Source organism: Dermacentor andersoni, chromosome 3 (genome assembly GCF_023375885.2).
Source record: "Dermacentor andersoni chromosome 3, qqDerAnde1_hic_scaffold, whole genome shotgun sequence".
Classification (NCBI taxonomy): Eukaryota; Metazoa; Arthropoda; class Arachnida; order Ixodida; family Ixodidae; genus Dermacentor; species Dermacentor andersoni.
Window position 1 is genome coordinate 1,993,132 of NC_092816.1, and position 121,730 is coordinate 2,114,861.

Here is a 121,730-nt window from a genome sequence, read left to right on the forward strand (position 1 = left end):
TACTTGGTGAAGCATACGTAGAAGTATTGTGGTGCAGCATAACAAGTGTAAGATGGGACTATTGCCACGGGACAGATTATGGATTCCTTAATATACACGCGTGCACCCGGTATCTCCTGTCACAGTACGAGCACCGATATACCTAATACGTGTACCGACAGGCCCTCAGATCTTTTTCGAATGTGCCTGTGGCAGTTTGAGCCCTTAAGGACACTAAAAGAAGCATTCATTTTTTCAAACTAAACGATTTTTCAGACATTTTCGTGGCCCTTAGGTAGTTCAAAAAGTCGTATGTTGACTGTACAACTGACCAAGATGTTTCAAATGGTCCGTTGGGCGAACGAGCGGCGGAAGGAGGACCAGTACAGAAAGGGCCTGCACATTGAGGAATCAACGGGAAAGGAAGCGTGCTGCCGCCGTTTTGAAGGGGCTTGACCTCAAAAAACAGTGTTGGTGGATGCCTAGATGCAGGTGTCGCATATATAAACCAAAATTAGCTCTTTAAAACAGTGAAACACAACAGTGAGGTGTTGTGCGCGGGCTGAGAGTGTGTGAGTACAGTTGAGGGTGACTTACGAGCAGTTCAGAGAGAATGTCAATGGTGAGAAAGTTTGGACCTCATACCACTGAGCTTGCCATCAGCTAATAGAAATAGCTGATATTAGAAAATAAATAATATCGTGCGACATGGTTTCAGCCCGTCCTGACATAAAACATGGTCCTGCTTCACCTATGGAATTTTGCAAAGGCACTCAAGGAAAACCTGGTAAACTCGGGGAATTTGGAAATGTCAACTTGGCAGACACATTGTCATGGTCAAAATACATATACACAAGAACACAACCCCTCAGAGACGTCTGTGTAAGCAGGCGTTTGGGATGTTGGGAAACCACGTACCTGAGCACACGAGGGTTGAACCCTCCCGCGTGTAACCATGCGTGACTTAGCCATGTCCAGGGAGGGCATCCTGGACTTGAGCCAATGCCGGGTGCTTGGACTTTTACGGCCCCTCGGTGGCAGCAACACACCTCTGGCCTCCGCTTCACGCAGACAGCACCCCCGGGCTGACCTACCTGGGAGAAATCGGTACTTTCCTCTTCCTGTCCCCCTCTCCACTTTTCGTCTTTCTCTCTCACTTTGAACCTTTCCTGTCTTCTACTCACTTCATTTTACTTCTCATTTTCTAGGCGGCAAGGGTGAACCGTGTGTATCTACGCAGCCTTGGGTACATATACAAGGTTATAGCGGCGTTGTATAGCTGACTTATACAGGTATGTTCCTAACCTCGTAGCGTCCCCTTGTTGGGCTAAATGGTGGGTGGGTACTATCGCCGCTGAATATTCTAAGAATGTCATGGCAAATGCATCGCCACCTTCCAGGTCTTCCTAACGAAAGAGGGCGCACCGAAGCAATTTTTCATTTCACCTTAAGAAGCAACGTAGAAACATTCCCACGCTACCAGTGGCGAAATGCCTAGTAGATAAAATTGGAAAACAAGGCAAGGCTTCAAGATGTCAAGTGGGGACCTCCTCCTTGAACTGAAAACGAAAGACATAGCGTCGGTGACATCAAAGTCACAATCTTAGCACACCGTTCTCTAAACGCTAGCAGGGGCTTGACATCCAAAGAATATTTCTTAAACCAGAGGGATAAATAATTCCTGGAAGGTTTCCAAGAACAAAATGTAATCAAGGTTCAAAGAATATCTCTCCGAAGAAATTATGAACAAATTCCACCAAACACGTTATACTTACCTTCCGTACCAATATTGAACCTAGTACATTTGATGCAGGCTATGTGAATATCAACGTGAGAACGTATATCCCAAACCCGAGGCGGTGTTTCAAGTGCCAGAGGTTCGGTTATACATCACAATCAAGCAGAGGTAAATCGACATGTGCAAAGTGTAGTGCCAATGATCACCAGTCGGACAACTGCAATGCTCCTCCACACTGTAAAAACTGCAAAGAATATCATCCAGCGTATTTGCGATCTTGCCCTTGCCGTAAGAAAAAAAAAGAGATAATTGCACTTACGATGAAAGAGAAGATTTCCTTTTATGAAATAAGAAAGAAATTATCACACTTACCTCAAACAACCTACGCCAGTATGGTGCGGAAGGGGGCAGCGCCACAGTTGTCTCAGGGGTCTACAGGGACCACAGTCCGTGGCTCAGTAGTAACTCCACCCGCCCCCTTGGTGGCAGCAGCGAATGCTGCTGCATCGTCATCGAAAACGGGCCTGCAGACCCCCGTTTGGCAGGGCCCTAGGCTAAACCGAACTCCAAGGCCTGAGACGCGCGTCTCAGCGCCTGGTTATCGACCATCCAGCGCCTCGGAGAAGGCTATGGAAGCCGGCGCAAAAACTCCGGCGTCATCGACGCCAAAAGATTAGCGCTCTATGGAGCTCGCTAAGAAAGATAAGCTCTCAATAACTATGCTAAGAAAGGGACCGGTAACCTGAACGGTCACCGTTCTTCCAATAGTACAATTCCGTTAACAAATGTCACCTGTAATTGCTGAGTACATGTACATAAATTAACAATCTCAATTCTGCCACTATGGCTTTTATCATGCATTGGAATTGTAGAGGACTGATTCACAATTTAGGTGACATTAAAGACATAACAAATAGGTTTTCGCCAGTCGCATTTTGCCTACAGGAAACAAACTTAGGCCCTAAACACAGTCAATTCCTTAAAGGCTTCACCGTTGTCCGAAGGGACCGCGAATGTTCCAGCCACTTGTCAGGAGGAGTCGCTATAGTCGTGCAGGGCGTGACTCCTACACGAAATGTCCAATTGAATACATATTTCGAGACTGTAGCCATCGCTATTCTGTCTCATAAAACCATCATCATTTGTTCACTATATGTTCCACGACACACCCATTTTACTACTAAACACTTAGAAAATTTAACAGATGAGAACCGGAGCCATTTGTTTTAGTAGGACATTTTAATGCTCATTGTACTCTTTGAGGCAGTGTCAAGACTGACCAAAGAGGGCAAGTCGTTGAAGATTTTATTCTGTCCAATGACATCTGTCTCTTAAACTCAGGTGCACCAACCCACTTTTCCCCGACTTCCCGCATTTTTAGTTGTTTAGCCTTAGCTTCTTTCTCGCCCTCTCTTTTTAGTGATCTTAAATGGGAAGTTCTCGACAGGTCATATGGTAGTCATCCCTTACCCGCAGTCATCAAACTCCTATCATCACCACAAACCTTAGTAACTAGGCCACGCCCGTGGGAATTACAGCTTACTGACTGGGTGGCATTATGGAAAATGCGAAACTGGAAGTTGTCTTTTTGCCAGAACTAAGCGTTGACGAACTTGAGCAAAAAAATCAATGAGGTTATAATCTCAGCGGCAGAAAACGCAATACCCCAGTCATCTGGTATTGTGCACAAGAAGCTAAATCCCTGGTGGAGAAACGAGTGTACTGAAGCGAAAGAAGCACAAAATAAGGCCTGGGCCATTCTACGGAGGTACCCCACCTATAGCAACCTTTCAAATTTCAAACAGGCGAAAGCCAAAGCACGATTCATTCGAAGAAAGGCAGAAAATTCGCCATGGCACAAATACATATCTTCAATCAATAGTTCAGTCACGTCAAAACGAATGTGGGACCAGGTGAGGAAATTTAAAGGAGAGTACCCATCATACACAATACCACTACTTACATGTCAGGGCACACAAACAACACTAGAACACCAGGCCAAGTTATTAGGCGAACACTTTTACAACATGTCCAGCTCAGCAAACTGCTCAAGTACATTCTTAAAGTATAAAGTGTCGACGGATAAGCAGAGACTGCCCCACGACTGGGTCTTCAAATGCACTTTATAATAACCACCTCAAAATTCAGGAATTAAACAGGGTTCTTTCTGCCGGTAAAAAAAAACGGCAACAGCTGTTGACCGTGTCCACTACACAATGCTGGCACACTTGCGTCAAGCATCGGTAGAGACACTCCTTAAAATTTTTAAGATGTGGGAGTCTGGAATAATGCCTACAGATTGGGAAAACGCCGTAGTGCCTTTCCTAAGATCTGGTAAACCCGCAACCTCCCCTAGCAGCGATATATCCATTGAACTAAAAGTTGTCTAACGAAATCCTATGAGAGCATTATAGACATAAAACTCACATTCATCCTTGAAACAAGAAGCCTCATAGACGAGCACTAGTGCGGATACAAAAAGGGCCGCTCCACCAATGACCATCCCGTGCGACTAGAACATGAAATACGCGACGCGTTCCTGCACAAACGACACTTTCTCGCTGTCTTCTTCGACAACGAAAAGACATGATACCACGAGGCAGTATGGAATATTAAGAGACATGGCTGACTTGGGAGTGCGTGGCAGAATGCTAAACTATTTATCTGATTTTATGGCACATAGAACATTTCAGGTGCGTCTCGACACACTTTCACGCACATTCACACAGGAAAATGGCGTTCCACAGGGTTGCTTTCTAAGCACGACACCCTTCGTAGTAAAATGAACTCTGTTAATAATATCATCCCGTCATCTGTTATGCACTCAATATATGTTGATCTGCAAGTGGCTTGCCGTGCCTCAAACTTACCCACCTGCGAAAGACAACCACAAATAACGATAAATAATCTTACACAATGGGCTGACAACAATGGTTTCCGGTTTTCAACGCACAATACTGTTACAGTTCTCTTTTCCCAGAAGCGAGGGTTACACTGCAGTCCAGTTCTCACATTGGATGGTACAACGCTGCCGGTCAAAGACGACCAGAAATTTGTAGGTGTAACTTGTGATACAGAACTGAATTTTCTGGCCGACAATTATGCAAACAAAAATTAAAGTACATAAAGCACTAAATATCCTCAATGTCTTATCGCGCAAGCACTGGGGATCTGACCGAACATGTCTGCTGCGTATATAGCGGTCCCTTGTGCGTAGCATCCGCGACTGCGGTAGTGTAGTTTATGCTGCAGCTAGGCAGTCATACATCCAGCGACTTGATCCAGTTCATAATCTCGGCCTACGGCTGGCGAGCGGTGCCTACAGAACATTGCCTGTCTAAAGTTTATACGCTGACTGCAATGAGCCTTCCCTACAGCACCGCAGAGCACAACTTACACTTTGCAATGTACTGAGAATTCGGTCATCGCCACAGCATATATGCTACAACATCTTAACATAGTGCAAATCGCCAGTACACTACACAAACAAACCGAACATGATTCAGCCACTTATCGTACGACACGAAGAATACTGTCAGACTTATGATGTTCCTCATGAAGTGCTGCAGGCTGCCGAAAGGCCACTAAGATTTCCCCTGCGGTGCAATTTTACACAGCTATGTGACTGGACCCTAACACATCTAAAGAAAAAAGACATTACACAAGAACACATAATATAAAAGTTCCGAGCTGTTCAAGAAAAATATAAAAACTACACGGAATTTTACAGTGACGGCTCTAAAACACAACAATATGCAGGTGTCGGGATCATAAAGAAAAATTGAGGAAATATCATTCGGATAAATAATTTTTCTTAAGTCTTTACCGCCGAACTTTATGCAATATGGACGGCAGTTAAGAAAATTACTAGCGACTAACACAAGAATGATGTTATTTATACGGATTTTGTAAAACGAAAAAGAAAGAATTCTGTCTAATTATAACAAATGGGATGCAACTGTTGACTGTCTCAGAATTTAAATATCTGGGAGTGCATTTCACCACTGATTTATCTTGGACACGTGACATTGATCACAATACTGTCAAAGCATCTCGTGTTCTAGGTTTGATGAAAAGAAACGCAAAACAATTTTCAATCAAAGCAACGGCTCTACTCTACCTTTTACAGTGTACGGTCAATACTTGAGTATGCCAACACGGGTTGGGATCCTTGGAAACGAACATAGATAAACTGGAATAAGTACAGAGTAGGGGTGTCTGCTTTTTATGTAAAGATTAGACAAGAAATTTTAATGTAACAGAAGCCAAAAAGAATATTGGGACGTACGTGCTGCAATAAGGACTTTTCATTCATACATTAAAACTGTTCACTGACATTTTCCATGGAAGAGCAGGTATCGATCGTATGAAATATTTATATTATGCCCGATTACGTGTCTGTGAGACTGGATCACAAAGTCAAAGTGAAAGAAACTGACAGCAGAACTAGCGTGTTTAATAAGTCCTTTTTGCCCTATACAACCCGAGACTGGAATCGTTTTCCAAGTGATATTGTGAAAAAAACTTCAAATGCTATGTTCGTGTAGTGCCTTCGTGATGTAATCGTATAAACATAAACATGTGATGTTTTATGATATGTTGACTGTGTTATGTATCTTTTTTTATATAATCCCCCCCCCCACCCCCGTAGTGCCTGTTAAGGCGCTGTGGGTACTCTGGTAGGTAAGTAAATAAATAAATAGACGAGTCGGTCGGCATATCAGCTCCTCTAGCCACCATATCTGCACGCAAGTGTGAAGTGCTTTTTTTTTTTGTTGAACATTATCAATGTGTATACTTTGCTCGTTTGATTGTGACAGCAATTATATAGACATTGCAGCCGTATTTTTGGCGTCGGCGTCTCCGTGACTGTCTGCATGAAGTCCAAGAACCTAGTCGCTGCGCGCCGTATGCTGTATGTGCGAGTGAACTGAGCGCATGAAGGGAGCCGGAGATCGCGGCTGAATCTCGCGCGCAAAGTAAGAAAGCCGAGAGGAAGCACGCCGTCTTCCGTCGCGAGCGAGGCACCGGGGGGAGGGAAGCGAGGGGGAGCGGCGTTGTAGTCGGGTAGCAATTGCGTATTGGAGGCGAGATCTTACGGAGTCGCCATCTGTCGGAAGCACCTCCCTTGCGTAGTATGAGGGATCACGCGGCGCGCTCCTCGTACGTTTCTCTGACGGCGCTCAATACAGAGGTTTAGAATAGGGGCCCCAACAGTTCGGGGACCCATAGAGCTTTGCGGGTATTAGCGTTGGGGCACGCAGGAGTGAAGAGTTTTAGAATAGGGCGTTGCGTTTGCGGATAGCGTCTTGCGCTGACTGCGCTGACCCTGCGGCGTCAAAAAAAAAAAAGCTCTTAGTTCAGTTCAGTTTATTTCCAACGCAATGTTGGGGATCGTCCAGGCACAAAAGTTATCATAGACAACTTGAAAGGACCTGGGGACCATACAGACAGCAGGCAAAGTGATACATTCACAAAAGAACAATTTGAAAGACTTTTCGTCACAGGGTATTTTGAAATAGTGAAAATAATCTACATTGCAAGATAAAATCAAATACAGATATGGCAAATACGAACATACAATGAAAACATAGAAACGTGCAAAAAATAAATATGCACTTGTGTTTAAAGATTTCTTCACTCATTCAACAAAAAGCATCTTATTTGCGACTTGAATTTATAGAGTTGCATGCTGAAATTTATTTCTGAATTCACACCCTTTATTAGTGCGGATATTTGATAAGCGAGGACAGCCCTTCCATAATTTGTTCGTGTTCGTGGTGTTATTATTCGTTCGTTACACAGTGAATAACGAGCCGACGTTGTTTGTGCTGAATGTAACGGGTTATGTTTATGTATGTGCAGCAGGAGTTCGTAGTCATATATTTGACTCGCTTTGAGCAAATCGTGTTTAATAAAGAAAAGATTAGTTGGTAGATCTTTTGGTTCACCATGATAATTCTCAAGAATCCTCAGCACTTTCTTCTGCAATACCTCCAGTTTGTTATAATTTGTAGTCGTCGTAGTACCCCAAACTAGTGTGCAAACGGGAGTAGAATTGGGCACAATATATATCGCTTTCTTTAGCTGCAGAGGAATTAGATCTGACAATTTGAATAATAAACCAACTCTTCTGCTTAGTTCTGAGGTTAGTTTGTTTAGGTGTGTAGTTCACGACATACTTTCTTCAAACCACACACCTAGAAATTTTTGACATTTTACGTGTGCTATAACACATTCCTGGAATGTCCGCGTGAGTTCACTGTAACATGTTTTGTTAGGGGGTATGAATCAGACGTAGTTAGTTTTTTTAGGTTCATCGATAATTTATTTGCATAAAGCCAACTATCAAGTTGCATTAGGTAGTATAGTAGTTAATCGTGTTCTGAAGGTCATTAAGTGGACGCGCAGAAAAAAATATATTAGTATCATCCGTTAGGCATCCGTTAGTTAGGTATATCAAATATATCGTTTACCTGAAGTATAAATAACAAGGGTCCTAAAATGGGCCCCTAAGGCACTCCTTGTTTTACTGTTGTAGTTCGGGAAATAACATCACCAATTTTTATACACTGTTTTCTGTGGAAAAGATAGTTTTTAAAAGATCTAAGGCAACGCCACAAATGCCGTAATCATGAAGTTTAACTAATAAAATTTCATGGTTAACACAATCAAATGCCTTCATAAGATCAATGAACAGACCAATGGTACAAAGCTTATTTTCAATGTCCTGCATTATTTTATCTTTTACCCGTAATAACGATAGTTCAGTTGTCTTATTTTTCTGAAAGCCGTACTGTGCGTCATTTATTACGTGTATTTGGTTATAAAATTCACCAGACGCGTGTTCATAACATTTTCAAAGACTTTGGATAGCACAGGCAGCACCGAGATCGGCCTGTAATTACGTATGTCACTAAGGGCCCACACTTGTGTGTTGGGCATATGCGGGCAAACTTAAGATTGGAGGGGAAGATTCCAGTTTCCAGCATTAGATTAATTATATGCGTTGGCGGTAGAGATATAACAGACGCAACATATTTAATCGACACAACACACAGGTCATCAATTTCTGCCGAGACGCTGTTCTTTATTTTACCCAAGACATTTTTGACCTCTTGTGGACTTGCCAGAAACAAAGAAATTGAGTGTATCAAGCTTACGTGTTTCTGCACCGAATCAAGACAAGTTTCGGCACTAAGGTCCCACTTGCTGAAAATCTGAAAATCACCGACGTTAGTGAAGTATTTGTTCATGTCTGTGAGTGCTTCAACCTGTGTTTTACCATGAGCAAAAGCTGCAATGTTAATAGGACGCTTCACTTCCGAATCGTTAGACAGATTGTTGACCTCGTTCCAAAGGTTTATAGGATCATTAAATATCCTAGCGAAAAGACATTGATAATAGCAAGTCTTTGCTTTCTTCAAATCGGCGTTTATTTTATTTCGGTACGTTTTGTATTCGCTGAGCAGAGGAGCGTCACTTGTCTGTACAAATGCGTGATAGATTTTATTTTTAGCTTTGATCCTTTTGTATAAGCATCGTCTAATCCAGGGTTTGCGAATTCCCTTTTGCCCCAGGGAGCATTGAACAAGCGGGATGCATCTATCAGAGATAGTCTTAAGCGTGTAAAAGAAAAGGCGGTATAATTTGTCAGGGTCATTTTCTGCGTAAGCCAGGTTCCAGTTTGTATCATCCAGCGCATAATAAAATTGGCGTAGCAGATGTAAATTTATCTTACGGTATATAGTACGACTTTTCATGAGAGTCGAGCCTGTCGCTGACGAGTGGCAGAAATGTAAACATAGGAAGGTGATCACTAACGTCGAGTGACAATATACCGCTAGTGCAATTTTGTTTTTGGGTGTTTGTGATACTGATGTCAAGTAAGCTGGCACTGTGGTCAGTAAGGCGAGTACGTTGTGTAATTACATTTGAGCAGGCAAATGAATGAAGAATAGTTTCCAACTGTTCACAACATGTATCCCCACTGAGCATGTTTACATCGCCCATGATAAGAAATGAACTAGGCATCACATAGATTTTTCGCAGCAACGTTCACATAAAATTTAAAAAATTCAGGCTTATACCCTCTGAGAGGTCGATAGAAAGCTGGAACGGTAACTTTTTGCACACGCAGTGTGCCACATTTGATACTAGACGTTTTACGATAAGAATACGAAAAAGAATTTTATAAAAATAGCTATTTTGACTTTCCTGTATTCGCGTTCAATTACAACTTAGAGGTTATTCTGTGAGCAACAAACAATTAGTTGCGCTTAATTTTGAGTAACCAACTTCACAGCCAAGCTAAGCCGTGTTAGGCCTACGAACCATAAAATCCCCAATCGAATTCGGAATAAGCTGCATCTAATGATTTAATCTTCATAACACACGCTAGTTGAGAGAAATCGATAAGCGCAGTCACTTCTCCTAGCTTGCGAACTTCACACGTTACCACGAATCAAACCCAGTTTTGTGCTTCGATGGGTGCCGCCATGTTTGTTTACGCCAATCTTTTTGGGCAACTTTTGGGCTCTCGCTAAATCAGTGAAATAGCGTGCCTAACGCAAAACCCAAACGAAGTTCGCGTCTCGCGCATGGGCAGTGGATTCGACGCTATATGTTGGGGCCGCAAAACATTCCCTATTCTGAAACTCTCGAATAAAAACAGTACGCGGCAGCCCTCCTAGATATGTATGTAAGTACTCTCAAAACGAGGGAAGTTTTGGCTGGCGATATTATAATTTTGGGCAAACTGCAAAAGCACAGAATCGTTTACAGACGCTATTTCTTTGCCGAATACGTACAGTGAACGCCACCGCGCAGTCGCCGCGATGGAGTCTCCCGAACCGGCTTCTTGCATGAAAGGTAAGCAAACGCTGTGAGTAAACTATGTGAAATATGTTCTTATAGTGCGATGGCTGTATAACCAAATTGAGCATAACAGAATGAAGCCTCAATGTAGCAGTCGCACGGTTTCGCAGCGACCGACTGCGCGTCTGCATGCATGTCCGCGCACAATGCTCCGCTTTCGCCGTGCGCGCATTTTCGCACTGTGCCGCGAGCTTTAGGCCGCAGCATATGAGCATTTGATAGCGCACTAAAAACCATTGTTGCGTGGACGCTATCAGAGCTGTTCAAAAATACTTTCGTTAGGGAGACATCGGCGCCTACGGCGACTGTGATGTGCCGTCGCGACGATTGAATCTTTTTTGGACATTTCAATATTATTTCTCAAGTTGCGTCGCACTGTATGTTTATCGGTGTTCTCAGCGTGCGATTTCCCTCTGCTTGATTTTCGTAATCCAGTGCATTAATTCATAACACAAACATGACCATATGCCGTGCCTATTCTAATGTGCGTCTTACCGCTCCCTTTCTGTTCCAGTGAACTTGCCAGTATCTAGCATGAACATGTTCATAGACCAAGCCGTCATGACATTAGCCAGGCAGTGGGCGCGGGCGAGCGTCTCAGTGCGCGTTTTCTGCTACTCACCGAACGTCGCCGTTCCGGAGACGTTGCAGAAATCTTCCGCGCGTCTGTGCTTGCTGCGTACCCGAGTTGTAGCCGATGGCTGTCTGCCGGTTCTAAGTTTCCCGAGACAAGCTTCACGCAGCTCCTTGTCCTGCGGCTACGTGTGAATAAGTCTGACACCGGGCTCCGTTGCGCACATCCGGCACTGCGGCACCGAGCAGTAGCCTACAATGTTGCACGCCTCCAAAGGAAGCCACTCCCCATTGTAGTACTTTCAGACGTCGTCAAGCAGGCACCCAAGGCGGTAAAGCCTCACCATTTAATCAGAACCGCAGCGCAGCTGGGACTTTAAACTTTCGTTTTCAGCTCGCTTCGGCACTTCCAAAGCAGCCGACGCAGCCGCTGTGTCCACGTGATCGCTCATGCCACGTCACGCTTTTCCAGTGGTGGAGCTCGTCCCCAATTGAAGTTTTAAGGACTAGGCCAGCTTAACAGTGAATTACATGTGTTGGCCACACATCGGCTCTGCTAGAACTACAGTCGCAGCAGTAAAAATGCGATCATGAACCTGTTCCCCAGCTCCAGTGAATCACACTGCAAAATATTTGCCTTCCAGCAACGCGTCCGATTTCATCACTTTATTCAATCTACATGATAGCTTCACAGAAAAACGCTGCCTTACGGTCAGCTTATGGTGATTTCATAGATCGTACATAATGTACACTTTAACAAGTCACCACTGTTTAAAAAACAGTGATAAAGCTGTCATAACCGAAATATAATAAGGCAGGTACATACATAGTGTCAAAAAAGACATGAATCTTTTCCAGTTTACAATGCATAGGTATCACATAAGCGACGTCATATACAGCTTATCAACTATAATACACTTGCAGTTATCAGAGATACGTATACACGCAAACAGAAAGATGCAGAAGAAATAAGGAAATACAAATGCAAGCAATTTTGTAACTCAATTGGAATTTAAAATAGCGCGAAAGAAGGAACCCCAGTAAAAGAAGCGCTGGGTTAGTGTCCTTCGCCTCCTGGTGCTTCGTCTTTTGCGCTGTTTTAAATATCAAATATGTCGTACCAACTTGCCCAAACATCTACTTTGGCAAGGTTGTAACGTATCACTTCACATGCAATGGTTCAGTTCTTGCAACGTGCCTGTGTAAAGTGTTTATAGGAAGAATGTTTAGAAAAGGAGGGATCATATTGGTCATTGGTACGCCATAAGCTGTTCTTGTACCGTGTTACATTCATCGGGCGTGATTGGATGAGCGTTCGCATTTACTTCAGCCAAGCATGCCAGATATAGTTGGCCTTGAGCCTCTATTTATTTATTAGTATACTGCGCAAGCTAAAAATGTAACGCTTTTATATCCTAACGAAAAATGTGCTCGAGTCAGGGACCTACTGCATATTCTAAGAAAGAGTTGAGGCTAATCCATAAAATTTTCTTTTAAAGCATGGTGACTCTGCGTATGCGTAGGTGATTATCCCGGAATAAATACCGAGTACCAAGCACCCCTCAGCTGTCGTCTATTCTCATTTCTTCCATTTCCTTCGCCTGTCAACAATCGTCTCCAACAAGACGAGCCATAGCGCGCAAGGGGAAAAGAAAAGTGAGTGGAATACCGACAGCAAGCAGCGCCGGTAAAGCACACTTTTGAGTAAGTTTATTTTGTTGCGATGAGCAAAGTGAGAACAAGGTGAAGAACCAACGTTTCGACAAGTAAGCTTGTCTTTTTTCCAGGCAACATATGCTTTCCTCGGCACAGTATATATAGACCGTTATTTTCATGGGTGCCACCATATTGCTACGCAGTGGCGCCATCTATGGGCAGTCGGCATGCTGGCTTGGGCGAGCGCTCCGTCTTGCATGGCAGGTATGCGCTTGGCGGTAGTTTGTGGCGTTTCTTTGCACGCTCGTGCAGTCCATTTAGTATTGAGTGCGTCTTCTACGTGCTAAACGGTTCTGTGAGACGTGCTCAAGTGGTTTAAGTTGGTATGGCCGAAGTTTCTGCTGGCGTTGAGGCGGACGGAACACGCAGCGCGATGTGTGCGCGTATGTTTGAGCCTTGTTAGAATCGGCCTGCAGCTATTTCAGCCCGCTGCAAGTGTTTCGATCCAACCGGGGTGGTGGCGCACTTCAGAGAACTGCGGATAACCGGCATCCACGCGGCGAGGGGTCAGCTCAGGGGAGTTCTCGAAGGGAGGTAATTGGCGGAACCTCCCCATGCGCTTTTCGAGACACCAGACAATGGACCGCGGCGGAGGCCCCTGTGCGAGGTCCGCTCTAGAATTTAGAGGCGCCGGCTGGGGGCGGGCGCGACCACCTGACTACGGGGACGCGGGACAACGGATACCACGACGACTGCGCAGCAAAGGTCGTCTGCCCTCGGAGAGAGCACTGAAACCTGTGCGGCATGTGTGTGTGTGTGTAAAACCCCCACCCCCTTCTCTCAAAGGCGACCACGCGGACTTTCTACGATGACGTCGAACGACGACGTCGAACGGAGTGGTTAGAAGCGGCTGTTGTCGGCTGCTGGTGTTGTGCTCGTCGTCGTGCTTTGTGCTCGTCAATGTACTCGTGAGCTGTGTGCTCGTTTGCTGTATGCGTCGTCTTGCGTGCTCCATTTGGGAGTCACGCTAGACTGCGTAAATGTATCCTCATGTTCAAATGTAAATAAACCCTGTACGCCTAGTTCCTCCCAAATTCCCCTCTACGACCTTCAACTCCTTCAAATGGTGGCAGCGGCGAGATTGTCCGTCAAATCCTAAAGCCTACAATCAGCCTGGGAGATCAATTCTGCATTTCTGAATGTTCCATTCACTAATGTGGCCTTATTGCAGTATTATCCTCTAGTTCTAAACTGCGGTTGAGGAGCAATGAAACATACGAGACGATCTTAACAGCGTGAGTACTGTTCTGCTACGGTAGGAGCAGTACTGTTGTACTTCGACAAGCGTTCAGACTGTTAGCTGCAGATTACAAAGCGTGACTACTTGGCTCGGTGGATGAGGCTTCCATCCATGAATAAAATTGTTTTGGTTAGTAATAACAGTATATCTTACGGTGTGAATTACCCGGCGTGGTTGCTCAATGGCTATGGTATTGGGCTGCTGAGCACGAGGTCGCAGGATCGTAACCCGGTCGCGGCGGCCGCATTTCGATGGGGGCGAAATGCGAAAACACCCGTGTACATAGCTTTAGATGCACGTTAAAGAACCCCAGGCGGTCGAAATTTCCGGAGTCTTCCACTACGGCGTGCCTCATAATCAGAAAGTGGTTTTGGCATGTAAAACACCATAATTTAATTTTACAGTGTGAATTAAGCTTGTCCAGCAACGGGACCGTTTACGAACTGCGCGAGCGTCAAAAGCAGTGGTAGGTGCTGGATAACAGATGTATATTTGTTCTATATAGCGCATGGTTCAAGCGTTAGGCATCAACGTTTCTAGATCTATACATGTTGTGCCGTGTGCCTATGCGAGGTCGTATTGCGCGTTAGCCCGCTTTCTCTTTCTTTTTTTCTAGAAAGAAAATAATAACCGATTTTTTTTTCAGTTCTGTTCGTTCCGTTCTCTACGACACACTCACACGTATTACGGAAATCTTGTCCTCAAAAATATCCATCGCATTCGTTTTATGCGATGCGTCTCATATATTATGGTTTTACAGGGCCAACAGGCAATGCCGAAGCACATAGCTTATACATGTATCGTGCTCGTTCACCAACCGCAGTGATCGCTATGTTGAGCAGCGCCTTAGGCCTCATGCAAAACGGCTAGTGTAGACAGATAGTGAGTTCAAGCCTACTAGACTTGAAATGTGTGAGAATGATGCGCTGTGTCACAAATATTTGGTAGCGCCTGCCACTTGGATGTTTCGTGGTTGCCTTAATTACGTTGGCCGTACACGAGCAAGCGCTCCTAAGTTTTACGTTTTGCTCCCTACGCCAAGGGATCAGATAGTGAGCACATTTACCACTTCATGCTGATAATACAGAGGCACCGGTTCTCTTCGTTGAATTAAAACGTATGTACTCAAAATAGTTCACAACACATACCCACACCGCGGCTGATAATGCGCGTCACATCCTTGCGCCCCCAAGAGACATTACTGCGTACTGTATAGCTACCGATACAACGAAAGGCCTCCCTGACGACGTTATTTGAACGGACATTGCATAAATTTTACAAAGTACAATCTAAAACATCTCGAAATCGTTCCGCCGCACGCGACAGCAATATTCCAGCAGCGCCACGCCGGATCACCCAAGCCAGAGAGGGGGAAAGGCTCGCCGCGCGCCCTTTCCTCCTGGGCCGATGTAAAGTTCTACAGGTAGGGTTCATGCAAAGGGGAGAGGGGGTAAGGCGGGTGGGCGCAGCAACGACCGAAGGTGTGTTAGTGGCGAGGGCGTAGAATTGATAATAGAGGGGTGCTGTGTACAAGGTCGATGACACAGCCGTGTATCAGTCGGCGTGTCAACGGCACAGCAACCATATCTGCTCCGCTGGAGGTCGTGGGCTCTCTGATGAGTTAATAGAAGGAGCGGCAGAAAACGGTGTTCGTGAAAAAAAATTACCGAAATGGAATAAATATACAAATAGAAGCAAAGAGAGAAGACGAAAGGGAGGAAAAAAAACACCAAGCAACCAAATGCAAGTTTTGTGCTAAATGCACAACAATTACTAAATTTCAAGCTATAGGCAACAACACTTAGTTATTCGCATTCGGTCGCTTAGTGGTTTTTTTCCTCCATTTCTTTCTCTCATTTTTATTGATATATTTATTCCATCTCCGTAATTTTTTTTCGCGAGCACCATTTTCTGCCGCTTCTTTTATTATCTGTTTAAGAGAGACGGTAGCCGGCGATTTCCATCGAATGAGATAATATAGGGTTGCTGTGCACACGGCCGTTGACCCGCCGGCTGACACACGGCTGTGTCAGCGGCCTTGTGCACAGCACCCCTTTACACTCAGCTCTGCACCCTCGGTCGTTGCCTCCTCACCCGCCGGCCTCACCACCTCTCCCCTTTTGTAGAACCCTAACTATATATACTGTGCCGAGGAAAGCACATGTCGCCTGGAAATAGACAAGTCTACTTGTCGAAACGTTGGCTCCCGCTTTTACCTTGTTCTCGTTTTGCTCGTCGTCTTGAATTTTCATCTCCCCGCCTTCCCTGTGTTCTCCCTTGATTTTGCTGCGACGTTTTCAAATTATGAATACCAGAGAACACTGCTCAGATTATATAATATCTAACGTTTCAAAGCTGGTTTCAGTATCAATATCGGATGCATTGTTTAGCAACAAGATTAGCTGGTCTACTGAAGTAGTCTAGCTAGGTGATAGATTTGTTTGATCGCGTTTCACTCCTGCATTACAATCTGCGGATCTCGAATGTTTAACACCATTCTCTGAATACTGGAGACCATCTTCTGGTTAACTAAAAGTAACCACGCACGAAAATAAAGGCACAAATGAAACCTGTGCTGAAACACCGGCTCACAATGCCGTCCACTAGACTACGTTCAACCCTGTCGTGTTTGTAAAAAAAGGATGAGTGTTTGTGATCCAGTTGATTACCACAAGCTAACTTTAGCAAGGGAAAAATGGGCGTGTGCCCACTGGCACATTTTTAAGACGTCCTGAATAGCCAGTACAGGGCACCGTGCATTTCACGTTTTATGTTGTGTGGACTTATTGCAGGTCCTAATAGCTACGAATGGTCATGGAAAGAAACAGCTTTCTTTTATTTGTTCGTAACACAATTAACAGATGTCAAACACAGGCAATACAGGTTTCCCAATGCTGTCCCTACGTGCGAACGCCAAACAGACACACTTTTCGGACTCCTGAAGTAGACGATCCGTGTATATACCTGCACGATATCGTTTCTCACGGTGCATTAGTGAGAATCAAGCGCGTATCTAATCACTTTTTGATACCAATGCAGCTTTTCGCCTCGGCGTCAAGCAAATAATGCTCTTCCTTATGTTTTATGTGGTGATTTACGCCAGCTATGAAAATTCTACAAATGAGATAAAGCCAGATCTGGACGAGGCGCAAAAGCGCTGGTGGCAGAGCCTGCTGGAGTTGGTGTTTTCGCTAACTTGTGCCGCACTTTCGCTCCTATGAAAATATTCAGTGCAATATTTGCATCTGCTATTACCCCTGCCCCCTCATGAGCAGACAGCTTGCCGGTATGCATGGTGGTATTTCTGTTAGACTATACTATGTGTGTGTGTAGTGGGGAGTTGCAGCACATGACGTCGGCCGAATTTCACTGCTTTATATTCGCGTGCCACATCTGTTCCCGTGCATTGCGGTTCCATTCGACGACACCATCGCGATTCATTCACATACGGGACACCTGTAAGGCTAAGCAATATTGAGGCGCTAGTTAGGCTAGAGACATGTAAAGGGCATCTCTGGCTGATCGGAAGTACCCGATGCTAATAGAATTTTCGGCTGCTTTCTTTATAATTCCGCAAAGGTTCTACAACACTCTTCCTTTGTACTAATGGTCACTATTGCACGCTTGTTGTTGTGGAGCATAATTTTCTACTGGTATAATGTTTATGAACGATTGTTTTATGGAAATAGCAGAAAAATAATTTCCAATGTCACCAAATGCCACTTGAGATTTCAATATAAATATTTAGTAAAATATTTTCCCTTTGTGACTGGCTTGTCCTTTCACAGAAGTGGGATGAATAAACAGATAAGCATACGAGAAGATTCCCGAAAAATATTTACTGTAGAGGCTTACTGCATCTAATTTTACATGCAATGAGTGATTCATATCTGTAATTCATAAAAGCAGGCTGCATTTCCGATTTTAATTATTAGATCTTTCAATCAATTGCGAGTACGCAGCCGTCAGAGCATTGACTATCCCTACTCACCCTTGTGATGACCCTGGCATCATTAAGTGAAAATAAAAAATTCTGACAAGAACGTGATTTACAGCAACATAATGTCGTAAAAATGCATGTATAAACGCAGCTAGCGCAGCTTCAAAAACTGAAATGCAGGCAGACAACAAAAGGACGAGAATGCCTAGCTTCCACTGAACAACAAAGTAAGCATAATTTTGTGCATAGTGCTACATATAGTCGGTATTTGTAAGGTTACTAAAATACTTAAATATCGCCTAGTCATATAGCACAAACCTACCCATTAATCAAGAACACTCGAAGAGGTGAACATTGTTGAGAACAAATCAAAATTCATAAGAATACTAACAAATTTTATTAATAATCTTTCCATGTAATTAATTTATGGTACACTTGATAATTTATGGATCGCAGTCAGCGAGTTCTCAAGATAAACACAAACTTTGAAACTAGCACTAGTTTTCAGGCGAGCACCTTCAAACTTGCGGTAAACTTGCACTGCTGCTCCGCTTAATATTTTATCAACATTTCGTATTCAATAAACACAAAAATGAAGAAAGGTAATAAACTAAATTTTGGTAATTAGTTGATTATCTATTTCGATCACAAATGCAAATAATCTTCTCATCATGCAGCATCCTTTGAAAGCTTCTCTAACAGGAAAAATAATGTTAACGCTAAATAAAGCACCCTAGTACCGGTGCACTTAAGGCACACAAGCGGAGACTGCATTTGTACTTTGTATGGACTACGTCAACAGGCTGATAAATTATCAGTAGTCACCCGACAGCAAAACATGTGTATTTTCTTTGGTTTCCAGTTCAACTGTGAAGTGCGATGCCGCTAGGAAAGAAAGGTTCTGCTGAACATGTTCCTCACACACATATTTCTTTGAAGCGATCCAATTCGTAAGGGACAATGCTGACACGTTAAAAATATTGTCTTCGTTTCTTAGATTCCTTGTAGATGAATTCTATCTTTCTTACGGATGAGCAGCATTTTGATGAACCACGTAACGGCTACTGCCATGTTCACAATGCAGATCAGATGGTAGAGACCCTTGTAAGTGCCCTGCTGGTCTCTGAAGTAACCTGAAAAGACGACAAAATGTGAGCATCCTTTTGTTATTTATTTTAGTATATTAGCACATGAATTATGATTATTCAGAGGTTGATGTACGAGTTTCGTAATGGTAAAAGCAACCTCCACCTCAGCGACCGTGCAGCGAGGGCCAACCTCCGCGGACTAAATGGAAGCGTTGAGTTTAGGATTGGAAGGCAACAATTTGCGAGCCTTCGTGTCTTCTCCGGCTACCAGTACTCATAGGCTGACACGAGCCTTTGCTCCCATGCACGGCATTCGTGAGATAGAGCATGTTGCTGGGGTCAGGTTCGTCACCGGAGAGGAACATAAAGTTTTGCGCTACACCTAGCAATGTATTCACACAAAAAAATCTCAAGAGAAGTATCTGAAATTAATGTGTCTGTTAAATGCGTCTCCGTCTTTCCTTCCTCATAAGCTAAATCAACAAATTCAGCGTAGTCTCATGGTGTAAGAAAACTTTACGTCCGTGTACTTACCAATTAAAAATGGCCTCAACAATGCCAAGACGCCGCAGATGCACGTTGCCACGCTCAGGTTTACAGAAAGCCCACCAAGTCCGAAGCTCCTCGTGAGGAAAATAGGAAGCAGAAAGATCCTTGAGCCGTGGCTGATGCCTATTCCGAGCGTTAATAGTAGCAGGTACAGATAACTCTTTATGTAGCACATAAACTCGTAGCAAACGCCTTGAAGAACGTAAGCTAATGCCACTAAGAACTCCAAGTGTACAGATCCTCTGTCGGCAATCAAACCCGTCACCACACGGGAGAGCATGTCCCCGATGCAAAAGGAGGTCATGAAGAACACCGAGTCCTTTGCACCGATGCCACAGTCGTTTGCAAAGTCGATAATGGTCAGTAGAAAAACGCCAAGGCCGAACTGAACGAGAAACTGCGAGAGCGTGAGGTGCCAGAAGGAGACGGTGAGGAAGGTCTTGGCATTCTTCCAGAACTTGCGTTTCGTGTCGCCCTCATCGTGCTTGAGCTGGAAGTGACCGCCGCGTGCCGGCTCGAGGGGCTTGCAGAGCGTGTAGCCCGTGGGGATGGTGACCAGCGGGTCCGGGTTGCGTATGAGAAGCTGGTGCGCCTGCCGCACCGGTCCCACCTCGAGCGCCGCTTCCTCGGACAGTGGCGCGATGCTGGAGCGGTGAACGACGGGCATCATCTCCATCTGCGGCTGGCTGTCCGAGGTGGAGATGCCGCCGCCCTCGCTGAAGAAGTACCGCACCGAGCCCGATAGATGGCGGGAGGCCTCCAGGTGCCCTTCTTCGTCGGACGAGTCGCTGTTGTCCTCGCTGAAGTGCGTAATCCAGCTGGCCAGACCTTTGTCGGCCACGTTGGCACGCGTGAAGATGCTCTTGCGGCGTTTCGAATAGTCCACCGGGTTGACGATGAGCCAGCTCGGCGAGCGCACAAGCAAGCCGAACGCCATGGAATTGAGGATGCAGGCGCCCAAGAGCAGGAAGCTCCAGTGCAGGTCGTAGTGGCTCACCCAGTACTCGTACAGGGGCGGGAAGATGACGCAGTTGAGGCTCGAGATGGCCGACACCACGCCAGCCGCGGTTCCGCGCCTCCGGATGAAGTGCTGGTTGATGCACACCTGCGTCATCAGCACGGCTCCACAGGTAGCCGCACCTGCACGGTAGATTGTGCACAATCTCTCGCGTTCTCGCTCGCTCGTCTCAACTATATGTTGTCTCTGGCAATCGTTTCAATATCGGCACACAGTACTTTTTGCGATGACAATTAAATCCAAGGTGTTGTTAAAATTGTACACGTTTTCTGCACTTGTTGTTGCGATGTATATTGTGTTTTCAGTGTAAATTCAAGCGCCAACAAATTTGAAACAGTAAGAGAGTATTACTGTGTTTCCAAGTTCTTCTATATTTGCAACAGTTGCCTCATTTAGGCTTCGAAACGTATGTGGGGATTACACTACGGCTATAAATCGGCTACGGAGTGATTGCATGCCGCACTCCTACGTAATTACTCGTAACAGGGGATTAGTTTCTTTCTGGTGCGGGTTTCAAATTTATTTTGGTGATAACTTCTTGTCTCGCGCTATTCCATCTTACATTTGGTCTTCTGTGAGCTGAAAATCGTCCTTGCATTCTCTTTTGTTCTTGTATTCACATAACCCGGGCCCGTCGCTCAATGCTCGTGTGGGCCTGCTAGCGTAAGCGAGCAAAGAACAATGTTGCGCTACTTTGTGCATAGCTGTCAGTGGCGCAAAATGTTTTAGCAAGGGAGAGAACAAGCGGGCAAAACAAACGAATGAATTTGATTCGGTAAAAAGCGCGCTCATATTGAGTGCTTCGCTGCGCAGATACAAAGCGAGCAATAGAAAATGTGGTAAAATAAATAAACTACTAAAATCTATTACTCAAATACTGCTTTATCACGTAATTAATAACACCATCTACAAAAAATTATGCAGATACAACGCACATCTCGGGATCTAAGAAAAACGAAGCCTTCGTGAAGATGCCAATCAAGTGCATTAAATTTGCCCATGTGAATCCTGCGTCTTTGGCGGAACTGGCGCACGAGCATGTGCTATCGAGCACCATTGCTACACCATGGCGGCACGCGCGGTTGCCGTCTCAAACAGCTAGTCGGCGTTGGCGCGATCCTCTACGACTGTGGTCAGAGCACTGGGCCTGGGACAACACGACTGGGCACGTGACAAGCGAGAGCCACTTGGCGAGACAGCGGCCACGGTCCCGGAGAAAACGCTTAAACTGTTACTGCGAATATCATCGCAAACTACACACAAAAAAAGAAGTAATTCAAAAACAATTACTTGCGGGTTAAGAGCATGTTATTGACCAGATCTAATGCTTTACTCAGGTGACAGCATATAGACTCAGGTTGTTCGTGCTTGTAGATTTCGTCCAGGCAGAGGTCAAGAAGGAAATAAGATTAACTCCTGTTGACCAGCCAGAGAGAAACGTTTAGGGGTGTTGGAATAATCGAAACCTGCGATTAACAAACAGAATATTGCCGTATTCAAATAGGCATTTGAATCAAATAGTGGCTATATGTAAGTACGAATATGATTTCGAATATTTTTCGAATATTTCAAATCAGCAACTGTGGGCGGTCAAGCATAAAATTGGGCCTGATGTGCGACAAGTTTAATCCCAGCGGCCATTGCAGACATAAAACACGAGGTGCTACCTATATTGCAGGAAGGTATAGTCGCCCAGATTTTCTGGCTAAACGGCCGTCATGTGAAATCAGTCCTGAGTATGTTACTAAACGTATTATTTGCCCATAATTTGTACATTTAGTGAACAGTGGTCCATAAGGTGCATTGTAACGGTAGAAATTTGCTACCGTTTTCAATATAGTAAGATGTGAACATCGTCTTATAATAATGGTGAAAGCGGCTGCTCATAATTTGAAAATTAATTGAAGACTATACTATATTCGACTGTCTTCTGCAACTATTTCATTCGTATTCGGTTCAGTCTCGAAAATCGTTGTTTATACACCCCTAGTTAAAAGCATGCTGTTCTGCAAGTAGTAACGTTTGACCCACAGATAGCACGATTTTGTGCAAATTGTTTGAGAATTGTTTGGAAGCCGGGCATGTCGGATAGATATTGAACTGCATTTTTTATATTTGTTTTCATTCTTTATTGTAGAAGAACTTGAATAAACGTTGCCTTCGTCCAAGCTGGCGCAAGTTTTTATTATTGAAGTTCATAGATGCATAGAAATTAGAAGAGCCTATAGGCGCCTGTATGTGTTTAAAGTAACTGAGATGAGTTTTATCAGTTGTTGTATAGAACGAAGGCTTTCAGCCCTTCAGAGCTAGACGTATGTCCTGCATTACTAGGGCAACCGATGTCATCGGGAAGCGGGGAAGGTCATCGAGAATTTTATTGCGGACACTGCAGTCAAATCACCGCTGTCGCCACTGCCGTGCTGTTCAGTCCGGGCGGGATAACACCGCGCGCCGTACGGTGTAGGTGTGAGCGAAACAGGGTGAGCGTATGGTGGTGTCTCCTCACGCGCGCAAAGCTGGGCGAGATGCGCTGTACGAGGGCGGTTGCTGCGTACCACTGCGCAGTTCTTCCATCCAGCTGCGGCAGCTGAGTGCAGCCACGCGCGTCCTATTATTTATCTAATAATATGTTTATCAATACTGCGATCCCCTCTCTGGGGATATGAGCACGGCGTTTTGCGAAGTACATTAGTCAACAAAATCTGCACTAAAAGTCAAACAATACAGCTTTCACGTAGACCTGATAACGCGACAAAATATGGAATGTCCCTAAACGATGACAGCATTGGCATCAGCACAGAATGCTTAGTTGGGTTATTCCACTCGGTGGCAATTCTCGGAAAAAAATTGTAATTAAAACAACTATTTCTAGTAGTGAATGGTGTTACTTATAAATTACGACGTTGATCATGATGTATGGGGTTATTTGGCGCAAGTGCCAGGAATAGCCAAAGAGCGCATCCAAAAAGGTTTCCAAGTGCCTTGGCCTCAAACAAAGGTTCGGGGCCAAGAAACAATGTCAGATGTAAAGACATCTGTAGTCCATATGGCATAGAAAACTGCTTTTCCAGCTCTGCTTCTGCTTCCCGGCACTCCAGTAAGACGTGGAGTACGGTCAGCCTTTCGCCCCATCTGCCACATGGGCGAGGTTAAGCGCCAGTCAAAAGATCCGAGGCGGTAAAAGAGGGCACCAGATCATTGTGACTTTGTTAATGATGTCCATTTCCCTAGAAGTGTCTGAATTACATGGAGCTTATTCAATGTTTCCGCATCCCAGAAGTGTTGCCAATAGCTCCTGAGTTTTTTGCGCAGGAATGGCTTCAAGTCTACGGCAGGAGCGGGTATGGACGGATTGCTAGGCTTTGTTCCTACGGAAGAGTTGCCATTTTATTTGCAAGCTCGTTACCTTCTATACACCTGTGTCCAGGAGCCCATCACATCACAACCTGTAGGTTGGATTCATGCACATTATAGAGCAGTAATACAGGCGTTGACTAAAGGTTTTGTGTCTTTTTTTCGTAGCGATTGTAAAGTTTGACGACACCTAAGGAATCTCTGAATACAATGACCCTTGGGAGCTTTGCTTTCTTAATGTGTTTAGAGGCCGACAGTATTGCATATGCCTCTGCCACAAAGTTGCTGGTTTCAGGATGTAGAACTCGGATTCCGAAAACGATGGGCCGACAGTCGCGTAAGAGACGTGGGCGTGTGACATTGAAGTGCCTGCGTGAAACTCCGGGCAGGCTTATTTCGACTGCATCTTCAGAGAGCGCATTTGTATGTTCACATCTGGAGCGCGTTGTGTTGCCTCAGTAAACGATATCTCACTTCCAAAAAGTTCCCATTGCCACGGAGGTAACGGCTTAACTGGAGCCATTAGGCAATGTTCGAGAATTGTTTCCTTACCCGCATCGAAAAAAAATTCGCTGCGGCTTAGCTCAGCTAACCCTTGATATGGAAAGCGAAAGCTTGGTTTAGCCTGGTTAAGTCTTGATTTCCCTTGGTGAACCTTCTACCTGCCATGGTCGCTTAGTGGCTATGGTGTTGGGCTGTTAAGCACGAGGTTGGTGGATCAAATCCCGGCCACGGCGGCCGCAATTATATAGATTTAGGTTCACGTTAAAGAACCCCAAGTGGTCCAAATTTCCGGAGTCCCCAACTACGACGTTCCTCATAATCAGAAAGTGGTTTTGGCTCGTAAAACCGCATAATTTAATTTTCTTGGTTAACCTTTGATTTAGCATTAATTATTATACTTAGCTATACATTCATCGTTAAGGCAGGTGTGACGGCTACGCCTAGGTTGATGGCTAGACATGATTGCGGTTAGGCTTGGGAAGATGCATTGTTCAACGGTGCAACGCCCGTTGTGCCGCAGGGAAAGCGCAAGTGATAGACATGCAAAGAGGGGACGCAACCCACGCCCGGCGTTCTTCGGACGTGCCTCGCATGGGCTCCGCGATTTCTTCTCCTGGCTTTGGCATCTCGCCCGGGATATCCTCCACTTTATGCTACCGAGTACGCAAAGGTGTAAGGACCTTCCTGACACCTCATTTGCCCGGACCCGCCGACCACCGTTTCACCAGAGCCCCATCTTTGACCAACCACGGGGCCACCGAGCTAAGCCCAACGCTCGGCGCAACGCCACCTCGCCCTCAGCGCGCAGCTGCCCCTAGCGTCGCACCGGCGTCCGCTGCGCCGGCACTCGCTCCCGTTGCCTCGAAGCCGCCTATATGAAAAGTATAGTCGACGGTACACTCATTTCCCAACAAGAATTTGATGACGAGCCCCGCTGGACTCGAATGCTCCAAGCCCACCGAGCGGCCCATCCAAAGAAAGCCGCTTCAGCCACGAACGCCCACATCAAGACCGCCATGGCAACCCCGCCATCGCTGAAGACTCACCACCTACGCCGTCACGTCCCGCTGCCTCGACTCCCAGGGGAAGACTACAAGATCGTCTTCCGCCCTGGAGGTGGCCTCGACCTCCGTACAACCACCAATGGGGCCCTCCTTGCCTCACTCTGTTCTAGCGCCAGCGTTGAGTACGCCGCCGCCCGTGGCGATGACAGCGTACGCATAAACCCATACAACAACTTTTTCACCGTCAGTACGCACTCGGAACAACGCACGCGGCAGTACGTGCATACCTCCGAGTTGCGTCACGTGTCTTCGTGTGTGTGTGTGAGTGTGTGTGCATGTTGGTGCCCACGCTTGTCAAAGCGTGGCAGCCGGGGAGAGGAGCTCCACCAACTGTGAAGCGAAGAGGCTGACCGGCGCCGGCCCGGCGGATGCGTCAATTCTTGTCTCAACGTGTCCGTGCGCCGCCGTCACGCGCGCCTCTCCTAAGCCGTTTCTTCTTGCCCTTGACTCCGAGAGTATAAAAGCAACTGCCCCCGGACGCCAAGAGAGAGGCTTCGATTTCTTCCGTCGAGTAACGTGGTCTCCCGTTTCTCCACTTCGGTCGACCTGACCGGCCGCTCTTTTGCGATGCTAAAATAAACAAGTTGTTCTGTTAGCAGTCGACTCATCCTTTGCCAGTACCTTCGGATGCTTCCAGCTGTGGCCCAGGCCGCCAGGCCAACGCTACCCTTGGGGCTTGCGACCCAGATGCAACAACTGGTTGTCAGCGGTGAGATCGCGACAACGGAGGCCAGCAGCGAAGATACGCGGTCGACTGTATGCTGAGCAGCACAACGACCATCCGGGAGCAGTGCAACGAGCTCTGTGTGATGACTGGTTGCCTGCAGCGGAACGACTGCGCTGAATTCTTGGCTGCGAGGTTTGGTGAGTGCGAGACTTTCTTCTGAGTTTTGCCAGGCTTTTGTTAGTGTCAGAAACAGAGCTGGTAATTGTGGTTGTCATTGCTGCCGGGTTAGTTTGCGGCAAGACAATAGTAGGCAGTAGAGAAAGCAGCATTCAGAGCAGCCATGGATTGGAAGTCGTTGCGCAAACCGAAATTGCTGGAGCTTGCAAGAGAGTTGGGTCTGGATGTCTCAGACAAACTCACAAAACCAGAACTGCTAAGGGCTATTCTTGAGTTAGAAGCTGAGGATGACGAGCTGTCGGAATGCCTTGAGACCATTGAGAAGAGGGAGACGGCACAAAGACAGGAGCGCGAACGTAAAGAGAAAGAAGAGAAAGAGGAGCGCGACCGTCAACACGCTTTGGAAATGAAGTGTCTCGAGGTAGAGATGGAACGCGCTCGTAATGGAAGTGAGACACACGGTGCAGGAGAATGAGTATCGTTCAAAATGACTGACCCGATGCGGCCGTTTAAGCTTGGAGAGGACATTGGTTTGTTCCTGGTTAACTTTGAGCGAACGTGGGAGAAGCAGGGGTTCTCTCGGGAAACGTGGCCACAGCGCTTGCTCACTTTGTTACCCGGCGAGGCGGCCGACGTAGTCGCTCGCTTGAAGAGAGAGGAGGCAGAGGATTTCGACAAAGTGAAATCGAGTCTGCTAAAAAAGTACAGGCTGTCAGCGGAGGCGTTCCGTCGAAAGTTTCGGGAAAATGAGAAAGGCAGTAGTGAGTCATATACAGAGTTTGCCTACAAGCTTATGTCAAACATGCAGGAGTGGCTCAAAGAAGAGAAAGCATTTGGTGACCACGAGAAAGTTCTGCAGTGTTTCCGGCTGGAACAGTTTTATAGTCGGTTACCTGAGAACGTGCGGTACTGAGTCTTGGATAGGCGAGACGTTAGTACGGTGGCTAAAGCCGCCGAGCTAGCCGAGGAGTTTGTGACGCGTCGGGCTCGCGGAGCTAAGGACGGTCAAAAGGGTGAATTTGGCTCCGAGTTTGAGAGGCCGAAGTTCACGCCCATAAGAGCAAGGGGGGACACACGTAGTGCGGATGCGAGTGAAAGCAGTCCGACCGAACGTAAGGAGACGGCGGCAGCCGAAGCCGAACGCAGAAAGCGGTTCGAGACGAGGCAAGCGCGCGTGTGTTATACGTGCCAGAAGCCGGGTCACGTTTCGGCGCAGTGTCCAGAAACAAAAACAAAAGTCGTGTTTTTGTCATTATGCAGCACTGACGAGAACATGAAGCTTCTCGAGCCTTACATGCGAGACCTCCTCGTGAACGGGAAAGAGTGCCGAGTGCTTGGTGATTCCGCAGCTACAATGGATGAAGTTCACCCCTCTTGCTCAGTGGCTATGGTGTTGGGCTGCTGAGCACGAGGTCGCGGGATCGAATCCCGGCCCCGGCGGCCGCATTTCGATGGGGGCGAAATGCGAAAACACCCGTGTACTTAGATTTACGTGCACGTTAAAGAACCCCAGGTGGTTGAAATTTCCGGAGTCCTCCACTACGGCGTGCCTCATAATCAGAAAGTGGTTTTGGCACGTAAAACCCCATAATTTAGTTTTTGTTTTCACCCCTCTTACGTAGAACCCGATATGTTCACGGGCGAATGCGCATGGATCAAGCAAGCCGTGGAAGCTCATAGCGTGTGTCTGCGCGTAGCAAAAGTGCTTATTGAAGGACCTTTCGAAGCGCTTGAGACAGAGGCCGCAGTGTCATCTATGCTGCCCCCCCAGTACCCGTACCTGTTTTCGAACAGGTCTGATCACCTCCTGCGCGAGAAGGGGTTTTTGTTTGGTGAGGCTAGCGTTCAGGCCTTAACCAGATCGAGAGTTCGGGAGCTCGCTGCAAAGGCGGTAGTTGCGGGGCCGACGTTGTCGAACAATGACAAACGGTCGGAGGCGCAGCAAGCTGATATTCAGAGCACGTCCGAACTGAATAAAATTGAGCCTGTAGCGTTGAAGGCACCAGATACTGGAGAGGAAATGCCCGACACGCGAAAGTTAGAAGAGCTATCTGCGGATTGCTCATCGCGCTTACGTCAGATGGAGTTAATAGGTTGCTAAAAGTCAGCCGGTCGGCTTTGATAGCCGAGCAAAAACAGGATGGCAGCTTAGAAAACATGCGCTGCAATGTCAAAGAAGGTATCGCAAAGAAAAATGCTCGTTTTGTGGAAAGAAGTAGGATCCTGTACCGGAAGTATCTAGACCGCAGGGGAGTGGAGTTCGATCAGCAGATCGTGCCTCGGTGCTACCGTCAGGATCTGTTGCGCTTGTTGCATGGGAGTTCGTGGTTCGGACACCTAGGAGTTAAGAAGACTAAGGACCGTCTCTTGCAAGAGTACTATTGGCCAGGGTGTTTTCGTGACGCAGAACACTTTGTGAGGACATGTGACACCTGTCAGCGGGTGGGCAAACCAGGGGACAAATCGAGGGCGCCGTTGAAGTTGGTACCTATCATTACGGAGCCTTTTAGACGGCTCGTTATTGATACAGTGGGACCTCTGCCGGTAATAACCACGGGGTACAGACACATTTTGACTGTGATCTGTCCAGCGACAATGTTCCCTGAAGCAGTTCCGCTTAAAGAACTCAGCTCAGTTGAGATAGTCAATGCACTACTGTCCATATTTGCGCGAGTTGGTTTTCCTGCGGAAATCTGGTCAGATCAGGGCACAGTGTTTACAAGCGCTTTGACGACAGCCTTTCTCGAAAGGTGTGTGGTAAAGCTGTTACACAGCTCAGTGAACCACCCACAGTCGAATTCCGTTGAGAAGCTCCACTCCGTCATGAAGCGCGTGTTGAGAGCGTTCTGTTTTGAACAACAAACTGACTGGGAGCTGTGTATGCCTGGGGTGATGTTTGCATTAAGGACCGCGCCGCATGCGGCTACGGGGTTTTCGCCAGCTAAGCTGGTGTACGGTCGCTCGCTGCGGTCTCCGCTTCGCATGCTTCGAGACTCGTGGGAAGGCAGGGCCGACGACCCAGTCGTGGTGGAGTACGTGCTTAGGCTCCTCGAACGCTTAAGAAGGGCACAGGAGTTGTCAGGTGAAGCAATGGCAAAGGCCCAGCAGAGGGCCAAGGTTTCTTATGATCGGACAGCGAGGGCCCGTCGTTTTGAGGTGGGCGATGAGGTAATGATATTGCGCACATCGCTAAAAAACAAATTCGACGTGCAGTGGGAGGGCCCAGCACGGGTTGTTCAAAAACTGTCGGACGTTAACTACGTGGTGAGTCTGCTAGGAAAACGGAAAGCACAGCAAGTTTACCACTGTAATCTGCTCAAACCCTATAGACAACGGGAAGCAGTGGTGTGTATGATGGTAAACGTTCCCGAAGAGCTTCCGGTCGAGCTTCCCGGACTAGGCTCAGTGACGAACTAGGAAGACACCGATCAAGTCATTAGTGACTTAATCAGTAAAGCACCGCTGTCGCCTGAGCAGAAAACCGAACTACACCAGCTCTTACAAGAGTTTCAAGGTCAGTTCTCTGAGAGGCCTGGTAGGACTTCTGTCCTTACTCATGAAATAGAACTTACCTCCCCAGAGCCAGTACGATCCAAGGCGTACCGGGTGTCACCCCGCCAGCGCGATATTATGGAGGCTGAGGTAAAGAAAATGCTACAGCTCGGTGTTATTAAGGCGGGTGAGAGTGATTATACCTCCCTTTTGATTTTAGTTTAGGTACCGGGCAAGGAACCTCGTCCTTTCGTCGACTACCGCAGGCCTAATTCCATCACTAAGGATCAAATTTATCCGATCCCTAACATCGAGGAGCGCCTTGAGAAAGTTAGTAGCGCTCAGTTTGTTTCCACCCTAGATCTTGTCAGGGGTTATTGGCAGGTTCCACTTACAGAAGAGGCTAGTAGGTATGCTGCGTTCATTTCACCAATGGGAACATTCCGTCCTAAAGTTTTGAGTTATGGTTTGAAGAACGCGCCATACTGCTTTTCAAGCCTCATGGACGAATTGTGTCGGGGACAGGAAGAATTCGCTTTACCGTATTTAGACGACGTAGCGATATTCTCCGCATCCTGGTCTGAGCATATGGCATACTTGCGGGCAGTGCTAACCCGCCTGCGCGAAGCGGGCTTGACAGTCAACGCTCCCAAGTGCCAGTTAGCACAGGCCGAGGTTGTCTACCTCGGTCACGTGATTGGACGGGGTCGTCACCGCCCCTCTGAAATAAAGGTGGCCGCTGTGCGAGACTTCCCGCAACCGCGCGCGCAGACCGATATTCGGTCGTTCTTAGGTGTCGCCGGCTACTATCAGAGGTACATCCCCAGCTACTCTGATATCGCGGCTCCCCTGACAGATGCTCTAAGAAAAACAGAGCCACAAACAGTCGTCTGGGACGAGACAAGCGAAACAGCTTTTAGCGCCCTAAAGAGCGCCCTAACAAGCCAGCCTGTGCTAAAATCGCCAGACTACACAAAAGGGTTCGTTGTTCAGTGCGATGCTAGTAAGCGAGGCATGGGCGTTATACTGTGCCAACGGGAAAATGGAAAAGTGGAACACCCCGTCCTGTATACTAGTCGTAAGCTGACCAGTCGTGAGCAGGCGTACAGCGCCACCTAGAAAGAGTGTGCGTGGCTCGTGTGGGCCGTTCAGAAATCGTCATGCTACCTAGCCGGCTCGAGGTTTATCATTGAGACGGATTACTGCCCTCTCCAATGGCTGCAGACCATCTCTTCCAAAAATGGTCGCTTCCGGTGCTGGAGCCTCGCTTTGCAACAATATTCCTTTGAGGTGCGTTACAAAAAGGAGAGTCACAACGGTAACGCCGATGGCTTAAGTCGAGGCCCCCTAACGTAGGAATCAGCCTCAAAGTTATTTGTTACTGATGTTTTTCTTCCTGAGGCTGGATTTTTAACATACTGCTTTTGTTTAGCGTTTGAAAGTCATGACGTGCTTTTTAGTGCAATTTTACAATTTGTGCACGCGTTCTGAGTGCTGCTAGACTACTGTAAGAAACTAGGCAGTAGTATAAAAGGGGAAAGAGCCTGGCATCGCTTAGTGAGGGTTGTGCCGTGCTTGCTGACTGAGCGGTTGAGTTTCGGCGTACTTCTAACGCTTGCTGGCAACGAGAACAAAAATGGCAACTCTCCCGAAGTCACTTTGCAGTGTCCTGTGTCAACCTGAACGTGAGAACGAGGACTTCTCTGTGCGCTGCGCTCAAGAAACGCCGAGGGACGACCGACTTCGGTTATGAGCATCATCGAGCGACATCCCTCCGGACAGCGGATGCAGTCCCCTGACCATCGGGATCTCCTTCTCCTGGCGGGGCGGTCTGTTACGTTTCGCCTCCGACGTGCGGTAATGCCGGCGCGGATTCAACGGACGCCGGGGCTTCATTCACAGCGGCGGACATTTTGGCCAGTTCAGCGCTGTCCCAACGCCTCCTGCTATGCGCGTCCAGGCATGTTTCAATGCCACGTGTCTTCGTGTGTGTGTGTGAGTGTGTGTGCATGTTGGTGCCCACGCTTGTCAAAGCGCGGCAGCCGGGGAGAGGAGCTCCCCCAACTGTGAAGCGAGGAGGTCTGACCGGCGCCGGCCCGGCTGATGCGTCACTTCTTGTCTCAACGTGTCCGGGCGCCGCCGTCACGCGCGCCTCTCCCAAGCCGTTCCTTCTTGCCCTCGACTCCGAGAGTATAAAAGCAGCTGCCCCCGGACGCCAAGAGAGAGGCTTCGATTTCTTCCGTCGAGTAACGTGGTCTCCCATTTCTCCACTTCGGTCGACCTGACCGGCCGCTCTTTTGCGATGCTAAAATAAACAAGTTGTTCTGTTAGCAGTGGACTCATCCTTTGCCAAGGCCTTCGGATGCTTCCAGCTGTGCCCCAGGCCGCCAGGCCAACGCTATCCTTGGGGCTTGCGACCCAGATGCAACACACTCTATCGCTCTCCCGCCCCCACCGCCACCACCTCCCGCCCCTATGTCCGCATCCTCTTTGGCCGCGCCTTCTCGTGCCGCCCCCCCCTCCCGCAGCCCCCCACATAAGAGGGGCTCCTCTACCGAACCTGTCCCCACCCCGGAGATGGAGGCTGTCATCCGCCACACCGCCTCGTTCCTCGAGGCACATGAACGACGCCTCACGGCCGCCATTACAGCTCTGCGTACGGGCACGCAGACTTGGATGGCTCAAATTAACAACCGCGTGGCCAAAATTGAGGCCCGCCAGAGTTCCCTCGAGGCCGATCTTGCCCAGATGACCGTTAATGTCTCATCCCTCCTCCCCTCATCTTCATCTCCCAAGCACCCTGCACCAGCAGGGGCACCCCGGCCTCAATATGGCCAGACACCCCCCCCCCCCCCCCGCCTTAATTTCTGGCAGTGGAACTGCCGCGACTTCTGTGCAAAGGAGAACACACTGCAGCTCCACCTCCAGAACATCCCTCCCTCTGAGCTCCCCGCTATCATCGCCCTTCAAGAAACCTTCTCCCCAGGGAAACTACGTGACTACACAGCTTTCCACCCTGCTTCCCCTTCACCTCCGAACGTTGCCACGCTAGTTCATCGCGCCTACATGGCAATCGAGCATCCGCTCGACGTTCCGGAGTGCACTCACCTCTTCTTGGAACTCCTTTCCCGGCGGCGGCAAGATGCCAGCCTTTTTGTCCTTAATGTATACAGCCCTCCCCGCACAACTGCAGCTCCCCTCCTCCTCCTTCTCCGCAACGCCATCTCACGGGTGAGCCGGAACGCGCTCCTAATTCTTGCGGATTTCAACGCTCATCACGTAAGTTGGGGCTACCGCAAGAACTGCAGGAAGGGCCTGGCGCTATGGACTTTCGTGCAAAACGAACAGCTGACCGTCCTTAACGATTTCTCGAAACCCACCCGCATTTGCTCCAGTGTACAATGGAACACTAATCCGGATCTTTCCATCTCCAAAAATATACCGGACGCGGTGTGGGCGAACACACGGGTCTCTCTCGGTAGCGACCACTATATCCTGTCTGTCTCTTTCTCCTTTCCCACCCTATCTTCCTCCCGCAAGCGCCTGGTGCAGGTGGTGGACTCGGATCGCTTCCGCCACTCGCGGCAACAGGCCTCCACCTCCTTCTCAGACCTTTCTCAGTGGACCACCACCTTGCTTCAGGATGTTTCCTCTGCCACCTCCACCGTCCCCACCCCTTCTCACTCCTACACATGTGATAGTCGCCTCCTGCACCTCTGGGAGACGTATCACTCCCTGCACCGCCGTTGGCTTTCCCAGAAACACAACCGCTCGCTGCGACCCCGCCTTGCTCGCCTGGCAATGGACATGGAGGAGCACTGCTCTTCTCTCACCAGACAGCAGTGGGGCCAGACCTGCGAGCGCATGGCTGGTAACCTCGGGCTGAGGGGTACGTGGGCTCTCCTGCGTGTCCTTCTTGACCCGTCACACTCCAAGGCCACGCACCGCAGGGACGTGACGCGCCTCCTTCACTCGTCTCCACTCTCTGATTCCGACTTTCTTCTTGCTCTTCGTGATCGCTATCTCTGCACCAACACCCCTTCCTCTCTCCCTTCCTACACCGGCAACCCTAATTCTACGCTCGATGCAGATATCACCCTCGGCGAGGTTCGTGCCGCGCTGCATAAGCTCCGCACCACCTCTACACCGGGGGCCGACCAAATCTCTTAACAAGGCCCTCCGTAATCTGGATACTCCGTCCCTTGAGGCCATCACTGACCTCTTTAATAAACATTGACATGAAAGCACTCTGCCTTCCGAGTGGAGCCACGCTAAGGTAACTTTCATCCCCAAACCTGGCCAACCAATAGACATCCAAAATCTTCGCCCCATTTCCCTCACCTCTCGTCTCGGTAAGCTCTTGGAGCACGTTGTTCTCGACCGCTCGCAGAACTTTCTAGACGACAGCCACATTTTCCCCGGTTCTATGTTCGGCTTTTGCCCCTCCCTTTCTACCCAAGACGTCATGCTCCAGCTCTCCGAAGAGGTTCTTCACCCTCTTCACGCCAAGCGCACTCGTGCGGTCTTGGCACTGGACATGACGAAAGCATTTGACAACGTCCTCCATAACGCCATCCTAGATGCTCTTTCCACCCTTAACATGGGTCATCGTATCCACGATTATATCACGGCTTTTCTTGCCCGTCGCACGGCTGAGATCTCATTCGGCCCTCTCTCCTCTGCAAATTTCACTCTTGGAAATCGGGGCACCCCCCAGGGTTCTGTCCTTTCCCCCCTTCGCTTCCACATCGCTCTTTTCCTCATGGCACGCGCTCTCGCTACTATTCCAAGCCTCTCCCATGCTTTCTACGCCGATAATATCACCCTCTGGGTGACCACGAGAAATATTGGAGAGATGGAGGCCGTCCTCCAGGCGGGCCCGGACGTGGTTGCCGGTCATGCTCGCGCAGTCGGGCTGGCCTGCTCCCCGTCAAGGTCCGAGCTTCTGCTCCTCCCAGCTCGAGGCACGGCCGCCAACTCATCTCCCACCCTTAGCATCATTATTGACGCGCCCCTTCTGTCTCCTGCCTCCGCATACTGGGTCTCCTTCTCCAATCCAGTGGCAAACACACTGCCGTCCTTTCGCGCCTAACTACCACTGTCCACCAGACCGTCCGACTTATTCGACGTGTCGCTAATCGGCACCACGGCATGCGTGAGCACGACCTGCGTCGTCTTGTCCAGGCCTTTGTTCTCAGCCGCTTTGTCTACTCCCTCCCCTATCTCTTTCTCTCTCGCACCGAGGAAGACAAGGCGAACTGTCTCATCCGCCAAGCTTACAAGTCGGCCCTTGCGCTCCCCACCTACACCACCACTTCTTGTCTGCTGGTGATGGGCGTCCACAATACTCTTTCAGAGCTTGTGGAGACCCATCGCACGGCACAACTCGACCGCCTTTCTCGCACCCCCTCTGGTAGAGCCCTTCTCTCTTCCCTCCGCTTGACCCCTGTGTCCCCTGCCTGTGTAACCCACCTCTTACCCTCCTCTATATCTTCCATGCTCACTGTCAACCCTCTTCCAAGGAACAAGCACCCTGAGCATCACGCCGCCCGCCGCTCTGCCCGCGCCTCCACCTCTGGCGCCAGTATGGCTCACAGTCTAATGCTGTATATGTCGATGCTGAGCCATACAATTCCCACCCCGCCTACGCCCTTGCCACCACTTCCCACACACTTGCTTCCCTAACCTTTGCCACTATACCTGCCCCCACCTCCACTGTCGACGAGGAAGCAGCTATTGCGCTCGCCGTTGCCGCTACCCCGGCCCGTTTCATATTCAGCGACTCCAAAGCTGCAGTCCACAACTTTGCGAAGGGTCGCATCTACTCCTCTGCGCTCAGCATCCTTGAGCACTCCCCTCCCCCTTCTCGTCGTATCCAACTCATCTGGGTTCCGGCTCACGCGGTGCACCCTGGCAACGAGGCGGCAAATTCCATCGCTCATCATCATCATCATCATCATCATCAGCCTGATTACGCCCACTGCAGGGCAAAGGCCTCTCCCATACTTCTCCAACTACCCCGGTCATGTACTAATTGTGGCCATGTTGACCCTCCAAACTTCCTAATCTCATCTGCCCACCTAACTTTCTGTCGCCCCCTGCTACGCTTCCCTTCCCTCGGAATCCAGTCCGTAACCCTTAATGACCATCGGTTATCTTCCCTCCTCATTACATGTCCTGCCCATGCCCATTTCTTTTTCTTGATTTCAACTAAGATGTCATTAACGCGCGTTTGTTCCCTCACCCAATCTGCTCTTTTCTTATCCCTTAACGTTACACCTATCATTTTTCTTTCCATAGCTCGTTGCGTCGTCCTCAATTTAAGTAGAACCCTTTTCGTAAGCCTCCAGGTTTCTGCCCCGTACGTGAGTACTGGTAAGACACAACTGTTATACACTTTTCTCTTGAGGGATAATGGCAACCTGCTGTTCATGATCTGCGAATGCCTGCCAAACGCACCCCAGCCCATTCTTATTCTTCTGATTATTTCACTCTCATGATCTGGATCAGCAGTCACTACCTGTCCTAAGTAGATGTATTCTCTTACCACTTCCAGTGCCTCGCTACCTATCGTAAACTGCTGTTCCCTTCCGAGACTGTTAAACATTACTTTAGTTTTCTGCAGATTCATTTTTAGTCCCACCCTTCTGCTCTGCCTCTCCAGATCAGTGAGCATGCATTGCAGTTGGTCCCCTGAGTTACTAAGCAAGGCAATATCATCAGCGAAGCGCAAGTTACTAAGGTATTCTCCATTTACTCTTATCCCCAATTCTTCCCAATCCAGGTCTCTGAATACCTCCTGTAAACACGCTGTGAATAGCATTGGAGAGATCGTATCTCCCTGCCTGACGCCTTTCTTTATTGGGATTTTGTTGCTTTCTTTATGGAGGAGTACAGTGGCTGTGGAGCCGCTATAGATATCTTTCAGTATTTTTACATACGGCTCGTCTACACCCTGATTCCGCAATGCCTCCATGACTGCTGAGGTTTCGACTGAATCAAACGCTTTCTCGTAATCAATGAAAGCTATATATAATGGTTGGTTATATTCCGCACATTTCTCTATCACCTGATTGATAGTGTGAATATGATCTATTGTTGAGTAGCCTTTACGGAATCCTGCCTGGTCCTTTGGTTGACGGAAGTCTAAGGTGTTCCGGATTCTATTTGCAATTACCTTAGTAAATACTTTGTAGGCAACGGACAGTAAGCTGATCGGTCTATAATTTTTCAAGTCTTTGGCGTCGCCTTTCTTATGGATTAGGATTATGTTAGCGTTCTTCCAAGATTCCGGTACGCTCGAGGTCTTGAGGCATTGCGTATAGAGGCTGGCCAGTTTTTCTAGAACAATCTGCCCACCATCCTTCAGCAAATCTGCTGTTACCTGATCCTCCCCAGCTGCCTTCCCCCTTTGCATAGCTCCCAAGGCTTTCTTTACTTCTTCCGGCGTTACTTCTGGGATATCGAATTCCTCTAGATTATTCTCTCTTCCATTATCATCGTGGGTGCCACTCGTACTGTATAAATCTCTATAGAACTCCTCAGCCACTTGAACTATCTCATCCATATTAGTAATGATATTGCCGGCTTTGTCTCTTAGCGCATACATCTGATTCTTGCCAATTCCTAGTTTCTTCTTCACTGCTTTTAGGCTTCCTCCGTTCCTGAGAGCTTGTTCAATTCTATCCATGTTATACTTCCTTATGTCAGCTGTCTTACGCTTGTTGATTAACTTCGAAAGTTCTGCCAGTTCTATTCTAGCTGTAGGGTTAGAGGCTTTCATACATTGGCGTTTCTTGATCAGATCTTTCGTCTCCTGCGATAGCTTACTGGTATCCTGTCTAACGGAGTTACCACCGACTTCTATTGCACACTCCTTAATGATGCCCACAAGATTGTCGTTCATTGCTTCAACACTAAGATCCTCTTCGTGGCTTAAAGCCGAATACCTGTTCTGTAGCTTGATCTGGAATTCCTCTATTTTCCCTCTTAGCGCTAACTCATTGATCGGCTTCTTATGTACCAGTTTCCTCCGTTCCCTCCTCAGGTCTAGGCTAATTCGAGTTCTTACCATCCTGTGGTCACTGCAGCGCACCTTACCGAGCACGTCCACATCTTGTATGATGCCAGGGTTAGCGCAGAGTATGAGATCTATTTCATTTCTAGTCTCGCCGTTCGGGCTCCTCCATGTCCACTTTCGGTTATTCCGCTTGCGGAAGAAGGTATTCATTATCCTCATATTATTCTGTTCTGCAAACTCTACTAATACCTCCCCCCTGCTATTCCTAGTGCCTATGCCATATTCCCCCACTGCCTTGTCTCCAGCATGCTTCTTGCCTACCTTGGCATTGAAATCGCCCATCAGTATAGTGTATTTTGTTTTCACTCTACCCATCGCCGATTCCACGTCTTCGTAGAAGCTTTCGACTTCCTGGTCATCATGATTGGATGTAGGGGCGTAGACCTGTACAACCTTCATTTTGTACCTCTTATTAAGTTTCACAACAAGACATGCCACCCTCTCGTTAATGCTATAGAATTCCTGTATGTTACCAGCTATATTCTTATTAATCAGGAATCCGACTCCTAGTTCTCGTCTCTCCGCTAAGCCCCGGTAGCACAGGACGTGCCCGCTCCTTAACACTGTATATGCTTCTTTTGGCCTCCTAACTTCACTGAGCCCTATTACATCCCATTTACTGCCCTCTAATTCTTCCAATAGCACTGCTAGACTCGCCTCACTAGATGATGTTCTTGCGTTAAACGTTGCCAGGTTCATATTCCAATGGCGGCCTGTCCGGCGCTCGCGAGATGACAAACCGAGCTGGCTCCCTCCACTCCGGGATGGACACGCGTGACTCCCTCCTCACCTTCCATGACATCACCCTTCATTACCGCAACTCTCGCCTAGCCCTCCCTCCCCCTCACAAATCCCTCTCTAAGCTCCAACAGAGCACGTGGCGCCATTTACACGCCCACACTCCTCTCTCCTGCCCGACTTGGCCTTATTCACTCCGGTGCCTTCTCACCTGAATGCACGCACTGCAGACACCCACGAGCAGACTATGCTCACATTCTCTATTCATGCCCGAAACACTCTCCCCCTGCCTCTTGGCATGTATCTAGTCCGCAGCTGTGGGAGGCTGCTTTGGCCAGCTCGGAGCCGGATGTCCAGCTACGCCTAACGATCTGGGCAGCGGAAGTCGCCGCCAGGCATGATCTGGTGGCCACGACCGGCAGCCTGAGGGCCACCCACGGAGCGGCGGAATCTTAATATTTTTTTTCTTTTTTGGCCTTCATTAAATAAAGTTTGTATCACCACCACCATGCAAAGAGACGCCGCACAGACGCCGCGTGCATCCGCAGCGTCGATGCACAAACGGACAGGGCGCAAACACGGTCCCTACATTGATCTCGACGGTGCGACGCCTGTTGCATTCCGGACCCTCTCCAGTGAAGCAGCTCGTCGGTCGATATCCGCGGGGTGGTCAGACACAGCTTCTCGACTACTGCTCAAAGCCTGCCGTGCAACGCTCAGAGAAGACGGCCCCGCCTCGCTTTCATCCATGGCCGAGCTCGCACCGAGCAGGCCAGTGCGGCGCTTCTCTTAGCCGGGTGCGTGGCGAGTCACATGGTCAGGCGGCGACCCAGCTGCGAAGAGCGCATGCGCCAAGCCGGCGCTGGAGCTCCGCGCGGCGAGTCACGTGATGATATGCCGTACCAACAAGCCTCTATAGCTATGAATGTTGCCAAGGCTACAGCGCAGCGGCGGTCAAACGAAGGTCAAATTGCTGGCTACGGCGAAACTCGGCTCGACGCGGTTAGTAACGCTTCCGCTTTAAAAGGCTCCCTCAGTGACGCACGATTACAAAGTAGTGCAGCAGATGTCATATAGTTAACGAATTTGTAGCAAGGGCAGGCACGTACTCGTGGGGGGGCGGCCCCCCCCCCCGAAATTTAGTGGTATTAAGCGGCCCCCCCTATCCGCCCAAGGCACCACTCCTCCCACACATTCCTAAAGCGTCGACAAATTAATATAACCGGCGGTCAACATTTTGCTGCCTTTTACAGCGAAAGCAGTGTATAACTTCCGTAGTATTTTTCGGCCTCCGTTGAGAGAAAAAATCATCATGTGGGCCGATCCTGGTGATAGCGCAAAAAGGGTGGAAGATCAATGGCACATACCCAGTGGCGCAGCTAGGTCGTCTGGCACCCGGGGCCCATAGCCGGCGGAAAGAGGGGTGTATTCAGACGTATATGACACCCCCCCCCCCCCACTCCCTGGCCCCTTGCACCCAAGGCCCACGCCCCCCCCCCCCCCCCCCCCCCCCCACACACAATTTCTACGCCACTGGGTACCTCGGGAACCTCGGGAACCTATAACGCGCGCTTCGGAATCTTCAGGATCGGCCTACGTATGGGGAGTTCTTAATGCCTGCTTCACCTCCACCGCGGGTGGGCCCGGTAGTGCAATATCTTCGGGATCGGCCTACGTATGGGGAGTTCTTAATGCCTGCATCAGCTCCGCCGTGGGTGGGCCCGTTAGTGCAATATCTTCGGGATCGGCCTACATTTGGTGAGTTCTTAATGCCTGCTTCACCTCAGCCCCGGGTGGGCCCGGTATACTGCAATATCTTCGGGATCGGCCTATATTTGGGGAGTTCTTAATGCCTGCCTCACCTCCGCCCCGGGTGGGCCCGATATACTGCAATATCTACGGGATCGGCCTGTGTATGGGGAGTTCTTAGTGCCTGCTTCAGCGCCGGCGCGGGTGGACCCAGTATTGCAATATCTTCGGTATCGGCCTACGTATGGGGACTTCTTAATGCCTGCTTCACCTCCACCGTGGGTGGGCCCGTTAGTGCAATATCTTCGGGATCGGCCTTCGTATGGGGAGTTCTTAATGCCTGCATCAGCTCCGCCGTGGGCGGGCACGATATTGCAATATCTTCGGGATCGGCCTATATTTGGGGAGTTCTTAATGCCTGCTTCACCTCAGCCCCGGGTGGGCCCGGTATACTGCAATATCTTCGGGATCGGCCTACGTATGGGGAGTTCTTAGTGCCTGCTTCACCTCCGGCGCGGGTGGACTCGGTATTGCAATATCTTTGGGATCGGCCAGGTGTTGCACTATCTTCAGGCCGACCCGCAGCGGAGGTCAAACACTTTGCTTTTCGTTTGAGAGCTTTGACTGTCGTCAGCTTTCTCCGGCAATTGATGCCGGAGAAATGATCTTCACAGAGTGGAATGGTTGTCATTTTTTTTCACTCCTTTTGGATGGCGGTAGTTATCGACTTCTCCCGGGGTGCGGAGGCCACTTTTGTCATCGGTTCCGTGCCCTCGCGATTAACTCAAGATGAATTAATTTGTCACCGTCTATTGCAGTAGGCAGGGCGTAGTTATAGTTTTAATTATCATATTTTATTTATAACGCCCAACACAAATTTTATGTCACCATGTATTCAATAATCCCGCGCATCTCTGTTGCTTCGTTAGTTCAACCTTTGTTTAGACTGATCCAGGGGCCAGGAAAGGAATTCGGTTCATAGCCGGCTGGTCTGTATGGTCGTGGAACAAGTTGTGGCCTGAGAAAACGCCAGTTGCGTTTAACTTTTCCTTTTGCTTCCTTATTTTCTCCAGTGACGGCTCGCCGCGACGCTGGCAGATCCTCGGAACCATATATCCGTGATGTGGGTTAGATAAAGTGGAAAATGAAATATTGTGAAACAGCGTCCATCATCAGATCCTGCAATAACCGTTCAACCCATATGCAGTGACTGTTACCCGTTACCTCGTCTAGTTTCTCCCTTAAGTGTGGATCACTTTTCATGCAAAATTGGCAACTGGAAATAAGAGTCGCAAGGAGATGAGAAATTAAGCGATCTACTAAGGCAGAAAGCCAAGGCAACAGCCAAACAGGGAGGAAAAGCGAAAATTGTTAGTGAAAATATCTATGGATCAACATCCTTTCATTGAAAAGGAAGGAGAGAAAACGCCGCTGGAAGTGGAGAATAATTCCGTGTGGTTTGAATGACGCTTCTACAGTTATCAGTCAAGCCGCGTGACATAACCGCTTCTATGCTGTGCTAATGTGGGTCTTTTTCTAACCTTCCGCGGTTGGCGCAGTACGTCTAGAACCGCAGCGTCCTGCGCTCTACGCGGTTGTAGGGAACTGGTGACCACGCATCGTCACGCAACTTCCCAAATAACAACTCGAGTCGGTTTCGCTACTTGGTAGAGCAGTAAACGAGGTATCCAAAAGAACTGTGATTGTTCCGCAAGTATACATTTCTCTATAATTCTTCCAGCGCTAATTAAAAAAAAACGCAACTACAAATCTTTATTTTGCATTTTCGCTTGTTAACTTGTTCTTGGCAAGGTTTTTCCTACGCATGTTGAATGCCCGAGTCCATTTGATGTGGTTCTTTGTGTGCCAGGTGTGAGGTGTATCTCACAGGCTTATCTGTGAGACACATGTTATTTCTATTCTTTTTTGCGGCTTTAAGCGTCTTTATGGCAAATGGTAGGCATCATTCACATATATATTAGTAAAGTACCCTCCCCCTCAATTGCATAGAAAAGTTACCTTGGGTTGCCCCCCCCCCCCCCCCACCTAAAAATATTCCTGAGTACGTGCCTGAGCAAGGGTGTAGAGGGTTGTTAGACTGTACTTTGAGGAAATATGTGAAACTGCCGTACGTTTTTGTACGTACAAAAAGCCATTCTTTGCACTATTTCCAGTTTGTCAATATTTGTTTTGTTTTGTGTGTGGGTCTCAAATGATCACAACATAATCAAGTCTTGGTAGTATAATATTCTTGTATGCTAGCAAACGCACTTGAATTTTTTATAGCTTAAGCGCTCTTCGAAGCAAGTACAGGTTACGGCATGCGTTGGTGGTTACAAGGTTGATGTTTAGTCTAATTAAGGTTATTGCACATCCAAGCACCTAAATACTTATACTCTGTAACCCCACAGAGCTACACATCATTAGCAGAATAGACGAAGGTAACAAGGTTCTTCTTTATCATAATTTTTATAAATGCTGTTTTGTTAATGTTAATGGACATCTGCCGGGCTTCTCATCATGCACAAACTTTCTGAAATGCCTGCTTTACTATTAGTTGATCAGCAGAATTGTTGACAGCGGAGTACAGCACACAGTCATCGGCAAACAGTTTTATGCTAACAGAGACATCACGTAGAATGCCATTAATTAATATTAGGAAAAGTATTAGCCCAAGCACCAAGCCTTGTCGGACGCCATAGTGAACTGGAAGTTGGCTTGACGGGTAATGTTTGAAAACGACATATTTCTGCATAATGCTAAGGCAAGCATTCAGCGAAGTTGCAAGTTGTTTGTTCTGTAGTGTATCTTTAGCTTAAAAATGGGAATTTTTATGCAAAACTTTCTCGAAAGTCTTTTCAAAGTCTATAAGAATTGCGTCAATTCTTCCATTATTAGTGTGTTATTTGAGTTGGCGAAATCATGCAGCGTTTCCACAAGCTGCCTGGAAATCAAAATCCTTTTTTTAACCGATGCTGGCATTCAGTTAGTATTTCATGTTTCTTGTTCCTTTTATGTTTCTTTTTGTTTCTATCTTGGAGGCAATCTGCGCTGGGTTCGAAGGCTAACCGGGCGGATGTAGCTGATGGCTCGTGAGCTGTGCTCTGCCGCGCCTAGCTGAAGCGAGGAGCAGCACGAAGGGGAATGCACTCGCCGCCGCTGCCAGTCTTCATCACGCTAGCGAGTGCGTTGGTGTTTCCATGTGCACGCGTGCCAACGTGCATGCTAATTTAGATAGCAAGCGAATGTTTACCGCAGATTATACAGCCGATAAAACGACAAACGAGCACTTCTTATAGTTGTTCAATAATGTGCTATCGCAAACAATGCTCCGCCTGTCGGGCGAAACTACCACTTTTTGTCTTCAATGACAAGCCAATGGGTTCCTTCTTTTAAAAATCCGGCCTCTGTTTAAGGCATCCCTTGTTCTCTTGCTTGATCACGTGAAATGTGTCCGCTTGGTATACAGTAGTGCGACTTACCGTGGATGACGCCGAAAAGCAGAGAGATGTAGAAGACGTCGGAGACGAAAAAGCACAAAGCCACGGACACTGATGAGATGGCCGATGACAGCAGGATGATGTTGCGGATAGGGAAGAACTTAGACAGGAAGCCGAAAGCGGGCGCTGCGACATTGACAGAAAGAAGTGTTAGTATCAGTTTTGCGGCATGATAGGACAACACACAGCACTTAGTCACCAGGTACTTGTGCAATTAAAAGTAGGAAGTTTGGAAATCCGTAACTCTGCAGCAACAACAGATATCGCAGTTTTGTAAACATTGTGCGTTACGTTCTTAAGACATTCGCTTTCTCTAAATCAGTCGCTACCAAACCTTCTTGGCTAAAGGGCCATATTGCCTACCAGGAGCGGTATTAAAGGGTGGTAATCAATCAGTAATAAATAAATAAATAAATAAATTGAACAGCCAGTATAAATTCGCACACATAAATAGCTGTACTGGACGTAGAATAAAATAAACTATATTTCAAATCTGGTGATTATCGTGCACTGAATGCGGTCGCTGTTCATGACCGATACCCGCTACGAAATATTCAGGATTGCACTGCCTTTATAACCGGCACAACAATATATAATAATATCGATCTTCTGAAAGCGTATCAGCAGATCCCCGGCGAGCCAACCAACATTCCAAAAACTGCTATAACTAGCCCGTGTGGCTTTTTTGAGTATTTACGCATGCCTTTCTGTTTGCGCAACGCAGCTCAAACCATTCAGCGTTTTATAGACGAAGTCACCACAGGCCTACCATTTTGTTTTGCCTACATGGATGTTCTCGTCGCCAGCAGCGATGCTGAAAGCCACTAAAGCACATCTACGTCAACTTTTCATTCGACTTCGTGATTACGATCTCGTCATCAATGTTGACAAATGTCAGTTTGGGGTTCCGCAAATCGATTTTCTCGGCCATCACACCCAAAATAATTGCATCACTCCGCTGCCTGACAAGGTGCAAGCGATCATCGACTACCTGCCACCAAAGTGCACGCGTAGCTTGCGACGTTTTCTCGGCCTCATCAATTTTTACCGCCGTTTCATCCCTGTATGCTCTAAGTTGGTGCATAGCCGACATCCACCACTTGCTGTGGGTTTGCCCTGCATTGAAAGCACCTCGCTGCAGCGGGACTTTCGCCGCATAACCCTAGCAATTACACTGCTTGGACGCAGGGCCCACATCATGGATCCCACTTGGACTTCATTAGATCCGTAAATCTCTTTTCATTCGTTTAATCATCCTTATTCGCCCACATCCCATACCCCTGCATGACCTGAGGCATTTACTCTCGTATTAAAAAAAAGTTGGTGCAGCCTCTTGAAGCATTCCTTTCTATTTCGAAAGCTGAGTCTACCGCACTTCCTTGGGACGCGGCCGTTGATCAAGCTTTTGCCGCCGTTAAGACCGAACTTGCACAAGCCGTCCTCCTGCATCACACTTCACCGATCGCCCCCACTAATGGTGGTCGCTTATTCAGAAACCGTGGTGGCAGCTCTTCATCAGTGAATTAATGGTGCATGGGCCCCCATAGCTCTTTTCCTACAAGTTACGCGACACTGAACCTGGATACAGCACTTTCGGACGGGAGCTCTTCACGGCCTACCTCGCAGTGAAGCATTTCAGGTACTTTCTTGAAGGTCGGCAATTTATAATTCTTACAAACGACAAACCATTTATTTCAGCTTTACGTTCCTGCAGTGCCACCATACTCCTCGAGAACTCCGATGTCTTGCTTTTATTGCCGAATTCACAACAGACACACGCTATGTCAAAGGCCGAAACGTGGTCCATCCCGCCCTCGTCTGCCCGCGTGCGGATGGCTGTCTGGGCCGCAGACGGACGACCTGAAGCAAGTTTGCCATCGGCACGCCTGCTCGCCTCTCATTGGCTGGTCCGAGGCGGACGGCGTCAGCTGTCTTCACGGCAAACATGGCGCTTGCTCGAAGCGAAGCGGGGAGGCGAGGCTTAGCTTGTGATTTTTACTAGAGTGACCTGGCGCCCACCAAGATAGTGATCGAAGGGAGCAAGCCGGTGTACCCTTCTAGGCCTCGTCTGCGAGAGTGATCGCCGACAGAAACAAACAGAGCGCAGGAAGCCTATGTTGTGTTTACGAGAGCGTCGGAAGAAATATTTGAAGCCGTGGACTTGATGATTTTTCGTGCCGTGCTTTGCGTGTGCGTCGCAAACGAGAAGTTTATCACACACACGTGCGTTCTTAGCAGAAAAAAATTGGAGGACGCTTAAGCTTCGCCTTCAAGAGTGAAACGCGACAGCGTTCCCGTCGACCCGCCAAGGGGTGTACGACAATGCGCTACGGCGCAGCGATCACTTACGAGGCGCCCCGCATCGGACTTGGCACCCACCAATCATGCGGTGAGCGTCGAGCAACGCAGCGTTCGGCGCGGCAACGAAGCGTGCGCCTGAGCAAGCGGAACGAACCAAAGAACTCGGTGTCTCGGAGTGGGAAACGATCTACGCCAGCCAAACGACGTGATCGGCACGGGCAGAGAGATATAAAGATAGTGATCTCAAGAAAGGAAGGACGCTTGATTCTGCAACCCGTGAGAGAGCACGACGAAGCGTCGTCAGGGGAGAGGGAGTCGGGGCCGCGACGCGCCTCGCACCGGCCCCCGCACAGATCAATGCGCGCGTGGTGCGCCACCTGTCGGGGCAGCGCCGTACATTGAGAGGAGGGGTCTTCTGTGTTTGCCGCAAGATGGCTCTGCGTGTGCGGAAAGCGCAGAAGAAATGTAGCGGAAACGTACTTCGCTACTCGTGTAACTGTAGCTTCTGTAAGTTACATGCTCATAATTACCGATATACACCGCAGCATAAGTTTCTACAGCACGTTTCTAAGACAACACCGCATTCACTAGAGGCGCTTTTGTACCGCTTTGAAGCATCGAACTCGTGGCTGAGTGGTAATTAAGAAAAAAAAAAACTCGTGGCTGAGTGGTAGCCTCTCCGCCTCACACTCCGAAGACCCTGGTTCGATTGCCACGCAGCCCATGTTGCAAGTTGCTTTTATTTATGAATTGCCTGCCTGGATTTTTCGCTCACGGCCAATGCCGCGGACTTCGACACCGACGCCGACACCGACGACACCGGCTTTTCTGCGACACGAGCTCCTTAACGCCGTCGCGTTAAAACGTTCAGGGCGTGGCGAAACGAAAAGTGTCCGATCGGCGTACCCAGCGTACGCGATCCGCATCTTTTCTGTGCATGCGGTTGGTTGCCGCGAACTGGTGAGCACCCGTCCTTTGCAACTTTCAAACGTGACGATACGATCAGTAGCCATAAGTTTTTATTACTTCGTTAACGCTGTCATTCCGAGTGTGCTATACTGTGTGCGAGCCGTTTTGCCGGCGGCGGTGCACCTTGGTGGCCGCAACGTTCGAGCTGTGTTCTTGCTGTTAGGAACTGTTCGTAAGGTACAAATCGTGATACATATGCGCGATGTGTCGCAGCGTTACTGGGTGTAGAAGTGCTCGTTCACGCGATGTGCACGTGCTCAGAAGTGAACCGTTTGTTCTGCTTGCTACTTGCGTTTACCGTTCTACTACTGCTCCTATCCTACTTCCGGCATGCAAGACGCTACAACGACGTCTACTTCTGGTTGGTCTACCTCAATTCCCCCGCCTCTGTTCTCGGGGTCCAGCATGGCGTTGGCGCCCCCGCCCCCCCCATGTCGCCTTTCCTTGCATAACCCGGTACTCCATCGCTACCGTGGCTAACTTGGAAACGTTCTTTTTGCACGTTTCTCCGGGCGACCGCATGCGAGGCGCTACAAGACGAGAGTAAGAAGCTACTCAGTAGCTTCTTACTCTCGTTAGAGTTACGAAGCTACTCATAAGTACTCTTACTCTCGTTAGAGAAGTTACTCAGTAAGTTATGTTTTGAATGACAGCGTCTCTACTACGACCTGGCGTTGCAAACTGACCTGACAACTGCAACATTCGAAAACATTCTTTGCATCTTCGACAGACATTAAGAAAGCACAAGTCTCCTGGTGCATCGTATTATCTTCAGGGACAGAAAACAAGAACTCGGGGAAACCTTTCAGGACTTCGTCACCGCTAGAGTGTACTGGGCTGTGGGCGAGTTGGCCGAGCAGTACTCTCTCGCTGAGGCGCCACATGTAGAAAAATTTTTAGAGGGCGCTGCGAGCGAACTGAATAGGGGTGGAGACGCGCTTCGCGGCATATTCAACGTACTTTCGCTGCGGGCCCCGAGACTGATTGTGCGCGTACGTTCTCATAATAGTGCTTTATTCCCACTGCAAACTTTGATTAACACATTTTTGCTACGTATATATAACTCAGGCATGTATTATAGAACTTGACGTCTTCAATTTTTCTGTCGTTGTCTAGTGCGTCGTCTAGCGATTCGTGCGTTCGTTGAGCGGACGCTGGCGGGCGCCCAATTTTTCGTGCAAAATGACTATGCAGTAAATTTTTTTATGGTTTTACTTGCATTGGTGCGCCCGCGACTCTTGTCGGCCGGTACCAATCGTCGTTTTAGCCAATGGAACGGCTGTATTTAACATTGTTTTCTACATGTAACACGTAATTTCTGCCACGGAGGCCGCCTATCTGCAACATGAAGCTACGTGAGAAAACGTTATTGATATCTTGTCATTTGAGTCGCGTTTTTGTTGGTGGAATATTGATCAGGGACAACAATCAAAGAAAACAATACTATAGTGAAATAAACTAGGTTCATTAACTACGCGACGCGAAGAGATGCAAATGATCAATGTCCTACTAGGTAAATCTAAGGGTACATGGACATACCTCTCCACGACATATATGCAAGAGAAAAATTATCAAATATTCTAAGTGCACTGATTGCAAAAGTGAGAACTCCCGTCCGGAATAAGCGTGCTTCTTTTAGAAACTTACATCATCATCACCCGCCATCGTTGCTGAGTGGCTATGGAGTTGGTCTGCTGAGCACGAGGTCGCGGGATCGAATCCCTGCCCCGGCGGCCGCATTTCGATGGGGGCGAAATGCGAAAACACCCGTGTACTTTGATTTAGGTGCACGTTAAAGAACCCCCAGGTGGTCGAAATTTCCGGAGTCCTACACTACGGCGTGCCTCATAATCAGAAAGCGGTTTTGGCAAGTAAAACCTCATAATCTAAATTTAGATTTTAAGAACATCATCATCAGCAGCAGCATCAGTCTATTCTATGTACACTGCAGGAGGAAAGCCTCTCCCTGCGATCTCCAGTTACCCCTGTCCTGCTCCAACCGATTCCAACTACTACCTGCAAATTTCCTAATTTCGTCCCACCACCTAATCCTCTGCCGTCCTCCACTGCGCTTCCTTTCTATTGGTACCCATTCTGTATCCCTAATGGTCCAACGGTTATCTAACCTGCGCATTACATGACCTGCCCAGCGCCATTCCTTTCTCTTCATCTCATTTAGAATGACGTCTATACCCGTTTGCTCTCCGATCCAAACCGCTCTCTTTCTGCATAAGTTATGCCTAGCATTCTTCGTGTCATCGCTCTTTGCGCGGTCCTTGTTCTCAAGCTTCTCTGTCAGTCTCCCAGTCTCTGCCTCATATGTCAGCACCTGTAAAATGCACTGATTGTATACCTACCTTTTCAATGATATTGGTAAGCCTCCAGTCAAGACTGACAATGTCTGCCGTATGCGATCCAGCCCATTTTTATTCTTCTGTGAATTTCCTTCTCATGGTCAGGGTTCCCTCTGATTAGTTGACCCAGGTAAACGTACTCCTTCGCAGACTCTAGAGGTGGACTTGCGATCCTGAACTTTTGTTCCCTTGCCCGGTTATTCATAATTATCTTTTTCTTCTGCATATTGATCTTCAGCCCCACTCTTACACTCTCCCTGTTAAGGTCCTCAATCATTTGTTGTAACTCGTCTGCAGTGTTGCTGAATAGAACAATGTCATCGGCAAACCGAAGGTTGCTGAGGTATTCGCCATCGATCTTTACTGCTAAACCTTCACAGTATAATAGCTTGAATGCCCCTTCCAAGCACGCAGTGAATAGCATTGGAGAGATTGTGTCTCCTTTTCTGACCCCTTTCTTTATAGGTATCTTCCTGCTTTTCGTGTGTAGAATTAAGGTGGGTGTGGAATCGCTGTAGATATTTACCCGGGTATTTGTGAAGGCGGTCTCTACTCCTTGATAACGGAATGCCGCTATGAGTGTTGGTATCTCTACTGAATCAAATGCCTTTTCGTAATTTATGAAAGCCATATAGTGGGCTTTTTGTACTCTGCGGCTTTCTCAAAAACCTGATTAATGGCACGGATGTGACCCATTGCAGAGTATTCCTTCCTGAAGCCAGCCTGTTCCCTTGGTTGACTGAAGTCCAGTGTTGCCCTTATTCTACTGCAGATTATCTTCGTAAATATTTTATATAGTACTGGGAGTAAGCTAATGGGCCTATAATTTTTCAATTCTTTAACGTCTCCCGTTTTGTGGATTAGTAGAATGATTGCGTTTTTTCAGTTTTCTGGGATCCTTGCAGTCGATAGTAACTCCGTATAGAAAGCCGCCAGTTTTTCTAGCATTACGTCTTCTCCATCTTTGATTAAATCCACTGGTATTCCATCTTCTCCTGCCGCATTCCCCCGTTTCATGTCATGCAAGGCTCTTATGACTTCACCTCTAGGTATAGGAGGAGTTTCTGTACCCAGTAAGTACATTATTGTTTCGAATGGAGTACTCCTGAGCACCAGCCCTCGGTGAACGAATAGACTTTCCAAGAGAAGGAATCAAGGCAATTATTGGACGTTAATATGAACAACAGTGTTACGGACAAGATTCTGGTGAACAACTTCCTAGCTGTCATTCAATACAAACGCACCATTTTGGGACCACTTGTAAATCTGCGAACTTGGTTGAGGGAAGGAGAGCAATCTTTTTATAGTCTTACCATGTCTGCAAGACTGTAACCAATTAAAACTGGGTGCCCAATGTAATACTCCACTTCTTCAACGAACACGGCAAATCTACAATTATGTTTACGTCGATGTGAGGCATACCGTTCCTTTAAGTGCTTCAGCATTGTTCTTATGATAGTGCACCAGATAAAACCAGCCGTTTATATTGCAGCAGAAGCTGCTTAGTTGAGCGGACGTACAGTAGGGAACAGCATTAGATTGAACGCATGAAATATAATGTAAGCGTAACATGGTTTTTCTCAGTAATCAGACTCGAGAATAATTTATTTCGTTTACACCCCCAGAAAAAGCCGAAGGACGCTGTTACAAGTTGTCATTCCCAAGTGGTGTGATGCAAGGGGACTTTTGACTGCCCCCGGGCAGTTAGCTGCGTATCTGGTGGGGTGCACTTGACTTACTAGGCTTAAGTTGGGGAACGATCCTGTATGGAGCTGTCTCTAATCGGTGGCCTCCGCCCTCATGAGTGGTTTATGTGGGAGAGCATATCGGTATCAACAGTCCCCTGTAGTGTGCCAATAAAGCCCAGTGTTCATTTGGAACAGATGGTAGACTTTCGAGTGTGGACTCTTCGAGTGCCCGGATTCTAAAAACTCGGGCTACCCTGTCCGCCTCTTTATTCCCCGCTATTCCTGCATGTCCCGGCACCCAGTTCTCAGTGTTTTATCGGCCATGGTTGCATTGGGTGTTACGCCGCCTGCCGTCTCGAGAAGTACGCGGCGTGCGCGGTGGTTTATTCTACCGTTCAGGAAATGCCGGCAGGCGTCTTGAGAATCAGTTACAATTGTTAGAGATTTGCCAGTTCTGAAGCCCTCCGCCGCAGCTAGAGCGACAGCTAGCGCTTCAGCTTTAGTCACGATGATTTGGTTTATTGAGTGGCTTGGTGATTTCGCGATAGTTTGCGCTGATGATCGTGGCCACTCTGTGTCCTCGCTTAGGATCTTGGGTGGCTGCGTCTACGTACACTACGTAGTTTTTGGTGGAGTACGTACGTTGGATTTATTCTGCACGTGGTGCCCGCCGGCCTTCGTGCAAGTTTGGGTCCAAGTTCTTCGGTATCGGATTTACTCTGAGCTTCCTGCGGATTTGATCTGGTACGTTAAGTCTTGTTGCCATTCTCTTAATTTGTACGGTATAGCCAAAGCGTTTGGGGAGTGCTCAGCCCGTTGGTGTTTCCAGGAGTCTTGCTTCTTGTGCCTTGAGCTGAGCTTCCCGACGTTCTTGGAAGCTATTGTGCACCCCCAAGGCAACGGATTTCTCTGTAGACGTGCTGACTGGGAGTTTCAGCGCCATCTTGTAAGCTTTCCGAATGATTACTTCCGCTTGTTTCTCTTCATGGAGATTCAGCCACTGGTACGGTAGACTGTACATGACTCTGCTGATGAGTACGCTTGTTACTAGTTTCAAACTGTCCTGTTCCCGCAGTCCTGTCCGACGAGTGGCGATTCTCTTAATCATTATAGTAACTTGCAGCGTTGTTTTGTTTTGAGGAGCGTCTGAGTGTGGTTGCTCCATTGGTTAGATTGGAGCCAAATCCCCAGCACACTTATCATGGTCTTCTCGAGTAACTCCTGGCCCTCAAGGTGCACGTTGAGGCCGAGACATCTGTCCCTGGGTACCATCTTATTTAGGTTGTGTAGTCAGACTCTCAGTAGCTCGGATTTCACCGTTGAGCATTGCAGGCATCTTTCTTTAACATACTGTTTGTTCGACGCAGTTCGCGGCTTCTGGTTTTGCTTGCTTTTCTCCCAGGAAGCCCTTGGTGATCCAAATGGTAATGTCATGCGCGTACATTGCATGTCTGCTTTCCGAGATGTTCTCTAATTTTCTGGCAAGTCCGATCATGGCTATGCTAACGAGCAACGGTGAGATTACTGTTCCTTCGGTTGTGCCTTTACAGGGGACTTGGAAAATATTTGTGCGGGCATCGTTTATGCCTATTGTAGCTGTTCTGTCTGAGGAATGCTTTGACATAGCCGAAGATGTGTTTGGGGCAGTTCAGGTAGTCCAGTCCAATCAGGATGGCTTCATGGCTGACACTGTCAAACGCCTCTTGATGTCTAAGGCTATGACAATGCGCTCCTCTCGGGTTGTGAGGTTCTTGAGGACTGGTTCCTTAAGTTGTAGGAGCACGTCCTGTGTCGAGAGTTTTGCCCGGAAACAAGAAAATGGTGTGTGAGTACAAATTTCTCCCTTCCACGAAGTTTTGGAGTCTCTCAGTTAGGCCCCGCTCATATAGCTTACCAAGGCAAGATGTAAGCGATATCGGTCTGCGATTCTTTTCTAGTACAAATTTCATGCATGTTAACTTACTGCGTCATGCTTTTTAGGACGCTTCAGAAATTATTGTGAATTTGCTGTGAAGCGCTCGTGCACAATGCCAGCTGTTGTACGGGTAACCAAGACCTTGCCAGGTTCCTGCCTTCTGTCTTGGCGTCCTCTTTTCGTTGAAAATAAATAAACTTTCACTTTCACATTCTGAACCTGGAGCTTCTTTCCTGGTTTGGGAATGAGTATTACTTCCGCGTACTTCCGTTCTGCTGGCACGGCCTCCACCTCCGAGTGGATATGTATGAATTCTTGCGCGCTCTTCAATCGCCTCTTCGCCAAGTTTGCAAATGATAGCGTTTTCTATGCGATAAGCTCTCGGAGAAGTAACTTTGGTGCGGTTTCGCATGGCTTAGTATATCATGTAGATAATCTTATAGTATAAATTGTAACAAAGGAAGCAAAACGTAAGGCTAAGAGCAGCATTTTTGTGGCCAATCTCTACGCCTCCCCCCCCCCCCCCCCCCCCCGGCAAGAAGGGCCACAATTTGCAGAGCTCTTCCAAGGAGCATGCAAGTCACCCAGAAGCAGCCCCTTATTATAGCAGATTTCAACGCATGGGACACAAGCTGGCCTTTGTTCCAGACACGGCTGGTCGTTGTATTATTCAGTCAGAGAGCCCATGGATGCACGCGCCGTATCGATGCACGCATGCATATTTCAGCAGTGGGCGCGATCAGACACTTCCTTCTAAAATCTGTCCGGGCGTTTTCTTTTCCGAGTTGATCGTCTGGGTAGGCTCGGCTCTTCCCCAGTACTTGCTGCTTCACCTGTACTCACCCTTATGTTGCTTTGCTAGCAGACTTAATCTGTCGATGGTTGATCAAGTTGCGAACCTCTGCCGCTATATCCGTTTCACCCTCCCTTTGTTGCGTTACGGCGTATTCCTGCTGAACTTCCCGAAGTAGTGCTTTGTCGACATGCTGCCGCTGTTATCCGTGTTCCGTGTTGACCATGATCAAGCGTCACCACTGGCGGCAGTCACTGTGTCAAGCAGCTATCTCTGTCTCGTGCGGTTATACTGACGCGACTTGACTCGTGTTGCGGGAGGAAACAACGGCGTAGGTGGTGCCGAGACCTGACTCCTCACTGGAAGAATTGTGCCCTCTTGATCTGGGGAGTGAACACTTAGTCTGTTCCTTGGTTGGGTGCCCAGTGTTGCGACTAGGGGTCAGAAAATGTGGGATCCTCTTTCGTCGTCGACGAGTGAGTGAACGTGAGGCTGGGTCCGATATTCAGGACGTTGGACAGACACGTATATACTTACATATGTATTAGAAGATGCAAAGAAATAATGAAAAGTTGATGATTAAGTTGTATTCGCCCATCACTCCCGCCGTCCGTAGCTCTTTTTATGCCTTGCGTGATCATTGTTTAGTAAGTTCCCCCAATCCGACGCCAGGAGGCTGCTGACATCATGGCCCCACCAATCCGGAGGTAGATCGCCACTTTCCGCAGATTCCGATTGTACTTTGACAGGTGATATACCGGATCATCGGACTGAGCGCGTCTGCGGCTTGGACACGCCAGTTTGTGCTGCTGACAGGTGACAGCCGTATCATTGCTAATTGCTCAAACCTGAACGAGGTATTTCCGCGCTGGTATTAATTCATCCGTGTCGAGAACCATTTTGACGAGGCCGTCGGCCTGTTCCCCATAATCGTGAGAGCCGTGACCGAGGGGTGTCGCGGGGTGAGCGGCCGATCACAACAGCCAGTCCACCGCCAGGAAGAGGGCTCGAAAGGGGGCAGATCATCGGTGCCCCTTGAAGAAGCCTTGGCTACTCAGCAGGCTCAGCTCCGGCTCGAAGTCCCAGGCTCACCGGGAGAATAACGTCCAATGGCCGTCTTGGAGGGAGGGTTGGCTGCAGATCGTAGGCTCGGAACTGCCATTTTAGCGACCAAGTCTGCACAGCGTCCGAGCACCGACAAGGCAAGCGCCCAAACCCACTCCGAGATATGCCACGTAATCCTCCCTCTCCCTTAAATAATCCCGCGGTCAGAACCAGCGAGCGCCAGAAAGGCAGCCATAGAGGAGCACTGCTCCAACAAACCTAAACAAATTAATTAGTAAATTAAAGTTCAGACCCTCAGCAAAGTTTAAATGGTAGTGTGACTAATGTTTTGATGAATTTCGTTTCTGTCGTGTTTCAAAGAAGGCGCAACTCACGCGGCTCTGAGGCAAACGATAAACAAATGGAGATCGTTTAGACATTAAAAAATTATTTATGTTCCCTATCGAGGCATAGACACCTAACAAACGACATAGCTCATGAGTCGGCTACATTAAGCCGCGTTTGTCCCTCCCCATCGAAACGGCCCCAAGACCGCTGACAGTTTGTTCACGGTAAGACGAGGTTGAAATTCGAGGAACTGTGATTCTTCCCCGGCAACGTGTCCCGTGTGTCCAACTCCGCCCTTCCAAATTACTAATTCCGCGTAGCTCGTGATTCACAAGTCGCCAAAACGAAAGAAAAGGGCGACCTTTTCAACCGCGGGATTCGTCACAGGGACTCCAATGGACAACGGGATCAGTGCCACGTGCCGAGTTACTCGTTCGGTCAGAGCCGCGTGCCAGTACCAGCATCACTAAAGCTGAACGTACTAGGCTCTTCTGACCTCATTACATTAAACTAAATGGATTCGTAGAGTGGCATGTAAAACTTAAAGAAACAAAAACTACACTCTATCTGCCCACAAAAACCTTTGAAAAACATTGGTTTCCTAACGCGAAACTATTAAAATGAAAATTGATACGTTCCTAATAACTAGCAAAAAAATTGCCTCGCGTACTAATTACAAAAAGAAACAAAAACAAAAACTTAAGGATTCGCTAACATTACAATTACTCTTTCTTCATGCACGCACGATTGGGTCGCCGACTAACAGCCTCGGACCACGCGGAGCACATGAGGTGTGAGACCTACATTTCCCTCTGCCGTCACTCCATGTACTCGCGGCTTGTTGTCTCGTCCCTGAGTGTGAGGCCGTAAACGCGGATATTGCCATTTTCTCTTTCTTCTCGTTCTCGTGGCGCACTCCCGCTCAGTGACTATTCGGCTGGTCCAGTTCCGACGCGCATGTCTCAGCGAGTCGAATTTTTCCGCCGCACCCCCACTCGCAGAGACGCGCTCTCTCCCGTCATCAACCTTTCTCGATGCCTCCATTTCCTGAATCGCCACAACGAACCCTTTTCGGCTCTGCGCGATGGCCTGTCCCTCTGTATCACGCGCGGTGATGTGGCGTCTTTCGCGAGTTTTCGATGCACCGATACTTCGCTCTTTTAATCCTCCACCACCTGAACCAGATTTTCACTGCCCCTTTCGCTCATCTCTTTCGCGTTCTTCCTATTCTCATTTTTTCTGGTCCTGAATATCTTCCCCAGCCTCCACGATCTCCTCGTCATCTCTGCCGCTTCCCTCTGTAGCATCGATGACCTCCGCTTTCTCTAGTTGTTTCCCACTATCGATCCCGAATTCCCCGCATATCGCGTTTAGGTCCGTTCTGCGCAACTTCCTCCAATCCATGGGTACCTCTCTTTTGCCGGCAAGTTTCTTAAGGAATTAAGTGCAGAAGCAAGGTATCTTTCGCGAAGGCTTCCTGAACCTTTGCAATAGGAAGAACCACGTTAAGCCTGGCAGCCCTCACGGAGAAAAGGTCGTGCACTCGCCATGCTGAAGTCTAAGCGCTGCAAAGACTATCCCACCACTGCCATCCAATGTTGCGACTCGGGCTCGAATACGTAGAATCCTTTTCCCTCGCGGAGGAGTGAGGGAACGTGAGGCTGGGTCCGATATTCAGGACGTTGGATAAGTACGTATATATTTACATATATACAAGAAAATGCAAATAAATACAGAAAAGTTGATGATAAAGTTGTAGTAGCCCATTACTCCCGCCATCCGTAACTCCTTTTATGCCATGCGTATTCATTGTTTAATCACTTCCCCCAATCCGGTGCCAGGAGGCCGATGACATGAGGTCCCACCAATCCGGTGTCAGGAGGCAGCTGAAATCAGGTCCCACCAATCCGGAGGTAGGTCGCCCTTTTCACCGACTCCAATCGTACTCTGACAAGTGATGGTTGGATCATCGCACTGAGCGCGTCTTCGGCTTGGACACGCCAGTTTGTGCTGCTGACAGTTGACAACCGTATCATTGCTAAATGCTCACACCTCTCTTGAACGAGGTATTGCCGCGCTGGACATAATTCAACCGTGTCGAGAACCATTTTGACAAGGCCGTCGACCCGTTTCCTATGATTGTGCAAGCCCTGACCGAGGGGTGTCACGTGGTGAACGGCCAATCACAACACCAGCAAAACCTCCAGATTGCCGTACTTCGTCGGCGTTATACTGTAGCGAAGAAAGAATTTAGCGAGTCAACATTGCAGCGACCATGATTTATTTTACCGTTCGTGCTCTTTTGACGGTGCGCACAGCGCGCTCTGCTGCCCCGTCTCACTTCAAATAATAAGGTCCAGTTGTAACGTGACACACATGATTATCTCTGAAGAATATCTGTCACCATGCTGATCAACTTGAATCCATTATCTGACACGACTTTGTCAGGTAGGCCGAAACGGGCGAAAATGCTCCGAAGCACTTCCACTCTGCCATCAGCCGTCGTAGTTTCGAGCGGCAGCGCCTGTATTCATTCCGGCCCTGCGTTTCATTAAGAGTTGGTACGCGCCCTTTAAGGAGTGTCATATCGCAACAATATTTCAAATTAGTTCCTTAATAGCAGAAATAGCAATATTTGAAGTGCCGTCAACCCATGATTTCAGGAGGCGAGCGTTACCGCAAACACAGACACTTACCCACTCTAGCCTCGCAAGCGAAATCGCTTCACTGCGTTATTCTATAATGGAGCTGGAGGATCGCGTAACGAATACTTCACGGGTCTCGCCTTCTTAACAGCGGAGCTTTTTCAAGTCGAGGCTTCGCTTCCAGCCTCCGGTGTCACGCAGGGGGGCAGGTTCCGGAGCTCACCACCAGAGGGCGCGCCGAGGCTAGGAGCGGTGGTGGCGCGCTAGGTGGCACGCACTGCCACCGTCCGATTCAAAGGGTTGAGCCTCAATCATCCATCCATCCATCCATCCGGTGGTTCTTACTTCAGATTTTGTGGCGAATGGACGTGCTTTTCGGGTCTCCATGGTGGCGACGAAATCATACGTTTTGCAGCATGCTTTGAGCTTGCTTCTGTTTTTCATTTGCTGATTTTTTAGCCTTTAAATAGCATTTTGCTGTTTTTTTTTCTCTAGTTCTTGTGCGCGGCTGTGTTTGGTGTACATTTCGCTTTGCATGATGGTTAGAGTGTCATTTCGCGCTACGTGCTTCAACACGTGCAGCCGGGTGGGACGTTGAGTGTTTGTAGCCTTTAAATGGTAGCTTGGAGGTGGTAAGACTAATAGTTATTAGTGGTTTTACGGTGTGTGTTTTGGTAGGAAAGTGAGAGCATGGCCGCGTAGTTGAGCGGGTGCGAGAGCGTGTCATACCTTGGGTCTCCGCGGCATTGATTGCTTTTGAAACAGAGGTGCATATCGGTATTCGCTAAAAGGCACGTGCTCTGCATTATTATCGTATTATAGTATTTGTATTAAAAAAAGCCCTGCAATACATGGCAAGAAAGCCAGAAAGCAGGCAGTGCGCGGGGGGGCCGTCAAGGCAGATGAGGGGACACATGAGAATGGATAGGAAACCGAGTTAACCGGCACACACTGATGTCGATACTAGGCTGCAGGAAATGGACGCTTTCCAAGAAGAGCCGGTCAAGCAGGTGGAAGAGCTCAAAATGAGCTTAGCAGGGAGCTGATGATGCACGAAAGGTAGTTAAAGAAAGGCTTGTAGCAGCCGAGGAAAAGATGAACAGGACCGCTATTGTGAACGAGAATGGTCGTGACAACGTAACGCAGTCCCCCGACGTGACAGAAGAGGGAGTGCCAGCAAAGTACGTGGAATGCGCGCAACTTAATGACGGGCTAGCTGGAAAGAGCGGCATCTACCTTGAGGCCACCAAGAGTACGAATCACGCGGAAAAAGACAAAGGGAAGCACGGAGAGGTAGGAGAGAATGAAATCGTGATTATCGCCGGCAACCCAAACCTGGCCAGTTGCTCAGAGGCAACTGTGGGGAGGGTGAAAGGCGATAAAAGAGTGGCGGAAGGGACATTTCCATGCCGGAGACTGGGTTTTGTCATGGAGCGAGCAAAAAGAAAGCTCGCGAAAAATGCCCACGTGCGCCACCTTGTCATAGTAGCAGGTGGGTTAAATTACGTCCTAAACAGGAAAGGGACAGGACTAGCCCAGCACTTGGCGACGGACGACTTGCACGAACTCTCCCCTCAAGTGCAAATCGTAGAGTGCACAGTGCCGGAGGTGCCTGCACGTGGCAGTCACGTAAAAAAGAGCCGTATTGACTACTAATGAGGCGATATGGAAAATGAGTCGAGAGGAGGTCTTCGAGGTTGTCGAAGTAAACAGGGAAGTGAGAAGTGTGGTGGTTTTAAACGAGACGGAATCCGCTTCAATTACAGGCTGGCACGAGAAGTGGGCTGGCGACTTGGTGGTCACGCTGCTGCTTTTTTAGGGGGCCCACGGGCGCTCAGGAGGCCAGAGTATCTAGTAATGAAGAAGGTCCTCTAGGGGAACCTCAGAATAACATCGTCATCAATAACAGAAAAAGGACGAAAGCAAGAAAGAGAGCTCGCCATGCAATAGTCTGCATAAATATGCAGGGTGGCAGAAGAAAGGGAAAATGGGCACAGGGTGAGCTGCAGTTAAATAGAAAACAAATAGGGGTGTATGCTGTTACTGAAACGCACCTTAGAGACTCGGAAAAGCCGCCAGTGTTTAAGAATTATCTTCGGGAAGGGTGCAACACAGCTAAGTCGGAAATAAAAGGAGGGGGAGTAGGAATGCTTGTCCATCAGGGGGCCAAATGAAAAAGAGTAAATTCAAAATGTCAAGAGCATCTTTGGTTATCGGGCACAATGAGTGGGAAAGAAACTTAGCAAGGCGTTACGTATTTGTGGACCGGAAATAATTACGCAGAGAAGAATAAAGAGTTAGTGGAATGCATAAGTGCTGATATTAAGGATTACGAGAATGATGCTGAAATTATCCTATTAGGCAACATGAATGCCCACATACAGGATTTAGATGGTTATACCAACATCGACAGGAAGTCAACGCAAGACCTTGGTGAGCAACATAACCTCGTTATCGTGAATAGAGGGCATAAGTGTGAAGGGCAGATCACGTGGGAAGCGGGAAACCCGCGATCAACCATTGATTACTGTCCGATGACAGAAGGAATTTATTATAAGTTGAGAGAAATGCTCATTGATGAGGAAGGGTATAACAGCATAAGGAGTGACCATAAACGCATCATTTTGAATATGGGATATGAAGTTGGGAAAGAGAGCAAGGAGTACAAAATGGCCAATCCAAATTTGAACGCTGAACAAATAACAAATATAGCCACTAGAATCGAGGAAGAACTTGACAAATGGCCAAGTAAAGAGTGGGAATACAGTGAGCTTTTAAGTGTAATAACGATACAAATAGGGAAAGAGAAACAACATGATCGTTGGAAAGGAAAAAAGAAACCGAAAAGCTGGTGGAACAGAGAGGTACGAGAAGCGATTACCGAACGACAGAGAGAATCCCGAGAACACAGGCAGGCAAAGCAGGCACAGTTACCGCAGGATGAAGTGGCCAGTAAATGTACTTATCTTTATCGGGCGACCACGTTTGGCCGCCTAACAAATGTTATCGCGCCGCGCACGACGCGCCTGCATGTAAAAGAAGTTTCTGGAATGTTATCGATGGTTCCGGTCACTCCCTTTCATCGCAACTTGTGTAATCTGATTGCATGTATGCGCGACGCGAATAGTGTAGAACTTTGTGGAAGACACACGGGTCACAGCGATTGCTCTGGAACATTCGACGACAGATGTATAAAAGCCGATGCGCTTGACCCGCTCATCAGATTTACGACGATCGCCGACTGAGTTCGCCGCTCTCGTTGTGCTTTAAGTGTAGCCTGTTTTGTGGGCACAGGTTCGCCCAATAAAAGCTAGTTTTTGCCTTTCACAGTATTGCTACTGTGTTCTTTGACGTCACGACCACGTGACAATATACCGGAAGAAGAAGTATCTGGGTCAAATACTAGTAAAACCCAAGATAAAAGGGGAAATTGAACATTGGTTGTCAAAAAAATACGTGAGAAAAAAAAGGCCACACCTAGAATATTTTGGAACCACATAAAATTATTAGGCAGGAAGTCAACAACAATACAACGTATCCTAGACGAAGATGGAAACGAACTGGAAGGGGAAGCGGCTTTAAATTACATCCGAAAAATAAGAGCTGAATCTTTCGAAGGTAATGACGAGGTTGTATTCAAAGAAAAAAAGAGCATGAAAGAGAACCAGATTGAAAAGAAACTGGCGCTGACAAATTTTAACTGGAAGAAAGCGGAAGCAAAAATTCCTAATCGCACAGCCACAGGGCTAGACGAGGTTCCCGTTAGGCTGATAAATGAACTAAGACCGAAAACTAAAGAAGCTCTGGTGAAAACAGTGGGAAAAACTTTAAAAGATAGACGGATACCAGATAGCTGGCGACAAAGTAGAATGAATTCAATTTATAAAGGTAAGGGGGAGAAAGGTAGAATTCACTCGTATAGACCGTTGACCATTACATCGGTAATCTACAGGCTAGCAATGCAGGCAATCAAATTAAAGCTTCAAGCATGGGCAGCGAATAATGGCATTAGGGGAGAACTTCAGAATGGCTTCAGAATAGGTAGGCGAATGGATGATAACTTATTTGTTCTTACGCAGTGTATTGAAATATCAGCAGTAGAAAGCAGGCCGTTATATGTGGCATTTTTGACATTACAGGAGCGTATGACATCGTAGACCGCAACATTTTGTGGGAAATTTTCAAAGCGGAAAGCTTAGGTGACGATTGTCTACAGTTTCTAGAGAGATTTGTCAAGAAAATACTGTTTGCGTTAAATGGGAACCGATGAGCAGCGAGGAAGAATTTTATATCAACAAGGGACTGAGGCAGGGTGCCCTTTATCCCGACTGCTGGTTACGATCTAACATGGTGAGGATGAAGAGGGCGTTAGGAGGAAATAGTATCTGGTTTAATCTCTCATACAAACAGGCGAGTACAGTAGTAGAGCAGCAGCTTCCAAGTTTACTTTATGCGGACGACATTGTGTTGCTAGCTAACAAACAAAGTGATTTGCAACGTCTGGCTAATATCTGTGGACAGGAAGGCAAGAATTTAAGTTTGAAATTTAGTGTTAGAAAATGAGGTGCTATGGTATTCAATGGAAACACTGAACAACTGACAGTGGCATTAGAGGGTAAGGAAATATTTCGGGTAAGAGAATATAAATACCTAGGTATATGGATAAACGAAGGCAGGTGACCTGTGGAAGCTCAAGGAAAAAAAATAACAGCAAAGGGGAAGCGAAATGCAGCCATAATGAAGCACAGAGAGCTGTGGTGATACAATATGTACGAGGTGCTTCGGGGTATGTGAAAAAGTGCAATGGTTCAAGGACTTACTTTTGGAAATGCGGTTGTGTGATTGAAATCAAGGGTACAATGAGGACTCGATGGGAACCAAAGGTCAGTGGGACGCCTCACATTGATCGCTCACGGGAATACTACAAATGAAGCTCCACAGGCTGCTATGGGCTGGACTACATTTAAAGTGCGGGAAGCCCACAGTAAAATTGATTATGCAGAACGACTGAGGAATACGGAAGAAAGTGAATGGGCTGGGAAAGTGTTCAGGTATCTGTACAGGAAAAACATCGATTCATAGTGGAGGAAAAGAACTAGGAAGTTTAAAAAATTATGGGGTTTTACGTGCCAAAACCACTTTCTGATTATGAGGCCCGCCGTAGTGGAGGACTCCGGAAATTTCGACCACCTGGGGTTCTTTAACGTGCACCTAAATCTAAGTACACGGGTGTTTTCGCATTTCGCCCCCATCGAAATGCGGCCGCCATGGCCGGGATTCGATCCCGCGACCTCGTGCTCAGCAGCCTAACACCATAGCCACTGAGCAACCACGGCGGGTTCTAGGAAGTTTCGCAACAAGTATGCAGCCTGTAGGATGGGCAACACAGCAACAAAGAACATCAAGCGGAAAGTCAGAGAGGCGGGAATAATCTCATGGTTGGCGGCAATGGAAACGAAACCTGCCACGAATAACTGCTTAGGAGGAATAAACTAAATTAGGACAGAAGCAATTTATGATAGACCAAATGGGAAATCATTACGTTTCGAAGTGAGATCAGGATGTCTGAGAACAGACAACTATAAAGCGAGATTTATGAAGGAAGAAGAACGTTGTGCTTACTGCGGTAAAGCTGGGGAAATGTTGGAGCATGTTTTATTAGAATGTGAAGCCGTCTGCCCCGCGGTCGATTTAGGCACCCCTGGCCTCCTTGAAGCCCTTGGATTCAGCGAGAGCAGTGGAAAAGTAAACACATCCGCAATAGAGATTAGTAAGAGGCGATTGGAAGATTGGTAGAAGAAAATTAGGGAAACGACAGAGAACAGAGACGTACAAAAGCAAAGTTCTCAATAGGTGGTCAGAAAATTTGGTTGTGTGAGTTCATATTGGTTTTTCATCTCTATTTTTTAACCTAGGTGGGACATTAGGCAGTGCAATAGCAAGAGTTTGGTGGCGCAACCCACCGCCCTGTTCCAATGGGGACGCTCATAACATCCATTCATCCACCCGGTGGCATGAATTAGGTGACATGAATTCCCACATACAGGATTTAGATAGCTGTACCGACAACAACGGGAAGTCAATGCTAGACCTTTGTGCGCAACATAACCTCGTTATTGTGAATAGAGGGCCTAAGTGTGAAGGAAAGATCACGTGGGTAGTGGGAAACCGGCCATCGACCCTTGATTACTATCTGATGAAAGACGGAATTCATGATAAGTTGAGACAAATGGTGATTGACGAGGAAGGGTATAGCAGCATATGGAGTGCCCATAAACGCATCATATTGAAAATGGGACATGTAGTTGGGAAAGAGAGCAAGGAGTGCAAAATGGCCAGTCCAAACTCTAACGCTGAAAAAATAACAAATATAGTCACTAGAGTCGAGGAAGAATTTCGCAAATGGCCAAGTAAAAAGTGGGAATATAGTGAGCTTCTAAGTGTATTAACGACAGAAATACGGAAAGAGAAACAACATGTTCCTTGGAAAGAGAAAAAAGCAACCGAGAAGCTAGTGGGAAAGGGAGATATGAGAAGCGATCGCCGAACGACAGAAAGCATCCAGAGAGCACAGGCAGGCAAAGAAGGCGCAGTTTCCGCAGGATGAAATAGCCAGTAAATGGGAAACATACGGGGAGAAAACGTTTATGGTTCAAATACTGGTGCAAGCAAAGATAAAAGATGAATGTAAACGTTGGTTCTCAAAAATACGTGAGAAAAAGAAGGCCGCACCTAGAATAATTTGCAACCACATAAACTTATTAGGCAGGAAGGCAACAGCAATAAAACAATATATCCTAGACGAAGATGCAAGCGAACTGCAAGGGGAAGGGGCAATATAACATCCGAAAAATAACAGCGGAATCTTTCCAAGGCGATCACGAGGTTGCATTTTAAGCAAAAAAGAATATGATAGAGAACCAGATGGAAAAGTAGCCGGTGCTGACAAATTTCAACCGGACGAAAGCCGGAGAGAAAATTCCAAAGCGCACTGCCCCAGGGCTAGACGAGGTTCCCGTTAAGCTGACTAATGAACTAGGACCAATAAGTAAGGAAGTTCTAGTGAAAGCAGTGGAAAAAACTTTAAAAGATAGACGAGTCCTAGTCTGTTGGCCACGAAGTAGAATGAATTTAATGTATAAAGGTAAGGGGGAGAAAGATAGAATTCAGTCGTATAGACCGTTGATAATTACATCGGTAATATATAGGCTAGCAAGGCAGGCAATCTGTGATGTGTGTGGTGCGCGACATGGTGCGGTGTTCGGGAGGGACAGAAGCAGACGACAAGGAGTGCGCGCACCGAGGCGAATTCCGTGGTGGAGGAAAACGACGACGCCGAAGAGCGTCCGGCACGTGAACGCGCGGCGCAAGAAAAGAAAACAAGAGTAAAATGTCAACCAATTAGGAAAGACCACGGGGCGTCAGGCAGCCAATCGGAAAATGACTAATCGGCCAGGGCGGAAGAAAAGGCGAGGCGCGCTGGCAGAAGGGAGAGACGCCGGGAAAGTTCCAGGAAGCGACGCCAGCAGACGGCCACCGGACCGGGAGTTGAAGACGGGCGGTCGGGTTCCGGACCCGAGCCACCAGGACTTCACCCGACCGGGGCCTCCTGCCAACCCGTTCCTGGGCGTCGCCATGCAGTCTACCCGAGCGTGCCGCCAGCTGCTCAAGGCCGGCGAGCTTCTGTGCCCGTGGGCAGGACGAGAGCAGTCGTGACGTAGCCCGAGTCCTACGCCCAGCTACCCGGCCAGAACGCCGCCCCCGTCTGTCGTGACACCTGCTGCCCGAGGCCGGCGTTCGAGCTTCTGTGCGTCCGTGGGCACGACGAGAGCAGTCGGGCTACAGGCCCGAGTTCTACGCCCAGCTACCCGGCCAGAACACCGCCCCCGTCTGTCGTGACGCCTGCTGCCCGTGGCCGGCGTTCGAGCTTCTGTGCGCCCGTGGGCAGGACGGGAGCAGTCGGGCTACGGGCCCGAGTTTTACCCGAGTTTTACGCCCAGATGCTCGGCCAGAACGCCCCCGCCATCTACTCGTGCCGCCTAGGCGCCTGCCTTCTATCTCCAAGCCAGAGATAGCGCGCTCTGGTCACCTGATCAACGGGTCAACACCCCAACCTTTGGTGAGACCGGCGCAACTCCTCTCATCAACTTGTCGCCGCGTCTCCACGTCGAGACTGTTATGCGTCCCTGCCGTCGTGGCAAGCCCGGACACGCGCACTAGTTAACGTCATACTAGCCCCAAGTGTGTTTCTTACTGCCGTGATGTCTGTTTGAGTGTTTATTTTATGCTTTCTATTTCCTTCTACTTATTTTAAGCCTCTTTCTTGTTTCATTGAAAGTTTGTGTGTGTGTTTCCGAAACCAACGGCTTTTTCCTCAATTATGTTCTCGGAGGCTCCGCCTAAGAGAACCGTCAGAACCTTGAGCACAAGAATCTTGCATCACACAATCAAATTAAAGCTGCAAGCAGGGCAGAGAATAATGGCCTGTTGGGAGAGCTACAGAATGGCTCAACAATAGGTAGGCGTTTGGATGATAACTTATTTCTTCTTACTCAGTGTATTGAAATATCAAGAGTTGTGTTTATGATGTACATGGTGAGGATGGAGGGTCCGCTAGAAGGAAGTCACATCATACAAGCAGGCGGATACAGTAGTACAGCAGCAGCTTCCAGGTTCATTTTAGTCGGACCACATTCTGCTGCTAGCTAGCAAGCAAAATTATTTGTTACATTTGGCTAATATGTGTGGACAGGAAGGCGAGAATTTGGGTTTGAAATTTAGTGTTGGAGAATCAGGTGTAATGGTATTCAATGAAAACAGTGAACAGACAGAGGCAATACAGGGCCAGGAAGTACCTCGGGTAAAACTTCAACTTCAACTTTATTAATTCTTCAATATAAATAAATATAAATAAATAAATAAGAAAATAAATACCTTGGTATTATGGATAAACGAAGGGAATAGATATATGGAATCACAGGAAAGGACATTACCAGTAAAGGGGAAGAGAAATGCAGCTACAATGAAGAACAGAGCGCTATGGGGATACAATAGGTACGAGGTGCTCCGGGGTGTGCGGAAAGGTGTAATGGTTCTAAGACCTACTCTTGGCAATGCAGTTGTTTGCTTCAAATCAGGGGTACAATCAGGACTCGATGGGAACCAAAGGTCAGTGGGACGCCTCGCGTTGGGCGCTCACGGCAAGACTACAAATGGAGCTGTGCAGGGTGTGCAGTCACAGTACAGAAATCTTCTATACGTTGCACTACTAACTTGTTTCGAACCAGAAACTAACTCCACCGTCACGTGTAATCGTCCTCGACTGCGTGAAGCATCTGTAGTTCGGAGGTTGCAAAACGGCCGAGTTTTGGTGGTACCACATTTCTGACACCATGATAAAGTCGAAAGAGACGCAAAATGCGTCGAGCTCATCATGCTTATTGCAAGCAGACTGACAATTCAAATGAACGCATTTTGCACCATTTCTGTGTGTATGCCCAAAGTAGGTAAACAAGTCACATGGGCACACACATTCAGCACAAGAAATGGTTGACGTATACAAATACCGTAACCGGGAATTCAGGAAACAAGTTTGGCAAGGTCACTGGGACATTTTATCAAGTGGGCGCGACCGCCCTTCTCTTTCCAGACGAAAATTTTGCCACTTCAGTGTCACGCATAGCAAAAATCAAGCACATGCGCCCATACTTTAGCCAACTTCAGTAGGGCCCTGTTTTGCGTAGTTAGGTTTTCCATCATGTGTGCGCCGTTCTTAACAGTTGGCAATTATTACGTTTATCGAACCATTGATCCCTAGCCGACTGACTCGAGAAGCGGACGAGGATTACAGGAATCTCATCTGAGCTAGAGGTTAGCCGGTGGATCGCAGATACGCTTTGAAAAGTTAATGGTGCGACCTGAAGTTTTGACGCAATAGCGTTAACCTCAGACATAAAACATTCCTTGTGTTTCTTCTGGATGCCATGAAGTTCAATGTTCAGTTTCCTGCTGTGGTATTCCAGGTCGTTAACCGCACAATAAAGCTTCTTTATTTCCGCGCAGGCGCGGATTTCCTCAAGTTTGGACACTCTGCTTTTCAGGTTCTTAATTTCACCATTGTGCCTCACAACATTAGAAACAATGGTGTTGTATTTCTTGGCCATCTTGCTCAGGGATTCTTCCATGTCTTGAACGACTTTCTTAGAGGAAGCAGTTCATCAAGTTTTCGGGTTATATCAAGTAGCACGGTGGCAACAGTAGAATCATCGCTCTCTTTCTGAGTTCAACCGCCAGCTTTGCAGAGTTTACGGCAATCCTGACACTTCCACAGTTTTTTTTTCGATCCCGCGACCTCGTTCTTAGCACCGCAGCAACATAGCCACTAAGCTACCAAGGCGCGTAGATTTTACAAGAGTGAAATGCTCAGACTCCATACGCTTTGTTCATGTCTGTTGCACAACTCATTCCTTCCGTCGATGAAAAGACTCTTCAAGAACAGCAGACGCTCCGGAGCTATGAAGTACGACGCCATTTTGAAAAGGCCGCATGACGACGATTTTATTTGCTTCTGTGATTGGCTGGAGGAGTAACACAACTCCGCGTGGTCCGTGTGCCTTCGTTGCCAATTTCTCTTTGTTCAGGCTGTATACTACTATACAGATCTACTATAGGGAGAGGCCTTCGTCCTGCAGTGGACATAATATAGGCTGAGGATGATAGAAATCTTTATTTTGCACTTTCGTTTGTCTACTTCTTCTCGGAAGTGTTCTTCCTGCGCTTCTTTCCTGCGCGAGTCCATTCGATTTGGTTCCTTGTTTGCCAAGTAAAGAGGTGTGTCTGACAGGCGTACTACCTGTGAGATACACCTAATTTCATTTCTTTTTTGCGAGTTTACGCGTTTTTATGTCGTCCTGGGGTGCTTCCGTCCTGAATTTCTTCCGGGTGCACTCCTTTGTCAGGTGAAAGCGATGTAGGAGGGCCGGTTTAACTTTGTCGTAAGCCAACACCTCCGACGCTGGCATGCGGCCGAACATATTAGTGCTTCTCCCGTCAGGCACGTACTAAGGGCGGTGGCCCATTGTTCCATCGCCCATCCGTGGGCTTCGGCCACTCGCTCAAAGCGCGTCAGGCACGCGTCCAGGTCGTCCTACTTCTCGTTAAAAGGTGCCAGTAGTCTCTGTTGGAGAGAGAGAATGAACTTTCATTGAGCCCTTAGTAAAGGTTGGTGCGCGCTGGCACCAGACTGGGTAGAACCTTCTTCTCAGGTCCCGTATGCGTCCAGCAGTTCCTGGCCCCTAGCCGCCAGCGCGAGCTGGGTCGGTAGGTCGGGGCTGGACAACAAGGTCTCCCATCGCTCAGGGGGGAGGGGGGGGAAGGGCGAGGACTAGGGAGGGGGGTAGAGATGGTGGGGGGTTCTCGAGCCTAGTGCACTCTGCAAGGACGTGTGCTAGAGTGCTTTCTGATCGTCTGCAAAACAGGCATGAAGTGTCATGCTCTGTTGGGAACATCTTGAGCAAGAGCACGGGATGCGCTAGCGACCCCGCTTGCGTGCGTCGCACGATCGTTTGCTGCCTTCGGCTGAGTTTCGGATGCGGACGGGGAAGCCTACATCTGCCGCTTCTGTACATTTGGGTGTTATCTTTGTAATTTGTCACGGGGTGCGGTAGCTCTGAATCATCCTCGGCCCGGATTGACAGTTCTCGGGCGTAGTGGTCGGCGAGTGCGTTGCCTTCCACTTGCGAGTGAGCCGGGACCCCCACGAGCTCAACGGCCCGTCCTGGTGATTTGTGTTTGGTGAGGATCGCTAGTGCCGTGGGACAGATGTTCCCCTTGCGGTAGCTTACATAGGCGGTCTTGGAGTCTGTGACCACGGTCGTCACTCCCGGTTGTGCGCGTGCGCAGCCGGGAGTGAGGACCGGCGGTATTCGTCGTCCGTATCGACGCGCCTGTGACCAGTTTATCGATGGTGGTGACGACCGCCGTTGCTCGGGTGCCGTGCTTGGGAAGCGAGGCGGCCGCGTAGAGAACCTCGGGGTCCTCTTCCAGATGTCCAGCCAGTGCATTGGCCCGCGCAAAGCGTCTCTCGTCGTTCCTCCCCGGCTGCATGTTCCGGCGGATGGGCTTGGTCTTAATAATGTCTCTCCACGTTGTGGGGAGAGGCTCCGTTGCCGGTTGCTGTTCAATTTGTCATCCTGAGTCGGCCCGGCCGTGCTCTGTCCGACTCAGCCTTACTCTCTGGTGGGATAGGTGTGCTTCCATCAGCTATTCCACCGTGTTGTGGGCACCCATGTCCAGCAGCTTCTGCGTTGACGAGTAGACTGGGATGCCTATGGCGAGCTTGACTGCTTTCCTTATCGTCGTGTTCAGCGTGTCGCGGTTCACCTTCGTAAGCTGGAGGTCCGGGGCGGAGTACGTTACGCGTGACATGACGAATGCCTACACCAAGCGCAGTGCGTCTTCTTCTTTGATCCCTCTGTTCCGGTTGGTGACTCTCCGGATCATGCTCAGGAGCTCTCTGATGTGGTCTTGATTTCGTTGACGGCTGCGTGCGCCTTGCCGCCGCTGCGCAACAGCAGGCCCAGTATCCGGATCTGCTGCGTTGGCTTGATCTCTGTGCCATCGATGATGATAATAATGTTCGGCAGCGGCTCTTTTTTTGGTCTTCCGGGCTGTACCATGAGCAGCTCCGATTTCTGTGGAGCGCAAATCAGGCCGCAGGTCTTGGCGTACTCGTGGACGGTCGTTGCCGCCCTTTGCGGGGCTTCCTCGGCCCAGGCATCGGACCCCACGCGGTTCGTCCACACCGTTATATCGTCGGCACAGAACGCGTGGTCCACGCCTTTGATCTGCTTGAGTAGTTCGGGCAGCTTACCCCCTAGAAATGCACTATCACTAGGCCCGCATTTGGCAAGATTTCTGAGCCTCCCCTATTGCTTGCCTCTTCCCTCTTCGCGCGCAATAGCTGGAGCTCCCTCTCAATTTCAAGGAAACGCTGGTTGCTCAGCGACTTGCCGCGCTCATCGTCTTCGCGCTTTCGCTGTTCCTGTACTTTAAGGTGCTCGCGATGCACCACCTGTTCCTTGCGCAGAAATTCCGGAAGCGCTGTTCTTTCAAGTCCCAGCTGCTTTCTGACAGCAACAAATCGCTCCGCTTCCTCGGCCATACCTCGGCCCCACTACGCCTTTTTAACCAAACGCGTCTGTTCTGCCCTATATGCATCGTGGTCACGGAAGATCGCGGTCAGCATGTCCTGTAGCGGACGCCAGCTGTCAAAGATTGGTGGTTAGATTACCGCACTCTCCGTTCCGGAGGGGATGGGATGACATCAATCCCATACCGCGTGCGTTACGGGTGGCTCGACTGGCAGACCGGCGATAATGCCCACACCTGATCGACCATGGACCCGAGGCACGAGGCAACAGGTGGCTGAGGAAGAACGAAGTGCTTCCTCAGCCACCTGTTAATAATACAAGGTAATACGCGACAAGTGAACAGTAAACCCGGCTATACACGCGACTTAAACTGCAATGAAAGTCACGACAACCGCTCTCTGGTGCAACGCACAAAGCAAAGCCCACCACATGGGGATTTCCAACACTCGCGAAGTAATAAAAAAATACGTGACACAAATGAAAAATACACGCGACAATAATCGCGGCAAGCACTACGCTAACACAACATACAAAAACGAACCCGCGATGAATAAGTAAATAAAGTAAATAAGTAAAGCATCACATGCCTCGTAACCACGTTACGTCAATTCGCACTTCATTTCCTTGTAAGCGCATGCGCGATCCGCGCTGCCTGCCATGTATAAAACCGACGAAGTGGCACAATAAACTTAGGTGAAAGTTTGTGCTTGGTGTGTCGTCTCTCACGTCCGTGTCGTTTTTTGTCGCGCAATATCATTTAAGTAATGGATTACCAACTAATGCTGCTCTCATTAAATAAAATATGGAGCGCAATTAAAGGATAAGGAGTCCCGACGGAGTGTCTGAGCGCTGCCGAACACGTAGGCTTATCCGCGGAGTGTCGAGTAGGACGTCCCAGCTGGAGTAATGTCTAGACGGACTCGGGGTCGCGTCTACGGAGGCTCGGGGCTACGAGAACTGCAGCTGCCGGCCACACTTTGCCTGACGTCCAAGACAGGTGGCGCTCGCCTCGCCGGTTCAACAACTCTGCCCGCTTGCCGCGGTTCACCCTCTCTCTGTCTCCTTCTCTCTCTCCCACCGAGCGCCAGCTGTCACGTGAGCAACCAGTCTGGATTTCCGCGGGATCTAGGGACAGCGCTCCCCCGGGCACGCCCGGGGTAGCGCACTCTCAAACAAATGGCCACACAGGGCGAAAAAATCGACCACGCGGCGCTCCTGATAAAACCAGCATAGTAGGGTCACTTGAGGATGCTTACGTTAGTTCCAATATTTCTGCTAGAGGCGCCGTAATAAGCGCAATTTCATCTTACAAACTTTCTCCTACAATTACCGAAGCATTTTATTACGTAAGAAAGAGGGCACAATTATCATTGCAAATTAAATATTGTACACTTTAATAATAAGTTTATTGTTTCTTTGTCACTATAAAGGCCAATAGCGTTGACCCTCATTGATCTTTAACGTGACCTCTGCTTAGATATAAAATTTTTACCAGTATTTTGAGTGCACGGCGGCACGGAATCATTCCTTCGTAAACTTAGACTGGTTGCTTCTTTATTGCTAAAACTAGTTTATTGCGCTTCGATGTCTCGCGTTATTTAACATGGGGTGAAGTGACGTGTTTGCAAGCGGACATGTAAGCCCGAAAGCTAGGTTTCGGTCGTCAGCCATTTCAGAACACGTCTTCATCGAAACGAGAGCTTGATTCTGCTGCGGCTGAGAACGGCAATAACAGTGAGTCGTTTAACGCCGCTGCTTGAATCGTTATATAATATTCGCCTCATTAACTTACAGGTGGAGACAAGTTAACGAACTAGACCCTGCATTACATATCGGCAATCAGGATCCTCCGTTGCTGTTTCCTAAATAAACCTTTAGTTGCGAGGTCGTCGTTATACAAACACAATCAGGAAAGAAAGAGAGCGGTATCGGAAAGCGCGTCACATTTTTCATCTTATTGTAGCCGTGGCCATATGTGACTGAGTAGCCTTATCAATATACATATAAAACTTTTTTTCGGGTCCGCCGGCAACTTCTTTAGTCCACAAACCAAATAATCCTTTGGTAAAATGTAGTGAAAAACAAAATTTAATGTATTAATCATTTGCAAGCATGATAATTCACCATTATTTCGTACTTGTTGATTCCAAATGTTCTTGCTATTAAGTTTGGTTTACCGTAGGGCATTTATTTTAGCAGTAGTGAAGTGGTGCATCCCGTTCGTGCAGTAAAATAATGCATCAGTTCTAATAGCTTCATGACTTTCACGCATTTGCTTGTGGAACCAGCCGTGTGATCTCTTCTAGTGCATGAATAAGCGCACAAATGTTCTCATTTGTGATCCTCATAATACTTAAGCTCTTCACATGGAATGTAATTAGGCAGACGTCAATTTTATGGACAATAGCAATATTTATTTAACATGCTGCTTAAGAATCCTAGAACAGACAGTATACATTTGCATGTGTTCTGTAGTCGCACTATAGACCGTTTTTTCGTAGGCGCCGCCATATTGTGAACGCAGTGGCGCCGCCTATGAGCAGCGCGATACTGGCTTGGGTGAAAGCGGTCTTTTGCATGACAGGTATACGCTCGGTGGTAGGTTCTGGCGTTTGTTTTCGCGGTCGTGTGGTCTGTTTAGTACGACGTGCGTCTTCTACGTGGTAAAAGGTTCTGTGAGACGTGCTGGAGTGGTTTAAGGCGTCATGGCCGGAATTTCTGCTGGCGTTGAGGTGGACGGAACACGCAGCGCGATGTGTGCTCGCATATTTGAGCCTACAATCAGCCTCGGAGATCAATTGTGTATTTCTAAATGTTCCAATCACTAATGTGACCTTATTGCAGTATTATCCTCTATTTCTAAGCTGCGGTTTAGGAGCCATGAAACATACGTGACGATCGTAACAGCGGTACAGTTCTGCTACGATAGGAGCTGTGCTGTTTAACAAGCGTTCAAACTGTTCACTGCAGGTTACATTGCGTGACTACTTGGTTGGATGGATGAGGTTTCCACCCATGAATAAAATAGTTTTGTCTAGTAATACCAGCATACCTTACAGTCTGATTTAAGCTTGTCCAGCAAAGCGGCCGTTTACGAGCTGCGCGAGCGTCCTAAGCAGTAGTAGGTGCCGGATTACAGATAACTTTGTTCTGTATAGCGCATGGTCCAAGCATACGGCATCAGCGGTTATATATTTATAAACGTTGTGCGGCGTTAGCCCGTTTTCTCTCGCTTTTTAGAGAAAGAGGATGATAACCAAATTTTTTTTTTCGGTTGTGTTCGTTCGACGCACTCACACGTATTACGAAAATTTGGCGCTCAAAAATAGTCATCGCATTCTTTTTATGCGAACCCTCAAATATATTATGGCTGTATACAGGCCAAAAAGGCAATGCCGAAGCACACAGCTTATATGTGTATCGTGCTGGCTCACCAACCGCAGTGGCCGCTGTGTTGAACAGCGCCATGGGCCTCATGCAGCAAGGCTAGCGTAGACATATGTTAATTTCAAGTATACTAGACTTGAAATGCGTGAGAACGATGCCGGTTCATCACAAATATTTGATAGCGCCTGCCGCTTAGATGTTTCGTGGTTGCCTTAGGTTGGCCGTGCACGAGCATGCGCTCTCATGTTTTACTCCCTACACCAAGCGATCAGACAGTGAGCTGATTTATCATTTAATGCTGGTAATGCAGAGACACCGGTTTTCTTTGTTGGAATAAAGCCGATATAAGCAAAATAGTTTACAACTCATACACACATCGCGACTGACAATGTGCGTACACCGCGGCTGATTATGCGTGTCACATTTTTGCGCCCTCAAGACATATTTCTGCCTACAGTAGTTACCGATGCACCGAAAGGCTTCCCTGACGACATTATATCAACGAACATGACGTAAATTTCGCAAAGTAAGATCTAAAGCATCTCGAAATCGTTCCGCAGCACGCGACAGCAATACTTTCAAGCAGCGCCGAGCCGGATCGCCCAAGCCAGAGAGGAGGAAAGGCTCTCCGCGCGCCCTTCCAAGCCATGTCAATTCCATTTATGCCAAGTGTAATTTTTTTTCTATAAATGCAAGCTTTTTGATTACCCATTCCCGTTAGAGATGATTCATCCTCGTCCAAACATAAAGGTCAACCAATTCTTCGCTGATGCTTAATACCAGTCACGGTCTAGTAGAGTAAGATATCTGTAACAGCATCTTGTGGTGTATGTGGTCATGCACAATTACTCTCCTGAAATAGCTGATGCAGCATCGGCATCTGTGTTGCATTAACCAACGCACCGTGTTCTATGCATCATTTTACTTTTCTTGATGTTTTTAGCATTCAATGCTTTGCAGAGCAGAGCGGCTTCTTTCTTGATTGCAAGCTTTCTCATTTTGCTAGTCTCGTTGATGATTGCTCTTCGTCCTCGATAGCCTGGGCCTTTGCGCAAGCTACACTGAAGCGATTGATTGCAGAATCTGGTTTTGCTGCCCCATTTGGTTGTGGTCGCCATGTTACGTCTCTCGGATGCGGGGGTCTGGTCAGTTGCGTTGGTGAGCAGTCTCTCGAGGTAAGCATTTGCTCCTGCAGTCCGCACAGCGACATATACTCCCACTGTATACGCACCGTACCTGGTGCTCCCCATTCGTTCTTTACTGCTGCAGCCATGAGAAAATTGTGCTTCTGGCCTACCTCGGCCATGATTTGCTGAGAACGGAGACCAGCATGTGTGCTTACATGGTTCAAAGTGTATGAAGTTGATAGCCACATGGGTGAAAAGGCCCGCAAAAGTGGCTGTCGAAGTTGCTGCCCACGGAACCGATTTGTCCATATTGCGACAAAGTGGGGCACAAAGTGCAAGAAAACATCTTGCAACCAACCCCGAAAGAAAACAACTTGCAGGTTGGAAAGGACTTAACGCTAAAATACCGGCTGTCCATGTCGCTGTGTTATTTGTGGCAGCATATGCCTGCGTCACCCAATTTCTTCGCAATACAAGTTGCTCATCTTTAACGGCGACTGGCGCTGCAAACAGGTGGGACATAGAGTCACTGGAAAAAATTTCAGAGTAACGCATTCGTTTTCCCCGCGCCGCCGACGCGTTCATTGGCCCAACCGTACCATGTGACCTCTGGGGTGCCATATACCTTCCAAGCGCCGGGCGGGCCGGCTGAGTTAGAGCGCAGGCAGCGCAGGTTCCCTACGTTTTTTTTTTTTTTTTGCGTGCGTGCGTGTGCGTGTGTGCGTGCGCGCGCGCGTGTGTGTGTGTGTTTTGATTGTCGCGCTCGCATTTGACTACAAGGAAATCATGCCTGGCTGCTGCGCCTTCGGGTGCAGCAACCGAACTGAGTCTGGAAAGACTTTTTTCTAGATTCCGACCGGGAAAAATGACCGAGAGCGTCGTTCTGCGTGGTTACACAGAATCGGCCGGGAGAACTTCAAGCCTACAGAAAACACCCGCGTGTGCGAGGTATAAGTACACCTTGCTTGTGCTTTTCGGCACTGTTTTACAAGATATTTAGGCGAAGTACACGCGGTGTTAGCGATGCTACGAAAATAGGAGTTCATTGCAGGGATCGTTCGCGTCTTACACTCTTGACGCGGGTACACGTGTACGCGTTTGTTGCTCAACACACGCGGTTATTCCGTGCTCGTGGCACGCGAAGGCACACTTGTCGCGCGAGAATTCCGCGTCCTCACGTGCACCAGGTACTCGCATTTCTCCGCGCACGTGAGCGCGCTCTCGCCTCGAGTCACTCGACCCATATGGCACTTGTTTTTCGCTGATCGTGACGATCGCAGTCAATAAAAACATGGTCAATACGAGGCCCATGATACTTCCTTTCTTCCACTTATCCTTTGCTCATTTATACATACGCATTTCGAGCTTCAAACCAATGGCCAGGTGATATTCACGACACAGCTTGTAAGCCGAGCACATGCAATGAACTCAAGTCAGCATACATATTATGTTTTACGTTGAAATGCTACGGCGCATACCCAAATAATGTTGTTCTTGATGGATGGATGGATGAAAAACTTTATTAGGGTCCTTTAGGGCGCGCACTAGCGCGCAGCGGGCCGCTCCCACGTCGGGACAGAGAGGCCGAGTCTCTCCGCCGCGTCGCGGGCCCGTTGGACAGCCCATAACTGTTCTTCGAGGTTGGGGCTGTGTAGGACCGCATCCCAACGTGAAGAAGTGTTGTTTTCATCGCTGTGTAACGCGGGACATCGCCAGAGCATGTGAGGTAAATTCGCTAAATCATTGCATAGTGCACATGCATTTGTTGTCTGAATTTCGGGGTACACCTGGTGAAGAAGTAGGGGGTTTGGGTAAGCCCCCGTCTGTAGAAGCCTTAGTGTCAAAGCCTGAGGTCTATTGAGTTTGCAATGTGGGAGGGGGTAGATCCTCCGAGCCAAGTAAAAGTGCTTAGTAATTTCGGTGTACGTGGAAGGAGAGTCCCGATTGTCAGTACCCCCAGCGTCACGCTGCCCGGTAGCTACGCGGTTGATGATCCCTCGCGCAGCTCCGTGTGCCGACTCGTTGAGGTTGGGCGGGGCACTCTCGATCTGTCCCATGTGTGCTGGAAACCAGATCAATGTGTGTGGCTTGATCTCCTTGCTTCCTAGTATCCTTAGGGCCAGCTCGGATATGGTTCCTTTGGCAAATGCCCTAACAGCTGATATGGAGTCACTGTAGATTGATGTCCTCTTGTTGTCCAATAAGGCCATCGCTATTGCAGAACACCCAGTAGCTTTAGTTTCACTCTTTCACTATGCATGTTACATAAGCCGCTCTAAAAGCACTAGAAGTTCATACATCGCCTATGTAACTTAGAAAAAAAAGTGCTGCGTCACGAGCGGGCGTTCCTGCTTTTTTTTTTTTTTTTTTTACACAGGCAGCAAATCTTGGCAGTCTAAGAAAACAGTCATAAATATGTTGAGAAGAGTAGCCACTCATGAACGCACTAGACAGCCGCCTTCATAAATCGCAATGTAGCAAACTCTCGCTTATTATCAGTGTACAGAAGTACATATACGTTGCTGTAATCACGCAAAAGGCTCATATTGGCCTTCCACAATATTTAGTGCGCAAAATGGTCATCGAAGTTGGTTTTTACGCCTGCTGTGCACAGATCGTCTTACGATCACGGCCAAACTCCGGTGCGCACGCGGAAGTCGCAGTGTGTCGTGCGTATACGGCGGACAAAGTCGCCCTGCAGAATCGAGAACGCGCGGTATCCGTTTACAAACTAAATTAGATGTATCCGATTTAGCTTGTGAAATTACACAATGAACGTACGTGCCTGTGACACTGTCAGCTGTTAGTTTCGTCCTGCTTGGAAACATTCAATAGAAGCCGACGGCGGTCCACGATGTTCATGCCCAAAAGCACAACCTTGCCTCATTCTGGCTCGAAGTAACGAAATGTTTCCTTCGTAGCTCGCTCCGCGGAAGGAAAAAAAAAAACGCGTGCATAAGCTCCCGATAGCAGCGGTAAGCTGCTGCCCACAATCGTAGCACAGTTCCAGCAGTAAACACGATCGGCGTGCAAAACAACCACCGCCTGCAATACTTCGCACAACATAACATTTTATTTTCGTTCTTAGCAACCATTATCTCCGGGCACAAAGTATTTGTACTTCAGTAAACACTCAACCCGATGCGTGCCCGAATATCAAGCTCTTCCAACACGGCGGCCTTCCTGCGACGCAGTCGGCTTGGAAGGTATATGGCGGTGGCCGCTCAGTGTTGCCAGTCAAATCCCGACCTTTGCGGTACTCTGAAATTTTTTCCAGTGACTCTAGTGGGACACTCTGGCCAATCTGTTTCCGCTGCTGGTTGTCGCTCGTTACCATACCACCACGTGCGACGAAGGTCAGAAGGGCTTTGCAAGGCATGAAACGGGGGAAAGCTGCAAGAGAGGACGGAATAACAGTCGGTTTAATCAAACATAGAGAAGACATAATGGTGGGAAACCTGGCGGCTCTCTATACGAAGTGTTTATCGACCCCAAGGGTCTCAGAAAACTAGAAGAATGCAAACATTACACTGATCCACAAAAAGGAAGGCGTTAAAGAACCTAAAAGTTATAGGCCCATTAGCTTACTCCCAGTATTATATAAAATATTTACCAAACTAATCTTCAATAGAATAAGGGCAACACTGCAGTTTAGTCAACCAAGGGAGCAGGCTGGCTTCACGAAGGGATACTCTACAATGGATCACAGCCATGTCATTAATCAGGTTATCGAGAAAGCCACAGAGTACAATAAGCCTCTCTATATGGCTTTCATAAATTATGGAAAGGCATTTGATTCAGTATAAATACCAGCAGTCATAGAGGCATTGCGTAATCAAGGAGTACAGACCGCTTACGTAAATACCCTGGGAAATATCTACACAGATTCCACAGCGACCCAAATTCTACACAAGAAAAGTAGGGATATAACTATAAAGAAAGGGGTCAGACAAGGAGACACAATCTCTCCAATGCTATTCACTGCCTGCTTGGAAGAAGTATTCAAACTATTAAACTGGGAAGGTTAAGGAGTAAGGATCGACGGCGAATACCTCAGCAACCTTCGGTTTGCCGATGACATTGTTCTATTCAGCAGCACTGTGGACGAGTTGCAGCAAATGGTTGGGCAACTTGACAGAGTGGGGCTGAAGACCGTAAGAGTGGGGCTGAAGATTACTATGCAGTAGACAAAGATACTCATAAATAACCAGGCAAGGGAACAAGAGTTCAAGATTGCAAGTCAGCCTCTAGAGTATGTGAAGGAGCACGTTTACCTAGGTAAACTAATCACAGGGAAACCTGACCATGAGAAAGAAATTCAAAGAATAAAAATGTGTTGGATCGCATACAGCCGACATCCTGAGCTCTTGTCTGGGAGCTTACCGTTATCATTGGAAAGGAAGGTGCACAATCAGCGCATTTTACCAGTGCTGACATATGGGGCAGAGACTGGGAGAATGACAAAGAAGCGTGAGAACAAGTTAAGGACCGCGCAAAGAGCGATGGAACGCAGAATGCTAGACATAACTTTAAGAGACAGAAAGAGAGCGGTTTGGATCAGAGAGCAAACAGGTATAGATGATATCCTAATAGACATTAGGAGAAAAATATGGCGCTGGGCAGGTCATGAAATGCGCAGATTAGATAACCGTTGGACCATTAGGGTGACAGAATGGGTACCAAGAGAAGGGTAGCGCAGTAGAGGACGGCAGAAGACTAGGTACTGTGACGAAATTAGAAAATCTGCGGGTGCTCATGGGAAACGGTTGGCGCAGGGCAGGGGCAATTGGAGATCGCAGGCAGAGGCCTCCATCCCGCAGTGGCCATAAATGTGATCATTATGATGATGATGATGATGGTTTCTCACCTGGAGAAGAAACAAGAACGCATTCGTGACACGCACGGCCTCAAAGCTTCCGCCGTGCCCACTGGTCGGTGACCGCGAAGCAGTCGAGCTTTTACGCTCCCAAGGGGCTGACGTCGATGATGCTGGTGAGCGATGCGCAGCCATCCACGTGGGCTAGATGCGCATGCCCCAGGGCTCGTCGGTGCGATTGCGTGATCCTGGCCTGTGCCGTAGAACAAGCTGCTCCGTCATATCGAGTGCAAATGGTTCGTAGCGTTCTTCGGTCGGTGCAGCGCTAGGGTTGGCAAAAAGCACGGCCTGGAGAAGAAACAAGAACGCATTCGTGACACGCACGGCCTCAAAGCTTCCGCTGTGCCCACTGGTAGGTGACCGCGAAGCAGTCGAGCTTTTACGCTCCCAAGGGGCTGACGTCGATGATGCTGGTGGGCGATGCGCAGCCATCCACGTAGGCTAGATGCGCATGCCCCAGGGCTCGTCGGTGCGATTGCGTGATCCTGGCCTGTGCCGTAGAACAAGCTGCTCCGTCATATCGAGTGCAAATGGTTCGTAGCGTTCTTCGGTCGGTGCAGCGCTAGGGTTGGCAAAAAGCACGGCCTGGAGAAGAAACAAGAACGCATTCGTGACACGCACGGCCTCAAAGCTTCCGCTGTGCCCACTGGTAGGTGACCGCGAAGCAGTCGAGCTTTTACGCTCCCAAGGGGCTGACGTCGATGATGCTGGTGGGCGATGCGCAGCCATCCACGTAGGCTAGATGCGCATGCCCCAGGGCTCGTCGGTGCGATTGCGTGATCCTGGCCTGTGCCGTAGAACAAGCTGCTCCGTCATATCGAGTGCAAATGGTTCGTAGCGTTCTTCGGTCGGTGCAGCGCTAGGGTTGGCAAAAAGCACGGCCTGGAGAAGAAACAAGAACGCATTCGTGACACGCACGGCCTCAAAGCTTCCGCTGTGCCCACTGGTAGGTGACCGCGAAGCAGTCGAGCTTTTACGCTCCCAAGGGGCTGACGTCGATGATGCTGGTGGGCGATGCGCAGCCATCCACGTGGGCTAGATGCGCATGCCCCAGGGCTCGTCGGTGCGATTGCGTGATCCTGGCCTGTGCCGTAAAACAAGCTGCTCCGTCATATCGAGTGCAAATGGTTCGTAGCGTTCTTCGGTCGGTGCAGCGCTAGGGTTGGCAAAAAGCACGGCCTGGAGAAGAAACAAGAACGCATTCGTGACACGCACGGCCTCAAAGCTTCCGCTGTGCCCACTGGTAGGTGACCGCGAAGCAGTCGAGCTTTTACGCTCCCAAGGGGCTGACGTCGATGATGCTGGTGGGCGATGCGCAGCCATCCACGTGGGCTAGATGCGCATGCCCCAGGGCTCGTCGGTGCGATTGCGTGATCCTGGCCTGTGCCGTAAAACAAGCTGCTCCGTCATATCGAGTGCAAATGGTTCGTAGCGTTCTTCGGTCGGTGCAGCGCTAGGGTTGGCAAAAAGCACGGCCTGGAGAAGAAACAAGAACGCATTCGTGACACGCACGGCCTCAAAGCTTCCGCTGTGCCCACTGGTAGGTGACCGCGAAGCAGTCGAGCTTTTACGCTCCCAAGGGGCTGACGTCGATGATGCTGGTGGGCGATGCGCAGCCATCCACGTGGGCTAGATGCGCATGCCCCAGGGCTCGTCGGTGCGATTGCGTGATCCTGGCCTGTGCCGTAAAACAAGCTGCTCCGTCATATCGAGTGCAAATGGTTCGTAGCGTTCTTCGGTCGGTGCAGCGCTAGGGTTGGCAAAAAGCACGGCCTGGAGAAGAAACAAGAACGCATTCGTGACACGCACGGCCTCAAAGCTTCCGCTGTGCCCACTGGTAGGTGACCGCGAAGCAGTCGAGCTTTTACGCTCCCAAGGGGCTGACGTCGATGATGCTGGTGGGCGATGCGCAGCCATCCACGTGGGCTAGATGCGCATGCCCCAGGGCTCGTCGGTGCGATTGCGTGATCCTGGCCTGTGCCGTAGAACAAGCTGCTCCGTCATATCGAGTGCAAATGGTTCGTAGCGTTCTTCGGTCGGTGTAACGCTAGGGTTGGCAAAAAGCACGGCCTGAAGAAGAAACAAGAACGTATACGTGAGACGCATGGCCTCAAAGCTTCCGCTGTGCCCATTTTGTAATTACCCCTGTGTACCATATTTTGGCTAATAAAAAATAGCGGCAAGGACTTTCTGATTAGCTCTTGTACTTCAAGCTTATCCTGGTCGGGCCACGTTTCGGACAGTTGTGGGTCAGCCATTAAAAAATTGTTTCTTAATGAGGAAATTAAGCAAATTAAGCTTCATGTGGCCGGGATAGCATCAACGCTAAATTCTTGCCAAACATTAATAAGTACAGCTCTATCATTCTCAATTACATTGCGACCAAATTGCTCAGCAATAGATGCTTACCCAAGGATTGGAAAGTAGCCAAGGTCATGCCTTTCCATAAGTCTGGTGACGCACACAAAGTAATTATCGTGCGATATTAGTAACACCTCTTCCGTGCAAAATATTAGAACACGTCATCTTTACTCACCTAACTTCTTGGAGTCGAATAACTTCTTTCATTCATCCTAGCATGGTTTTCGTAAGCATTTTTCGTGTGAAGCACAGCTACTTACATTTACTAACGACCTTCATGCATTCCTTTACGCCGGCCTCATCACTCATTGCATATACTTGGGTTTTGTGAGAGCCTGTGACAGTGTAAACCATGAGCTCCTTATGCTAAAACTAACCAGCCTAAACGCTGACCCTTTAGTAGAACACGGGATACGCAACTTTGTTTCCAACCACACTCAATTAGTCACGATGAATGGAACCGATTCTCTAGAGGCACCTCTTTCCTCCGGAGTGCCACCGGGCTCAGTTTTAGGCCCATTATTATTCTTGATTTACATTAATGATTTACTTACCAGCAACGCTTCTTGTGTCTGTCTTTTTGCTGATGATTGCGTTATCTACCGCACCGTTTCTAACTATACTGGCATAGCAATCCTTCAATCTGACCTAAATAATATTTCTGCTTGGTGCGAAATATGGAAAATGAAACTTAACATCCTTAAATGCAAATCAATGAGAGTATCGCGAAATAACATACCTTACCCCAACCACCTTCTTCACAGCACTGTGCTTGAATCCGTAACTGCATACAAATACCTCGGTGTACATATTACTAATGACCTTTCATGGAAGTACCACATCGACCACGCAATATCAAAGGCCAATGACATGCTTGATTACCTGAAAAGAAACTTCTCTCTCGCACCTTCATCACTCAAGCGACAGTTATACATTCCTTATGTCCGATCTAATTTCGAATATACTTCATCAATCTGGGACCCTGGCCTTGCAACTCTTACCAATAACTTAGACGCAATGCCGCATCGTTCAGCATGTTTTATCCCAAGTAACTACGATCGAACATCCAGCGTAACTAACATGAAATCGATACTTAATCTGCCCCCGTTTGCAGATAGACGGAACCTATCTTGACTTGGTCTTGTTTCATAAGATCTATCATCATAACCATATTCTTAGGACCCGACTGATTAAAACGCCTAATTTTGTTTCATCTCGACTTGACCACCACCACAAAGTCTATGTCCCTCACCAAAACACTGTAACATACTCGCACTCTTTCCTACCCAAAACCAGCCTTGACTGGAAGCATCTTACCGCCTCATTAGGTAGCATTGCAAACTGTGACCATTTCCGTGAAACTCTTGCCAGCGCAATTTAACGCATTCCATCATTTTTTTGTAAACGTTCTTTATGTCGGTTGGAAACTTCATCGTTTAGTGTCTTAATCGGCTGCAATAGTATTTTCTTGCCGTAATTATTGTACAAGCCTTGCATGACAGTGGTTGAATTTTCGTTGTTATTAGAAATTACATTCGTTCCCATTTTTGAAATTTTCAATTATGTATGTGCAAGTAACTGTATTTATGTTGAAAGATTTACCCCTCCCCTCTATAAGGCTTGTATGCCTTGAGGGTACCATAAATAAATAAAAATTGGCTTCAGCCAAGCTCAGGTTACTTGCGTACGGCCTAAAACAGAATATGCTTGCGTGATTTGGGATTCAAAAACTAAACAGGATAAACGTAAGCTACAGATGATACAAAGGAAATCTGTTAGATTCATTTTTGGTAAATGCAGATGGTGCGACTTCCCAGCTAAGCTTGTAGACGAAAGTCACATTTTAAGATTGCAAATGCGTCGGAAATATGCTCGGATGTTGTTCTTGCATAACATGTAGAAGGGCAAAGTAGACGTGTCCGTACCTTCATATGTTCAACACCTAAATACACCAAAGTCTTGACACACTCACGATTATGCACTAAAACCGATATTTGTTAAAACCATTGCATTTAGGCATAGCTTTTTCCACAGACAATTTTCGACTGGCACACTCTTCCTAGCTACATATTCGAAGAGACTTCATAAAAGCACTGGAAGAGATCTTGTTCCTTTGGTCTTCTTTGTTTGTTGAATTATTTTTCCACGTATAAACAATATGTGAACTCGTTTTTGTGAACCCGCTTTCTTACTAATCTGTGTTTTGACATTACACTCCCGCTTGGGCATATCAGGCTTGCAGTACTGTAAAATAATAAAACGATAATTTAATTTTTCGTCTATGCATTCGAAAGGCATGCACCTTCTATGAGAAAGCTGTAGGTGAAGCCAGTGCGTTCACGCTTGGCTTCATCCAGCTTGGTCTAGCGCAACGCAAAACAAATGTGAGCGTCGACAGCGTATGTGTATCAAGATGGATGACCTGTCTTCCTCAAGTCGTAACAGTCGCTTTTAAGGACGCCGTCACAGAAGCCGGGCTACTGCTAATTGGAAGCTCGGCAAGACGGTCATTTGTTCTTCAGTTTTCGTGCGCGTCATTTATTATACACCTACGTCGAGAAACAAAAGAGCTAGGTGAAGCAAGCTAGGTGCGAGAAAGGTCGTGTCGCGACTTCTGGCATCGCAGTTGTTGAGCTGTGAAGTTGCGCCTTCGACACTGAGTGTTGTCCACTTTTCAAACGTTTTCTTGTTTTCCTCCTGTATCTGTTTTAACTGTATAGAGGTGAGTGTCTGTCCACGGGAGACAAGGTTTCAAAATCTTTGCGAGGTGTTGAGTGTGTACTTTTTAATTTCTTTAGGCGCTCGAGTGGCTATGCACCCACTGTAGTGTGATGTCGTGCAGTGATTGTCGTCTTTAACTGTGCTTTTTTTGCTATTCATGCGCCGTAAAGGCACCCTTACAGGCATTATAGGGAGTTACATAACACTACATAACGTATTACAGTGAATAAATGAATAAAACGAGCGCCATTTGCTGAGAACACAACTTGATAAAACCTACTGAAAAATACACTGCAAACATTGGAAAAAGTAGGACTAAAATGGTAGTGGAAACAATAGAGAATAATACAATTCTAAGCAGTGGGCACAATACAGTTTTAACAGCCGGCGCGCAAAAAGCACTCCAGTTTGCCAACAAAAGCGTCGCGGTTATTGACAGAAACGATTTCCGCAGGCAGCTTATTCTAATGGCAAGGGACAATGGCGAATGACGCATGACCTTGGTACGAGCGGTCTTTGATTATACTTGAAAGCCGTCGTCTAATCGGGGATAGATTTATTTATTTTTTTATAGATGCTGCGATCTGAAATCAGATCATAGCAGGGTGGGTATACATAGAAATATACAAGCATGTCTACACATACAAATCCATCACATATGCAGGCATTTTCAAACATTGGTGAAGAATACATAACATACAAGAAAAAAAAACATACAGGCAGATAACGCACACGAATTCATAACATTTGCAAGCATTTTTCAAACATTGATAAGGAATTCTGGGTAACAATATGAGAATTAAGATTATTCCAGTCTGTTATTGTCCTAGGAAAAAAAGAATATTTGAAACAGTTATTCCATGCGTTGATGGGGGTTATCGATAAAGCATGCCTTCGTCTCGTGCTATAACCTGATGAGTAAGTAAAGAACTTGGAAGTGTTAACCTTATAATGGTCGTTTACAAGTTGAAAGAGGAACTTTAATCGACAGATACGGTTGCGCACAGTCACCGGGGGTAATCCACTGCGCCTTACGAGCTCACCAACAGACGCGCGGCCGTAAGAACTAAAAACAAACCTAACTACCTTGTGCTGTACACGTTCCAGTTTTTTAATATTGGTTAAAGTGAATGGGTCCCAAATAATTACGGCATATTCCAACAACGGACGAATGTAGGAATTGTACGCCAGTAAACGAACATCAGACGTAGATGATTTCAGTGAGCGCCTCAAGAAAATGCAATGGGCCGGTTTGATGTGAGATTCTGTGAATGGCGCAGGATTGTAATAAAGTTGTTGAAAGTGAGATAACAGGGTAGCATGTCTTCGCGTTACTAGTCCACACAAATTTAGACGCGATTTGATATGAGTAATGCTGTAGTAGCGAGAGTACTTCCTTGTGATAAACCTTGCCGCCTTATTCTGCAATTATTCGAGTTTTCCGGCAAGGTATGCTTGAGGCGGATTCCAGATGATGGCTACGTATTCTAGCTGCGATCTGACTAAAGTTGTCTATGCTAGCAGTTTGGTTTTCTGATCTGCGGAATTTCAGAGACGCCTAATGAAACCCAGGGTCTTCGACGCTTTGGTGGTGATGTAATCAATGTGTTTATGCCATGTCAGGTCGCACGAAATATAAACGCCTAAGTTTTTTACTGCTGGAACTTTCTCAATGACCACGCTATTGGTAGAATAAAACGAGGACACAGTGGGTTTAGTTGTGGTAAATGTTACAGCTTTTGTATTGGAAACATTAAACTCCATTTGCCATTGTTTACACCACTTAGCGATTTCGTCAAGATCGGGCTGCAAGGCATTAGTACGAGAAGGTTCAGTGATGTTTCTGTAGATGACACAGTCGTCAGCAGATAGTCTAATGATAGAAGTAAGGTTGCTGCTTATGTCCTTATTTTAAATAAGGAAGAGAATAGGCCCAAGCACACAACCTCGAGACGACTATATAGGAGCTGCCATATTATCTACGGGACTGCTAAAGCTGAAAGAATTCTGCACAGCTTATCTTACAGAATTCGTTAGTTCCGCTCAATGGCGCAGTATAACGGTCTTCTGTGTCGACGAGGCTTTTTAAGGGTTTTCGCATCAAAGTTTCGCTTTCCCATCGTCTTGTAATGTTGGATCTGGAGGACAATCCCAATTGCTGTCCCCCAGATATAGGTCCTTGCCGTTGGGTGCGGGGGTTGGCCGAGGTTGAGGAGGACTTTCTGATGAAAACTGGAGGTTAATTTACATTATTTACAGTGAGAGTACAAAGAAATTAACAGTCATCAAGTCATTATACGGGCCGGCAGCAACTCGGACGCTGCGGCCCGTGGCAAGAAGCTCGAAAGAGATGAATGAAGGAATGCTCTCCTGCTGCTCCCAGTCTCTGGCTTTTAACCCCTTCGGTGTCTCGAAGTCACGTCCCATTCGGCCAATCGTCGAGCCCGCTCAGGTGTCGTCATTTTCGGCCAATGGTAGGCGCCCGTGCAAATGTAAGTCACACCCGGCGCAGAGGGTCGCTCCTTGGGCTCTAATTGTCCGAGGGGTTGCTTGTCTGCAGTATTACCTTCCCGGTCTGCAACTGCCGTCACAAAGGCGAATGGGGGGATTGCTGCCAGGGCTTCACGGTGCATTGCAACCGTCTTGCCTCGCGGCTTGCAAGCGCACAGCGGGGCAGGCGGTTTGTTCTCGAGCGACCTTTCAGAGCCGCAAAGCAGCTTTGCTCAGGACCCACGTTACCTGGAACAGTGCCAGGCTCCCGCTACACTTTAGGGAAGAGTCAAGCAGTGGGACAACAGCTTCACATGCGGCGCACGAGGTGGGAGACGCCAACTTGTTTGCACGTGCCGCACCTCGGGAACGTGGTAGATGTGCTTCTGCGCTTCTTAATTAGCTGTGAGACGATTCGATGTGGTCTGGTGAACTCGAAGGAGGCTCAGGAAAAGGTCCCGTATCTAACAGCTCCTCCTCGCCCGGAAGTTCGGATTGACCGGTGAAATCAATTCGCTGGCCATGAGGAACGCTGAAAGAACATGTAGGGTACTGGTGTCGAGCCTCGTGTGACGAACTTCGGGATCCTGGGCCCTGGAGAACGTACGCCAAACAAACAAAACAACATAGCGCTGCACCACGTGTAAGCGCAGGCTCTTCACCCTTGATTCGCCAGGCTATTACTAAGTCAAAATGAACCCTGATCTTTTCGTTCCCCGATTTTGATAAAGCAGTTCCAACCACCTTTCTAAACTGCTATCCATATCTCCTCAAATGCCGACAAGACCAGAGTGTTATTGTTGTTGCAAAACAAAGGGTCGCTGTCGTTGCAAACAAATAATGAGAACAGCCGAACATAACTTAAGTGTCCTAATTTCGCGAACAGCCTGTTCTTACCCTAGCGCAGTGGCGTACTTATCTCACGAACTGTTGCCACTAAACAGTCTGGCCAACTTCACAAGTACGTAATCACAAGCGCGCTAGCCTTGTGGTCACTATTCAGATCGCGTACTTGCGTCGTAGGCAAACCTTTCATTACGCTTACTCACGTTTCTTCCTTTAGTCCCTACAGGACACGTAACCTAAACAAGAACTTAATTTGCGTATCTTACGCACTCCGCAGAGCCCTTTAAAAAATGTGTCTCCTAATAGCTCGTTCCACGCCCGCTTTTTAGAGAAGTCAGAATACGGCTGCCCTCAACACACACGAGCAACCCAGTCAAAAATTTGCTTCCTTCCGTCCGCACAGGACACGCGCTAATGGAACTACGAACGCTTCTCAGTGCAACTCACGCACTTACTGAAAATCTACGCGCTTAACCTTAGAAACTTCAAAAACACTTATAAAAAGCAGAAGGTTAACTAATACACATGCGCGTTACCATAGGCCTCTCAACAATAACCTTGACACTCAGGTTACTCACGCACACAAAAAAGAAAGCGTATCTATTCATTAATGAACACCTCGCGAGACTAAATGCTTTAACAAAACACCTCTTTAAAACCTTGGAGCTTCTCAAAGAAAAACATAAAGCTCATACCTTACTTATTAAAAAAAAAATTAAATTATGGAGTTTTACGTGCCAAAACCACTTTCTGATTATGAGGCACGCTGTAGGGAGGGACTCCGGAAATTTGGACCACCTGGGGTTTTTTAACGTGCACCTAAATCTAAGTACACGGGTGTTTTCGCATTTCGCCCCCATCGAAATGCGGCCGCCGTGGCCGGGATTCGATCGCGCGACCTCGTGCTCAGCAGCCCAACACCATAGCCACTGAGCTACCACGGCGGGTCTTACTTATTGAAAGAAACTGTCTCAAATCGCGAAATCTTCAAATGCTAAAAAAAATACAACGTTTCACTTCTACGGAAGCTCTCATGGCCTCCCGTTCCAAATGTTTACGACTGACTCATACTTTTGAGCCGTACCCGAGGTTGTCGCGGTTGAAAAGCTACTCTGGCTACCCAGGAGCAACAAAAGGGCTCACACACAATCAGCTCCTTCAAGACGTTATAGTCTCCTGCCAATTTGTGTTCGGGCGCCCCGCTTTCATCATGACCTCGATTGACCGCGTCGCGACTCCCTACCACCTGGTCTCGTCGTGCCACCTTGCGCTTCTTTGTACTACACGCTGAACTTCGATAAGAACGACGGACCGACAAGGAACATAACAGCCCCGTGCCCTTTGTCCGCGTCCATTCAGAACATGCTTCTCGGTCTCTTTTTGACCTGTTGCTCGAACGTCTTTGATGCGTCAACATCGTCAACGACGACCGCACCTTTCTATTCCTTGCGCCCTGGCTTTTTGCGTCTTTCGCCGTCCTTGGCTGCGCTACATTAGCCACCGCATTCCGATCTTTAGCGCGCTTCTTTCTACGGCGCTTTTTCCTCGAACTCTCTTTCATGTCGCCTTCTCGCGCCTCGTGCTGGCCGGTACACATTTCGTCGGCCCGGATCGGTCTCTTACCCGCGCAGTCTGAAGGATTCCCAACTAAATCACACCTCTTTTGGCTACCTAGACTGGCGGAGAGGTGCCCCGATGCCTGAACAATGCAGTTGTCTTCCCTTGAGCTATGGAGCTCGCAATCCTGAGAACTGCCCTCAACTGCATCGTCAAGCTCGCACTTCACTTCGGCACGCAGATCTGGCTCGACATGGGTGCTCGCGTCTGTCGGGCCACCACTATCCTGTACCTCGCTAACGACCTCGTTACCATGAGATGCAACGCACACGCGAGGTGACTGTGCCAATTTGTTCGCAGCTGGCCTAGCTGTCTCTACAGTGCTCTGTTGGTACAGCACCTCGTCGCTCTCACTTTGGCCTTTAACGCCCTCTGCTGCCACTAAGGCATCGTTAGCGGCTAACACTTCGAGTTTACTGATGAACATGCTGCTAATCTCGCAGGTGCTACTACTTTTCTCGGCTTTCCCCTGAAATCTGCTATCGACTCCCTCCCACTTTCGCTGCGCCCAGCCTACAGATTTCCCAAGCCGCTGTTTACATCGCTCGATTTCCTGCTCCAAACCTTCAATCTCTTTGTTCAATGCAGCATCGTACTGCCTCGTTACTTCTGTTAGGTCTTTCTCCTGCGAAATGCTTTTCAGTTCCTGCCTAGCTTTCTCCTGTTCGTGCCTAAATTCTCCCTGTTCTTGCCTGATTACTTCCTGTTTCCGTTTTTTGCTTAGAATTGGGTTACTAATTTGCTCTATGAATTTCAAATCATTGTTACTTGCGAGAATGGTTTTGCGAATTTCTGCTTCCGTCAAGTCCTCTACAACGTTTACCTCGACCTCTTCACACAACCACAACAGGTCAGCTCTCGTCAACCTTCTAAGATCCATGGCAGCTGCCCCGACTGGTGGTTAGAACTGTTTTCCTTAATTAATTTGTGCAAACACACAATAGGCCACAAATTCCCGATTCCTAGAACTATCAAAATAAACACAACATTTCAAGTCTGGCAAATCAAAAGGAAAAAAACCACGCGCTCATTTACGGTTGCAGCACCCTGCCATCTGGTTCATCGATCCGCTCTTCCCGGTTCCTCAGGACTCTCTGGGTCGAAGGCTCGCTCTGCTTCGCTGTTCCCTGTTCCTCAGGACTACTTTGGACGAAGGCTCTCTCTTCGCTGTTCCAAGTTCCCCGGGACTCCCTTGGATGAAGGCTCTTTTTCGCTGTTCAGGGTTCCTCAGGACTCTCTGGGTCGAAGGCTCTTCTTCGTTGTTCCCAGTTCCTTAGGACTTCTCTCGACGAAGGTTCATCCGTAGCGCTGCCACCAGTTGTTGGATCTCTTTGGACGAAGGTTCATCCCTAGCGCTGCCACCAGTTGTTGGATCTGGAGGACAATCCGAATTGCTGTCCCCTAGATTTTGGACCTTGCCGTTGGGTGCGGGAGTTGGCCGAGGTTGAGGAGGACTTTGAGATGTAAAGTGGAGGTTTATTTACATTATTTACAGGGGGTGTACAAAAAAATTAACAGTCAAAGTCATTACGGCCCGGCAACTCGGACTCGGACGCTGCGGCCCGTGGTTGCGGAGCAACTCGGACGCTGCGGCCCATGGCAAGAAGCTCGAAAGAAATGAATGAAGGAATGCTCTCCTGCTGCTCCCGGTCTCTAGCGTTTAACCCCTTCGGTGTCTCGAAGTCACGTCCCGTTCGGCCAATCGTCGAGCCCGCTCAGGTGTCGTCATTTTCGGCCAATCGGCGAGCCCGTGCAGGTGGCGTCATTTTCAGCCAATGGTAGGCGCCCGTGCGAAGTCAAGTGCATGTCCAGCTATTATTGCCGCCTTTTCAAATATCGGTACGCAGCTGCGTTGATTAGAATGTACACCAAGAAATTACTCTTTCCCTTTCTGCACTTCCAGGCTACGTTCCTGAAATCTCACATTTAGCTCCCTGTTTGCTCCTCGCACATCATAAGAGAAGGGTTATTTCATATACCACACCCATTGAGCCTTTAACAAACTTCTTTCTGTACTTTGTGTTGCATTTTTCGTTCACAGGACTTGTCCTAGCACACAGCTGAGAAAGAATGTGCGGGGATAAAAAGACAACAGAAACTCCCGCCCCCTGCACTAACTTCTTAAACCTTCTTAAACGAGATATCGTATAGGTACGGCATAACCGCTATCTTTTTTCGAACATTTTCTTGTGCGTCAGAACTGATGTCACAGTTTTTCGACTTCTTGTTCAGTGCCTCCGAAGCAGAAACAAAATGATCGGGGGAGGTAACTTTCTGCGGTTAGCCGAGCAACCTGCGTACAGAAGCCCTCCTGCATCGAGTGGTAACAGGACTGATGTAGGGCATTCGACAAACACGAGTGAACAAAACCGCGCTTAAGGAGCTTGCTATGCGCAAGCCCTAATGGGAAAACGAACTTATATGCGCGAGGCTCGCACCTCCAGCGGACATAGTCGCCCGAAAAATAAAGCCTTCATTAAACCGAGAAACATTAAGGAACCGCTACCTGGAATCACGTGCGTGAGCAGATCCACGCATTCCTCGACCAGCGCCAACGCCTGCTTAAGGGCGGACCTCGTAGCGCGGCATTATCATCTTCAAAAGGATCAGGTAACCACCTAAAAACCACTATATTTGACTACATTTGGTCTTGCTAATCGCAATGAAATGTTTCTGTGTAAATGAGCCAAAAACAGTTCACTCAGTAAAGGGGCCATGCAAGAACGGCGCTCTTTTGAAGAAAAATCCGCCCATTACATTCGGCGAAAGTGGCCCTTAGGTAAAGCTGCAACAGATCAACAAAACCAGCAATCGTGAGGCCACAGTCGTTTTGAAACGCCACAGGGCCAAATTCAAACATAGCTTCTTCAATAACACACATAAGGACTTAATTTGGAATTGAGTAGTACAAGTATCTTAAGTTGACATATATGGCTTCGTACGCATTGAGTGTATACTCGGACATGTACTGAATCATCTGTGAAGTACTGTTAACTACGAAAGGGTCATCAAACTGTAGTTACTTTAGGTGACCTTGAAGTTAGAAAGTGAGCGATTTTTGTCACGTTCCCTTTTCAGATATGCTTACACGGAAGGACGTTTCACCCTTGTGTGTTTTTGCTGAGAAAACATTTCCAAAGTCAATTTTACTTTATTTTCAACGGATTGAGCAAGGCTACTAAAATTTAGGATGCTTACGAGACATTTTGCCCTAGACTTGGTATTCTTCAAGTTAACATCTGACCGAAGGGTAAAAAGAGAATCGACTGCAGCTTGAGCTTTCGGCCAAAGCTACCCATGTCGTGTCACAAAGAATTCGCATTGCTTGTCTGAAGGCTGAAAACAGAGTTTATTCCGTGTAAGGTACGACACTACCTGTCCAACCGGAACACTTTCCTTCATGCTGGATATATCGGCAGAGCACACTACAGGCACGCACCTGTCAGCCTCACATTCAGGGCTACACCTAGCTTTATTACGCACTAAACTTAGAAGTTCCCCCGAAGAGTTCATTCTTTCGACTTGAAATACAGCCCCAAAAGCAACAGTCCGCTAACGAAGAAGGGTAAGGTAACCCCTTAATCACTCTGGATTGGTCCCGATGGCATTCTATGGTTGGGCAGGTTGCGGTCCCACAGCCTCCTTTTTAACGAAGCAAAATTGCCTTTAACCAAACCTAAATCTTTGTGCACTTGCTCGATCGGTTGAAAAGAAAGTAAAATTGGATTGGACATGCTTTTCTCAGCGCAAATACATTAGAGTGAGACACCTTTTCGCGTAATCATATATGAAAAGGGAAAGCGGCAATATTTGCTCGTTTTCTCGCTCCAATGTCACCTAAACTTCTTACCGGTTCATGACTCTTTGATAATCCATAATTCTTCACAGATTATTCAGTATATGTCCGAGCACAAACTCTTTCCGTACAAAGCCATATTTAGCAACATAGAACACACATGCCCCTGCATTCCGGCCATGCTTTCTACAGCAAAGCTGTTTACCCCTAGCCCCTGTATGCATCCCCCGCATGTTTCCCAGGGGCACAGGGGAGGGCTACCCTGGACGGCTTATATCGGTATGGACGACAGGAATGTAAGTGCAATATACTGGGCATGCGTTCCCAGGGGAGCACCCTAGCCGGCGTACGTCTGTGTAGGGGACAGCAATGTTGGCGTCGTTCCCGGAGATAGTAAAATACAGGGCATGCGTTCCCAAGGAGGTACCCTGGCAGGCTTTCGTATAGCGGCAGCAATGTGTGCGCCGATCCTGGAGATATTACAATACCGGGCATGCGTTCCCGAGGGGGCACTCTGGCTTGCTTACGCCCGTATAGCAACAGGAATGTGTCAGCCGATCACGGAGATAATACAATACCGGGCAAGCGTTCCCGAGGGCGTCCCTGGCTGGCTCACGTCCGTATAGCGAAAGGAATGTGTCCGCCGATCACGGAGATAATGCAATACCGAGTATGCGTTCCCGAGGGGTACCATGACCACCATACGGACGTATAGGCGACAGGAATGTCTGCGCGAATGCCTGAGATAGTACAATACCGGGCATGCGTTCCCAGGAGGGAACCATGGCCACCATACGGACGTATAGGCGACATGAATGTCTGCGCGAATCCCCGTGATAGCACAATACAGGACATGCGTTCCCAGGAGGGAACCATGGCCACCATACGGAGTTATAGGCGACAGGAATGTCTGCGCCAATCCTGGAGATAGTACAATACCGGGCATGCGTTCCCGAGGAGTAACCATGGCCAGGATACGGACGAAAATGCGAAAGGAATCTCTGCGCGAATCCCCGAGATAGTACAACACAGGACATGCGTTCAGAGGAGTGTACAATGGCCAGAATACAGACGTATAGGCGACAGGAATGTCTGTGCGAATCCCCGACATAGTACAATAGCGGACATGCGTTCCCAGTAGGGTACCATGGCCGGCAAACGGAGGTATAGGCGACATGAATGTCTGCGCGAATCCCCGAGATAGCACAACACAGGACATGCATTCCCAGGACGGTACCATAGCAGGCATACCGACGCATAGGATACAGGAATGTGTGCGTCAATCCCCGAGATAGTACAATACCGGGCATGCGTTCCCGAGGGGGTCCCTAGCCGGCTTACGTCCGTATATCGACAGTAATGTGTGGGCCGATCTCGGAGATAGTACAACACAGGACATGCGTTCAAAGGAGAGTACAATAGCCAGAATACAGACGTATAGGCGACAGGAATGTCTGTGCGAATCCTCGAGGTAGTAAAATACAGGACATGCGTTACCAGTAGGGTACCATGGCCGGCATACAGACGTATAGGGGACAGGAATGTGTGCGGAAATCCCCTAGATAGTACAATACCGCGCATCCGTTCACGAGGAGGTACCATGGCCGGCACACCGACGTATGGGCGACGGGAATGTCTGCGCGAATTCGCGAGATAGTACAATACAGGACATGCATTCCCACAAGGGTACCATGGCCGGCATACGGACGTATAGGCGACAAGAGCGTCTGCGCGAATCCCCGAGATAGTACAATCTGCTGAAAAAATCGCAGTTTCGCCCGAAAGGCAAAGCATCGATTGTGATAGCAAACCAGTAGACAGACATGCAAAATAAAAGATAGCAGATTTCCTAGGTATATCTTGTGGCGCAAAATACATTTCGTGAAAAGGGACAGAAGAAAGGAAGGCAGTGAAGCGCCAAACTACCAACTGTTTAATGACAGCCTGAACAAACGTATAGAAGAAAAGACAACTTCCGCTCATGCGCAGAGAGCCAAGGTGTGACAGAACAACATGATCATGATAACATACTTTGGATGAAGCACATTTCTGCGGAATATAATACGATAGATAAATCGCTGACACAATGAGACCCTTTCTTTTTAATATGAAACTCTTCCAACAACTCTCTTGCAGTTTGGTCCCTACTTTTGCCAAGAATGAATACTTGTTCAAAGCATGGCGTACAACGACAGGCTTTACAGTGCGCAGGAAGATGCGACTTGTCACACTTACCGATACTATTAGCGTGCTCCCTTTCTTCTGTCCCTTTTCACGAAATGTATTTGGCGCCACAAAGTATACCTAGGAAATCTAAGCACCAACCCGCCCAAGAAGAAGTCCTTTTGGAAAAGATAGTAGATTTATCGGTCGTATAATCTCGGAAATATTCTCTTACTCACTGAACTAACACGCATGGTGTCAGCACGCAGGAGCAAACATGAACACATCCCACTCGCTGACCGCAGACGCTGGTTGTCGAAACGCTGGCGTGAGCAAGCGCCGTAGCAGCCACGAGCGAAGTGACCTTCGTGCTGCCTATCGCTTCAACGCAAACTGAGTGGCGAGAACACATAACGCACAAAGGTATGGTCTGTCTGCAGATCGCTTTCAAGATACGGCCACGCGGCGTACGCAGTTGCTGGCAGAGTAGAAAACTCATCTCCTCATGCATTTCCGCGTTGCAACGCCACTATGAACCCACGCACCGCGATCGTCAGTTCCCCTATCGCCCGATTAGGAAATACGCAGTTGCTGCCACAACGCCGCCCCTCGTTCCCGCCTATCCCCCCTCAGGCTTTCACGAGACGGAAGACGGCGCGTTTGCTCTCCGCTTGCATCGCGCGCGCCAGATTGAGCCGCGATCGTGGGATCTCCTCGCGTGCTTTCCCTCGCACATACAGCATACGGCGCGCGGCGACGGTGTTAACGCCGTTCGACTTTATACGGAACATTATGGCGACGCTGACGCAGACGACGAAAACGCGCGTGGAATGTCCACATAATTGCTATCACAGTGAAACATGTAGGCCAGGACTGCTGCTAATATTATCAGGCCAGTTTTGTTACCGTCACATAGGGTATTATATAGTGTTTCGAAGGCGAAAAATTCAGCGCGAACACTCAATACAACCCACAAGGAAGAGACCAGACATGCACTGGCACTGCGCTTGTTTTGTCTCTTTGTTGTGGGTTGTCCTGGGTGCTTGCGCTGAATTTTTAACCTCCAGTATACTATGTACCAACTAGCCCTAACCGAAGCGTTGTCAGGGTATTACATGTACATCCACAGACAGATTCGTTTCAGGCCTGAATTCATGGTTCTGGAGGCTCACGTTGGCCATAAGGGTCGCATAAAATACGCTGATGCCGAAGGCAGTATGTCGTGTGGGCTACTCATTAAATTTCAGACGCTTACCACTATAAATTGAACAGACGGTATGGCTCAACCAGTTGAGCAAGCACATTATAGTACATTATACTACACATAGTACATTAAGTACATTGTAGAATTGATTGCGATAACGTTTACCTTGAGGATATTTTATTGTCATAGAGATAACTTGCTTCAGGTAGACACAAACACGTGATAAACATTGGTCATGAATATTTTCTTTGATTTTATTTGCAATCTTACCCTAATTAATATCATCGACCTGCATATTTACGCCAACAGATGACATAACGTTCTTAGTAGCAAGCGGAACTGGAAATTGTGCAATGTCTCATGAAGCACTGGTCTGAAAGAGCAGCCTGTCTGCAGGGCGCTAATTTTTCCAGTAATTTTAACGAAGGCTTTGTGCAAACATTTGCTGAAAAGAACCACATAATGCTCACAGTAATCTCTTTCCTAACCTATTGAAAACAACAATCCAAGTAGATCGGATGAACTATTTGTTTAAATTATATTCAGTGCAAGGTAATCAATAATCTATAAGGAATGAGTAGATTGACCCTTTTAGTTATCTACTGCGTGTATGTTTGGGTGCATTGAAAGCTGTGTGCCTTCACCTATAAGCTTCAGCTCTTGCTCCTGAAAAGCCATTCCATGGGACTGTATTTATGGTTACCTAAATTTGTAGCAAATGAGCATTTGTGTTTGAAAGCCAGTATCCATTTCCTTCTTGGTGAGCTGGAAGTGCTGACAGTGCAATAATTCATATTGTACATTCCTAATTTCGTTTTCAAACGATTTTCATCTCATAGCTCAGAATTCTTATCGGTCTGCACTGGTCTCGATACAACAGATCTCATATTACTCTAAGCTAACTGCTCTTGACTCGTCAAACTATTTGCCAAATTCCTCTTATTTCAAGAACTGTTGCTTTTCTTTTGGTCTAATTTGACTATAGCAGGGGCGTCAAGGACAGCACCACTTTCGGACATATCTTCGAAAATTACCTCTCTTCTGCAGATAATTTTTTCTACATGTTGTTTCTTTTATGGGCTCTTTATTTGCGACATACGGCGTTTCAATTTTCAGGAAAAATATCTACATCGTATCGCACAGAAATTGTCAATCTTGCCAGGAGCGGCTTTTCTGCTTCAGTGATCTCGAAGGGGCTTCATGTGCGGAGGTCGACCTTGTATTGTGCCATAAGTCGCTTCCTATAACGTGGAGCACTCAGTGACAAAAATGTGGGCGGCCTGGATCTGCTGTCAATGAGGAAAACGTAAAACGGGTTTGAGAAAGCTGTCGAACCTGTTTCACGCTTCACAATCCGATTAACTCCCGGAAGGCGAATGCTAGTTTCGGTTTCAAGGAACATGCGCGCTCCAAGCGGTTGCCGGACATCCCAACTATTTCTCTGTTCGTCAATTTTACATCGGGCAAAGCGCGGCAAGTAGTCGTCTTCGTGCGTCCGTCGAGCTTACCTCCGCTGACTGTTGTCACTCGCTCAGCGATATCCCAAGTTGGAGCGCGCTTGGCCATCTGCTTCGCTTGTCGTCCCAGGTATGAGAATGGGAAACATAAGGCAGACAACCTTTATCAGGCGTGCGACGAACGGAAGACCAAGCATTAGACGACTGTAGACGACTGTAGGCGACTTAGACGACCCGGCTGTATGTTTGTCACTGATTGATGAAGCGTGGAACGTACTTTTGCTACTGCTGGCTGGGGATGTAGAACTGAATCCCTGACCTTGTGATATCGAGTTAACGTTAAAAGAAACATGCAAGAAACCTTGCAGGCCTCCATAAACAGCGTTTCTGTTTCACAATCATCTCTTGAAAAATCAATGAACGATAGGTTCGATAAACTAAACGACGTACTCATTGTCATTGCAAAACACACAGAGCAACTGGCTCAGTTACGGTCAAAGGTCAGTTCTTTGAAAGAAAATTAAGCAATCAACAGAAGAAGTTAAATGACTTGGAAGACCGAAGTCGACGAAGAAGCCTTATAATTCTTGGCCTTGATGAACCAACAAATGAGAGCCCTGGTGACTTGAGAAAGCGGGTCCTTGATGACATATTTTGTGCGAAACTAGATGTCACAACCAACACAGTCGAACGGATACACAAACTAGGTAGAATCAGCGATAAACCTACGCCTGTCTTGCTTAATTTCTTTGACTACAATGACAAAGTGTGTGTATTGAAGAATTGCTTTAAGCTCAAGAAAACAGGTATATCGATCTGTCACGATTACTGTAAGGCTACGCTGACAAAGCGTTCTCATCTTTGGCGGTATGGTAAGCAATTTAAAGATGAGGTGTGAAAATTTTTACTGCACTATGACCGGCTACGTGTAGACGACAAAATATACGAATGGGACGAAGTAAGCTCGCAGGTTGTCGCGCTTCATAAATCCGGATCTACACAGACATCCAACTGACCCGAAACGAAAGAACTCCGAATTGTCTTGCTTAATGCAAGAAGTCTTGCCAATAAGTCCAATCAGCTTGAAGGCATTCTTTTCCTTCACAACCCTCATATACTTGCCGTAGCTGAAACATGGCTTACACCTGATATTAATGATTACGAAATTATTCCACCTTCCCACAAAATAATAAGACGCGATCGCGAAGGACGAGGAGGGGCGTGGCTATAATAGTAAAAAATGAAGTACAACGTGTCGAGCTTAAGGGCATTCGAAACCATGAAAGTGTCTGGCGTAAAATCGATTACAAAAGATTTCTACTTTGTTTGGCGTAGTTTAACGGCCACCAAAAAGCAATGTGACATACCTGGAAGCACTGGCCGCTTACCTAAAGCGTATGCTCAAACCGAATCACAAGCTGGTGCTCAATGGCGATTTCAACTTGCCAGGCATAGACTGGAATGCACTCGCTATCTCGGGGCCCGATGATGCTGACGATAAACGCCTACTTCTTGATTCTTCATTTTTTCATGACTTGAAACAAATAGTCACTATTCCGACTCGCACCACTGTAACTGTGCAATCGATTCTCGACCTTGTATTTCTGAAAAAAAATCCTGAAGATTAATCAGTTATTATTGCCGATGGTATCTCGAACCACAATATTGTTAAAGTTGCTCTAAAAATTAATAGCAGAAAAACGCCTCCCTCGGTGGCAACTTCTCGTGACTTTTCCGCTGCAGATAATGAATCTGTCCTAGATGCAATGCATCTCTCGCTTTCTGATTTTGAGCATGGTGGCGATGTTTCTCATCTTTGGAACTAGTTCAAGAAATTAGTGTCATCATGCATTGACAAGTTTGTTCCTTAGCGTAGAAAGATTACAAAGCGTCGGAACCCATGGATTAGTAGGGACATAATCCATCTAAAGCGGCGTATTAAACGAAAAAGGAAGAGTAAAACTACGTCAGCATTAACCGCCCTTCAAGAACAGCTGGTTACTAAATTGAAGCTTGCGCGTAGTAAATTTTATGTCCAAACTCTTACAGCTTTCTTGAAGGAATCTCCTGAGAAATTCTGGCGCTACTTGTCAGGTTCCCAACCGTGTCTGAATTATCTGAAGATTAATGGTAACATGTGTACAAACCTTACCTTACTTTAATTGTATATGAATTGAACAATACTTTTCACCAAGCGTTTACAAGACCAAATGTTCAATATTTACGAACGCAATACTCTGACCTACCGCACGTTGCAAACTCAATGCCTGACGCAGTTCTTGGTCACGAAGGAATACTTTCTCTTCTTTTAAATGTAAAAATTAAAAAGTCAAGCGGCGCTGACGGCATGCCGAATGCCTTCCTTGTACGCTACTCAGAGATTGTGTCACATTAACTTTATCTTCTGTTTAACGCATCACTCAACCAAAGCTCCTTACCCGCAGATTGGCTCACGGCAACAGTAGTTCCCGTATTTAAATCGGGAAACAGGCTAAAAGCTTGTAACTACAGACCGATTTCTCTAATAAGCACATGCTGTAAATTGCTTGAGCATGTAGCAGCTCACCATATATCGCAGCACCTTGAACAAAAAAAATTCTTCGTTGAGTATCAGCACGGTTTCCGGAAGACTGTCTCAATAACTACACAATTTCGGTCATACATGATTTTGCTTCAGCTCTAGATAATTGTAGGCAGATAGATGCAGTTTTTCTTGACATGTCAAAAGCTTTTGATCGTGTGCCACACAGTTTACTCATTGAAAGATTAAGGGATGCCGGGCTTCCTGAGAAATTCATATTGTGGTTCCAGGCTCATCTGAATAATCGGTCACAGTTTGTGGAGTGTGCGGGTGTTAGGTCTGCTGATCTGCCGGTATTGTCTGGGGTTACACAAGGTTCAGTGCTTGGTCCTCTGTTGTTTTTAATTTATATAAACGGCAGTGTTTCTAACATCGATCATCCTGTTACAGTAAAGTTGTTCGCTGATGACTGCGCGATGTATAGTGTTGTCGATAGCTCCTCTCGCCAAACACTACTGAATAATAGCCTCTGTAAACTCGCGGACTGGTGCGAACGAAACGGTATGCAAATCAATTTTGATAAAACAGTCGCTATGACAGTAACCACAAAGAAAAGTCACTGTCTCATCCGTACCACATTGCTAATAAAACTATTCAATCAGTAACGTCTGTCAAATATCTAGGACTAACTATCACAAGCAACTTAAAATGGGACAAACATTTGCTGAACGTTTGCACAACAGCGTTTAATAAAGTGCTTCTTGCGCAGGAAATTAAAAGACTCACCGTCAAGTGTTAAACTCGAGACATACCGCACTTTCGTTCGACCAGTCCTTGAGTACGCTTCCGCAGTATGGGACCCATACTACGTTAAAGATATTGCACAATTAGAACGAATTCAGCGCCTCGCTGCTCGATTTATTGTATCTGACTATAAGTCTTCTTCATCTGTTACTGAGATGTTGCAGCGACTGAATCTGGAACCCCTCCGTGTCCGCCGAAAGATTGCGAGACTCAGAACAAAATAGAACAAAATAGAACAATCGAACAAATCAGAACAAAATAGGTCTGCCACGCGAAAGTTATTTTCCCGCGCACAACACAAGCCTTCTAGAATTAACCACTCGAACGTTATCCGCCCGTACTTTGCGAGGACGAAGATGTTTCACAAGTCTTCTTTTCCGCTCATAATTGAAGAGTGGAATTGTCTGCCAGCGTCTGTTGTTGATTGTACAAATGTAGATTCCGTAGTGGAATCTTTGTCATCGCACTTGATGTAAACCTCTCCTGCTAGGGCAGCATTGCCGCCTGCAGTATATTGAAATAAATAAATAAATAAATAAATAAATAAATAAATAAATAAATAAATAAATAAATAAAGGCGGCTAAATCGCGCCATCACATGTTTCGCACGACTCTGTGCTGTGCCGAGAGCGGGAACTCCAGTTGTGCGAAGTTTTTCAAGTTTCCTATTGACAGCAGGTAAGCACAAGTATATCATTCTATTTTCTGAGCAGGTACTTATTTCGCATGAGTAAACCAGTTCTGTGCGTATATAAGCAGTGTCAGTCGACCCATTCGTCATGACGGCAGCCCATCTGCTGTCGGCGAAATACTTGTACTGAAAGGCTTGAGTGAGTGTTTGTTTTTATTGCGCAGTTACCTTGCTTTAGAGTCAGCTTCGCTGTGGGCATGTTTTTGAGCACCTGTATTGAGGCGAAATGTTATTTGTTTTGCTGGCAAAATGTATTTATTGATACCAGTAATACAAGTATAGGTTATTTAATGATAATTAAGTACGAACCGGCAATTTTCCTTGCGATAAGGAGTGCTATTCAGTTTTTTTGAATGGTCGGTTCCTTGCGTTGCTGTTGTGTCAAAATTCTGTCCTAATACTCAGCGTGATTTTCTGTATATATGAATATAACGCAAATTATGACGACAGGCAGATTACATGCGCTTGTAAGCGATATAGAAATATGCCCCCTCATTCGACATGTGAGCGCAATTATAAGCTACTTCCTGTTCATGCATGTACTACATGCATTTCAAGCATGTAGCCAGCTTGAAATTCTATGGGTCCTTACTTCTCATACTGTCAATGAAATGCATGTATTGTACTCTACCTCCCTTCTGTAAGCCACAAAATGTGTCGCCGTCATAACATACATGATATTCAAGTTCCGTGTGGCCAGCCCGTGATGCTTAACTTTCGCACTGGTTTGGATCTTCTGGAATCGATGTTCGCTCATTATGTACAAATTTCAGTTGTGAATGAAAATTGCTTCTGCAGATTGACATTATCGCACTGCGTGAAGGTCAGTCTTTTTCCAGTACGAAATGCGTGAATAAAAACAAGAACGTTCAGCTTTCACTTGTGTTGAGTTTTGACTGAGAAATCGGCCAGCTTTCATTAATCAACTTCACAACACATGAACAAAATTAACAATTGATGGCCCTAGGAGGTTTTCTTTATACTACCCCCTACTATATCTGTGGACTATTTGATTTGTAGCCCTAAACTTATTCACAAGTTATGAACTTCGAAGCGACTACTTTCACGAAATGACGAAATGTTACCTGCGAATATTGGTAGTTAGCGACGTTTTGCTATATAAATATTTTTCATTATAATTGCTTGGCACTGGTGTGTACGAGCGCTGTCCCAGTGCTTTAAATAATGAATAGAAACTTCCAAGCTATACACGAGAGAAAAGCACTCCGTAAACACGGCACACTTTAGCGGGATCTGCTCCACGATTTGGCCAATGTGGTCGCGCTACCAGTGGTCCTGCACGAACACAGCCCGCTTGCATGCGTAGTGGGAAAGGAGGGCATCGCGGTAAGCCTCCTCCTCCCAGGTCACTTTTTAATGTGAAGCTTTCTTTGCTTCTTTTTTCGACTTTCCCGCTGCTGCTACTGCTTTCTGGCGCACCGCATCGGGGGGGGGGGGGGGGGGGGGGAGCGATCCAGAGCATGCGCACACATCACAAGAGCGCGGCAGAGAAGAAAGGCGACGCGAGAACCTCCTTTGGATCTTTGCGCCTCGTCGAATGTGCACAATGACCTGTGGAGCTTTCTGGGTGTCGCCACACAAGCCTCTTGACAGCTGCAATTATCCGTGACGCCCCTCAAAACCATTCCAGAAACTGCCACGCTTACCTTTCTACTAACGTGCAAGTCCAGAAGGAAGCTAGATAGCATGGCAGAGAGCAGGAGGAAGAGGAGACACAGAATGGGCAGAACCGATGCACTCGCGAAACGAGGGAATAACAGCCTTGCCAATCTTCCTTGGCAGTTCCCGTACAAAATAAGGGAGGAGGAAAGTGACATGAGAAGGGAAAAAAACGCTACTACTATAGACAGTTCCATGACACTGTGTTTTTAAAGCACGCAAAGAGTAAAAACGAAAGAGAAATTGTAGAAGCTTACTATTTTACCAAAGCAGGAGCTAAATGCCTTTAGCACAGCGTTGCTCATCCTTACAAAACATGAGGTAAACTTTTTATATAAGCAGGTACACTTGTAGGAAGTAGGTATGCCTTTGAACCTATTGCTTATTGGTGTTTTTGACATGTTGTAGAAGCTATGTGACCTTTCAATAAATTTTCTATTTGGCAGAACAGCGCTCGTCCTGTTATGTGTGTTTCCGATCGTTGTCTTCATCTTCTTCGCGCTGTTTCAAGTTTACTCAAGATGAACCAAGTCAGCCAAATCAAGTTGTTGCTAATATGGACACGAGGGCCGTTGCGGGCAAACGAGATAAATTTAAGTTCAAGGTATGGTACGGTACGATTCTCATATTTATGAATAATAAACACTGCGCAAATTTGTCAAGCGGACAACTTACGCAAGGCGTGCAGAAGCAGAACCGCATGAAAGCGCACCGTAGGGTCTAGGCTACACTACGGATGTAGTCACTCGTCAAATCAACACTTCTGTGGCCGCCGTGGTAGCTTCGCGCCTATGGCATTACTAGAGGTCGAGGATTTGATCCCGACCCCGGCAGCCGCATTTCGACGGCGCCGAAATAGAAAACGCACGTGCACTTAGATTTCCGGACACGTCAAAGGACATCACGGTGTCAGAATTCGGAGTCCGCCACTATACGGCGTGCCTAACAATCCGGTCGTGGTTTTGGGACGTACAACCCCACAATCCAATTCAAGTTTAATTCTTCTGCCATAGTGCGATGTGCCATGTGAGGCAATGACAACGCTCAATCATCTCAGAGGTTGTGAAATATGGCGCACAACAACGCCTCAAGCAAACACCTCCCCCTGTGTATTCCGTGTACTACGCAGACACGCAGCAGTTGTGCATGCAAGGTAACATTTAACATCTACTCTCGTATTGGACTAAAAGTTGAAGAAATCAAACAGTCGCCATCAACATCACCGCTAATTTTCATTAATCAAAGCAAACTGCACAGAAAACTTCGCTTACATCGATTCCCACAGTGCGTGGAATTTTCATTCGTATTTTTTAGCAAAAGTTTGCATAAACTGAAACGCGACAGTTGGACATTTTACACAAAGAGAGCAACGGCATTGTAGCAACAGTCTCCGATTAAGCTTTGCCGTTCAACCGAGTCAGAAGATGCACTGAAGTTGTATGAAAACACTCCACTTGACTGCAAGTCACTGAAAGCAAGCTTTCATGGGCCTTGCACGCTTTTCACAATAAGTTCGATAGATAAGCTGATGAAATAAATGTGAGACCGGCTAGATCAGGCGGCACGTATGCTAAGCCAGGACTCTTTGCGCTACCAAACAGGCCTCATATTAGAATGCGAAATTCTGGACGATTTTCTAGATGCAAGTTCCTGAAATTTTTCACCTATTTGTTACACTCAGAAAAACACTGCGTCATTCGAAAACTTGCTGATTTCTACTTGCCTGATTTCACTCAAATCAACACGAGCTCTCTTTGAGAGCAATCTAAAATCTGACAGATGGCCTCAATGCCTGCCGTAGCCCGCATCGGCGAGGATCCTTTGTTGCGGATAAGAGTGCCTAATGGGCGTTCCGGATAACGCGGCCCTCGGAGATACGCATGAGCGAAGCGCAAAGCGTGACCTCTGCAGCCGGTGCACGTAGAACGCTTGGCTACGACAATAACACGTTGTGGCGCGAGAAGGAACGTTTCAAAGCACAGTGCCTCTATGTTCGGCCATTGTGGGAAAAATTCTTTTCCTCAACTTACTGCGTTCAAAAACGCACAAATTTACACAGTAAGCAAAGCGCACGGCGAAGTAGCCAACGTTAACTGCACACCGGTTATTAAGCATAACACGTCTGGTACACCCCGCACTAAACACGCCTCCTTAAATACTTCGCAGCTAAGTGAAAGCTGACCACAGTCTCTGAGATTGCGCTGAAATAAATGCGACAGAATGGGTGCTCTCTCAATTGTCGGGCCTGCGGACCTTCCGTGGGAAGTTTGAACAACGATTGTACGGCTCAAATAGAAGACAAAGCATGGCTTGACGGCATACGTGCAGATAATACCGCAATGACGGCGATGCTCCTTGATGGCTCAGGCAAAGGGTCTCCTGCACTTAAGGAATGATCGCGGCTTTCTTGTTATGCAGAATGAAAGCGATAAGTGAACGCAGTGCCAGCGCGTATCAACCGTGTTAAGTGGTCTTGTCAAACTGCGGGCTCTCATATGACGTGGCTAATATTTTAACCGAAGGACGCGTTCTTTATATATATATATATATATATATATATATATATATATATATATATATATATATATATATATATATATATATATATATATGTGTGTGTGTGTGTGTGTGTGTGTGTGTGTGTGTGTGTGTGTGTGTGTGTGTGTGCGTGTGTGTGCGTGTGTGTGTGTGTGTGTGTGTGTGTGTGTGTGTGGTCTTAGCGCGTCTTAAATGACCTTTGGAATTCACAATTGTTTCGGCTGCAATCTTGAGGCAGCTGACTTATGTGATAGCTGCATGCGGTGGCGAGTCGATATTATTTATAAATGTCCGACCCTGCACTCCAAGAACTTGAAACCAAGCTGCAATGACTGGACTTGTAGCATAATCATGTGTGCTCCATGTTGCGCTCGGCGACAGCATCTAAGTTTTTGTCTCTTACCTTAGCCCACGCCCAACGCTGCGTGGAAATAACTCCCCACACCAGGCGCTCATATCTTATCCAGCAGCGCAAACACTCTTGCGCGACGGAAACAGTCGCATTTTTTTTCGTTACTTTGCTTTCACCATTAGCGTGGCTCCATGAAAGCGCGTGCTGATATTTGATGTCACGAACAAATGTTTGCGTATAATGCAAGTTAGGGGCGGGTTTACCGGATGTGACGTTAATCCTGTCTCTCGGTAACAAAGAGAAGTTAGTCTGTGCGAGGGCTTCATTGAAAAGCGGTCCATACCCAGTGTCGCATACCCTAGTGGCCCAAGCTGATCCCAATGTTGGTTTAGTATCCGGTTAGCCCAATACAGCAGCCGGAAAAAAAAACAGTGCAGCGGTCCTGTATAAAAACGGGGCAGAAATAATTTAGCATAGACGAATGTTATTTGGACGATACTTATTAAGTTTTCAACAGAGCTGTTTATTTTCAACATGACTGTATTACAGATCAGGACAGCGAAATCGTAGAATGTCCATTTGGCTTTCTTGTAGAAACAAGTTCAAGCCACTGCCACTGTTTAATAAGGAAAAATCACACTGCAGAACTGTTAGGACAAGAATCTCATTATATATATATATATATATATATATATATATACAAAGACGAGGATCACCAACAAGACGAAAGAGATGACGTAGTGGGGTTAACCTAAGATTCGGCCATACTGGTTGTACCGGCCATACTTTCTGCACAGTAAACACGGTCCCATATAGCCTTATATCTCTGCCCGTTTCATTTTTGGTCAAGCTGCGGGGTATTGCACAAGACGGAACTCCGCAGCGGGCTTGTCCTCGGCCGGCCCATCATGCTGACAGACGACCAGACCGCTGGGTTTAGCCGTCAGCATCCGCGACACCACAACTGCCAGTCATCTTGACCGATCCGCGCGACCCCGGCAACTTCTCTGGTAAGGGCACCGGCAAAGTCGACATCAAAGAATGGCTTGGCATGTACGAACGCGTCGCTGCACACAACTGATGGGACCCGACAGTGATGCTCTGAAATCTTCTACCTCCAGGGACCAGCACGAACCTGGTATGACACACACGAAGAGCTGACCAGCTGTCACGTATGCAAGCAAAAACTTCGCGAGCTCTTCGACGATACTTATTAAGTTTTCAACAGAGCTGCTTATTTTCAACATGACTATTATTGCGGCTCGCTGGTCGCAAGTGTGCCGCTGCAAAAGACCTATCTTGTCGGGCTCAGACAGCTACCGAGTCGTACATTGGGTACATCCTTGAAGTCCGTCCTTTCTGGGGCTGAATCGCCAATGAATCGCCGATTCATAGCATATCTTTTTTTAGAATTGCTGAACCTCTGACTCGCCTCACACGAGAAGATATATTTGTCTGGAATTAAGAGCAGGACGCGGCTTTCACAGAGCTACGGGAGTGTTTACAGACACCCACCAGCTCTTGCTCACTTTGACAAGGACGCTGACACCGAAGTCCATACCGACGCCAGGAACGTGGGTCTTGGCGCCACCCTGAAGAGGGCAATAACGCGTGATAGCTTACCACAGCCGCACCATTCCACATGCAGAGGTAAACTACTCCACCTGGGAGAAAGAGTGCCTCGCTGTAGTACGTGCCACCATGAAGTTTCGGCCTGTCCTATACGGTCGCCACTTCAAAGTAGAGACTTCTTGTCTGCCATGACGAGCTAACCTCTGATCACTTAGGTTCCTCGCTCGCTCTCGCCAGAGTTCAACGGGCGTACTACTGGCCCAAACTTTCTGCATCTGTAAAGCGCTATGTAAAAGGTTGTGAATGTCAACGCCGCAAATCCAGCCATTGAAACCCGCGGAGCTGCTGCAACCGATCACCCCACCTAGGGCACCATTCGGTCAAATAGGAATGTACTTACTTGGACCTTTTTCCGTTGTCATCCGCCAAGAACAAGTGGATCGTAGTAGCCACAGACTACTTAACGAGATACGCCGAGACAAGGGCTCTACAAAGTGCCACAGCTGACAATGTTGCCCAATATTTCATAGACCAGATTGTTCTTCGACGTGGCGCCCCATTGTGTGTGATCACTGACAGAGGCACAGCTTTCAGGTCCAGCTTATTGACGACATATTCAAGCTAAGCTACACAAGCTATCGCAAGTCCACTGCTTATCATCCGCAGACCAACGGGCTGACCGAACGCTTGAACAAACCATCGCCGACATTTTAGCTATGTCTGCAGATGTACAGGACATCACGTGGGATCAGGTCTTACCATACGTAACATTTGCGTACAACACAGCCTCCCCGGAAACAAAACGATTCATGCCGTTCCGTCTTGTCTATGGACGTGAGGTTCAGACCATTGCTGGATGCAATGCTTCCACCTGATTACGACGTGTTGCTCACCCCTGATGCTGGGTAACTTAGGCAGTACACCGAACAAGCTCTCCAATTGCCACGGCTACACATCACGCAACAGCATAGTGTAGATGCACGCCGCTAGAATCTTCGCCATCGCCAAGTTCAATACCACCCAGGCGACCAAATTTGGGTGTGGACGTCGCTTCGCCGCCAATGGTTGTCAGAGAAGGTGCTCAGTCGCCTTCTTTCGAGCCTACAAAGTGCTCAAGTTAGTGAAGTGAACTAGGAGGTCCACCAGGATAGTGCCATATCACCCCAGCGTCGAAAGCGCCACGCTTGACGACGGAAGCCTTATTTCATGCGACATAGCAAAACGTCTCAATTTTCTTACTTTCTTTTTTCACCCCCCCCCCCCCCCGTGTACACTGTTTGTTCCTTATCCCTTTGCTCTTTACCTACGTCCACTTACGCGAGCGTCGGGATGATGCCCGTCCTTTCTTTTTCAGAGGGGGAATTCGCACCAGGTCACCAGGTGCGGCGAGCTCGCTCCAGCATTCAGGCAAGGAAATGACAAGCTGCTTTGGGACGGCCATCTTCTCGGGTAGTGCTCGTCTTTGCCGGTGCAGTACTTCTATAGTCATAAAGACCTTCTGTAGCGCGTAATGATATAGGTATATATATATATATATATATATATATATATATATATATATATATTCTTCCCGAAGACATTTCATTCTTGTAATAAGACAAGCCGGCAGATTTCACGCCTGTGAGAATCGATCTTATGCAAAGGAGTGTGCGGGGAGCCTATCAAGTTAACGAAACAACCATGAGAGCACCAAAACGAAGGCGGCTCTATCGTGACCTACATGGAACGCAAGTCATGACATTCATGTCATAACTAATCATTTATGTTCATTATTCACTCTTCTCATACTATGCCAATTTTGGTACATACCAAGTTAACCAAACCACCATGAGAGTACGAAAACATAGGCGGGTAGGCAGACGCTATCAAAGTGGCAGATGCTCGCCGAGAAGCGCTTCGAGCTTAAACATTGATTCGATATCACAGCCCCGCGAAAGTGGACGTCCAGCGAAGCTGTTGCAGAACCACCACTACAAATCCTGAGGGAGATATGCAATGCTTCATTCATGGTTCAGATGCTTTCCTTGAGCTTGTTCGTTATTGAAACGTACGCCGTTCTGTCAGTTGTATGCGTGATTCCAATGAATGTATGCACTGTTCGCTTCCCTTGGCTGATTGCTTGTATTCTTTGCATTAGGAGGGGGATGAGCCATTGCATTTTTGCTTGCTTAGGTGGGTATGAGCCATTGCTGAAGAGGATAATTTCTGCTCACGGACGCACACGAGAAATGCCGACCACCGAGAGGCTAACAGTTTCGATGTAAAACATGCCTATCTAGAAATTGTAAATCTGCGTTACTCACGCTGCAAGTCCTCAAATCCTCCGATCATAACATAGTCACCGCCACGAATATGTTTATGTTGACAGCACATCTTGATTTAGGTGCTCTTCATCTAGAGTACCGCGAGGGGGTACCTTAGGGTGGTAGCTTTTAAAAATACACATAATGATGCAGTTCATGTGGGCTCATATGTTCAATTTATTATTTACGCCATCGACAGCAGCCTGTTTATGTTCATAGTGTTTTAGGCGACGATGATAGGTTATTCCAGCGCGGAAACCAGCTCTGGTTCAGGTTGACCAAATGGGCATCGTGTAATAGGCTAACAATAAATATTTTAAAGACACGCGTAGTAGTATTATAGGGCAAAAGGGAAACATTTTCCATAGTGATCCACTCCTACTACACGGCAGCCCCGCTGAGGCTGTTATTAAAATTTAAGACGAAAAGTTTATGGTGTGGCAATTTCTGAACATATGGAGATCACATGGCTGACTCATGTAGTTCACGAGGCAGCTCATGTATTAGGACTTATTTACTGTTATTCGAACTTATTACCTTGCTTTCCATTGAAAATGTTTGATGGCCCTGCTACCACGCGCGCGAGGTTGTGTAAGCATTTGGTATTTTTCATACTTCGCGGGCTTTCCCTGCTTGACGGAAAAAGCAAAAACGCGATGGGTGCTTTGCCGAAAACCTTTCATTTTCATGTCTCTTTCAATACTCTACAAACCTAGCTCTAATTGAAGCCTTGACAACTAGAACAATAAAGAAGTTCGCTAGTTCTTTTTATTTACTAAGTCAATGCAGGTGACTAACAAAATTACTTACGGTATCGTAACAACATTCTAAAAAAATATTCCCTTGGTCTTTTTTTGTGCGCTTTTTTTTGTTGGTAATTTCCTCAATTATTTTGTTGTCACTGAGATTCCTGACCATAGCATTTATGATTCGGTCCGGACCTGGAGCCGAATTTTATTTCGTCGCCTGAGCTGCCGCATTGAGATCCCCTTCAGTTATGGGGGAGTCTAGCTTTTACAGCGAAACTGTATACCTCCACCATCCAAGGAAATTTTTATGCAAGCAAAAAACTACCCTTGCGTGGGCTGATCCCGGAGATAGTGCAATACCGGCCCGACCCGCGGCGGAGGTGAAGCAGGCGTTAAGCACTCCCCATACGTGGGCCGATCTCGGAGATAGGGCAAATCCGGCCCGACCCACGACGAAGGTGAAGCAGGCGTTAAGCGCTCCCCATATGTGGGCCGCTCCCGAATACAGTGCAATACCGGCCCGATCCGCGGCGTAGGTGCAGTTCACCATTAAGGGTCATCCTTCTTCACAGAGTGGTAGGGCACTAAGTTTTTTTTTTTTTGTTACCCGAGTGAACCGGTGCTAACGTACCCTTGCCCTATCATCAAGCAATTCCTTTTCAAGCTCGTGAAAGGACGGTTAGGAATAAAAATCCGCTAGAAAAGGTACGATGTCGCTACGACTGTGCTTTGTCTGAGAAGCTTACTATAGGTGTGTGTGTGTGTGTGTGTGTGTGTGTGTGTGTGTGTGTGTGTGTGTGTGTGTGTGTGTGTGTGTGTGTGTGTGTGTGTGTGTGTGTGTGTGTGTGTGTGTGTGTGTGTGTGTGTGTGTGTGTGTGTGTGTGTGTGTGTGTGTGTGTGTGTGTGTGTGTGTGTGGTGACGTTGTAAGTCTCAATTCAGCCGTACCCTCCCCCCCCCCCAGTGTACACTGCAAACTTTACTAATAACTCTCCCCTGCTATTCCTATAACCTATTTCATATTCCCCCACTGACTTGTCTCCAGCCTGCTTCTCGCCTACCCTGGCATTCAAGTCACCCATCAGTATATTGTATTTTGTTTTGACTTTACCCATCGCCAATTCCACGTCTTCATAAAAGCTTTCGACTTCCAGGTCATCATGACTGGATGTAGGGGCGTAGACCTGTATGACCTTCAATTTGTAGCTCTTATTAAGTTTCACAACAAGACCTACCACCCTCTTGTTAATGCTATAGAATTCCTGTATGTTACTAGCTATATCCTTATTAATCAGGAATCCGACTCCTAGTTCTCGTCTCCCCGCTAAGCCCCGGTAGCTCAGGACGCACCCGTTTTTTAGCACTGTATATGCTTATTTTGTTCTCCTAACCTTCTTCGGCAACAGAATTGAACAAGCGGCTGTAGCCTGAACAGATGTTGATAGTGCTGCAAGTGTTACTGTGCAGTGCGGTGACAGTATGCGGTGACAGTGACCGATTGTGGTTGTGTGTGTATGCTCCTTTCTTTCTTTATCTCTACTTTGTTATCACTTTACCTCCCCATCCCCTCTTTCCCCAGCGTAGGGTAGCAAACCGGATCTTCCCCTCTGGTTAACCTCTCTGCCTTTTCCCTTTCCTCTGTATCTCTCTCCTAACCTTCTTCCGCAAGCGGGATAAACACATGCCATATCGTGTTACAAAAGTTTTCTTCGACGTGTTCTTGTCCTCGGGCAGCCAGCTCGGGTCTCAAATAGCAAGGCACTGCCTTTTGTGTTATCGTACAGACTCTTGCCCCTGATTTTTTGTTCGCCGTATTAGTCAATCTCAATGGTATATTTTTTTCATTCTTCGCATTCCATTTTCCGTTTATGTTTATCTCACTTTCTTTTTGATGTCTCCGGGTTGTACACTTACACTTTCAATTGCCCTGCACTTGGTAGCCAACATCCTTGACACCTACGTCCATTCCGTATTGACGCTTTTGAGCAACAGATATTTATGCACTTTTGCTGGCGGTTTTGTTTCACCGCTATTCTTTAGCCTTGCATTAAACATAATTTTGATATTTGCTATGCACTTCACTGAAGTGATAAAGGGCAAAACCCGTGTCACATTGCAATGACTCATTCGTGGTTTTACAGTGGGCCCCCAATACCAGTCGGCTAATCCGTATTATATCGTTAGATATTTCAGTAGGTCTTTCCTTTGTTTATTCTGCACCCAAGTGTTTATGTTGATTCACTATGGGTATGATTTGCTGTTGAATTCAGACTGAGCGTATCCTAGTTTCTGTCCTCGGTGAACTTTAACTAGGTCTCTGCTTCTCTCGCCTTCCAACAGGATTTGTATAGAGCTATTCCTCTATGGATACCTAACGAGCTCGATTAAATGGTGATCTATGCCCTCGTGCATGACAACATCCCGTAGCAATTACTTGTTTACATAGCCGTAAGCTGCCTTAATATCTAGAAATGCTCGCCATAGAGGTCTATTCTGAGCCATTAAAATCTCGATACACTGGGTTTGAACAAAGATCTCATCCTCTAAGCACGCGCCTGATCTGAAACACTTCTACTGCTCTACTATTATTGCTTGCATTTTCATTTATAGAGTGTGATCAATTTAAGTGTAACGGAATATTTAAGAATCGCCTGTGGCATGTAGATAGCATAATTCTTGACCTTGAGCTGTATTATGGGAAGAGGCGGACATAAGTAGCATAAGAAATTGAAGCACATATACAACTTATAGAAATTCGCTAATGGTTAACTTATACGGCACCTATTGCAATTACGAAGTGCAGCCGGTGAATTTGCAGCACGTTTACACTAGAAATGAATTTACAGGATTACTCCAGTTTCAAGGTAGTATTTCCCAAAGTGTGGAACAAAATAAATAGGCGGTCCAGTTACTTTTGTGCTGCAAAACACAAAAGAGAGTTTTGTTTAAAGAGTGGAACAACAGTACATTGTAACGGCCAGGTCAATGGCCCATATCTCCAAGCTGGTGTCATTCTTGAAGTTAATTCCAAGTGGACCCGCCTTGCAAACTCACGGGCTGCGATTCGTAAATTGCGTTGTCTGCCCTAAACCAATCTATTAAGAAGGAAAGTGAACTTTGAGTAATTAGTATGTGTTTCGATTTATCGAGCAAGTAATGTCCGCCTATGTGAATAATCCAGCTCAAGGACTCGAGAGCGAGAGAGAGGCAATTTCATTTGACCGAGTGATTCAGGCTAGAATAATTTTAACAAGCACTCTTTTGTTTTTAAATTCCGTCAAACTTAAGAATGATCCCGGCCGTTATATGACCATGTCACTGACTGCCCTGCGCGAGCTCGCCTTATCCATATCGCCCTGCCCTTCACACTGCTCTTAAGCCACCCAATTTTCTTTGTTTTAATCACTTGCTCTGTGGCACCAGTAAGCCGTGCTTTACTTCTTGGACCCGGATGAATGGATGCATGCTATGAGTGTCCCCTTTGAAACGTGTATTATTCTCTCGAAGAAGGTAAGGACAGCGATAGTTGTGAGTCGCTCGCATATTTCTCTAAGCTATATTTTTCCAATTTTGCCTAATGGTTGACCCATCTTGTTCTTTTTACAGACCTACCAGATTGCTGTGAGAGCGTCTCTCGGTTGCCGCTGGAGAAACTACAGCATATGGAGCGCGAGGCGTGTTCGGAGAGCAAGCAATTCGAGGGACTCGGTTGGCCGGCGATAGAACACATTCCCGTCGGAAGGGGTACTTGGGGTTTGTTCTAAGTCGTCTCGGAGGCAACGGCTAAACGGAGACACAGTCTCCAAAAGCTTAATCGAGCGCATAAAACTTTGTGATACATGCAGCAACTGCATTTTTTTTATCGTGCACTTGGCTTGTAACCGAGCCCAGGAGCGATGATATTTTCAAGCAGGAACGAGTACATTTGCCCGAAAGTCTCGTTGAATCATCATGAAGGCGATGCGATGAGACCCTGCTTGTACCGGCCGTAAAAGCCAAGGACGTGTCGGAGAAATTCAGCCTAATCAGAGCCTAAATGCAGCAAAATCGGCACCACCAGGCACGTTTGTCCACAACAGACGTATCTTGTAGAAGACGATATAATTTCTGACTCGCTTGTCGCCTTGCAACGAGCGCTGAAAGCGCCGGATGAAGTGATCGCTCACAGAGCAGCAATCGGTGTCACCCACCTGCGACATTGAGCAGCGTGTTGTTGAGAACTAGGGGCCACGCAGCCGTCTCTCGACTCACGGCGAACTCGTGGAGCATGCCGGAGAAAAGCAGGCCGACCACCTTGCCCGAGGCGTGCATGAACACGTTGACACCGCCGCATGCTAGGGCGACCACCCAGCTGTACCGCGAGTCCGGCCCGGTCTTTCGCCGCTGCCGTGCGGCGCCGCCGCGCCGACCGTCCGCCGCCTGCGCCATCGCCGCCGGCAATGGGCGCGCGACGACAACGCGCCGCAACGCGGCGGGCCGAGCGCTGGAGGGGGCGGAGCCTGGAGGCGTGCTTCGAGGCGCGAAAATTCGAAGCACAGGAACCCGATGTGGCTGCTACGCGGAACTCGTGTGCATGTGTACGGCGTGTCTTTACCCTTATTAAAATGGATTTAGAGTTCCTTTAGAACTCCTAATGAGTTCCTATGGAGTCAAAAGGGACTCTATAGGAACTCGCCATCTATAGAGTCGTCTGTATAGATTTTCTATAATTCTATAGAAACCTGTCTGTAGAAACAAGTCATTTCACACACAATAGATGTGCAATAGAAGGTGTATTCCCGTCCAATGTACTGAATTCTACAAAGTATTTTTTATAGAATATCTTTAAAACTTATAACGCGACCTGTCTATAGAATGGCTATCCATTAGCCCTCTATAAATGTTCTATAGAGGGTGTATTGATATCGTATGTACTAAATTGTATAAAATAATGTCTATAAAAAGTTTTTAACACTTCTATAATGCGGCTTGTCTATAGACTGACCCTCCATTCACCCTCTATAAGCAGTCCATAGAGGGTTTAGTGTCATTATATGTACAACATTCTATAGAAGAATGTTTATAGAACGTTTTCAGAACTTCTAATGCGGCCTTTCTATAGAATGGCTCTACATCCACCCTCCATAAATGTTCTATAGAGGTCGTATTGACATCTTATGTACCAAATTCTATACAAAAATGTTTGTAGAACGTTTTCAGAAACGTTCTATAGAGGTCGTACTGGCATCTTATGTACCAAACTATATAAAAAAATGTTTATAGAACCTTTTCAGAACTTCTAATGCGGCCTGTCTATAGAATGGATCTACATCCACCGTCCATAAAAGTTCTATAGAGGTCGTATTGAGATCTTATGTACCAAATTCTATAGAAAAATGTTTATAGAACGTTTTCAGAACTTCTAATGCGGCCTGTCTCTAGACTGGCTCTCCATTCCCGTTCTAAAAATGTGCCAGCATATGACTTATGTACTGAGTTCTATAAAGGAACGTTTATAGGACACTAAAGAAGCTAAAGTGCAGTCTGTTTAAGAATGGCTCTATATTTTCACTCTATAAACAGTACCCAGTATCCAATGCATCGCCGGATTATGGGCCCAGTGCCGCGCGCTGGATGCATCGGGAGCTGGGTAGGCGCGGCGTACTGGGAGGCGCTGGCTACTGGTGCGAAAAACAGCTTTAGCGTGTTGAATACATGGTGCCTGGGCACCGTATATATCTTCTAAATACAGAAAGCAACAGAGACCGTTTCAGGGCAATAAAAAACGTAGCAATAACAATGCTGTGACTAGGATTCGGTCATCGGACGTACAGATTCCAAGCGCGGCTCATTACCGTAGGCTACGCCACGCCAGCAGACGAACATGCGAGGATAATTCACCATGCCAAAATCGAGAAGCAGTTTTAGTTTCACAGTGAGACGTCTCGCGCAGACATGGTATATGCGCTATCGCCCAGCAACTAAAAGTCATGCCTGTACCACAAAGAAAAATTTGCTGTCCGCATTCACTAGTGTGCTCGGAAGCGCCATAACATCGATATTAACTTGCGATTGGTATTTAAACTACGAAAATAGTCCTAAATGAACCACCGACCCGGAACGCTGTATGGGCTGTTACTGCCGGTTTCGATAGCCGTTTCCTGTTCTTCACGCGAGGGATATGCTACGTTTTCTCAGTTCAGTGATGCCTTTCACTCAACACATCTGTCTAGTCATCTATCTTCGTCAGAGAAGCACAGGCTAGTGCTGGGAGCCTTCGGCGACAGCTCATATACCTGCGTTTGTGACGCGTCACATCGGCGCTCCTCACTTCTTGTGCTGGCACTGTAGACATTAAAAAATTTTTTATTTAAGACACCGATGCAAAATCTGAAATATAGAGTGATTTATCCTTGTTACACTTCTTGATTCCTGAACCTAGACGCGCCGATAGCGTGCAGACGGACTTGGCGGATACGCTAGGCCTAAGCTTCGGTGGGGACCGATCTCGGGGCGGGTAGCTGGCGAAAGCTAAAATGTGTGTATTTCAGCCTCAGAACTTTTTTTAGTACACTAGGGAAAGCGGAAGCGCACGAATCACCTTAGCTTTTTTATCGGTGCGATAATATTAGTCAGCGAGAGGCTTCGAGCTCGTTCGCGCGCGTCTGAACGACTTCTGAATTTCATGTCCACTGCACAACACTGCGACAAAAGCGACAACTGCCAGTCATCCGTTACGTGCGAACTACTAAAGAACCGCGGCGTCCTCTGCGTTTGCGCGGTTTCGTTCAAGAATTTAGCTACCCGCCCTGTCAAAAGGGAAAATGTAAAAAACGAAAGTCATCTTCAGTGTCAAATGTGCACGAATAAACAAGGCAGCTCACGCACGTTTATTCCATGCTGCGACACGAAATAGAGTTTTATGACCCCAAGATATAGCGTTATTTAGGACAAGAGACTAGTATCAAGCGATGAAATTGTACAAAGCATTCAATATTCAGCAGCGCTCGTCCTTGCGTACTCGAGCCAGCGCGGCAGAAACACAACCAGCGCAGTTTCTAGTGCGAACCAGCGCCTGTACCGCACAAACCAGTGCGCCCCAGCGTCATCGCAGTGGAACCTGCGTCACTTCCAGTGTGACCCAGCTTTTATCCAGCGTTCTCACTGGTCTCGAGTGATCAGTCCCAGCGAGCGCCAGCGTACCCAGTGCGATCCAGTGCCAAAAAACGCGCTGGTTTCACGCTGGAAGGCACTGGAAGACGCTGGTTTTTGCAATCGGCATTTCAGAGGTTTTTTACTATCAAGAAGGGCATCGTTAAAAAGACACTCATTGACGAAGGCGAATATCACATTAATCGAAATAAGAAAAACCAAAGTAATATAATACAAGCGCACATTGTGGTTTCTATCGCATATTGTAAGATTTGGCAGTCGTAGTCGTAGGAATGAACTTGACTCTTCATCGGGACTTAGGCGGTCATGATTTATTTGCAGTATTTTACATTGGAACATGGGATACATTTACATTCTAGCGTGACTCCCGAATGGAGAACTTCACTTTGGCCTAGTTGATATTTACTGCATGTCATATTGGGCTGCTGTGAATAAAACAGTTGAAAGTTACCGCCCGTGCTGTTTATGTGTTCTCTCCCTCTGTCCCCGTCTTTATTTGCGGTCAATATGATATCCCGAATGGAGCCCGCAAGACGAAGCATGCAGCAATCGAGCACACAGCTCACGAGTACATTTCGAGCACAGAGCACGACGACGAGCACACTCCAGCAGCTGACAATTGCTGCTTATAAGCACTCCGTTCGACGTCATCGTTCGACGTCACCGTAGACCAGCCGCCTCTCCGCGGGACGGTTTACACACACACACATGCACACACAAGTTTCAGTGCCCCCTCCGAAGGCAAATGACCTTTGCAGCGCGGCCGTCGTGTTATCCATTGTCCTGCGTCCCCGTAGTCAGTCGGTGACGCCCGAACCCATCCGGGGCCTCTACATTCCAGAGCTGCCTTTCTCCTGTTCTCCGAACGAGGCGCTTGGTAGATGAACGCCGCCGTAGTCAAGTTATTCAAAGAGAGAGAGAGAGAGATGCAAATGAGAGAAAGGCAGGGAGGTTCACCAGACTTAAAACCTCCGGTTTGCTACCCTGCACTAGGGGAAGGGAAAGGGGAAGTAAAGACGGAAAGAAGAGCGTGACAAAAATAAAAGCGTGAGAAAAGAAATATGAAAAGGGATAAAATGGGGTCATTATAGTCTTTCTAATAGGCCGCTGTCACGTAGAAAAGTCAACAAAGCCTTGACCGACTTTTGCTACGACGACAGTTCACGTCGGCATTCCAAAGCTGACTGTCTGACTGTTCTGAAAGTGGCCTGTCGTCAAGGCGTGCCAACGCGGTCGCTAGTGACAGCCCGTGCGCGCTGTATTGAGGACAGTGGCAAAGCACGTGTTCGATGGTCTCCTCGCCGCCGCAGTGTCTGCAAGCCGCGCTGTCGTCCATACCGACTCGGAAGGCGAAGGATCTTGTGTAGGCGACACCAAGCCACAGTCGGCAAAGTACTGTTGTTTCGAGTCGAGAGAGTCCAGATGGGGGTCGAGGTCGAAGGGATGGTTCCAGTCGGTGTAGATGTGTATGCTTTAAGCTTGGTGTGTTTCCATAAAGTTTTGATGGCTTCATTTGCAAGCACACGAATTTTCGTTGCAGCGTCTGTTCTTGAGAATGGAATGGAGTCTTGCAAGCCCTCCTCATGTGCAGATCGTTCTGCTGCGTCGGCAGGTTCATTGCCCATTATGCCACAGTGGCTTGGAATCCACGGCAACGTGATGTCGTGTCCTTGCTCGACGAGGTGGTGAAGCAGCAGTCTTGATTTCTAGAACTAGTTGTTCGTGGGGTCCTCGGCGTAAGGCAGAAACCAAACAACGAAGAGCAGCCTTGGAGTCAGTGAACACGCTCCATTTCTTGGGTAGTTGTTCAGAAATTACACGAAGTGCACAACGAATAGCAGCAAGCTCCGCGGCAGTCGATGTAGTCTGCTGAGAGAGTCGAATCTTTATGGTGGAAGGTTTTGCAGGAAAGATCACCGATCCTGCAGACCCATTCACCGTGGTTGAAGCGTCAGTATACAGATGATGATGCTCGTTGTACGTCTCGTACAGCAAGAGCAGTGAAAGCTGTTTGAGTGCTGGAGACGAGAGTTGGGCTTTTGTTCGTATTCCTGGTACTATTAGTCGAACCTTT

The 121,730-nt window shown here is 47.5% G+C and overlaps 1 protein-coding gene and 2 long non-coding RNA genes across 3 annotated transcripts; 1 reads left to right on the forward strand and 2 right to left on the reverse strand.

Annotated features, from left to right (window-relative positions):
* Positions 1-16,935: 16,935 nt before the first annotated feature.
* LOC126520634 (monocarboxylate transporter 12-B-like) lies at positions 16,936-116,963 on the reverse strand. The gene is made up of 4 exons (XM_050169431.3): positions 116,695-116,963; positions 44,026-44,169; positions 19,686-20,840; positions 16,936-19,196 (listed from the first exon to the last, which is right to left on the reverse strand). The coding sequence occupies exons 1-4, from the start codon at positions 116,930-116,932 to the stop codon at positions 19,057-19,059; spliced, it is 1,677 nt and encodes a 558-aa protein (XP_050025388.1). The 5' UTR covers positions 116,933-116,963; the 3' UTR covers positions 16,936-19,056.
* On the forward strand, positions 19,146-22,886 carry LOC129382179 (uncharacterized). Its single transcript, XR_008610259.1, has 2 exons — positions 19,146-19,214; positions 21,643-22,886. It is a non-coding gene; the product is annotated as an uncharacterized lncRNA (long non-coding RNA).
* LOC129382178 (uncharacterized) lies at positions 78,820-84,591 on the reverse strand. The gene is made up of 2 exons (XR_008610258.2): positions 80,633-84,591; positions 78,820-79,158 (listed from the first exon to the last, which is right to left on the reverse strand). It is a non-coding gene; the product is annotated as an uncharacterized lncRNA (long non-coding RNA).
* Positions 116,964-121,730: the final 4,767 nt, after the last annotated feature.

What these genes read in the sequence shown, in the direction of transcription:
- LOC126520634 (XM_050169431.3), bottom strand. Translation starts at nt 116,932, where the DNA reads ATGGCGCAGGCGGCGGACGGTCGGCGCGGCGGCGCCGCACGGCAGCGG. An exon ending in CACGCTGCTCAATGTCGCAG is followed by an intron (nt 44,170 to 116,694) that starts GTGGGTGACACC and finishes TCAATGTCGCAG; the next exon opens with CGCCCGCTTTCGGCTTCCTG. An exon ending in GTTGAGGCCATTTTTAATTG is followed by an intron (nt 19,197 to 19,685) that starts GTAAGTACACGG and finishes TCGTCTTTTCAG; the next exon opens with GTTACTTCAGAGACCAGCAG.